This window comes from Phaenicophaeus curvirostris, chromosome 9, assembly GCF_032191515.1.
Source record: "Phaenicophaeus curvirostris isolate KB17595 chromosome 9, BPBGC_Pcur_1.0, whole genome shotgun sequence".
NCBI classification, from domain to species: Eukaryota; Metazoa; Chordata; class Aves; order Cuculiformes; family Cuculidae; genus Phaenicophaeus; species Phaenicophaeus curvirostris.
Window position 1 is genome coordinate 32,719,475 of NC_091400.1, and position 140,368 is coordinate 32,859,842.

At 47.8% G+C, this 140,368-nt stretch overlaps 4 protein-coding genes and 1 long non-coding RNA gene across 7 annotated transcripts; 4 read left to right on the forward strand and 1 right to left on the reverse strand.

Annotated features, from left to right (window-relative positions):
• Window positions 1-18,582: 18,582 nt before the first annotated feature.
• Window positions 18,583-57,223, forward strand: HK1 (hexokinase 1). The gene is made up of 18 exons (XM_069863320.1): window positions 18,583-18,730; window positions 25,651-25,813; window positions 30,444-30,592; window positions 35,788-35,907; window positions 38,514-38,609; window positions 39,865-39,964; window positions 40,056-40,239; window positions 40,458-40,613; window positions 42,579-42,812; window positions 44,380-44,684; window positions 45,224-45,372; window positions 45,472-45,591; window positions 46,523-46,618; window positions 47,583-47,682; window positions 50,060-50,243; window positions 52,228-52,383; window positions 53,087-53,320; window positions 54,019-57,223. The coding sequence occupies exons 1-18, from the start codon at window positions 18,668-18,670 to the stop codon at window positions 54,161-54,163; spliced, it is 2,754 nt and encodes a 917-aa protein (XP_069719421.1). The 5' UTR covers window positions 18,583-18,667; the 3' UTR covers window positions 54,164-57,223.
• A 1,006-nt stretch (window positions 57,224-58,229) lies between these two features.
• LOC138723908 (uncharacterized) lies at window positions 58,230-75,097 on the forward strand. Of its 3 annotated transcripts, none has more exons than XR_011337942.1 (4): window positions 58,230-58,485; window positions 58,598-58,706; window positions 70,298-70,344; window positions 74,346-75,097. It is a non-coding gene; the product is annotated as an uncharacterized lncRNA (long non-coding RNA). The 3 variants fall into 3 exon arrangements; XR_011337943.1 differs by lacking the exons at window positions 70,298-70,344; window positions 74,346-75,097 and adding exons at window positions 63,907-63,992; window positions 64,140-64,196; XR_011337944.1 differs by lacking the exons at window positions 70,298-70,344; window positions 74,346-75,097 and adding an exon at window positions 59,779-59,820.
• Window positions 59,575-76,309, reverse strand: TACR2 (tachykinin receptor 2). Its single transcript, XM_069863398.1, has 5 exons — window positions 76,240-76,309; window positions 65,227-65,421; window positions 61,226-61,382; window positions 60,712-60,908; window positions 59,575-59,831 (listed from the first exon to the last, which is right to left on the reverse strand). Exons 1-5 carry the CDS (start codon window positions 76,260-76,262, stop codon window positions 59,690-59,692), a joined length of 714 nt encoding a protein of 237 aa, XP_069719499.1. The 5' UTR covers window positions 76,263-76,309; the 3' UTR covers window positions 59,575-59,689.
• Window positions 76,131-95,678, forward strand: TSPAN15 (tetraspanin 15). The gene is made up of 8 exons (XM_069863397.1): window positions 76,131-76,284; window positions 82,007-82,192; window positions 84,341-84,415; window positions 86,814-86,909; window positions 88,791-88,907; window positions 92,057-92,104; window positions 93,485-93,601; window positions 94,376-95,678. Exons 1-8 carry the CDS (start codon window positions 76,189-76,191, stop codon window positions 94,526-94,528), a joined length of 888 nt encoding a protein of 295 aa, XP_069719498.1. The 5' UTR covers window positions 76,131-76,188; the 3' UTR covers window positions 94,529-95,678.
• A 12,653-nt stretch (window positions 95,679-108,331) lies between these two features.
• Window positions 108,332-108,877, forward strand: NEUROG3 (neurogenin 3). The gene has a single exon (XM_069864387.1). It carries the CDS (start codon window positions 108,332-108,334, stop codon window positions 108,875-108,877), a length of 546 nt encoding a protein of 181 aa, XP_069720488.1.
• The last annotated feature ends 31,491 nt before the right edge of the window (window positions 108,878-140,368 follow it).

Sequence of the window (140,368 nt, forward strand, 5' to 3'; positions counted from 1 at the left end):
GTTTGTAAAAGAAGCATGTCAACAGCTCTTTTGGAGTGGCTGGATGGGTGAAAAACAGTACTTCAAAATATTTTTTACTTCTAAAGGAATTCCTCGTAGTGCTGAGCTTACTATGATGAGCAACTGGGAAGAGATAAGTTATGAACTTGTATTACATTTAATGTTTTCCTCCTTTTGTGAAGAAACTTCATATATTTGGCTTTCTCTTTATATTTCAGAATCCACAGAGCTACAGAAACCAAAGCTTGTTATGTAGTGGGGGCAGAGTTATTTGGAATGGATGTTTTCACTGAGCGGTGAACAGGCTAAATTTGGAGGGGCTGGGTATAGAAGGAAAAAACCACCAGGTCCTGGGGCTGTGTGGGGCCTAGAAATAGCCTAAAATAGCTCTTCTACTTTGGATGTTTCTCCCCTCAGCACTCTGAGATCTATCGGTGTAGTTTGGGGTCCTTTTTAGGGAATGGGTTGTGCTAATCTGCAAAAGTGTATCCGTGGATGAGAAGAATCATAGGAAGGGGAACTGCATGATCTTTAAGGTCCCTTCCAACCCAAACTATTCTATGTTTCTATGAAGTATTTCCCTGGAATGAGGAGACGTGGACTTGCCCCGGGATGGCCACGTGAGTATGGTGCAGAGTATCTTTTGCACTTTCATTCTACAGTCTGTTCTGCAGCACTGGAAAGCCAATCAGTAACAAAACAAGGTAAACCCCTTGCACGGATCCTTGCTTTACATTTAGAAAGATATCCTGTATTGCTTTTTTTTTTTTTTCAGTCTTTTTGGGAAACTAAATATTCACACAGGGTCAGTTTACACCTCGGCTGCAGTTTCTGCAGTAGATTAGACCCACACAATGATATTTTTTTGCATCTGCGTTTTTTTCAACAGTGAGTCTGTGGGTGTTGTGGAATCCGATCACATGAACCTGAGGCTGCTCGCAAAGTGCTTGTCGACCTACAGCTCTTGTTGAGGTCCTTATGGCCCAGGACACGCGTGGTCTTGTCTTTTCCGCGGGCTGCTGGCTTGCTCTGAAGCCAGGCAGCTCCCACACCACTCATCAGGCAGGGAGGTGGCATCCAGGCTGGGAAGGCTGCTGCTTTCTGAAAGGGAATGAGCAAAGATTCTCTGGGCAGCCCTGGAGAAGGGAAGGATTGGCCGTTGGGGGATTTTACTGGGGGTACAAAATTCACTTGCAGTTTCCCAAGGGTCCCGTAAACACACAGATGCTTTTGGCTGACTCTAAACAAGAACATTGATAGGAATGGTTGGACTCGATGATCCGGTGGGTCTCCTCCAACCTGGTTATTCTATAATTCTATGATTCTATGATTCTCCATCTGGGTAACGATACAGCATCGTGTTCCTGATTATGGTCACGTGTTGCAACCCAAGGACTGTTGCAAACTTGCCGTCTCCCTTTTACAAATTTAATTCGCTGAACCAAACGCCTTCTCTGCACATTATATGTGGTGATTGGAGTTTAAAGCCCTGGCTTAAAATAATAGTAGAGGCCTTCCATTAAACGTAACACAACATAGGATATGCTGAAAAATATGTAGTACAATTGATCGCAGGAAGTTTTTAGTCAATGTAAAATAAAATTATATTCTTTCAGTTTCACATCTTAGATGTGCTTTTCTACTGCTTTTTGGATAGCTTTGCAATGCTGCATTTCTGTGGGTCTTACTTCCAGTTAATATGTTTAGTACTTCCTGAATTTACCAATTTTGATGCTTCTTGAAGACACAAAAAGCCTTTTATTTAGATCTAGGTTATCAATTTGATAAGGAAAGTAGAAAGATCTTTAAATCCCAAGTGTGATAGAAGTATTACCGGGTGGAGGTACTGAAGTTTGTGCTTTCCAGAGACACCCAGTAGATGGTTGCAGGGAAAAGATGATCCTAAATATTTTGTTTTGCCTGCTAGAGAGACATTTTGGTGGCTGTAGGTTTGGACAGTGCTGGTGCTTGTCCAGATGAAATGCGGTAGCAGCTCAGTGGTGACATATTCCCTTTGTCACTCTGACAAAGTTCAAAAGTAAATATAGGATCATGTGTAAATCCTTCAGAAATCCTGATTAGCATAATCACACCTCTTGGGAAGTCATTGTTATATAGGATTAGCAGATTAGTGGAAAGGAGTTTGAGGCCTGAAATGTAGGTAATACCAAAATGACAGTGTTGTTATTTGTTTCTTTATCTTTGGGGAAACGAGCTGGCTTCTGTTTGGGGCTCTTGGGTACAATCTCACCAAAGCAGTAGCTGGAGAGGGAGGGAGGGAGGGAGAGAAGGAGAGTAGAAGACTCAGTGAATGGTAGGTAAGTGTAGGTAAATCTATAGTTTCTTTAGAAAGTATATATGCTGCCTGGGACTGTTGTTAAGAGCTTATCCAGAGCATTTCTCAGACTTCTTAAGTGATGCATATTCACATATATATCTAATATATTTAAAAAATATATATATATAATATATGTGATATATATTATTATATATATAATATGTGTTATTAAAAAGCATATTTTCAATAATAATAAAAAAGCCCTATTCCTGTGCATGAGCATGGATGGCCTCTTGGAGTGAGAGTGGGAAGAGAAATTAGATGTCTGCTTTGTGCCAGGACTCCATCCGCTCTGTAAAGGCGATGTAAAGCAAGATAAAATACCACCAAAAGTTTAATTAATGTTTTCCACACACTCCCTGATCCTATCCCATTGCAGGTGTTGTAAACATGTTAGCTCTTGTCTATCTGAGAGTCTGGAAAACCAAAGCAATTTTGATGTTCTTGCATGCTTTTTAATATCCTCTGGACGCCAGCCCCTTCCCTACTCAGCTTTTCCCTCTGTCTGCGCTCTGTGTCCGAGGGCCTCGTGCAGCCCAGGCACCTCTGGAGACAATAAAATCTGCGTGCTGTGAAGACAGAAGAACAGATTTGGTAAGAAACCTGGTAAGCATGGATTCCTCTGAAAACCCTTGCCCCTGGCACAAGGAATTGACTGCAGGAAAACACCTAAAGGGCTCCAGGATGGAGGTCTCTTGTGCAGGAGTTGAAGACCCAAATGCTGGGGAGAGTTAGCAAGCAGCGGCTGCTGGAGGGAGAGAAAGAAGGTCTTTTTACCCTTAATCTTTCCTGACTGGTTGTTAAAAAAAAAAAACCACAAAACACAACCCCACGCAGCCCCAACCCCTCAATTCTTACTTTTTACTAGAAAAGCCTAAGTTAAAACCAAACAAAAAGCAAACTAATGCTATATTAAAAAAAAAATAAGAAGAGAGATGGAAGGAGACTGAGACTGTTTCACGGCCGCTATATAGTCTTCTTCATTTTCTTGTGAACGATAAAGGCTGTTTGGAGAATCATAGAATCATAGAATCACCAGGTTGGAAGAGACCCACTGGATCATCGAGTCCAACCATTCCCACCAATCTCTAAACCATGGCCCTCAGCACCTCATCCACCCGCACCTTAAACACCTCCTGGGAAGGCGAGTCAACCACCTCCCTGGGCAGACCGTTCCATTGCCTAATGACCCTTTCAGTGAAGAATTTTTTCCTTATGTTGAGCCTGAACCTTCCCTGGTGGAGGGGGAGAGAAGTGTAAGTAGTCAACAGCCAAAGCTTCCCCATAAATTTTAAAATAAGTCATAATAGCGGGGAAGAGGGCTGACAGCAATGTAAGGTGTGATATATTAGAAGCAGTGAATTACAAGGACTATTCAGGGCTGTAACAGGTAACTGTTTTATTGTTCTGGACATTAGGAAAAAATTCTTCACAGAAAGGGTCATTGGGCACTGGAACAGGCTGCCCAGGGAGGTGGTTGAGTCCCCTTCCCTGGAGGTGTTTAAGGGACGGGTGGACGAGGTGCTGAGAGGCATGGTTTAGTGTTTGATAGGAATAGTTGGACTTGAAGATCCGGTGGGTCTCTTCCAACCTGGTGATTCTATGATTCTATGATTCTTTGGGCAGAATAAAAGAGGAGGGAGGCAATGAGGTTACTGCCTTACTGGCATCCATTTTCTTTGGACTCGGAGGTGGGATGTAGCTCCCAGCCTTGGGCATTTCAGAAATACCAGGGTTTGGGTCTCAAAACCGCCAGTGCTATTGATTCAATCTACATTTCTGGAGGGCTCTTTTTGTTGTTCTTATTATTTGCTGCTTCCTGTTTGGATGTTCAGTTTGCCAAAGCTCTGTGCACTTGGGAAGCCCTCTTTCCGATAGGGCTGGCTTGACCAGCACCAAACCACGCAGTGATGCTGGTCCATATGTTTAGCTGTGGGACTGGGACCGCTGCCTTTGAGGCCATTGTAGAGGACTCTGCTCCTCGTTGCTGGTTGCATCCCATCCTGGGGGCAAAAAAAGGCTGTCCTCTGCTGCCACGGAGAGTTGGTGAGCAGGGAGATGTGGAAGGGATGAGATCCTCCACATAAGGCACCTTGTGGGGTGAGCTGGGATCCTGAGGCAGCAGCCGTCTCTGGAAGCTTGCAGAACACACAGTTTGGATGCTGAGAGCGGTTGTTGGAATGTAAGCAGTTAATGGAGCAGATTAGCTGGTGATGGACAACTTCTTGGTGGAGGGGAGCTCTCTGCGGGAGGAGAAAATGGATGATGGAAGAGCATGGAGGGAAAGTCTGTGGGGGTCTGAGCAGGTAAACAAGGAAGATGCTTTCCCAGCAGGCATGTCCTGAATACTTCAAAGCGGAAAGTTACGGACGCTGATTTGGGAGCTGCAGCTGATTCTGGAAACAAATGGGATAAATACTGGCATGAGAGAAAAAAAAAAAAAAAAAAAAGTTGAAATGCCTGAAGGGAACATCTGCTGTGGCCAGCGATTCTGCAGGAAATGCACTGAAGCCGGAGAGGGAGGAGGAAACTGGACATAAACACAGATCCCAGTGAAGCCAAATGAAAGCCACAGGCCTGGGAAACACCTGCGAGAGCGCACCAAGAATTTGGCTTTCTTTCCTTGGCTCTCCAGTAAAGTACCCGTGTGTAATGTGGGTCCGAGTCCTCTGCGCTCAATGAATTATGAAGGTGTTTTGCATTCTGAACACGTAAATTCTGCTCCAGAGACTTTTCTGTTGGTTTCAAGTGTGTGTTTTCAGAGCAATGGAGCAGCGCTGCAGGTCTAAAGCCCAGTCTGTTAGTCTGAAATCTGAATAATTGCATGGTCATTAAATTTTGCACAAAAAGGAATTGACTCTAAAAGCAGCTGATATGTTATCACGATTAGAGCAATAGCAATGACTTCTTTCATCACAATGAAGTTACATTGTTAGAGAGCATAATTGACATTTTTTATTGAAAGATTAAGAAGAATTTGTTTACGGCTTGCAAACAAAGAGGTTTTAATTCAACAAGCTGCAGCAGGAATAAGCAGCAAGTGGCATTTTCATCTGCTGGCCGGCTAGAGCTTTAGCTGCAGAATGCTGTGGATAGAGAAGTATGAAGGAATTTGCAGCTCAATATCTGCCCAATAAAGCGTGCACCACGCTGGCAAATGCCAGAAAGCTGACGGGGAGAAACCTTGAGTGCAAAGAAACAAAGGGCTATAGTTAATATTAGCACCTTTTAGGAAGACACTATGGTTTTTGGAAATCGGCTTCATGATGCCTGTTGTGCAAAGGTCAAGGTATGGCATTTCTGAGGATGCTTTTGCCACGGAGCCCTCGCGATAACACCTGTCAACTCAACTGGGTGCTAAAGTAGGTATCTGGGTTATTTTTGTTTCTCTGGATTTATTGCTTCATGGTCTAATAGACTCAGGAGCTAAGTGGTACTGGCATTTCAAAGTGGCATGTTGTGATTGGAAGGGGGTGCTGTGTAAGTGTTTGGAAAGCAGATCCAAATGAAGCACCATCGTCATCTGACTGCAGAGAGGCTCTTTTGCTCTTTAAATGTATTTGGGATCCTGTTTGTGCTCGTGGTTGTGTCTTACTGTCCAGACCGCTCTTCAGATAAAGCCAAGGGTATGTGAAACATTCAGTTTTATTTTTAAGCAAATTCCTCTTTTGTATTTGAAAATCGTTTGGATTTGTTGACCCAGCTTGGGTCAAAGTTTAAGGAGTCCAAATCAAAGCCTGTTGTTCTGAATGTGCAGTACTGCAGAGAGAAACAAAAGTAGTTCGACTTTGGGTACTTGGGGTGCTGACAAAGCTCTGCAAGGAGGGCGCTCATCCCACCACCCAGGACAGCATCGGTTAAACCACGTGCAATCACGCTGCTGTGCAGGGGAAAGGAAGGGATTGACCAGGCTGATACTGAAAAAGCATGCGACCTCTTCTCCTGCACCTCACCACCATCCCTGCAGCTCTGTGCTGGTGGCCTGAGTTCGTAGCATCCGGTATTAAGGGCGGGTGATAAAAAAGCTGAGGGTATTTCTGGAATGTTGGCTGATAGCCCCAGACTGTTGTTACCGTTATCTGTCCAAAACCTGGTTATGGATAAAAGTCATGATTAAAACATTTATTTGTATCGATGTCAAATGTCAAAGCAGAAATACCTGCTTTCTCTATCTCCTGCAGGGAAGCCTTCAGTGGGACCATGGGTCTGTTGATAGTGGGTCGGATCCCAGATGGGACTGATGAACTCACAGCAGCTGTCAAAGCAGCTAGCAGGGGACGAGTTGTAGTGGCCTAGGACATCAGAGGTTTGGTGAGGGTATTTTTGCTTTGCCAAAAGTTATATCTTCCTCAGGGAAGGACGGGTGAGGTGAGCAGGATGGGGTTATGCGTTGCTGCAGTGAGTACTGGGGATTTTGACAGGAATGGTTGGACTCGATGATCCAGTGGGTCTCTTCCAACCTGGTTATTCTATGATTCTATGATTGCTGCTGAAATCTGGTGACAGAGCTGTCGGCGAGGAGGCCCGTAAAGCCGGGTCACCCATTTAAAGCACTCAGATGACAGGAAGAACCTATTGCTTTAGATTTTTAAAAAAGTGATTTCCCATCACCCATCTCTTGTACTTACACTGTGAACACAGAATTTTGGGTTTACTGCCAGAAAAGGGTCAGAGGGATGGGGAAACCTATTTAATTAAGATAAGAATTTTCTTTCTGACACGTATGTGAATTTTTGAAAATTGTTTATTCCTCCTCTACTTTTTTTTTTGGGTGCAATAATCTGAAAATGAAAATAGGAGTCCAGAATCTCTTCCAGGTTTGACCTGGTGTGATGGGTTTCCTGATGCCAACCCAACCACTCTCACTTCCCATCCTCAGCAAGATGGGATTGTCAGGCATTGGAACAGGCTGCCCAGGAAACTGGTGGTGTCACCAGCCTGGAGGTATTTAAAAGAAGTGCAGATGTGGTGCTTAGGGACATGATTTAGTGGCGGAGGTGGCAGTGTTAAGTTTACTGTTGGACTTCATGATCTTAAGGATCTTTTCCAACCTAAATGATTTTGCTGTGCTGTGAAAACAGGAGGAAGAAGCTGCTTGGTGAAGACAAGGATGGGAGATCATTCACTGATCACCATCACAGGCAAAACAGGCTCTGTTTAGGGAAAAAAAATAGGTACGGATTATGAGAAACCAGACCAAAATTAAAACAACACCTTCCATGGTGTGCAGGAGGAGGCAAGCACTGTGTGCTCTTGTATCTACCAATACGGATATCTGCCTCACCACAGGTTCTCCATGGGCTCCAGTCCAGGGCAGCCCGAGCCCCTCTTTGCAGAAACCCCTTAGCCCGGCTGCCACGGCTGGGTGCAGGCATTCCATACACCTGGAAAAGACCCAAGAGAGCAGAGCAGCTTGAAGGTAGAAATGTTAGGGTGGGGAGAGAAGAAGGCCCTGCAGAGACCACATGGATGCCCCCGGACCTTGTCTTGTTGGGTTTTTGACTCTACTCTAAAATGTTCCGTGCCTCTAATATTGCAGAAGCCAAAGTTTTCTATGGAGTTGCCACTGTATCCACCTCCAGTCTCTGGTGAGACAGATCTGGACTTTGGCCAAAAAATAAGGTACCACCAAATTATCGCAGAGCTGCTCAAAATCTCATGGATGCTGCTCAGCTGCAAGGCAGGCATCTGTGACTATTTCCTTATTTTTAGCATGCATATTTTGTATTTTCAAGGCCTAATGGGCTCTTCTAATTAGGATAACAAGTGTTTAACAGATTTCAGGTGTTTTATTGCAGAACGTTTACATGATAAACCCTCTTTCCTTGTGCATGGCAGGAATCCGAGGTCACCCCTGTAGCTTGGAGCCATGCAAGGGCCAACACGTTCCCCCTTCCCACCATTATCCTAGGTCACACTTGTGATCCATAGCCAACATGTGCCTCATTTCCTCTCCTTCCTGGGGTGATGCTAACCACGGGTCTGTACCTGCTCTATCCCATCTGCTGGGTGGGTTTTAACAGAGCACCTGTCCACGGGGCATGTGGTTTTCATAGGCATCCTGAAACTGGGGGAAAGTTGTGGAAACCCACAATTCTGTCTTCTTTCTTGTTGACAGCCCCCTGTGATGACAATGTGACATGGCAAGAGGTGCTCCTGCTATGGCCACATGGAAGGAGCCGAACACTCTGGATGTGCCTGGCTATTGCTGCTCCGTGTTATGCAAAGTAAGTACCTGTTTCAATCCCTTCTGGGCTAAAGAGTGGGGATCGTTAACTTTGTACTAGGGAGACATTGTGAGGATGTTAAAGTGGCCTGGGAGGTGAGTTTCTTATGCTGGATCTTGCTGGAAAAGGAGCATGAACCTAAAGCCTCTGCAGCTGATGCCTGTGCTACTGTGGGTTTGCGACTCGCGATGCAGACTGATTTTTGCTAGCATCAAATGCTGGAGCAAGGAGAAATGTGTAGAGATAGTGGAATCTGGCCTCCTAGCCAGGGTTGTTGCTGCTCTTTGAACTGATTATTAGCAAATAGCAAAAAAAGAGGGGCAAGTTCTGTTCTCTGTGCTGGAAAGTATTTTCATTACAGTTTTACTGCTTACATGCAGTACGCTTAAAAGGCACCAATCTGGACTGTGCCATTCACACTGTCTTGGGACGGTCCACACCAGTGTGCAGAAATGAGCTGTTTGCTGCAGGTTAACTGCTTTTTGCCAGGATGGAAGGATTTGCTCTGATTTTCCCATGCAGTGGTGTGTTGATGGTAAAGCTGTGATGAGCAAACCCTGTGATCTGCGAGGAGCTGAGAGCAGATTTAGGCAAGCTGTTTATACATAGTACAATAAATTAGGTTATATTTTACTTCTTTAAAGTAATTATAACTGCCTTATTACTTAAGCGAAATGCTGGGTTTTGCAGACATGTTTTTGTTGGTATTGAACTGCCTTTTCTCAAGATAAGATACTTAAATCGAACAACTGCAGATACTTTACACTTATCCCTCAACTTCTGAAATTTTAAAGCAATTTGTTCTATATTTTACCCATTTTTCAGTGTGTTTTCTTTTAGCATATTTTGTTAGCATTTGAAATTTTAGTAGATTATCAGAACTCTGCATTTGCCTTCGTTTCATTTTGCTAGAGTCAAGAACTTTTTTATTAAATGAAACAAATGCTTCACCTCCTGGTTAGGAAAGGCAGCTCATTGACTTTATGTTCATCACCATAACACCACCACCTTTCTATTGCTTTATAAACTGACTTTGCAGATATCCTTCTGTGTGCATATGTATGTGTGTGTGTGTTTGTGGTCTGCTTTATACATATATGATCTGCAATAATGACTTGCTACAAATGCACTAGAAGAAGGTGTTGCTTGATGCAGCAATTATTATGGCAACGGAAAAAATGTTAAACAAATGCAGGGCCCCAAGTCGAGTCAGAAAACTGGGATGGTTATTGCTTTCCTTTGCAGTGATGTAAAATGAGTTGTAATCCTGGCATTGAGGAGAGAAAAGTTGTGGTGATAAATACCCAGGACAGAAGGAGAAAGAAGAAAGAGACAAGTTTGGATGGATTACACTTGTACTTAATTTTTAGTGTGTAAGGGGAAGTGCAAAGTGAATGAACTTTCATGCAAAGTGAATGAACTTGCAAAGTGCCCAGGGATGTGAGCAGGCTGGATCTATTTTGGACAACCACAGCGGGTCAGAAATTGTCTTGACTTAATTGGTTGTAACTTGCATTAATACACAACCCAGCATCTTGCGTGGACAGGAATGCATTGTATTCCGTGTTGGCTGCTTGCTGTTACCTTGAAGTTGCTTTAACCACACTCTTCCTTGGCTGGGATTGATGAGGACTCTTGTCTGGACACAGGGAGATGACTGTAATCATCCACAATGCATTTTAGCACAACAGTGAGTTGGCTTTCACTTTTGGGGAATGAAAGCTTTTAGAGAAACACTTCCCTGGTTTATCCATCAGCTCCACAGCAAAAGGGGCTGTCCTCCAGTTAGTCCCCATGCTGCTTTCAGGGGTGCCTGTGGCACAAGGGGTATGATGCTGGGAGAAAGGTGACTGTTTGCTATAGTGGCTGCACATTGGAGCTGTTTGGTACACTGCTGTGGGGAAGGAATCCGGCATGGCACAGTATTTGGGGTTTCCAGTTGCTTTTAAGCATTACAAGCCATTATAAAAGATATGAGAACAGGTTCCTCTCAGTGCAGCAGGGAGACACCTCTCCTTGTCCCACTTCACTTGCAGCCAGCAGGGGAGGCTTGGAGGCAAACAGTGCTGCTCATCCTCCCTGCAAGTCCTGACACTTCAGTGCCACTGCTTTTAGTGCCCTCTCATGTGCAGTGTTATTCTTCTCTCTCGAAACACAAGAAACCACCAAAGAACTTAGGATTTTTAGCAGCTTCCTCAGCCGCACAGAGTATCTCTGTCACGCAGTGCAGGAGCTCAAGTTAAGTTTTGTGGCAGTGCGACTCCTGGGAGTTCTTTCCTCTTTTCCTCATGTATGGGAGGCATTGGGTAAGAAGTCCTTTTCAGTGTAGCCTGTGTGGCCCGTAGATTTTGATAAAGATGGAGTGATTGATTTTGTGCCCAATTTAATGAAGCTTGCCATCAGTAAGACATCTAAAAAAATGTCATCAGCCAGGCTTCCCTCATAAGCTGTGGGTTGGGGGCTTGTGCTTATCTGCTTTCTGGTTTTATGGGGGTCATGTTCTCTGCATCCCTCTGCTGAAAAGCAGCAACTACTTTAAAGAAATACAAGTGAATACAGCTGACTAGTGCCCAGAGGTAGGGGAGCTGAGACAAGCAGAATCTCATCTGCCCCAGGAATCTCCGCTCCCATGCGAACCAGTGGACAATGCTCCTTCTTTGCTGGATTTGCTTCATTCTCCACTCTTCTCTCATCATGGACACAGTGTTTTTGTGTAGTATACAGCTTACAGAAATACTGCCTTGCCTTTGGATGTCACTGGGATTTAAGTCTTAAAAGCCACAGCCCTGCATAGTGTAATTTGGCTGTCAAATGCTCTGCTCAGGGAATGGTACTAAACTTCCTTCCAAAGGGATTTTATTAAAAGGTAGTTTGCCCTCTCCCTGGAGCAACTCCAATGAAATGGGGCAGAATCTCTAGTTAGCCTTTGTGCCTAAAATATGGCTGGGTATTGCAGCAACCCTCTTGAGAGGCAGTGGACGAAGTATGTGGGATGATTTCATAGAATCGCAGAATCATTTAGGTTGGAAAAGACCTTTTTAAGATCATTAAGTTATTTGGATTTAATTATAAATTATAATTTTGGTAATATATAAAATGCATTTATTTGTATATCATATATGATATAAATACAGAATCATAGAATAGTTTAGGTTAGAAGGGATTTTAAAGATCATCTCGTTCCACCCCCCTGCCATGGGCAGCGACATCTCCCACTAGACCCGGCCGCCCGAGGCCCATCCAACCTGGTCCTGAACACCTCCAGGGATGGGGCAACCACAGCTTCCCTGGGCAACCTGGGCCAGTGCCTCCCCACCCTCAGTGTGAAGAAATTCTTCCTTATGTCTAGTCTAAATCTGCCCCTCTCCAGTTTATACCCATTGCCCCTCGTCCTATCACCACAAGCCTTTGTAAACAGTCCCTCTCCAGCTTTCTTGTAGCCCCTTCAGGAACTGGAAGGTTGCTATAAGGTTTCCTTGGAGCCTTTTCTTCTCCAGGCTGAACAATCCCAACTCTTTCAGCCTGTCCTTTATGCAAGATGCTCCAGCCCTCGGATCATCTTTTTAGGCTCCTCTGGACCCATTCCAACAGCTCCACATCCTTCTGATGTTGAGGATTCCAGAACTGGACACAATACTCCAGGTGAGGTTTCACAAGAGAGGAACAGAGGAGCAGAATCCTCTCCCTCACCCTGCTGGCCACGCTGCTTTTGATGCAGCCCAGGACACAGTTGGCCTTCTTCGCACATTGCCGGCTCATGTCACACTTCTCATCAACCAGCACCCCCAATCCTTCTCTGCAGGATCACTGTCAATCACATCATCCCCCGTTGTGTATTGAAACCAGGGATTGTCCTGACCCAGGTGCGGGACCTTGCACTTGGCCTTTTTGAACCTCATGAAATTTGCACAGCCCCATTTCTCCAGCCTTTCAAAGTCCTGCTGAATGATGTCCCATCTGTCTGGTGTGCCTAAAACTAAGTTAGAATGTAAAAAGTAAAAACAATCGTTTGTTGGTAATTAGCACTGGCAGTCCTTGACCTTTGTTGCCAGGGGGCTGGAGAAGGAGGTCCTGCTCTCCTGGGGCCACAGGTGGGCATCCTTCTCTGCCCACTCTTGCTGGAGTAGGGCCTGGCAGTCCCAAGCAGACCCTGGCTTCAAGCCCTGACAGTGTTTGGGTGCAGGCAAAACCTGTGGCGCTTTCTTGGCTGGGGTGATTAGCTCAGTGGGACACACACAGCCTGTCCTGGCTCTTTGTTATCCAGTGCCCGGCTCCATGTTTCCCAGGGGAAGCACTGGACAGGGGAAGCAGCTGGACCGCTGGGCTGAGACCAATGGGATGAGGTTTAACAAGGCCAAATGCCGGGTCCTGCACTTGGGGCACAACAACCCTGAGCAGCTACAGACTAGGAGAAGTCTGGCTGGAGAGCTGCCTGGAGGAGAGGGACCTGGGGGTGTTGGTTGATAGCGACTGAACAGGAGCCAGCAGTGGCCCAGGTGGCCAAGAAGGCCAATGGCATCTTGGCTTGTATCAGAAACGGCGTGACCAGCAGGTCCAGGGAGGTTATTCTCCCTCTGTACTCGGCACTGGTGAGACCGCACCTGGAATCGTGTGTTCAGTTCTGGGCCCCTCGCCACAAGAAGGATGTTGAGGCTCTGGAGCGAGTCCAGAGAAGAGCAACGAAGCTGGTGAGGGGGCTGGAGAGCAGGTCTTATGAGGAGCAGCTGAGAGAGCTGGGGGTGTTTAGCCTGGAGAAGAGGAGGCTGAGGGGAGACCTCATTGCTCTCTACAACTACCTGAAAGGAGGTTGTGGAGAGGAGGGTGATGGTCTCTTCTCCCAAGTGACAGGGGACAGGATGAGAGGGATTGGCCTCAAGCTCCACCAGGGGAGGTTCAGGCTGGACATTAGGAAAAAATATTTAATGGAAAGGGTCATTGGGCACTGGCAGAGGCTGCCCAGGGAGGTGGTTGATTCACCTTCCCTGGAGGTGTTTAAGGGACGGGTGGATGAGGTGCTGGGGGACATGCTTTAATGTTTGATAGGAATGGTTGGACTCGATGATCCGGTGGGTCCTTTCCAACCTTGTGATTCTATGATTCTGTGATTCTATGATATTTTGGAAACAGTCCTCATGTGCTGTACCGGGTGCATAAAACCCACTTCATCAGTTCAAGCTCCTCTGTCTGCATGTGGTGTGGTGTGGCCTGTCCCGAGCGTGGAACAAGCTCCCTTCTACACATTCATAGCTAATCCCGTTTCTTAACATGAGAAACAAAGCGTGGTGGCTGTCTGTGTGGTAGTGCCTGCTAGCTGTGCCTCCTGGCAAGGTGACATTGCGTAATGCATTTAACATCGTTTGGCTGAATGGCTTATCAAATCGATATCTCTGCTGCTTTTAGATTTTCTTAGTAGGTTCTCCACTAAGTTCAGCACAAATGCACAGTGATTCATTTGTACCCTAGAACCAGAGCTTCAAAGGCTACTTAAAAATTCTCTTGTTAGTCAGATGGTGCTTTCTGTCACTTTACTTTAAGTATTGTGGAAAGAAATGCAGTGTGGATAGAAGTGGATTGATCTTTTTTCAGACACTTAGAACAACAAACACAACTAAAACTTCATTGTTTCCTTGCAAAAGTAGAAAACATCAGCAACTGAATACATCAAAACTATGTGATGGACACAACTGAAAACAAAGCCCCCCCCCAGGAGCAAATCTGAACACAGACTTGCATAAAGTGGTAAACATTTAATTAAGAAACCTTTAATTAAGAAATAGGGAAAACAGGAAAACAACTATCAGGACTGATACACTGGGTTACTTCAGTCAGTTGAAACACTTCAGTACAGTTAAACCTGGACAATAAGATTAGAGCACAATCAAAATAGCTGCAAGTCATCAGGTGTCATGTTCAGCCTCCAGTAATTTGTCTTAAAGGACAGTGGTTTCAAAATAGCGTGCTGGATGCCTGGCAGGGTACATTAGGTGCTGGTAATTAATTGGCTGCTGAATTGATCTCTTCCAGTAAAGCAGAAGGAAAAACTCAAGGCTAGATGATACGGAGATACGAGAGACTCTCACAGGCAGCTTTCTCCTTCTGTGGAATCACAGAATCGCTTGGTTGGAAAAGACCTTTGAGATCATCAGATCCAACCATACCTGTCCACGACTAAACCACATTCCTGAGCACTTCATCTCCCTCTCTTTTTACTACTTCCAGGGGTGGTGACTCAGCCACCTCCCTGGGCAGCCTGTTTCAGTGCCTGAGAACCCTTTCGGTGAAGAATTCTTTCCTGATGTCTGATCTGAACCTCTCCTGGGCCAACCTGAGGCCATTTCCTCTCATCCTCTCACCTGGGAGAAGAGAGCAACACCCACCTAGCTACAACCTCCTTTCAGGTAGTTGCAGATAGGGTCTCCCCTCAGCTTCTTTTTGTCTAGGCTAAACAGCCTCAGTTCCCTCAGCTGCTCCTCACAGGATTTGTTCTTCAGCCTCTTCACCAGCTTTGTTGCCCTTCTCTGGATGTGTTCCAGTCTCTCAACATCTTTCTTGGGGCCCCAAACTGAACACAGTATTCAAGGTGTGGCCTCAGCAATGCTGAGCACAGGGGCAAAGATGCAGAGCTGGTTGTGCTGGGCAGCCTGTGCACAGCTTTCCCGAGCCTCCAAAAATAGCAGCTGTGTGCCTGCTGCTGGCCTGGCAATGCGAAGAGGGATTGCATGCGGTTTGGGTGCCCGTGGGGATATTTAGCTGCCCTTCAGTGCTCTGGCAAAAGGAAAGCTCATCCATCCCAGCACTGGTTACAGCATCGAAGCTGGCCATGTGTTCTTACATATCCTTGCAAGGAGCAGTTTTGAGATACTAAATGTTTAAACGCGACAGCTGTTTTGCCTTGGATGGACTGTTCCTTTTTCTCTAATAGCTTTTAGGGCATAGAGTTCATTTTTTCCTGAATGCTGTGCTCAGCAACTGAAGACAAATTGAATTATTTGTAATACTTGTTTAACCATCTCTGAACTGCTTTTGTCTTTGTCATGTGAATCACCTCCTGCTTAAGCAGATACTTTATCCTTTGATTTATTTTGGGGTTTGTAATGTGTGTGAGGTTTATTTTCATAGAATCATAAAATCACAGAATAACCAGGTTGGAAGAGACCCACCGTATCATCGAGTCCAACCATTCCATAGAACTGAGAGAGCTTCAGTCTGAACTTATTTATTGCTTTTGGTAGCTTAAAGGAAACTCAAGGTAGTTGTTCCTGGCCAGTTTTGAAATATGCTGTAAAACAAATGGTCAGTGGAGGCAAAAATCACCTTAACATTTTCTATTCACTTTTAAACCACAGTTTCCATACATGCTTAAGGTAGCATCATGGGGGGTGGGGTGGGGGTGGGGGTGTTAAAGATAAGACCATTCTTATTCACAACCACTTTGAATATTTTGGGCTTCCCAGTGTCTTAGCTGGCTGATTCAAATTCCTTGAGAGCTGCAGGGGCTGGCTTGAATTACTTTCATTAGGTTAAAAATTAGCTGAAAACAACCTGAGCTTGTGTCCAAGTGTTTTAACTGAGTGAGTAAGTATTCCTGCAGCAAGTTAACTGCAATGTCATGTAGTTAGGTGGTGTTTAGGTGTCTGACCTGTAGGGAATAGAGAGTAAACCTTGTGTAGAGGCAGCTTGGCTAATATAGAGCTGTGGGAACAGAGCAGCGCTGTGTTCATACAGCAACAAAAGGCAAATATTAATTTGGACACATGCAAGAAAGCAACTTTTTGCTTCTAAATTTTGATCTGGGCTGCTGCAGCGCAGCTTTTTGGTGAGGTCTCTAGCAGCCAGTACTCCATGTGCCATATCGGAGAAGGAGGAACAGGGATATTTTTGGTGTGGGGTCTGCTGACCCTGGAAGCAGTGGTGGATGGCATTTGGGGATCCTGGTGTCCCAGTTAAACTCAGGACAGCTTTATGCTAGTTAATAGGAAGGGGTTTGGTGGTGTATTTCCAGTAGGAGAACTGTGTACATCAGCACAGAGGTTTTGGCCGTCTCTGGAATAATTTATCTACCTTTATCTGCTGTGTTCGATAGAGACAAATTGAGGCTGGAACGAGTTTGGAAAGGAGCTGCTAATCCAGCCTGGGCTTTTCAGGAAAAGGAGACCAAAAGAGAGCTAGTTCTGTCTGACCTAGTGAAACAAAAGCTGAGAATACAGATACAGAGAGTGAGAGAATTTCAGTTTAGCAGCTGACAGATGGATGGAAAACAGGAGCAAGCCTGGGCCGGGAAGTAAAGACAATTTCTGACTGGCAGAAAAAGAGGAGCCTGGGAGAACAGTGAATTACATCTGAATGAAGTCTTGGTCAGGCTGTGTGTGGTGGGTGATAGATGCTGCCAGGCTGATGCCACTCAGCCCCATGTTTCTGTGCCACCCGCAAGCTTCGACTGCGCTTGGTCGCAGGGTGATGCTGCTGCAGCAGGGGCCGCCCGCCTGGGCTGGGAAGTTCATTCATTAGCTTGCCAAGCAAACGAGCAAGAATAACATATGCAGATTGGTGAAATGTTTGATGAAAATCGCCATGAGACTGAGCTTAGAGCTAACGTGCTGAGGTGGAGAAGGAAATCCTGCCCACCCCGCCTGCAGCGACCAGGGCAGCCTAAAGGATGATTTGTCTGCCAAAGCAGCTCTTGGTTTTGGCCAGTGCAACCATTTAATTAAAGTAGAGCTGAAAAGGAAGCCGGAAACTCAAGAAACAGGTTTTTAATCACTTGGACTTTGGTAGACAATCTTTATGCAAATCACGACTCCAGCATCACCCCTGTTTGCATGGGTGTGTGTCCCTGTCCCCAGGAACGGACAAGGCGCAGGCAAAAAACCATGAGGGCTGCTGACATGTGTCACCTTGGCATCTGCCTTTGGACTTTGGCTTCCAGAAGGGCATCGTGTTGCTTCGCTCATGTGGATATGGGGCCCTCAGAGGATTCACAGTGATGGGTGCTTCCTTGGGGTGCTGGGGGATGCACCCCAACATGGTGAAAATGTGGGTAGAACACTGGGAGGAGAGGTCCTGCCCATCAGCGTCTTTGATGAGGGGATTTTACCGATAGAATAGGAATGTGGGATCCCCAAAGGTACAGCTGTCAAAGCGATTATCTGCTTTTTGGGGGACTGCCTGCAAGCCTCTCAGCAACTCAGCCGAAAGGGTTCTGGCTGGGTCCTGGCAAGGGATTCTTGGTTTTTGTGGAATTCCCACAGCTTTGCTGTTTTGTCAAACATAGAATCATAGAATACTTTGGGTTGGAAGGAACCTTAAAGATCACCTAATTCCCAACCCCCCTGCCACGGGCAGGGACACCTCCCACCAGCCCAGGCTGCCCAAGGATCATCGAACCTGGTCTTGAACACCTCCAGGGATGGGGCAGCCACAGCTTCCCTGGGCAACCTGTCCTAGTGCCTCACCACTCTCATGGTGAAGAAATTCCTCCTTATGTCTAGTCTAAATCTGCCCCTCTCCAGTTTATCCCCATTGGCCCTAGTCCTAGCAGTACAAGACTTTGTAAACAGTCCCTCCCCAGCTTTCTTGTAGCCCTTTCAGGTACTGGGAGGTCACTCTAAGGTCTCTTTGGAGCCTTCTTTTCTCCAGGCTGAACAACCCCAACTCTCTCAGCCTGTATGGGAGATGCTCCAGCCCTTGGATCATCTTTGAGGCTCCTCTGGACCCATTCCAACAGCTCCACATCCTTCTTATGTTGGGGATTCCAGGACTGGACACAACACCTACATTTCTAAGTGAAGAAAACACCTTTAGTCTAGGATTTTTTTGCTTATTATTATTTTTTTTCCCAGTTTGCTCTCCCTGCACCAGAGCGGCGAGAAGCTTTAACAGAGCTCTTAGGCTCCGGGAGCGAGTTCTCCTCCTCCTCGCCTTAATTAACCACCGCGGGGGGGGTCGGTGGCGGCTGCGGGCGGGGCTGCTGCCGTCCCAGAGGAGGAGGAGGAGGAGGAGGAGGAGGCGGCGGGGGGGGGGGGGGGAGGAAGGGGAGGTGCCGGGCGCGGCCATCGCCGGGCGCCGCATCGCTGCGTGCGCCGAGCCCCGCACCGCCGGCAGGATGATCGCCGCGCAGCTCCTGGCCTACTACTTCACGGAGCTGAAGGAGGATCAGGTCAAAAAGGTACATTGGGATCCCCCCAACTCGTGCAGGGTTATCGTCGCTTTATTTTAAATATATATATATATTTTTTTAATTTTTTCTTTCCTCCCTCCCCGCTGGTTGGCTTGCTTTGTCCCCCGCGGCTGGTGGGGAGGGGAAAAAGGGGATATAAAGGCGTTTTTAAAGCCAGCCGAACGCTCTCCCCACCGAAGCATCCCTGCGTGCTCGGTGTGGAGCTGTAGGGATGCCCAACCCGGCCGGCCAGCCGCCCAGGAGCTGGGGCTTTGGCCGGTGTGAGGATGATGGGGATGAGGATGAGGATGGTTCTTCTTTCACCCCTCTCCAGGGTACCAGCATCCCGGGAGAGGGGACCTCCCCGTCTCCCCAGGGTGCCCGTGGGCATCTGCCCCTCCAGCAGCGGGTGACGGAGGCGAAGGGCGTGTAGTTTTTGAATTATGTGTCTCTGCAGGTCCTGAATTTTCAGGAAGTGGTTTTCAGTTGTGCTTAAAAAAAAAAAAAAAAAAACCAACAAAAAACCAGTAGTGTATCCCATGGGCTGCTTTTCGTTTAGTGTGAGGTTGCTGCTTATGGTTGGACTCGATGATCCAGGGTCCTTTCCAACCTAGTGATTCTCTGGGATGTAGCATATAGGATAAATTAAAACATGGCAGTTTGGACGTGGCTGAGCATATTGCAGAGCTGTAGGGAGCGGAGGGCCCGGGGGAAGGGATGTGGGGACTCAAATTAGGAAAATAATTGCCAATCCCATGGAGCCGGGCTGACGTCAGGCAGCAGAGGCTTCCCCCCTGCCTCCTGTGACCCACCTGGGCTGCTGGCCGAGCGCCTGCTGAAGGCATCCCTAAAAGATTTAGGGGGAAGCCTTGGCCACAGCATTAGCAGGACCGATTTTGGCTTTTTGGGCTTGGCCCGGTGGTAGGAGAGCATCTTCTCCCTTCGGGGTCCCTCAAGAGAAGACGGAGCTCTGCTCCTGCATGGGGGTGATGCATCCTGCCCTTATCAAGATGTTCTCACCCGTGCCTGCTCCTCTCAGATAAAACCGGTGACAGAACCCCATATTTTCCACATCTCCTGTGGTTTAGGTCTTTTGCTTTTCCACCCAGCACTTCTCGCGAGGAGCCTGCAGCTCTCAGCATCTTCCTCCCCCGCGTACACGGTTCTTCCTTTTCCTCAGGCCCTTTAATTTTCCTTTTCCTGAGAGATTTCCAAGGGCTGCTGCTGGCACCAGGAGTGCATGCCTGAGTGAGGCCTTCGCCGCCTTGCCTGTTATATTTAGAAACCTCAGATAAGCAGAAGGGAGCGCGCTGCCGAGGAGAAGCTATGTGGGGAAGGCTATGGGGGAAACTGTGGTGTTCCCAGGGCTTATTTATTACAGGAACCATGAGGCTGCTGTTGTCTGATGCCAGGAAATCATTTGGCCAGGGAGCTGTAAAGCATTCTTATGGATCAGTCTGGTTTTGCCTGAAAAAGAAAATAAAAAAAATAAGATTCTATTAAAAAAATATAAAATGCTCCATCTCAGCATGCTGCTTATGGGAATACGTGCCTGCATGGCTTCATTTCAGGTCCCTCCCTCTCCTCTCTGCTTCCGGAGGAACAACATTTGCTGCTGGTACGTGCGTGCGACTGGGGGCAGCTGGTCGAAGCTGGGGGCTGCTGGTCGAAGTGTTGCCCCCACTCGCTCCTGGCCACGGTGGCTGCTCCTCTGCCTCACTGGTCCATGGTTTGGTGGCACAGGTGGCAGGTCACCTTGAGGATGCTGCTCTAGGTCACAGGAGGGGTGCGAAAGGGTTAGAAGGTGAATTTGGGAATGGATTTCTTCCAGGGGTCTCCATTGCTCAGAGGCTGAAGGTCCTTCTTTCCTTGTGACCCGGTTTCCTCCTCTTTTGGGGTTCCCATCCCTGTGTGATGCTAATGCCTAGCGAGCGTTTCTACCATGCGATCCCTGCTGAGGGGCACTGATGGGGCTGGTGATACCCTAGGTCTAAGAACTAGTCTGTGCTGCTTCCATACTGGCTTTGCTGGATTTTAGACACTCCCTTAAGTTTCACAGTCATTTTTTTTTCCACTTTGCAGTTCCTGGAATTTTTTTCAAGATGAGTCGCGGCAGCAGGGAGGAATAGGCAGGGGGGATGTGTTGTGTCAAAGATGTGGGTGGTTCATTGTGCGCTGGCAGCCCCATCGTCCAGCAGACCCTGCAAGGGGGCATTTTGCCAAGAAACCATGTGTACACGCACTTGCACGTGACCCTGCCGTGCAGAAGCAAGATGGTAATGTCTGATGCCCTGTGCCATATGTGGTTTTACTCCAAGCAGGATAAATTATCTGGGTATTTTTGAAAACATCTGCTGCCTGAACACTGGTGATCCTCCAAGGGCAGCAGCTTGAGCTCAGCATCGTCACCGTGACAGAGGGCTTTGCACAGCCTGAACCAAGGCCTCGGTTTCTCTAAAAGGCTGACTCCCATCCTTAGGTGTGTGGGCACCGTGGAGTGTCCCTGGCATCTCTGCCAAAGGCCTGTGTGCAGGGGACCTTTTGTAAAACTGGCTTTGAGTACCTTTGTTTCAAACAGGCTTGTACCTGCGGTAGCTGATCCCAGCAAAGGGATCCTCTAGGTGATGCCTGGTTTCTGTCTGTCAGGGGAACAACACCTTTTTGTTTTATTATCTGACAAGAGCAGAATAAAATCTTGCAATCCAAGAGCTTGTCCTTTAACCTTGAAAAGAATGTCATGGAATGGAGGGTAAGTGTAGCAGCTGACATCAAAAACAGCCCTGTAGTGGTGATCTTGCAGTATAAACGCTTTTTAGGAACCAATCTGATAAATCCTAAGCATGCACAAACAGTTTCAGGATGTCTAAATGACTTGTTTTAACGTGCCTTAGCTCCTAGTGAATCCTCCTGATGCTGAAAGGAGTAGAAAAATGTTTACGTAGGGAAGGGTTTTCATGCAAAGGCTGTGCCAGTAAAATAAGTGCTAATGATTTCTGAAATTGTTGTGGGATTGCTGTCTTCTTGGATACCATTGACTGTTGTCAGTGTCCGGGAATGAGGTGTGTGTTTAAGGAATGGCTCTTAGTACTGCCTGTTTCATTGTGCACCTATAATTAATTCACAACTTCCAGTGAAGTCTGCTGCCATGGCTGGATTTTCAGAAACTTCTTTTCCCCAAGTACAAAAAGTGCCTTTGTGGCCAAGAAAAATTACATGCAGATGGTTCAGATTATGAAATCCTATTTTAAGAAAAATTGCTCACAGATTCTGTCTGACTTATTTATTTTTTTTTTTAATAAGAAAAAGGAAAGAAAAAAGTGATTGAGCTCTTGGAGGGCTCCCATAGTGGCACTCTGGAAAGATGCCCTTCCTGGGGAGGTGGCTCTGAGATGGCAGCTAAATAAAGGAGCATTTTCTGTTCTGCCTACACAACTGCTTGCCTGAAATTGCCACATCCACGAGAGCCTCGTCGGGGCTGGGTGTCCTGCCAGGTGCTGCCAGCAGCTCCTGTATCTGTCCCTGCCAGCCGTTGCTTCCCTTTGGATAAGGCTGAGATTTGTTTTCTGATCAGCTTTTATTGCAGGCAGAGCAAAGAGTTATTAAACCTCCATCCCATAATCCAACCTCCAGCTCCCCCGTCCCATAATCCAGCCTCCATGCCCCCCCCCCAGTTATTTATGGCTGTTTGCTGAGGGTTTTCCCTCAGAAGGCTGATTTTGTGGACACAGGAGCGCTTTTTCCCTGCTGCTGGAATGAGTAACCTTTTTTCCTTGCTGGGAGGAAAAAAAAAACCTGCTTAATTTTTTTTTTTTTTTTTTAGTTTTGGAAACTGTAACACACAGGAGTGATTTTGTTTCAGCCTGAGGTTTAGTTCCCATCTCCTCCCCCTTCCCTCCCTGTGAGCCTCTGTGGTGAAGATGGCCTCAAAGCAATGTGACGCAACGCAAGGCGATGCTCCCTGCACGCAAGAGGGTCCACTCCAATTTTGTAAGGGCACTGATGGTGCTTCACAGGAGGAAAAAAAGCCTTCTCTCCCGTTTTCCCTTGCTGCCAAAGCCAGCGTTGGGGCAGAGGTGGGGAAAATGGGCTTGTCTGGTCCTGACTGCGCAAACTCCAAAACCTGTGTTTGCAACTGGGCTTTTAATGGAGGGGAAATCCTTCAGCCCTTCATTTTTTGGGAGGAGGATGCAGCACTGGGGCTTTGTAGAGGGGTATTTTAATTGCACGGAGAAGTCTGACTGTGTCAATGATGTGCTAGTGTAGCTTTCACTGGGAGATTTGGGGAATCAGGCCTCTGAGCGGCAGCGTGGGCTGCTGAAAGCTCAGCCTTAATAAGAGAGGGGTTTTTTTCCGCCCTTTAAAAGGGAATAACCTCGTGCCCTGACATCATGGCTTGACACTCTCTGCTAAAAAAAAACCTATGGCAGGGTTTGCCGCAGAGGAGAGCCCTTCCTGCTCAGCCTGACCCCAGCCTCTGCGTCCATCCCCACGGCAGCTGGGGCTGCAGAGAGGGTGCACCCCATCCAGGTTTTTTTTGTTTTGGAATGAAGTGACACCCATGGCTGGCTGCGCTTGTCACTGTGATGGGGCTGTCAGCCCGCTGGGGCAGCACAGGGCACAGTTGGGATTTGGGGATGCTGCCCTGGGGTCTTGCATTTGGCCTCTGTTGCAGAGAACCTGGGCTCATCTGCTCTTCTGCTGTACGCCTGCGTCGTCACTTCACCGGTTCGTGGAGCAAAGCGTGGTATCATAGAATCATAGAATAACCAGGTTGGAAGAGACCCACCGGATCATCGAGTCCAACCATTCCTATCAAACACTAAACCATGCCCCTCAGCACCTCGTCCACCCGTCCCTTAAACCCCTCCAGGGAAGGTGAATCAACCCTCTCCCTGGGCAGCCTCTGCCAGTGCCCAGTGACCCTTTCTGTGAAGAAAAGCCTAAACCTCCCCTGGCGGAGCTTGAGGCCATTCTCTCTCGTCCTGTCACTTGGGAGAAGAGGCCAGCACCCTCCTTTCTGCAACCTCCTTTCAGGTAGTTGTAGAGAGCAATGAGGTCTCCCCTCAGCTTCCTCTTCTCAAGGCTAAACAATCCCAGTTCCCCCAGTCGCTCCTCCTAAGACTTGCTCTCCAGCCCCTTCCCCAGCTTCATAGCTCTTCCCTGGACTCGCTCCAGAGCCTCAACATCCTTCTTGTGGTGAGGGGCCCAGAACTGAACACAGGATTCGAGGAGCGGTCTCACCAGTGCCGAGTACAGAGGGAGAAGAACCTCCCTGGAGCTGCTGGTCACGCCGTTTCTGATACAAGCCAAGATGCCAAGATGTATCATTTCGTATTGTTGCACTGTAGCTTCCCCTTAGCGTCTAATCAATGGCTGTTTTGCTCTTTCTCTGTTTGCTGGGGGCCCTGAGCACTTCACAGCCAGCGCAGCCTCTGGTCGCGCCCCCGTGGCTCAGGCTTGCTGGGCCCCCAGCCCTGTGGTTCAGGATCAGGCTGGGTAGCGGCACAACCCAAGCCGTCCTCCCTGGCCTGGGTAAATGCTTGGTCACGGTGGGAGGGTGTCTGTCTGGGGGAGCTACGCTCTCTGTGGTGCAGACCTTGGCTACGTGTGGCAGAAATGCTTTCTGCAGGAGCAATTAAATGGGCACTGGTTTTACGGTCACTTTAGGGTTTAATTGCATTTTGATTGTCTGCGTTTCCTCCACAAACGGCATTGTTCATCGCTTCCTGTCTCAAAGTCCCCGGCGTAGGGAGCACTTGCGTGTGTACTTTTCACATGTGATGTTTTATTGTGGCATTGATCCTGTTAGGACATAATGCCACCTGAGAGGTGAGCTGCGCTCAAGGCTTCCAGAGCAGCGAAGGAGACACAGGTGGTCTTGGCACACAGATGGCCTGGGGTTTAAGATGAGGCGGCTTTTCCAGTTTTGCTGAGGACAGAAAACATGGGCAGGGTTTTATTTTCTTGATCCTGCGAAGCTGGAAGCCAAGGTGATCCCAAAGGTGTGGCTTTGGTCTGGGCTGTTTTCAGAACCAAATTGCCAAGGCAGATAATGAAACAAGGCAAGAACAGACTGGTGGCTGAGCTAAAAAGGGTGGGACATATGTGTGTAGCAAGAACTCCCCAAGGCCAAGTTGTATTTCTGAGGCATCTCTTGCTCTTCCTCATGCTGAAGTTTGGTATAGGATTATGGAAAGCAACATAACTGGAAAACTGGAACCGCCTCCTTTTTTCCAGGGAGGGAAAGAAAGTGCCTGTCTTTGGAAGCCACAAGAGAGAAGTCAATAAATTTTAATTTGATGTTTTGTCTTGAGGAAGGCGATGCTACCTGCCCACAGCCAAGTTCTGCCTCTGCTGACCCTCTGGCTGTGATAGCTTCAGAGTGGGATAGGGACAATGATCTGCTGCACAGAAACAATTTCTCAGCCGGGGATGTAGCCCCGAAACCGCTGTGGCAAGTTTTTCTCCATGAAAGGCTTTTAATACAAGGCATCTCTGTGGTCTCCAGCGACACCCACGTCACCCCAGCTGGGAAAAGGTGCCCAAGAAGGGATTTTTAGCTGTTCAGCTCATGGGCAGTCAGGAGAGCGGAGAAGGGGGGTGAGGATTGGAGATAGTGATGTGAGGCTGAGCATGAATGATTGTGTGCTGAAAAGAGGAGGCAGGGTGATGTAGGACTGGGTCTTGTCTTGGGAAGGCAGTAGGACAGCATGGGCAGTAGCTTCTGTAAGTCCTAGCATTTGTATATGTTCCTTGATTTTGACTCAAAAGACAAGGCACAAAGCGTGTGGCTGCATTATTGGCTTGGCTAGAGCCCTGGGGCCAAGCTGGGGCTATCTGCTCTTCTTGCAATGAAAAGGAGGTATAGCCCCACTAGTGCACTTCAGGACAGTCTTTCACTCCTTGGTGGTGTTTGTCTTTTTCCCCAGATTGATAAATACCTCTACGCCATGCGGCTCTCCGATGAAACACTGATAGACATTATGGCTCGCTTCAGGAGAGAGATGAAGAACGGCCTCTCCAGGGATTTTAACCCAACGGCTACAGTGAAGATGCTTCCTACGTTTGTGAGGTCCATTCCTGATGGCTCAGGTAAGGAGTTGAGTATTTGTTTTCTGTATTAAACGTGGTGTGCTTTGTGGAAAACCTGTTCAAAATATACCAATGAAGAACAAGAGAAATTTGCTTTCTGACAAGCCCAGACAACATTTTGAAGATAGCCTCCCCTCTGTGTGCAGGTCTGTTTCCACAGATGCTGCAGGATTTTGTGATTCCTGTGTCAGACCCAATTTGATGCCCGTAGGAGAGCCCTTCCTAGCAATCTGTCCACTAACAGTCTATACACTTACGCTGCCATTTGTCTAAATAGGAAAATTTTTGATTTATGCAATTCACACTTGTGCGATCTGGAGTCTTAACAAATACAACGGCTTTTAATCTTTTGCTGTTTGACTAAACGTCCTTATATTCAGAATTTGAGTTTCCCAGCATTCATTTTGCATTTTATAGCTACCTTTTGCGGACTGTCTTGGGGCAAACTCGCACAACTCAAGAAAGCTGCAGTGTGTGGCTCCAAAGCTGCTGCTCTGCTGAGCTTTTTCTGTCCAGATGCAAGATTTGGTTTTTCCGTGCTCACTGTACTCGATACAAGTGGCAGAAGGAGCTATCAGAAACCAATAAGATGTTCTGATGGTATTTGAGACCAAGATTGCCCCTACTGCTTATTTCAGTGTTTATAAAGCAAATAACTATGTACAGAGTACATAAATATATTTGTAAACAGTATAGAATAGTGTTTATTATGTAGTGATGACACTGGATTTCCTTCTCGTATAGCATGAGTTGGGTAACTGTAGTTTGGTGCCTACCCCATATAGGTCCCTGTGTGCAGAAATCATGCAGTTGCAAGAACTGCAGAACACAGTTGCCTGTTTTGAAGCTTTTTTTGAGTTAAAACCAGTAATTGGTTGGGTGAAAGAACATGAAGCCTGGCCTGGTGCTGTCTGGCAGGTGAAAATCTTTGATGGTTCTGCTTTGCTCTTGTTTTCTACCACCTTAAGCTTTTTAGTTGAAACATGATTCTCTGTCTAAAAAAAAAATACCAAAGGGAGAACAAACTTGAATCCTGTGTTTCCCTGGCTTTAGCACTAGTGGTTGTTATGTTCAAATGTTGTGTTGAAATTCACAGCCTATTGAGAAAGCCAGAAGCTGGCACACACAGCTGGGTCATGGGCAGAGGTTGCGTTTTGCAGAGGTTCCTTGAGGGCTTGGCCTGGAATCCCAGCATTTTTACGGATTCTGAATTCCCTGTTTTTTTCCTTCGTTTGTGCTCGAGTACGGACCTGTCCCCTGTCCCCTGCACTGTCAGGCACTGCACGTTAGCAAATCTGAGTGGCTTGCAGCGAGTTAGACTCTATGATCTTTGATAGGAATGGTTGGACTCGATGATCCGGTGGGTCTCTTCCAACCTGGTTATTCTATGATTCTATGATTCTATGAGTGAAATAATCTTGCAAATTGTTCCATGGCCCAAACTGGGGAGACTTTGAGATGTGATGTGACACAGGGAAAAGAGAGCAGGAGAGGTGGGAGAGTGCTGAATGCTGCTGGGACTGAGCATGACCCAGAGCACTGGGCAGCCCTGGCCCAAGCATATGCGTGCCTGTATGTCACAGCATTAATTTCAGATTACCTATTACGCACACACTTAAAAAAGCAACCTTGAGTGTTGTGTGCGGAGCGCTCCGTTCTTGATCCTGTGCCCGTTTGGCTCCTGCCAACCTCTCTGGGACGCCCTGCCCGCAGCGTGCCTGTTGGCAGCAGGGGTTAGGGCAAGGCAGTGCTTTGCCCTGGACAGTTTTTGTGTAGCATGATAATAATCTGTATGTGCATGTTGCAAGTGTCTCCTTGGCTCACTGGTAGAAATGCAGGCAAACCCATTCCATTCTTTGCCTAGAAAAGGCACGTTCCACCCCCAGGTGTGAGCAGCGTTTGCTGTGGAGGGGTGTCAGGGCATTTCTTTCCCTGACTCACCTGCATGTGCCTGCCACGTCCAGCACAGCTGGCACGCAGCTCCATCCCAGGGAGACCCTTCCTGTGCCCTCTGAAAGGCTCTGGGGGGTCCTCGTGGATGTGGTCGCGTTGCTGTGCCCAAAGTGTGGGTTCTGCTCCCGGCCGATGGCAGTTTCTGCCTTCAGCTGTTCCTCTGTAAAGCCAGGGGCTGAAAGCCTGCCCTTTTCTCTGCCCATCTCTAATTACTGCCTTGTAAGCTCTTTCCTCTGAGTCTGATTATTATTATGAGAGCTGACTATTCAGAAAAAAACCCTGTTGTTTAGTTTCAGATCTGTGCCTGTGTGCTTTATGAACAAGGAGCTTTTGAGTAATAGTTTTGGAGGCTCTGGAGACTTTGGTGTTAGCAGGGTTTTTTGCATCATTCAGAATTGCTTAATATACAACAGCCACCAGTTTTTCTTTTTTTATACAGAACAGTATCTCAAGCTAATTCAAAACACTTTCAAAGGGTCTACCTAAATTACTTTGCACTGGGTTTGATTGCACCTTGGTGTTATGAAGCATAGATTAAATGGTGCTACTTGGGTTTAATTCCTGAAGCACGCTGAAAGAGAACTGGTACTTTGCATGCAGAAAGCTTTACCTTCTATTTTAGGGTTCTTTTTTGTCTTCTTAACTGAAAATGATAATTCTTAATAAATATTACTTTGCAATGAACTTGGTGGTGCTGGAAATCAAACACACTAATCTGTTAATTTGCTGTCAGGGAAGATGTTTCTGAAGTGCAGTATTTGTTTGAGGTGTGTACTAAAGTGTGGTTAGACTTGAAAAAAGGCCATCTGGTCTGGTGTTGATTTTTCCATTATTATTGGAGGTAATGGCTTGCATTCAACAAATGAAGCTCATATGATAGAGCTTATTCAGGTATTTGACTTAATGAGACACTTGTGGTCAATGTTTGACTTCCAATCTCATTGTGGTGAAGGGGGTTACGGGTTCCTGAATTTGTTATGCTGAACATGATGAAGGAACTGCATCTGCAGATTGGATATGTTCACGTTTTAAATGACATTTGTAGTGGAGCAAAGCATTGTTTAAAGCCACGCTGTTCAGAAATAGATAGGGAAGCGCTGTAAGATCTGTATTTCATCAAACTCTGAGTTTGCCCATGTCTTAAGCAGCGAGAAGGAAGTGTTGCATTGCAATGCAGTAAAATTAGGAGGGTTGTAAGGGTTTCTGGGCTCCAACTGTCATTTTGCTACGTGTTTCACTGTGGAGTTTATTGTCCTCTGTGGTATCGCACGTGACAGTGTTTTGTTTCTCTTATTACACTGTAACCTTGGAATACCACGAGGGCTTTTGCAGTGTCTTTGCCTCTCTTAGGCTGTTCTTGACCTGGGGAGGTCCTACCCCAAGGGATGCCCAGTCCAGCTCATCAGCTTTGAGCAACACGGGGCTCCTGGAGATGCATGGGGTGATGAGGAGAAGCACCTCACTAAGCCAGGCAGTAGGAGTTCTGAGATCAGGCAGGGTAATCTCAGAGGTCAGTCTAGGTTTGGAAATCTCAATGGCTAAATGGCACATCTGGTGGTTTGGTGATATGTGTGGGATCAGAAGGCTCTGAGAGCTGAGTTGAAGTTTGAGGCAATACATCTAAAGGTACTGGTCTAACCAACTGCTAGAAGTCTTTCCAGAATGAATTTAGGTAGAAATGAAAAACCAGTGATGTTGAGAATGGCCTTCTCTAAGTCATAGCTTAAAGTTGGAAGGTGGAATGAAAAGAGGCCAAAGAACGCTGCAGGATGGGACTGGCAATACCTACAGGACATGGGGGTGCAGCTTGTCCTGCTGTGGCCTGGGGCATTTCTGATGGCGTAGAAAAGTGCAAGTCAATGAAGAAACCAGGAAAAGTGCCGCATGACTCTGTTTCATCACCCTCCAAGCAGCGTCAGTGAGGCTGGGGATGCTGTATGCAGACACGAATGCTTGCAAAGAGCCTTGGTGATTAACTGCAGCCTAGACACGCGTTCTGTGCACTCTGCTTCCCTAAATATTATCTTTTTGCAGACCTTAACGATCGCTGTTGTTGTTTGCTCCGTCTTTGATAAGGTGAGATAGCACAAGCAGTTCAGTCAAATATATTTGCCTAGCTCTCTAGTGGGTGCTGAAAGTGTCATTCCCCAGATAGCCAGACCATGCTCTCTGTTGGCTGAATTACACCCTCAAATCTGTGGAAGTGGGTGGGTGGTGGATTTGGCTTCAGACCTTTGAAATCCAAATCCCTTTTCATCACAGGGGTAGATGGAGGTATCCTAGCTCCTTCCCTGGCTCCTGGGGAGGTTCATTGGTGCTCTGGCATCCCTTCATTTTACTGTCTCTGTTTTCAACATATTTTTGGCTTTCTCCTGAGATCTTTGCTCTGCCAGCTTCATAATGAGGTTTGGATAGAGACTGTCCACTTAGCAGTCCTTTTTTTTTGGATGTACAGGCAACTGCAATGGGCGTTTATCAATGGTGGTTGGTGTTGCCGTTGCACCAACTTCATATTAAATTGTAGGGAATCAAGGTGATGCTTCATATGGATGCCCTGCAGCTGGAACTTCCTTGCTGTGGCCACTGGGCATTGCCAATGCGTTGTACTTAAGAGCTCGATGTTTCCCAGATTTGTGTTGCGTAGTTTTTAATCACTTGTGTCTTATTTTCCACATAGAGAAAGGAGATTTCATTGCACTGGATCTTGGTGGTTCTTATTTCCGAATTCTGCGGGTGAAGGTATCACATGAAAAAAAGCAGACGGTACAAATGGAAAGCGAAATTTATAACACTCCTGAAGATATCATGCACGGCAGCGGAACACGGGTAAGCACTTCTTCCTTAGGACTCTCCAAAGATTAGCTGTTTTCATGCTGCTGTTGTAGAAAAGCATCACAGGAATGACTGTAGCACGTTTAACAGTTGCACCTACAGCATGCACAGACTTGACTGCAGCTCTTTGTTGATACAGAAAATGAATAAGCAGCAGTTAGTGTAATAGAGCGTGTACAGCTGCTGCAAATCTGCTGTCATTGTGCGGGAGATGTTTGGCTGAGTTAGGGAAAAAATGGCCTAGAAGTAAAAAAATCTGACTTTTATAGTAAAGTTACTTCCCACGGGTAGGAATCATAGAATCCCTAGGTTGGAAAAGACCTTTGTTATCATCAAGTCCAACCGTACCTGTCCACTACTAAATCCTGTCCATAAGCACCTCATCTCCCAGTCTTTTAAATACCTCCAAGGATGGTGATGCAATCACCTCTCTGGGAAGCTGTTCCAGTGCCTGATAACCCGTTCAGTGAAGAAATTTTTCCTAATGTCCAATCTGAACCTCCCCGGCACAGCTTGAGACCATTGCCTCTCGTCCTATCGCCTATGATGATATGAGTGGAGAGCAGGATAACAACTTAGGCTTTGTAGGCAACGGGCATGACCAACCCTGCAGTTGTAATGTTAGATGTGGGGTGGAAATATCCCTGACAGCCACATATCTGTCCTCGCAGTCTGAGCAAATCAGCATTCATGAAAAGTACAAATACATAAGAAAAATTGCAGGAGGCTGATAGAATGTTTTGGCACAACTTCAACTTAATTTTTGCTGAATAAGTTTGTTTGGTTTTTTTTAGTCTTCCATCTTCCCATTTACTTGGAATTCAAATTGGGTTCTTTGGAGGAGTTTATTTTCTTTTTCTGATCAGAAAGCGGATCACAATGAATATTTTACTAATAGATTTGTCTCCATGTCAGTGTAAGACAAACTAGGTAATTTTCACTGCTGGAAAAAGTAAGATTTGACACTTCTTACTCGAACACGGTGCTGTTTAGGAATATGAGACACCTGCAGGAAACTTACAGCTTGTTTCAGAAGAATAAGCAAAAGAGGAAAAAAGCAAAAAAATGTGCAAACATCATGTCTACCCTTAATATATTTTCTGTAGTCACCTTAATACCCTTAATGTATGTAACTAACAACTACTGCTGCGTTCTTGTGCCGTAGTGAGTGTAAGATGGCAATCGTGGCTTATCAGTAGCACTGATACAATAATTGCTGTGATACCTGAACCACAGCAATAAAATACCTTCTTTCTAAGACTTTTCCTAACATTATTACTTTGTTATCTGGTCAGAAGGTCACGCAGTGGCTATCCCATTGAGTGGTTTTGCATGGGAGCTGAGCTGAGCTGCCTGTTGCTACTGGAGGTGGGGAAGTTCAATGGGTTTGGAGTGCAGGTTTGCTTGTCCATGGAGGGGTGTTGGAGCTGGAGAGTTGGGGACCAATAAGCAACAGGGCTGCCCACACGCCCTGGGAGCAAGTGGCTATCCTGTGGAGGCGAGGCAGGCTGGCTTAAGGTGAGAATTGATAGACACATGGTAAGGGTGGTAAGGAGAAGCTGAGAAAGGAGGCATCAGGTCTGCATTCTTTCCGGGGCTTTGCTGTGTTGATGTTTTGATTTTTAAATATCCAAAGGCATTTTAGGTGTTGGGAACCAGCAGCTTGGAGCTCAGACTGGTACGCTTGGTCATGGCTTTTAAACTTGAGAGACAAGCAAGGCTTTTCCACTGGCTCTGGGTGGGGACAGTCACTGCCACTGTTTAAGTACTGGGAAAACTAGAACTGAAAGCCTCATCAGAATTGCATCTGGGTTCGAAGTTGTCCCATGACAATATCCAACCATGACTAAAACTCTTGTTGTGAGACTTCTCAGGGAAGCATGGCAAATGCCCAGGAGGCTCCCAGGCAGGTGCTTGTTTGATGCTTGTGACTGGCTGTATGCTTGAGGTTCTCTGAAATCTCTGAGCCAGATTAGTGGAATACTTGGACTGAACTGCCTACTCAGGGTAGGCTACTAATATGTTTTTCAGCAAGCTGTGTCATTAACTTCAACGTGTTATACTCTTAAAGCCTAATATATAATCAGCTTATTGAAGGGATTGTGATTTATGGCTTCATGCCTCACTAGCGTGCTTCGTTTTGATATTTTCTACTTCATTGCATTCAGACTTCTATTTTCGCCTATTTGTCAGGTATAGCTGACAGCTTTGCCGGGTGGATGCAACCCCCTGTCAAAGTCAAGGGCAAAACTCTCCTTGACCTCCGCAGTGTAATAGCAGGTCTAAAATTTGTAAGAAGCCTGTCTTCTGTGTTAATTTTAGTGAAGGGGAGCGTACTGGAGGTTTGATTTTGATGTTTCTTTTTGAGTTCTTCCACAATTGGAGGTAGGTTATGGATTTGTGGCTGTTCTCCCCATCTGTAGCTATGGTTTACTTGCTCCTTAAATCTTCCCCATTCGGGGATTTGAGCTCAGATCTTTAGTTGCTTGCCAAAGTTTGATGGCTGCGAGCCAAATGCATCTTTGTGGAGACTTCTTGGAGCCCAACCTGAGTAGGCAACTTTATGGCCAGAGGAAGTAAAGAAGCCTGATATCATATTGCTCAGTATCTCGCATTGCATTGCTTCAGGTCAACGAAGGTGTAAAATCTGACTGGTCCCTTCCTCTTGGCTGCGGCATTTGCTCCGTCTGTCTTTTTGACTTTGATAAAACATTTGGCTGATGCTGTTCCCTACCACACACCTGTGGGCAGATGGGAGTTAGGATTTTGCCTCGATCCGCCTGCCCTTCTTCAAGGAAATCCGCGGGAACTTTGTAATGTTGCCTTTACTATCCTATCAGAGTTCTTTGAGCTTTATAAGGTTTGGATGTTAATATGGGCGTGGGCACATACAGATGCTTCCTCTAGCCTCCTCTGGAAAAATCTTATGGATGTCCAATGGTAGCAAAATTAAGAAATGCTTCTTTTTCTTTTCTTCTTTCACACGGTGCCTTCCTCCCTGTGCTTTATTAAAACCAGTAGCCCAGCCAGACCGGGCATTACTGACCCGACACTGCTACTGTAGGGTCAGGAATGTGGCTAATCGTTAACAGCATTTGCCCACGCAGGCTGCGGCACGGGTTACGCTCGTGTGCCGCGCTGCCAGCCCGAATGACTTGAGGGCATTGCTTGCAGCAAGCGCCAGCGCGAACTCACGGAGACGAGCTTTGGCAGGTTGTGCCGGGACTGCACGGGCAAATGCCACAGGTTGCATGGACTTTCTGGAGTGCATTGGGAATGCCCAGGGTTATTTCGCAGTCGGATCTTCATAGTCAGTATTTCTGCTTCCTGCTCTCTGAGCTCTTGAGGGGTTTGAGGTTGGCCCCTGGTTATTGTTTGTAATCCTGGGAGCCACTGAAAGTTTTGTAGGGTTGAGTATTTAGTGAGATACTTTCAGATGAAAAGCATAATAAAAACGTACACTCCTGTTATTTCTTTTATTCCTCCCGGAGAAGTTGTCGTATTTTATTACTTGACTATAATTCTTTTAATAACTCGTTTTCCTCTCTCCCTTGTTTGGAGAGCTGAAAGTGGTCAGACAGAAGTGCAGCAGCGTACGCTGTTTTCCCATGCTGTTTCACAGTGTGTGCTCAGTGAAATGTCCTTGATTTGACCAGGACAATGAAGGGCAACGTCTTCCCTGGGAAACTACTGTGCTTCTGCTTAACCCAATCTGACCTCATTTTAGGAATGGGTTTAAGGCGCTCTGTTAAATTGTAACATCTCTGGAGGTGTCCAAGGCCAGGTTGGATAAGGCTTTGAGCAACCTCATCCTGTGGGAGATGTCCCTGCCCATCGCAGTAGGGTTGGAACTGGCTGATCTTTAAGGTCTCTTCCAACCCAAACCATTCTGTGATTCTATGATCCTAACATTGCACACGCTGCTTCTTGACCTGCTTGGAATGGCAGAATTCCTTTTCCAGAATTACTGCAGCCTGTCTGTAGTGCTTTCCCATCTCTCTGAGACCCTGTAAATTGTTCTTAACAAAGCTGTGCAGGCTAATTGCAACCAACAGATAGCTTTTTGTACTCCCTCCCAATTATCCAGAGTCTTCTGGGCAGTTTTCCTGGCATTGTCTCACCAATGCTGCAGATAGGGTTGAGTTTGAGTTTTGTTGAGGGAGTTAAAATGTGAAGCACTGTTACCTTCTAAGGCAGGCAGCGACTTGTTCGCAGTTGGCATCTGTTTGTTGAGTGGTTCAGTTACAGACACGTCTGGGTTTTTTTGATACTGGTAGGTACAAATGTGTATTTTTGTTGTTTAAATTGCTAGGGCTTGATTTCACCTTTGAGTGTTGGAATCTACCCAGGAGGCTTTCCAAATAGCTCAATGTGAGAGACATGGAGCCCACACACCCCGTGGCACGCCTGGCTCCTGGACCCGCTGGTGGGACAGATAGTGCTGTTGTCACATGGTGCCATCAAGGCATCTGAGTGGGAGTTGGTACCTGTGAGCCACGTGCAGGCTGCCTGCATTGTTCTAAAAAAGGCAGAAAATGTTCCCATTTTGGATTGTTTCTCAGAGCATGTAAAATATTTAGACAAATCCCCTGGGTTTCCTTTTTGTTTGCTTGTTGTGTGCTTCAGGAATAGATTTGAGAGACTATGTCCTTTTGGGTAGCTCCTGTACAGTGCCGGCTTCTCTGGTGTCAGCAGTGCTTGAGTGAAGCAGATACTATCTTCTCTGCATGACTAAAAGTGCTCGGTATCCCGTGGGACTGGATCCCAAAGGGTTTTTTGAGATGCTCCTTCCTGTTATGGAAAGGTTAAAAGATCATTTTTGTTCTCATCAGATGTTAAGAGGATGAGGAAGGGTTACAGCAGGTTTGAGAGCCACGTGCCATCTGTTTCAGGAAAAGCATTTTTGTAAGGGTGTAAAAGATGCCATGCAGAACTAAGTACATAAAAGGAAAATGTATTTCATAATTATTATAATTACTACACTGCTGGATAGTATTTGCACAGCTGTGTCATTATGTATAACTTTGAAAATTCAGAGCAGATATTTCCCCCCAGTGCAGTTTTCATATGCAGTTTGAAATATTTTGTCCCTCCAACTGTATGTCTAATCACAGAATCTCCAGGCTGGAAAAGACCCATGGGATCATCATCATAATCATGATGGTTAATACTTTTTCACTTTCTTCTAGCTTTTTGATCACGTTGCTGAATGCCTGGGAGACTTTATGGAGAAACAACAAATCAAAGACAAGAAATTACCAGTAGGGTTTACCTTCTCTTTCCCATGTCGACAGTCCAAGCTAGACGAGGTAAGACTTCATGATTTTCTTAATATGCAGAAGAGCTACTGTTATTAAAACACTGCTGTGAAAGCTGTATCCCAGGCAGGTCTCATTTTTGGGATAAATGAGTGTTATATTTCACTGTCAGACTTTGTGTTTGTGTTTATGTTTCTGTCGGAAAGAGTTGCTTAACAGATGACGAACAGGCATCTGATGTTTTGTACTGCTTCTGCATCAGCTCCTTGGTATTATGGTTTACCCTGTAAACACGGCAGCGGTTTTGCCTGCCTCCTGTGCAGACTTTTTCACCTCTCCACAGGATATGACTGGGCAGGACCCAGCCCAGCGGTGTTTGCTCGGATTTGACAGAACTTCTTGGGTGCACACGGCAATCCCGATCAGGGTCTCCCTGCTGAGCAGCAGGATGATCGGGCAGGGCACCTGGAAGCCCCGTGCTTTTAAAAAGAACGGAAAGAACCAGTGTTGTATGAAGTGACTGATGTGATTCCTCTGACAAGGATGCTATGATATTTTCCTTCTTTTGCTCGTTAAATCACAAATGACTCAGCAGCCTGCTGGTACGGCATTGCTATGGCAACAGGGTAGCAAATTAATGCAGGGAAGTTAAATCCTCACAAAATGCTAAGAGGGTGTACTGTTAAATCGCAGCCTGCTTTTCTAGCTTGCAAGTCTTTAGGTTTGCCTGGCGCAATAGCCCTCCAGGTGTTGGTGCTGTGGAGGGCCAGGTTTTTATTACATGTGATGCTGAGAGCTGAAACCAAGGGCATTTATTAACTCAGAGTCTGAATGTACAGCAGGGAGCTGCCTTTTCCTGCCTCAGTTGAGAAGAGGTGAGTTGATTTTGGTGCAACTCTGCAAGCTGGCTGTGGTGCATGGTAAGGCTCAGGTGACTGACTCCAGCAGAGTTGTGCTGGGAACAACAGTGTGAATTTGAGTTGCCCTTGTGAAAATCTGTTTGGCTACATGAAAAAGTGCTCGTTTGCAGGCTGGTTTGCTCAAGCCAGATGGGATGAAGTCGTGCTTGTGTGGGGCAGGCAGGGAATGAATGAGATGAGATGGGGACGCTTGTAGAGACTTGGAGATGAGCGGTGCCTGAGTGGATTCTCTTTCTGAGAGCTTTTGTGATGTTCTGGACATATTAAAAATATGTTTTTTCTGGATTCTGTGGGCCAGATTTGTTCCTGGATTGCTGCTTCTGCAAGGCTGTGCTTACCTGAGTTCTCGTTTCTCATGCTTGGTGAGCAGAAGGAGACAGGGTGGTTCCTGATTTCTCCTAGAGTGACAAGGTGGCACCGCATGGTTGGGTCCTGCTCGACCCTGCTTCAATCCAAGGACTTCTCCCTGCTGCTGAGGCCTTGCTGGTGAACCAAAAACTCCTTTCAGTGTAGTGGCTGCTTGCACTGAGAAGAGCTGCTCTTTACCAGTGTGATTTGACCAGTTTCCTGAATGATAAAAGTTACTTGACTAGAGGGCCTTTTTGACCATTAAAGCTGTGCCTGCAGGGTGAGCTTCACCCATAGTTTTCCTGTGCAGCAGCATGGGACTTTGCTGGGTTTCTAGATGATGCTAATGAGGATGGCACAGTGGCAAAACTTATACAAACTGAGTTTGTGCTTTAGTGGTAGAAGTGTCTCCTGGTCTGGAAAGAGCTGCCTGGGTTCCTCCATCCCCCGTGGCTTTGGGTTCAATGCTATCCCAGTTGGAAGGATGAAAGTGCACAAGAGGTGGCTGATTTTTAAGCTGAGATACGGGCAAATGTGTGCCTGGCCACTGGTGCTTCTGCTTATAGGCTTCATCTTTTCTGTTTTTTAGCTTCTTGTATTCCTGTTGTGATTGATGTGAATATTGTGATGGGTATGAAAAGCTGAGCTGATTTGAGTGGCCTTTCCTGTTGATTACTGTCAATGCTCTTTTCTTTCTTTTATTATTACTTGCCTATTTACTGGATGCTCTGAACCAGCTAGGCATTATCTAAACATAAAAACATGAGATGTAATCATTACCTGAGGGGATTCGCAGGCTCTTTATGACAGTTTGCAGATAAGGAATTAGATGCCAGGATTTCCTTTCTGATCCAGGCTGTAAGCTCGAGACACACCTTGCTGTATTTCCTGTATTTCCATTTGCCTTAACCCCTAAACACAATCTCATAGTGAAAAAAGCCTGGAGAGCTGGGTCTTCGGGCAGCAAATATGTAGCAGGCTGATCCCTGCTGCAGCTGAGTCCTGGATGTACAAACATCACCCCCCCTTCTCTTTAGTGAGTCCTGCACAGTCAGCTTTTTCTGAAAGCAGTCAATTTCCATGGCCCAAAAGGATTAAATGGTTTTCCAAGAAAAACTGTCGAGGAGTAACAGGGAGAAGAGTGAGCTGAAAATACAAAATGCAAGCAAACCATTTTCTAGCAAAGGAAGGGAAAACAATTTTCCGTCTTTTGGCTTACTGTAATGTGAATCAAAGACCACCAATTGTCACAGGTTGAGTTTTTAGGACATGGAAGAGGAGAAACCTGAAGATGCGTTTGAAGTATAAAAATCTTGGTTTTAAGGGGAAAAAGAAATAATTTTGTGTCCTGGTGACATCCTGTTGAATATTGCCTTCTTATTTTATCAGGGTATTCTGATAACCTGGACGAAGCGCTTCAAAGCAAGTGGAGTGGAGGGAGCAGATGTTGTGAGGCTGCTTAACAAGGCCATAAAGAAACGTGGGGTAAATAGTATTTAATTCTTCTTTTTAACTCTGTATCACAGCAAGCTGGTGCTGCTCTGTCAGGGACCGCATTTTGTGTGGTTTGAGTGATGGTGCAGCTTTTCTTTCTTGCATGAAGATGTGTGGTTTTGCTGTTTGCTGGGAAAACAGAGTGATGTCGGAGTTACTATGTGGACCCTGTTGATTTTCCTCATAGCGCAAAACTGGGTTACTCTGTTGTGGTTTGTCACTGGCAACCTTCAGCAGTTCTATCGCTCTCCAAAAACTGAGAAAGTGCAGTTGTCAGTGCTGCAGCTTTTCAGTGATACCAACACGTCCCATTCTTGAGAAACAGCATCTCATGGTCTGTGCTCACTTGAGTTGTGCAGCCGCCTGGCCTGGGAGCTGGAGAGGAAAAGAGAAGAAGGATTCCAAGCTCAGTGAGCTGTGTTGTTCCCTCTAGCTTCTCTCTGCTGATTTTATAGAGGGTGAAGGTGACTAGGTTGCTGACTTAAACAAATAAAAAGACAATGAGCAGGAGGTGGAACGAGTTTGGGTTTGCATAATGCTTGCAATCAGGTGACTAGATTGTCACCTGATTACCAATTACTCAGCATCCATATTCATTGGAAACTGCTTGATTTGGGCAGGTGTAGACTCTTAAGGAAACTTGAGTTTTACTGTCACTGAACAACATTACTGTAATCAATTACTGTTACCAGACTTGGTATCTGGTAAAACAACACCCTGAAGAAGCTGGGAAGGAATGAGTGCATGTTGTTTGGATAGATTTTTAAATTGCAGTATTCACTTGTTTGTATTAAAATCTTCACTTGAAATAAAACTCCCAGATGTTTTAAGTGAGTTCCGTGTGAAATACATAACTTAGGAATATTTTCTAGATTGACTCCCAGAGCAACTGCATCAAATCACTCCACGACATTTAAGTGCAGAGTTCATCCCTCCCTCTGTCTCTCAGATATAGCCCTTTCTTGCCTCAGGATGCTTACGTGGGAGCAGGTCTCTGCTGTCTAGAATTAGGCTACTGCTGTTTTATTGTTTGCGTGGTGCATTAGTCTGATCTCATTGTCTTCTTGGGATAGGGAGGTGGCAGACAGAGCAGGTGATATTTAGAAAGATGAGCTGTGGTATTCAGACAAATTATTTGTCTGCTGTTCCTTGTGAAATAAGTTGATATAAGCAAACTGGTGATAAATATAAGCAGTGTTTTCCTGAGGAGCCATATGGTCCAAGTGACTTCTTGTTCCTCCATCAGGACTACGATGCGGATATCATGGCTGTTGTGAATGACACCGTCGGAACGATGATGACCTGTGGTTTTGATGACCAGCGTTGCGAAGTTGGCTTGATCATTGGTAATTCACATTGCTGCTGCAGCATGCATGTGGTTTTTCTTCCTTTGCCTGGCCTGTTTGGTTAGAATCTTCTGAATTCTTTTCCCTAAAGGCACTGGCACCAATGCCTGTTACATGGAGGAGATGCGGCACATCGACCTGGTGGAAGGGGATGAGGGCAGGATGTGCATTAACACAGAGTGGGGGGCCTTTGGAGACGATGGTTCGCTAGAAGACATCAGAACTGAGTTTGATCGAGAGATTGACCGTGGATCCCTTAATCCTGGGAAGCAGCTGTGAGTGAGGCAGTTATTTGTGAACTTTGCTTCTTTTGTTTTCCACTTAGTGCTTCCTTTTCCACTTGTGTAATGAATTCAGCAGTTGAAGAAAGCTCATCTTTGCCAGTGGTGAGGCAAACTGTGGGCTGGACCGGATGGTACGTTGGCGCAGCTGGGCTCTGCCTCCCAGTGTTGGCCATGGACTGGTGGGTGACTGCCGCTGTCCTTGTCTGCAGGTTTGAGAAGATGGTCAGCGGGCTGTACATGGGGGAGCTGGTGAGGCTCATCCTGGTGAAGATGGCCAAGGAGGGCCTACTCTTTGAGGGGAGAATCACCCCTGAGCTTCTCACCAAAGGGAAGTTTGAGACAAAGCACGTTTCTGCCATAGAAAAGTGAGTACCTCTCCCATTTTACTCGCTGGGGTTCACAATTACTCTGAATGTCATCTTCCAACATCTCTTTGTTTTGTGGGAAGATACGTCGCACTGGGGGTGGCTGCCATCCTCCAGTGCAGAAATGGTATGTAGGGTCCCCCCGAGCCCTCCACCCTGAGATTTCTTCCTTTTTCTCTTGTGTTGGGAGGAACTGCAGAAGCCTGCCAATGTGTGCACTATGGGGTATGCACTGTGCTGCCTCTCACTCTCCTCGCAAACACTCAGAAGCTGCTACCCTGCAGCTAAACACGGCAGCGAATTGGCGTAGTGCCTTCTAGCAAATGCTTGTGTTGCTCCTTGCTGTATCCACGGGATTGCTGGGCAGAAAGAAAACAAGTGTGACAAGGCAGAGCATTCAGTCTCGTAGGCAGTGCCGGGTGCTACGTGGCGACCTCTGAGCTATGTGCCAGTTGCTTTCTTACGGTGTCATCACCCCTTTGGTCAGTACTTACTGGCTCTTCCCCCGCGTTTTTAAAATTCACATCACTGAGATAGTTTGGACTGTGGTCATTGGGCTGGCTTTTCTTTTCAAAGTGCTGCTGATCTTGGTGCATGTGTACAGAGGTACTGTCGATGCAAGTGCAAGGCCAAGGGAACAGCACTAACTTCTACAATGCCTGTTGCCTTCTGCCCTGTTTTATTTCTGTCCCTGCAGACCATCTTATCTGAGCAGCTTTCCATTAAATGTGTGTATTTGTTCATCTTAACAACAGAGGTCCACGTAAGGGACCAGCGTAATACTGAACAACAGTGAGTAAAATGCAATTATTCAGTTATTAAGAGCAAAATTTGCCCTGAAATCTCACCTTGCTCCCTGAAGAGCTCTGTGGTTGTAAGCAGGGAGCACATGCCTGTGCAGCTTCAGATTTCCAGCTGATGTTGCCAAGCTGCAAGTCTTTAAAAAGATGTATGGAGTGCAGTTAGTAATGACAAGATATACTCCTTGTTTTTTTGTCTGGGAAATGACCAAGCTGGATGTGTTTAAGTTTTGCCAGAAACTTTGCTCTCGGGCTTGGTGCTGATGTGGGAAAACACAGTGCAAGAGACAGAAGTTCAGTGAGGCTGTAGGAATCTGAAAAGAGACGTGTTAGGATGAAATCACTTAAGCAACCTCTGCTCAGGGTTTTGTTTTGCACACTGGGCTTAATTTATTGAGATACCTGAGCAAGCGAGCATGGGATTAGGTGTATGCTCAGGCCTATGCTGAATTGTGGGGCTGATGCTTCTGTTCTGCTCCAGAGAGAAGCTGTGTGAAGGCTAAAACGTTAGTGTGATGAAAAAGCATTTAATTCCTCCAGGTCTGTAAAAGTGTGTGGAAGTTGCTAACTTGCTTGAGGGCGAAGGAGCCGTTGTGGTGTTGCTGCTTTGCTTTGAGTCTGGTGCTGTGGGACCACCTGCAGCCTGAGCTACGTGCTGTGCTCCTGAGGGATGCCTCAGCTCTGTAGGATGGGGGCCAATCTCTGTCCCTTCATGCTTTTGCTTTCAAAGTACTGGAAGCTTGCTCAGTAGAAGAGTTGTTCTGACCATTTGGCACATCAAAAAAGTGGTCTGTGTTGGAGAGATTATTGCTTGACAGGTTTCCAGTGACGTGATGTACCTGTTCCCATGTGGGAAATCAACCTGAAGGAGGGCGGGTTCTTGAGTACTTGTGGGAGTAATCCTGCTGCTACAGTACCTGGAATTGCATGGTTTGTGGGTGGAATGTTTGCACCTGCGTTTAGTGGAAAGCTGTTCTGTCAGTGAATGCATCCTTGGAGTATTTCAGTTCAAGCCTCATGGAGCTTCCTAGTCCAGATCCCTAAGAAATTTTCTTTCTAACCCCTTTCTCAAATTCCAGGCAGGGACACCTGTGTTAGGATTCACCTTAGTCCTGTATTTCATAGCTCTCCCACTAAGACCCCCTTTACTGCACTCTCTTTATAGGAGCAAAGAAGGTTTGAACAAAGCCAAAGAAATTCTAACCCGCCTGGGGGTGGAGCCATCCCATGAGGACTGCATCGCCGTCCAGCACGTCTGCACCATCGTGTCCTTCCGTTCAGCCAACCTGGTAGCCGCCACACTGGGTGCCATCCTCAACCAGCTGCGGGATAACAAAGGGGTCGGCCGCCTCCGGACCACCGTGGGGGTGGATGGCTCCCTCTACAAGATGCATCCACAGTGAGTCCCTCCGCTCCTGCCGTTAGCGCTCGTCACCTGCCATGGCCTCTGCTTTGCAAAGCGTCGAGCCATGTAGCCCCCGAGATGTCACCAGGCATGCGGTTTGAGTGCAAGACGAGGCACCTGAAGTGTGGGCGTGGGGTTTTGGTCTGAGATAGGGAGCTCAGTGGAAAGGAGAGAGGTCTTTGACTGAAGAAGTAGGGTGAGATTGTTGCAAAAATAACAAAACCACAAAGAAAAGAATCAAAATGTTGAGTAACTGGATACTGCAATGTCAGTGAAAACTTCGGTGGTTTGAGTGCATACCTTAGGGGATCTCAGCAGAGCAATTGGAAGAAAAGTTTCTTTGTACAAAATATTACTTTGTTCCCATGGGCTGGGCTTTGGGGAGACCTGCATTAATGCACCCTGGTGTCCATTTTCAGTTTAAACTCAGTTGTTTTGAAAATTGCTATGCTGAACCCCATTTGTTCAATCTTTCCTGAAGGTATACTTGCAAGCCAGGGGGAAAAACGGATGCTTAAATTTCTGTGGCCTTTTAAAAAATGACTTTGTCCTGGTTTTCCCCATCGTGAAAGTTACATTTTTAATCAAACAGCTGTTCAGATTTGTATAGAAATTGGAGAGGATGTTGAGCTCTTCTGATGTGGAGGTAACTGGTCCTGGTAACATGGTTTGGTGTGAGTTTAAGTGTCAAAAATGACCCTAGTGCCCAAGCCTTAGCGCTGCAAGGGCTTGGGAGCGGCTGCTGGCCTGCGTGTGCGGGAAAAGCAGCACCTGCATAAGGGTTTCCAGGCTTGGAATAAAGAAATAGAGGAAATATGCAGTGTGCAGGTGTGGTTTATGAACACCTGCTAAAAGGCTTTTATTTAGTAAATAATCACTGATGAAAACAAGTCAGTATCCAGTCTCAGCCGTAGGATTTAGCTGTGAGTACCAAAGGGGAGCAGAAGCACAGTGTACAGGACATGCCTTGGCAATGGAGCCAGCTAAGAGTGCTGAGTGTCATTTATGAGGAAGCTTTTGAAAGGAGAAATGCGTTTGATGTTTGTTTTTCATTTTCTTATTATTTTGTTTAAAAAAGAAAAAAGGTTTCCCTTAGTTAAAGCATTCCAAGAATGCTAATTTGACTGTTTTTTTCCAGATGGGCAGCTGTAGGGTGTACTAAGATAACATACGTGGGCAAATTTTGTTTCTTAACTGTTTTGTATCCTCGCACCATCTAAATTAGTGAGTTCAGGACAGCTGATGATGACCATAGGCGGGGAATATTGGAGCAGCTTTGGAGCCCGGAGCTTTCTCCCATCTAGTGTTGGGTTCAGGGGATGAGACTCTGATGTTACATCCTGCTTTTTGCTGGCTTTTTGTAGGAATTCAGGAGAAAAGAGGCTGTAGGGAAGAACTACATTTCCCCTGGAAGCTTTCCTATGCTTGGGAGGCTGTGGCTAGCTTGGGCACGGTGGGGTTTCTTGGTCCCCTCATGGTCAGTCTATGTTGGCAGCATAAATTTTGAGGGCCGTGAGGGAGGCAGCGCAGACAGCGGAGTTGCAGCCTCCCCTTCCCACAGGTACGCTCGGCGCTTGCACAAAACCACCCGCCGCTTGGTGCCTGACTCGGAAGTGCGGTTCCTGCTGTCGGAGAGCGGCAGTGGGAAGGGAGCGGCGATGGTGACAGCGGTGGCGTATCGGCTGTCGGAGCAGCACCGGCTCATTGATGAGACGCTGGCAGAGTTCAAGCTCACCCATGAGCAGCTGCTGCAGGTGAAGAAGAGGATGAGGGCGGAGATGGAAGCGGGTCTGAAGAAGAAGACTCACGAGACTGCCAAAGTGAAAATGCTGCCCACGTTTGTCCGCAGCACGCCAGATGGGACAGGTAGAGTCATGATCTCGCTGGACTGAGGGCACTGGCTTGGCTCTGGGGTGTCGAAAGTGGGCTCACAGCGATGGGGTTTGGTGGAGGATGAGCAGATCTGGTGCAAAGAAAGGGGAGCCTCCTGAGCTATGCGAAGAAGGAAAACCTAGTCCCAGGCAGGGCAGCCTGTGCTGCCCTTGTGCAGGTTGCTGGCAGCCTGGCCACATGTCCTTTCCCCAGAGTCTAAGCAAGCCAGGTCCTGGAGCTGGGGAGAAAACCCCAGCTGAACTCTGTCTGCAGAGCCTGTGCAGTTCTTTGCGTTTCAGTGTGGCTGGCCAAATTTCTACTTTCTCTCGGGGAAAAGTTGTGTGGGTCCTCCTTCCCTTGTTGCTTTAAAATAAACAAAACCAAAAACCACAAAAAAAAGGGCTGGAATAATCAGAGCACCATCTAAAATATTCCTTTCGTGAAGGTGTTTTCATCTTTTTAAAAGATTTTATACCTAAGTTTTTAAGATTTTGCTTATGGTTCTTTAAATACGCACACATATTCTTTTACAGAGAATGGAGATTTTCTGGCACTTGACCTTGGAGGGACAAACTTTAGAGTTTTGCTAGTGAAAATCCGCAGCGGTAAAAGGAGAACAGTTGAGATGCACAACAAGATCTATGCCATTCCTATAGAGGTGATGCAGGGAACAGGAGAAGAGGTGAATTGTCTTTCTCTTTTGCAGCACTGCTACTTCTTAAATACCTTCCTAGAGTGTGTAACAAGTATAACTTACAACACATGCCTTTTCTCTTTAAAGCTGTTTGATCACATCGTTACCTGCATTTCTGACTTCCTGGATTATATGGGGATAAAAGGTGCACGTCTTCCTCTTGGCTTCACATTTTCCTTCCCTTGCAAGCAGACCAGTCTGGATGCTGTAAGTTCCTTTGTATTTTTTGAACCTGCTTTTGTGCTTATACCAGGACTGATTTCTCTGCCTTATCATCTACATGACACTGACGTTGTACAAGGGGATGGCTCATGCTCTGACCCTGTACAGCTACTCATGTAAATAGTTCTTTCAAGGTAATAATGCAAAAGCTGCTCAGCCCATGGCTGTGACAAGTAAGAACATTTAAATTTTCCATGGTGGCAATAATCCTTTTTTAAGGTGCTTTTTTTGTCTGACCATATAAACCTGCTGAACTGTGTACTTCCAAGGTTTGTTTTGTTGCGTTGCTCTGGAAATTTGGAGACCCCGCATGATTAGTAGCTTTAGATGCAGATTCCATACATATAAAGAGATATTCATTTTCATAGAGAGAGTCTGCTGTATAGCTTCACATTAAGGAATTTGACATATCAAGTCTACCTAATAACATTTAAGTCTAAGTGAAAATAAGATGAATATTCATATATAAGGAAGGAGGAAATAGACAGTGATGTTAGCAGCAGCATTTGAATGCCTTGCTACTCTCTTGCTGATGATAGGAGGCTTGGTCAAGCCAGGGAAACTTTGGAGTGGGACTGAGAGAGATGGGTTGCTCAGGAAAATTTAGCACCTGTGTTAGTGAATATCAAAGAACCTTCTCCTTGAGCTGAGGGCTTCCATGAGCCTGTGTATGAACAGGCTGTAAATATTCATAGCCGTTTGCTGGGACTGTGAGGTTGGAGCTGTGTTGTGTGATAACCTGTGATCACCTGCGTGAAGTGTTGAAATTTCCTGCTTTTACAGACTGGGGAGGGGAGCAGATGCAAGGAAGGTATCAGACAGAAATTCTCAGTGATGGTCCCTTAGAGGATTGTAGGATTTTTGGGGCAATCTGCATGCACACGGGAACTTGATTACCTGTTTTCTTTCCTTTTAGGGTATCCTTCTCAATTGGACAAAAGGGTTCAAAGCTACAGACTGCGAGGGAGAAGATGTGGTATACTTGCTCAGAGAAGGAATTAAAAGAAGAGAGGTGATTTTAATTTGGGTTTTTCTTTCTTTTTCTCATCCTACTTCTCCCTCCCCTCCAGACTTGGCCTCATGGGCTTCCCTCTTGCAGGGTTTGTGTGCCTTGAGGAAACGGGCTGTGCCTCCTGTCCTGTGCGGAAGGTGTTTGCCTCGCAGCAGGTCCAGATACAGCAGCCCTCAATGCCCTGTGGCTCTGATGCTGGCATGTATGTTGACCACAACGTAGGATAGTCTAGAGGGTGTGCGGTAGAAATGTGAGAGTTCAGCCACCACGCTGAAATTGCTACTCAAAATAAATCACGCTGGGGATTTTGTTTCGCTGCTTGTTCCACCCACCCCTGCCCCAAGACTTCTAATTGCTAAACTTGGCAGAACCTCCAAGGCTTCTTTCAAAGGCTGTGGCAATTTTCACTGCATCAGAGCATGGAGAAGGCAGGAGTTGTCAATATAGTGATTGCAGGAATCCACCTCAATGCACCCTAAATGGCAGTTCCATCCCTTGTTCTTGAAAAAGCCTCAAGCAGCTTAGATGAATCTCTCTAAGGAGGGAAGAAAAATAGTCTGAAGACAGCATTAATTTTTGCTGAGTTCAATCAACAAGTGAAAATGTCTTAAAATCCTTTACTACTGCATTTGCTACCTCACTGCTGTAATATAGAATGGCAATAGCTCTCTACCATGTGCCTATATACAAGATCTCTACTTAAATATATGATTCTAATCCAAAGGGAACAGCTTTCTTCTGAAGACACAGTCTATTGCAGGTAGAGCACACAAGGAGCCTTAGCTATGCGCTAGTAGTTTAAGTTCCTATTTTTGCATGTGTAAAACCAGGTTGGTTCTTTCAGCGGTTTGTTTCCAGTGTGCTTTGACAAAGTTCCCAATGGTATATTCCTATCGTATCTCCTTTGGTGTGAAAGGTTGCCCCAACTCCAGAGTTCTCACTGCTTTATTTCTCTCTTCCAAAGGAGTTTGACCTGGATGTGGTGGCCGTGGTGAATGATACAGTGGGCACAATGATGACTTGTGCTTATGAAGACCCGAACTGTGAAATCGGACTCATTGTAGGTACGTGCTAGAGCCGCTCTTTAGTTGGCGCGTTTTGATTAGACAGCACATTGACACATCTGTCTGTATTCTGGTGTAGATATCTCTGTGGTTAACTGAAGATATAGCCAGGGTGTGCAGGTTTGAAAGATTTTGAGATTAACAGCTGTCCCTTCATAAGCAAGGTGCATGAAAGACTTAAGAGCAAAATTCAACAGCCAACTCAGTTCTGTGCACCATCAGTTAAGATAATTACAGGTTGTAATGGTGAACAAATCCTGCCTGTTGTAACTGGGAAGGTGCTATGCTGCCTGGGAAGCAAGCAAACAAGGTCTCAGGTGGCCTCAACAGCTCCTGGATTGTCTGTTAGTTTAGCTCAGAAGAGTTTCCCTGCCAGGGCGTTCAGGTAGCACACAGCTTCCCTCAAGCATGTGGTCTCTCAGAATAAACTTGCAAAGCACAACCACAATTCCCGGATGGCATGTGATGGAAAGCTCTGATAGACGAAGTGCAGTGTCTGACAGCTCCCTTCCCAGCAGTGAGACAGCTGAATTAATTCCACAGGCGACTGTTGATACCTTTGCAAATGCCACGCTCGGGGTGTCTGTGACACAAGGTGGTGTGGATTCCCAAAGCTCTCCAGAGAAAGGAGTTTTCAGTGTGAGAGAAGGGGACAAGGTACCTGCAAGTTTTAAGAATGTTCATTTGCAGGGTGGCTTGTAGGAAAATGAGCCACCACCGAATGCTCCTCCAGACAGCTGGAAAACATCCAGGATGAGTCAGCACAGCGCAGTGTGGGTGGGAAGCTGTCTGCGCAGCTCTGGTGATGGTGTGTTTTCAGGGACAGAGTTCCCTGCAGGAAGGACAGTGTGTCCTTGGGGTGCTGAGAGCATCCTCTGAGGACTGTCTGCCACAGCCCTGCCAGATATGCTGTCCAGCCAGCGTATTTCTATGCAGAGCAGGGGGCTGGAGGTGGCCTGGGTACATCTGGGATAATGAGTGAAAGCCCTGGGGCTCTGACCGCTCCCCCTGTCCTGCCTGAACTGCCTTGGCCAGACTGATAGCACCTGCTGAGCAGCCTGCATGAGCTGGCAGCCTCGCTACTCTCCCCAGTGCAGGAGGTGGGTGAACTTCCCTGCTGTTGCTTGGCAGGGAAAAATATTCTTGCCAAGAGCATGTCGTGCTGGTGCCTTGTCTCTACCCTGTACCACCTCTCCTGCCCAGGAGAGCTGATGCTTTGAGTCTCCACTGCTGAATACTTTGAAAACTGCTACTGATGAGACCAAGTCTCTTCTTTTCATCTGCTGTCAACAGGAGGTCATCCAAGACCCTGTCAGTCTAACAACCTGTGTTTAATAAGTATCCACATATTCAGGCAGACTTTACTTAGCTGGTTTTGGATGATGAGACCTGACAGTAGGAGGTTGGCCATTGCTGGTGGCCTGCAACTGGGTTTGGTCTGCTTTGGTCCTGCAATCCTGGCTCTCTGCAAACTCAGAGTTCCCTCCGAAATCCTTCGCTGGGGCTCAGTTCTTCTCATCAGGGGAGAACTGTGGGAGGTTCTGTCTTTGCTCAGTTGTTATTAATGTAAAAAAAATCTCAAAGGAAAACAGACTCGCTAATATAATTGATGCAGAATCTGTGATGCAGGGTTAAACGAGAATTTGGTAGGCAACTTCAAGAAAACTTCTGCCCCAGGTAATAGCAAAAGCTGCCTCTCTTTGCTACTAATGCTTTACTCCCTAGGGCCTCTGTGTATGTGAAGCCCTTGTAATTGCCACACTTGTTGGGATCCCCTTAAAGCAGGATCACGTATGGCATTGTTTCAACGTGGAAGTAACCTTCCTGCCAGAGAAGTTATTTAAGCAATTTCATTCAGAAAAAAAACCCAGCCAAGAACTAAAAAATACCCTGCAATTAGCTGGTAACCCCCCTGGGGTTTTCTTTGCCTGATGCCTCAGAACTTGCTGAACTTTCACTTCCTCAGATTTTCCCCTGAACTTTGTGAGTCCATGGGTTTTGTGGAAGGTGGTTCCTTACTTCAAAATCCAACTGGTTGCACGCTGTGGTTTGAGGTTCAGAAGCACATGGGAGTTTGTGTGCCAAAAGTGCTGCACTGCTGCTCCTCCCTGGAGCAGGGGACCCTCAGCCCAGCAGGCCTGGGTGAGCCCTCTCTTCTCTGAGCCACCCAGAGTGATGTGCCACAGTGGTAATATTCTCCCTCAATTCAGGATTATTGAGGAGCAGGGCTATTTTGTTGTGACGTTTCAGATGATGATTGAGTTCATCATTCAGAAAAGGCACGTTCAACCCAGAAGGTTTTGCAAGGGCTGTCGTGCTTGTTCAAATGTTGTTTCATTCCAAACAAAAGACTAATATCAACGTTTTCTTCTTTCAGGAACTGGCAGCAACGCCTGTTACATGGAAGAGATGAGAAACATAGAGATGGTGGATGGTGAGCAGGGACGGATGTGCGTGAACACGGAGTGGGGAGCGTTCGGGGATAATGGATGCCTGGACGATATCAGGACAATATATGACAAAGCAGTTGATGACTATTCACTAAATGCTGGAAAGCAAAGGTACTGTAGGGTAAATGGTGTGCTAAGTATAAGCCAGGCTGCCCTAAATGCCTTTAAGAGAGAATTGCATTACTCCCAGTCAGAGAAGGGAGTTGAAAATGAATGCAGCCTTGCTAACCTGTGGGATCTCACTCTTCTGTGCTTTTCCTGGTTGCTGCTTTGTTGCAGTTTATTGGCTGCCATGGAGTGCAGCAGGGTTTTTGGCAAGAATGTCAAGAGCCTTAAAATTACTAAGGGACAATGTTACTCATCCTGTGTTGTACTGAGGGGGTTAGGATGGCTTGTCATTGTTTTGTTCTTGGTGTCGATTCAATCTCTTTTAGCTGAACTCTCTTTGTAGAAGGCTCTGCCTCTAGAAATTCTCAGCCTTCACTTGGAGCTTGGGGCTTCTCACTATAAAGCAGTCAGGAGCTTTCTAGCAGTTGCAGCTAGCTCTTATTTCTGGCAATTTGCTGGATGAAATATGTTGTTAGAGGATCTGCCTTTCTTGGCCCTGGTAGCTGGTCCCCTTTTGGGAGTCCAGCTCTTGCTTGGGCAAGTGCTTTCCTCTCCTCTTCAAGAAAGCGATGACAAGAAGGTGCACCCAGCACTGATAAAACTGGGCTGAGACTGATGTGTGCCCAGGCTACATTTTTTTAGAACTTCTCTGCAGCAAATGCTTTGATGCCAGGAGCTTTTAAAAACATTTTGTGACTAGAGTAAATCTGCCTGAAAACCTGGGGGATGCAGACAAGTTGGCAGGTTCCTTGGGAAGCTCTTTAGAAGCCGAGGCTCAAACAGATGCTGAGCGAGGCTGATGCAGTGGCAGAGTTGGCATGGAGTAAGCAGCCAAAGGCAACAGCGGAGATTGCCAGGAGGAATAATTTATTCCAGAGAGAGTTAGGCACTCAAGAGGGAGGACGCTTGCTGGGTATGAGCTTGAGAGAACTCATAGCATTAAATGGACTGCATGGCCTGTTTCCAGCAGCGCGGCGTGCTGGGCTGTGCTCAATCCAGGGCAGAAACCCTTCTTTACAGCTCAGACGGGTGAAATAAAGGATACATCACTGAATGCCCTTTTCCAGAAATGGAAAAGTGTTCAGCTCACAAACCCTAAAATGCTTAATTCAAACCAGAATGATACTGGAGGGGGAAAAGTGCAAAGCAGACTGCTGCCCTTCTTAGTTCAGAGCATCACTTGTGGAGAGCTCCTTGTTGTGCTCTGGGAAGAGGTCTGCAGGTGGAAGATATTCCCTCTTTCTAGCCCTGAGGGCAGGCCTGCAAATGAGAAACTTGGTGCCTGTGTGCAAAGTGCGGGGCAAGAGGGGTTCGAGGCAGCTTGGTTCCTCACTTGAGTTTTCAGGCTACTGGTTCCCTAGTGGAAACCAGGTGCTGGAATTAACTGTAAAGCATAAACCAACCCTGGAGTCCCAGCTTGCTAGTTGACAGGTCAGTGATCCTGCGAACATGCCAAACACATCTTTTCACATCTTTTGTCTTTCCTAGGGTGTTGTGCAGCACAGGATTCCCTTAAAAACACTACACTCACAGTGAATGCCTTGTGGTTTCCCTGTAATAGTGCTGCATGGGAATCACTGAGCTTTTTCTGTTGAAGAGCTCTGTGGAACTTCAAGAGGGCTCCCAAATGTTGTGCAGCGGAGACAAGTTTTCCTTGTGGTCCCCTAAGGGCTGTCACTAAGGGATGCACAGCAGAATTGTCTTTCATTTGGGCTTCCTGCTGACAGGTTTTCATTTTTTTCATCTGGGAGAAATACTAGTCATCATTAACACCCTGGCTAGTGGTGAGGAACAGAGGAAGTGTTCGTAGATGAGCTCACAAGGCTTCCCACTGAGTCTTCTTGCTTTTTCTTGCCCAGTTTTTGTTGTGTGTAAATCGGGTTGCGTATTTCATTTCCCCCCAATGTGTGTGGGCAGGGCACCTGGCTGCTGCCTTTGCAAATGTGAGCGGCGTCCCTCTGAGCTGTGCTGCTGTCTGTCTGTGCAGGTACGAGAAAATGATCAGTGGGATGTACCTGGGGGAAATAGTCCGCAATATTTTGATCGACTTCACCAAACGAGGGTTCCTGTTCAGAGGCCAGATTTCAGAGACACTGAAGACCAGGCATATCTTTGAAACCAAGTTCCTTTCTCAGATTGAGAGGTAAGAGCACTGCGCAGGAGGTTGCTTAGGGTGAAATAGCATGGTAATGCTCATCTGGTGGCACTGCTGGAAGGGAGGGGAAGCTGGAGAGCATTGCTTGGTTCACCAGAGACAATTTGGTTTTCAGTAACAACTTGTGCATGTGCAGAAGAATTCTTTACAATATCATCTGAATTTCTAGTAACGCTCACTGCTAAATGATGGGAACAGCTGTCAAGGATTTCCTTACTGTATTTGATTTGCTTACTTGGAAATCAAAGTATTTTCCTGTGTATCTAGCTATAATTGTTGAACTGAGTGAACACCAGATGAACGAACACTTCTCTACTGGATATTTTTGTGTCTTTATTTTTTGGACTCTGGATTTTAAAGTAATCTGAAAGCCTTTTGAGTCTTCATGGGGGGAAGAAACCCAAGGTGTTAATTAAAAATATTTTCCTGAAATGCCCATTGGTAAGAAAAGAGCAGGGGAGAGGCAATGCTGAGGTGGGCTTGGAATCTCCTTTGCTGCCTGTGCCCCTCCTGCAGGGCAGCATGGTGCTGGGGTGAATGAATTTGCGTTCTCTGAGGTCTCTTGCTCTGGCAGGAAAGTGTGCTGCCTGATGTGGGTGCGTAGATGTAGCCGTTAGTGCCGTGGGGGTTGTGGCAGTGGCTTTACTGAGGGAAACCTTTAATTTAACACTGTGCTCTTCTGCTTCTGCAGTGACAGGTTAGCCTTGCTGCAGGTGCGAGCCATCCTTCAGCAGCTGGGGCTCAACAGCACCTGTGATGACAGTATCATTGTCAAGACCGTGTGCGGAGCAGTGTCGAGGCGAGCAGCTCAGTTGTGCGGCGCTGGAATGGCTGCAATTGTAGATAAAATTAGGGAGAACAGAGGATTAGAGCACCTAGAGATAACGGTTGGTGTGGATGGGACTCTGTACAAACTACATCCACAGTGAGTATTCACCTTCTCAGCGTTTGTTTCCCTGTGATCTGTAGCTCGTTGCTTGCGTGTCCTTTCTTTTAATGCACCAAACCAGTCTCTTACTTGCTAGTATAAGAGCCAGGGAAAAGAAGACTTAATCAGGGGTGGTCAGGTCTTTTTAAAGGGCAGTGAGGGGTTGAAGAAGGACTTGTGAAGGATTCTTGGGGCGGTGACAAACTGAAGGCGATGCAGCTCGCTGACAAGTTGGAAGCCACACAGCAAGGGAAGGATCTCTTGGCCATGCAAAGGCAATGACAGAGCAGTGCTGAAGTGCCTGGTGCCTCTTTGGAGGATGTTTCTGGTTGGTGTGCAAAGGAGATGGGCTGCTGCAAAGCAATGACAGGGGAGGGCAGGAGCCTAAAAGAGCTGGAGGCAAGAGGAGGAGAGGTCTAGTTCCCGTCTCTGCTGTGCATGAGGGAGGCAGGTGGGAAGGAGACGACTGTATGTGCTCCCTTCTCTCCCCTTTGCTATGGTACTAGCAATCCACTTAACCACACGCAGATGGAGGGGCAGGAGTGAGATGCAAGAATTTTTTTCCTTTAACTCGTGCTGCTCCCAGTCTTCCAAATCCACCCTCATTTCCATTTGCATTTTAGTTTTCCCCTCAGTGAAAGGGGGAGCGCTACGAAGGGACCTCCCTCACCCACTGCTATTGTTTCCTTTCACAGCTTTTCGAGGATCATGCACCAAACAGTCAAAGACCTGGCACCCAACTGCGACGTGACCTTCCTGCTGTCAGAGGATGGCAGCGGGAAAGGGGCAGCACTCATCACAGCGGTGGGATGCAGGCTTCGCGATGCCGAGCAGAACTGAACTCCACAATCCCAGCCCCGATTCTGTCTTGTGAGCACTTTCTCATAAAGCAGCGGCTGCATAGTCAGAACTGGTAAAAACCCAGAACTCACTGCTTTATCGGGGAAAAAAAAGTACAACTAATGACATAAACAATAGAATACAAGATAGAATGTGTGCTGTTAATAATATTTCCTGTTTCTGGACCCCAATCTGCATGTTTCTTATTCACCTTGTTGGTACCTTCCCCATCTGTAGATCATGGAAAAATCAGTCTATAATTTCTGCATCTGTCAAAAATCGATTGTTGTCTGAGACGAAATTGCCCTCAAGTGATGTGCGTTGAGAGCTACCGTTGCATCGTACCAAATGTGTTCTTTGCAGCATCCCTGTTAAGCGCACCACCAGCACACTGACCACCAGACCTGGGTGTTGATGCTTTTAGTGAAGGGGAAGCAAGAGTTCCCTCCTACATATCTACCTGCTGTTGTTTCGTATAAAGCGATTGTGAAAACATTATGGTGTGTCAGCACTGTGCACGCACGTAACTCTATAGTGGGACTTGGCAATGCGACTTACTTGCTTCCTTCATGCCTGTTTTGTCACGGTAAAAGTAAACGCCCTTGTCCCACAAATCTGGTTCCACTGGTATTTATTTCCCATTGCTTCTGTGAATAGTGTTGTGTTACTGGGCGAAATCTGTCATGTTTCAGAAAGAAATCCCTGAAGAGTAAAATGAAGTGGTTGGTGATTGGGGTAATCCAAATCTCCAGACCCTGGAAATCAGTAGATTTACGATCCCTAGGTGGGCTGTGATGTATCCTTCTGTTTAAGGGTTCTTATTAAAAATGTTTTCTATCTTTTCTTGTTAGCCCAGATCAGGGCACAGCAGCTGCTCTTCTACTGAACCTGCAGCTAGACAGCGTCACTCGGATGTGTATACTTCCGTCTCTCGCCTTAAATGGGTATTGGCTTCCACACAAAGCTTTAATCCTTAATATTGTTAAGCAGCCACTCAAAACACAAGCACTGAGCTAGAGTTATTGATCAGAAGGGAACAGAGGGTTTGATTTTGATCTTGCCTTTGAGGACTTGGGTGCATAAACAAGCCACAAAGCCAAAATTGGACCCAGCTTATTCCAAGGACTAAAGCAACAACAAAATCGTATACACTTGGTGTATCCTGTCCTCTGTGGAGTCAATGCCATTACTATATTTGCATACCAGTTGCATTACTTAAATTGACAAGCAGTTAGGAAGGCAAACGGTGAATAATGTTTGCAAGTTGCACCACTTTCTGCAAAGAGGGGAGACCACACAGTAATCCTTAATTCCTGCTCTTCTACCAAAAATGAATTTGAGATGTCTGCATGGTTTTCCCTGCTGCCTTTTCCCGCAGAAAGTAGATGGAAAATTGCAGGCTACTCTTCCTTGTCCTCATTCCGCTCCCCTAAGATTTGGATTGCCCTACCTATCGATTACATTTCAATATGCATTATGGTGCACTGTGAGTGAATGTTGTAAAGTAACATGTGAGTCACAAACAGTCATTGCAGCTTTAAGTGTGTGTCTACCTGAAAAATTGCATGCCTAACTGGTTTTGCAAAGGTAGAGAGTCTTTTTACTTTGCACACTAGTAGCTCCGATACTAGTGTTACGTGATACTTGTGAAAATATTAAACTTTTTTGATGTGCGTTAACTGGTGTTTAGTGGTTCTTTCTGGAAGAGGTGCTGTTGGCTGGTGGCTTAGTGCTTTGGGAAGAGCTATTGTGTAGGGAGAGCTGCAACCTAATCCCAGTGGTGCCTGCGTTTTGTGTGTGTGTTTTTATTCCCGGGCATTCAGGGTCAGATTCAAACGGGGTGGATTTCACCCAGGTCCCCATGCCTCGTGTTTCCTAACTCATGTAGTTCAGCAGGGGCACAGAGCTGACAACACTCAAACCTTAGGGCCCATGTATTATAGATTGTCCGGGTGCATCTCGTGCCCTGTCTCATGCAGGGGGGCATCTGCAGTGCAGGAAAACCTCAGCCAAAGCGAATGGGATGGTACTAGGCTTTGCCAGATACACAGTGATGGATACGTTACAGTTGTCTGATGCGTGTCAGAGTCTGTAAGCTCCCTGCGTGCATAGGGATAACGTTTGCAGAATCACAGTGTCAAGTGCTCGTACGCTGCTACGTTGCACGTCCTGTGTTGGAGTTGTGTGTGAAAGCCCCTTTTGCATACACTGAAGTTGTGCTTCTCCAATAATCCACCTTACGTTACAGCTTTTTAATAGTCTCTGACACCCTTCATGTGCAGCTATGACCCCAAACAGGAGACAGAAGAAGGTGAGAGCGTTTTTGGGCACAGGGGACACGTTGCATTTTAATTGCTTGAAGATTTGTAAATCTAACGCCTGCTGTGGGCAGTGCTGTAGGGGTGGTGTGAGCCGTGCCTGGGGACCTGGGTTTGGAGCTCTTTGGCATCTGAGGGTGAGGCTCAGTGCAGGGTAGAGGATGAATGAGAAGTGGAAATTAAACTTGGTCTCAGGGTGACTGTGAATTTTGGAGATGCTGGCATAGGTTGTTTTGTTTGTTGGATCCAGCTCATAACAAATAGTGAGTTTGTGTTTCTAACAATGCAGCTTTTCCTACTGTGGACCATAGGTGATGTACTCTATAAGACACAGCAGTTCTTTTCCAAAGGGAAACCTGGTGGGATTTCCATTTCCAGACTACTTCTTAGCCCTAGGAAACTGTTCCAAGTGGATCACAAGCTATAACTGTCTGAAGAAATGTCTGCAGTGTTATCCAAGCAATGACTGAGATGTCTTACTTAAAGCTTCTAGGCTTGGTGAATAAAATCATAGTCCTCTTATTTGTTAAGCTGTAATTACTGCAATATGAACACAAAACTCTTATATTTCCTGGGGAAAAGACCATTTGCATACCACTGTTGTAATGTCATCTGCTCCTTACTCCTCTGGGGGTTCTCTCAGAAGCCTTTTGAATGGGTTTTAAAACAAGCAGACTTTGTTTTGTTTTGTTTTCTTAAGAAAATAGCAGAAGGCAAAATAAAGTGTTTCTGAACTTCTGAACCCCGTTCTGTGCTTTTTTATTTTCCCGTTCCTTTGCCATAAAAATGAGATGCTTCAAATATTTTTCTTTACTGACTGCAGGGACTCCATCGCTGCTTAAATCACGAGTAACTGCAGAGGAGGGATTTATTGCTGACCTGGAGGTGTTTTACTGCTTCATGGTATTCAGTCATGTCTATATTTACATGAAGAATTGTGTGTATTTGCTGTGGAGCATGGTGTTCCTGTTACCTCATCTATCACAGGAGATAACGTAGTCTGCCTTGGCATGCCTTCCCCTATCTAATGAGGGCTCAGAGTGTCTGTTAATAAACTGCTCCTGTTTCTAGCAGAGAAACTTCTCAGGATCTGCAATGTGAGTCCTTCAGGGTATGGGGAGTTTTGCTTGCAACCTGAAGAAATCATTCTTTGTTTTCTGCACCCCATCAAGAGAGAGAGATGCCCTGAACTGTCAGAAAATGTTGGTGCCAAGGGGAGAGATTGCCAGCACGTGTGTGACACTTGGGCATCTGGAGTAGGCTCTGTCTGGCTGTGAATGTGTGATGGAAGGTGAAGGGAGAGATGGGTTGCTCTGGATGGGTATGTTTGGTCTGAAAAGTTCCTCGCTAGAAAGCTGCAGGATTTAAAGCCCTTACAATCGCATGGGCAAGGAATAGGAGAGATGCAGCTTCTGCACGTGAGATACCGAACTTGGTGTGTAGGTGTTCTTGGAGCAAGAGTCTTTGCAATCTCTAATCTGATCCCAGAGATGTGTGCCTTGAGGAGCATCGCTCCTAAATTGTTTTGAAACCCTTCAGAAGAAAATTTGGTGGTGGCTGTTTATAAATGCCTCTTAATGCTCTCCTCCTGCCCTGTCTGTGCAGATCTCGGGAAGAACAGGCTGGCCAGTTAAGGAGATGACATCAGTGCTAGAAACAGCCTGCTGGGATGTTTTAAGGGCACACAGCCCTATGCTCCGTTGTCCCATTAGTGAAACAAGTTTGTTGTGCCTTTTGTGTAATGCAGTTGTTCCTCACAACAGCCAGGGAGGTAAAGAATATTGAGTGGAGAAGGAAGATGTATCTGCTGATTTATGTATTAATACAGACCTGGGGAAGTCATGTCCCTGAATGCTCTTTCCGTTGAAGCCGTGAATCTTTTTTTCTGAATTTACTGCAGAATTTAAGCCTGACAACACTTTGTAGTTTTGCTTTCGCAGAGCAAAGGGGAATACTTCAAATAACTGGATCTTAGCAAATTGTAGGAGCTTTTTGTATGCTAAGGTATGGCTCTGTGATATATGCAAGCCTGTCATGAAAGGTGAGGGTAATCGTGAGATGCTCCTTATACCAGTATCAAATGCTGCATTACTTTTATGTAACATTTATATTTCAGCTTCTCCTGTTTTCTATGCCTGCACATAATGCCTCAGGCTTTGAAGATGACATATTTCAGCCTTTATTTTCATATCTAAGAAGAGAAGAACAGTGATGGTAAATATGGGGTAAGTCTGGAAAGGGAAGAGGGAGGGACTATCTGGGTAAAGGCAGTGATGAGTCAGACTGTGTTTAGGACCAAGGGGAGGGAAGGGAGATGGATTCAGATTGGATTCATGAGCCCTGACCGAGCCAGTGAGTGTCCCACACTTGGCTGCTAACTCACTCTTCAGAGAGTCTGAATTAGACACCACCATTAACTATGTGATCAGACACGACCATTAACTGTGAAGTTGAAGGAATCACTTGGGTAAAGCTTAACGGGAAAATGACATCGTATTTTGGTACAAGGTTATAGAAATCCATGCAATGATGATGTCTTTAAGAACTGTTTCTTGCTTTTAACTGATGAGAGATGGTGCTGGTGAAATTGTAGGCAAGAAAATCCCAGAATTCGGAAAATGCTCAGGGCAGGCTTTTCAGTCTGGATATTTTAGTATTTGTTTTTGTTGTAAACAGGCTTTGCTTCACAGTCTTGTCTGCCTTGAGGCTGCTGAGCCACGGGGCTTGGGTGCACACACAGTCCTCAGGGTCCATCCAGACTAGGCCAGATGTGCTCCAGCCTTTTTGCTCAATCACCTCCTTTCCACAGAAAGCAGGAGATCACTGTCTGGAAGGCATTAATTGATATTTTACTGATCGGCACTGCCTCAGATCTGCTTTGTTGCTTTTTTTTTTGACCTCATGGGCAAAATTTCTCTGTTCTGTATTGCACTTGTTGGTGTAAGGGAGGGATGAACTAGCCTCCATAGCTGGGTGATACTTGGACCTACGTGGATAGAAGTATTATGAGCGGGGACTGTTTTTCAATGCTGATGGCATCTGAAAAAAGTCCCGTAGAAAATAGTTGCTCCAGAAAAAAAAGACCTACCTCAGGCTTCTACTGATCTATTGCCTTGAAAAGACGTATTGGGATAGAGCCAGAACCGTGAGGAGAAAATCAAAGTGTTAGCTGAGTGGGGGTAAATGATGTCTTCTCTTTCTCATTCAATTAAGTTTCTGTATTGAAACTTGATCTTGACTTTCTGTGTGTTGACTGGTAAAGAGACGGGGATGTAAGTTTGAGTTTATCTTTCTCAGTTGCTTTTATGCACGGACACCACCGGAAGGCTAATCTGAAGCCAGAACGGAACCTGTAAATGTAAGAAAAGTAATTAAATGGTGAAATCACCTTTTTAGTTGCACAGTGAAAGAACAAATGTATGACTTGGTTCTACCTCTGAGTGACCATGGAAATAAAAACTTCTCTGGGAATCAAATCTGTGAGGTGAAGAGCTAAATGTATAAAAAAACATGGAAGAAAGAGCGACGGGAGTTTATGATCAGATTTCCTTATCTTCTAAGTAAATTTGGAAGATTAGGGGAAGTTGTGGATTAGGGGGAGTTCTGGCAGTGGGATGTACAGGCAGGATTTGGCATGGAGATCCGCAGAGCAGCCAATGCAGCTCCCAGTGCTCAGCATCCTGCACACCAGCGTCCCGAGCTGCCTGTTCTCAGCACAGAGCAAGAGAGACATCTCTTGGCACGATGAGGTTGTGCTCTCCCAGCTGCTCGCTCGTGGCGATGTGCCCAGACCGTAGCCTCAGCAGGTCACCCGTGGGCTGCTCCTCCTGCATGAGGGGCTCAGGGCTCTGCTGGGGGGGTTTGAACAGGAGGAATGGGTGGTTGAGCTAGCCCAGCATTAGGTCAGCGGATGCGTTTCGGGGATTACAGATTTCTCCCTCCTTCCTTGGTAATAAGGTAATCTGAGTGTGAAAACTGGTGTAGATGTGGCTGTGCTGATCATATCCTTGCTTGCGCGCGTTTTATTCAGTGGCAGGAAATCTTAAGCCTTGAGTTAAAAGCTCACTTGCAGAGTGTGCCTAATCTCAAGCTATTAGCAGAGTATAAATTAACTTCTCTACCCAGCCTGTTGAACGCAGTTGAAAAATCGCAGTTGTTCTCACACTGGAGATTTATGCTTTTTAAGACTGAGATTTTTGTTTTCTCTGCACACACATGCACGTTACTCACCTCTGGTTAAGACAGCAGTATATGATGGGGTTGTACATCGTCGAACTCATGGCAAGCAGAAAGATTGCGAGATAAACCTGCTGAATATACTTCTGCCGGTAGATGTCTTTCTTGAAGCTCCCCAGGATGAAGTATATGTGATAGGGCAGCCAGCAGACAGCAAAAATGATCACAACTACCACCATGGTCTTCACGAACTAGAAAAACAAAACCAATGTGTTCTTTCTGGGCCACTGGGTGACTGTCTGAACTTGCTTTACTCTCGAAGCACTGCTGGGATCTGGTGCACTGCCCACCGTCGTCAACCTTTTTTCCTTGAAGGCTGGTTGGTGCATTTAGATCACCGTTTTTCCATACGTGCTGGGTGATGCACTTTAACCCCCACCCAAAATACTTTGTCAACCTTTCGTGCCCAATCCAATGAGATTTTGTATTGCACATAAGCTCTGTTTTGGAGTTGGAGCCAGCAGTGTTAGTATGCTGAGGGTAATTATTTTAAAGTTTCACTTATTACCTTTTTTTTGGCATTAACTTGGTGTTCATAGCAGACTCTGTTAAGGTGGTTGCCTGGAACCGCACTGCTCCACAGAGTAATTCCTATAATGCTGTATGCAACAAACATCACCATTAAAGGCAGCACATAAATCAACACGATCACTGCAATGTGATACCTGAAAAAGAAGCAGAAGCACGTTTTCATAGTTAGTATGTCTCTTGAAGGGCTCTTCCAGAAACTGTCTTTTGGACACATATGTCTCGCTCCCTTTAACTTCAACTAGAAAGCATAAAGAAGCAGAAATTTTGCCTGCAAACATCCTTACAGGGACTTCTGTGAACAGCAAAAGCTTGTCTCTTGTGTCGATCAGCTCTTGGACTGGATTCACTGCTGTTTCAAGACAGAGTAATACATTTTACCTTTTATCAGACGGTTACAGTCCCTGGCCACCTGCCCTGAACTTTGCTGTCCTACTCCAGTCAGGAGAGACCTCCAAGACTTGCAGCTGTAAATATATAACCCTTTAAATGGGATATGGAAAAGGAAAGTTCAGAGAACTACAGAAGAACTTGATGAATGCAATAGCGCCAAGAACTTCAACTCAGCAACAGTGAAAAAAAAGTAAACTATAGCATGTAGCTGGCTGCTAACAGGATGCACAAACTCAGTAGAGAAGAATCCACAGGTAGCGAGGAAAGAATAGTGCCTGCTTATAGCACACAGAAAGTGAGTGGCAGTTGTTGCTGTGTTTGTGTTGCTGGCTGGTTTCATTTGTGTGCGCGCAGACAATTATTTGTCACCAACAAGCTGTTACTGCTGTAGCCAAAAGCGCTGGCATCTCCTCCAGCTGTATTTTAGCTCAGCTCTTAGCCTTCCTGCAAACTTCTGCTGGTTCCTTCATGCTGGAGTTTGATTATTTTAAGCAACCACCATCTATGGGGAGGGAACAACCCGCTCACTCAGTTACAGCAGCTGTCAAATTAACCTAAACAGTGAGAAAACTAGGATTAGGCAGGAGAGTTCTGGCACACGTTGCTGGCACTGACCACGAAAGGCTGGGTGCAAATGGTCCTTCTCAGTATGACAACGCCCTGGAGTTACTCGGCACATTAGAGACTGGGGCCAACTGCTTTGCAGAGAGCTATCGAAATGGATGTCAGGGTGCTTGCTGGTGTTCCCTCTTGCTTGGTGGTTCCAATTTATCAGAGTAGGGGCTGCATGTAGAAAAATACTGTGTTTGTGATACGTGGCACATATGTCGTTGCCTGTTTTCCACTTTTCCTACTTGTCCTCAGAGCGATACCTCTTTTGAAGGCGTAGAAAGCAGCAGAAATGCAAAGCCCTTTCAGAGTTCCCATCCTGGGAGGAGGAGGAGAGGGAGCCTAACCTTCAGCAGTGGCAAGAGGAAACTTTTAATCTTGTAGTTTGCTACTTTGCTGCAAAGTTCATCTGTCACTAGAAAAAAGTCCTCTGTAGTTAAGGTTCTTTTCTTGGTTAAACTTCTACAAATTTAGACCCTTCATATCCAGGATTTCTCAGGCACTGACAGTCATAGAAGTACATGGTTTAGAGTGTTTTAGAATCGTTTCTATCATAATTATATTAAAAAAAATCCCACAAAAAGCACTTTCCTTTGTTCTGAAGTCTAGAAATCTCGAAAGCTGTTTTAATTGACAGAGAGAGATTTGGAAGACCCACAGTTAACAAAGGCACTTGGTTCTCCTTCTTTCTCTGGGCTTCTTAGTGTTTCTTTTTCTCAGTAAGTGGACTAGCACACGATGTGATTGAGAGCAGCCCTACGGAGAAGGACTTGGGGGTGCTGGTTGATGAGAAGCTCGACATGAGCCGGCAACGTGCACTCACAGCCCAGGAGGCCAACGGTGTCCTGGGCTGCATCAAAAGCAGCGTGGCCAGCAGGGTGAGGGAGGGGATTCTGCCCCTCTGTTCCTCTCTTGTGAGACCCCACCTGGAGAATTGTGTCCAGTTCTGGAATCCCCAACATGAGAAGGAGATGGAGCTGTTGGAACAGGTCTAGAGGAGGCTACAAGGATGATCTGAGGGCTGGAGCACCTCCCATAGGAGGACAGGCTGAAAGAGTTGGGGTTGTTCAGCCTGGGGAAGAGAAGGCTCCAAGGAGACCTTATAGTGATCTTCCAGTACCTGAAGGGACTACAAGAAAGCTGGAGAGGGACTGTTCACAAAGGCTTGTGGTGATAGGATGATGGGGAATGGCTATAAATGGGAGAGGGGCAGGTTTAGAGGGGAAGATTTAGACTAGACGTGAGAAGGAATTTCTTCACCATGAGAGCAGTGAGGTGCTGGCACAGGTTGCCCAGGGAAGCTGTGGCTGCCCCATCCCTGGAGGTGTTGAAGGCCAGGTTGGATGGGGCTTGGGCAGCCTGGTCTGGTGGGAGGTGTCCCTGCCCATGGCAGGGGGGTTGGAACTAGATGATCTTTGAAGTCCCTTCCAACCCAAAGTATTCTATGATTTTATGAATGGCTGGATATGGCTTTTTCTTCCTGATCCGGACTGCAGGCATTGGTCTCAATGGACCCATCGCTCAAGGTGATTTCTGGGGAGTGCTGCTTCCAACTTCCTTTCTAGGAAAGCTACAGAAACCTGTAAATCTGAGGCTCTTGAGGGAGAGCGAATTGCTGAAAGCAGTGATTTAACATGTTTGGGATCTGCTGTTCCTCAGCTGGGAATCCCAGAAAGAAGCTGCCCTGTTACTTGCCGTGTTCAGGACAAACATTTCCAGCCTGCAGAGATTTCATCGACATGCCGGTAAACTGTTGTTTCAGTCCTTCCCAAACAGTGGATGTGGGAGAAGTAAACGTAAGATAATACATCTGAATTAAATAGTATTAAATAATATTAAATAGTCACCAGTGACTAATATACAAGTGATTATCCACTATCCCCCCTTCTCAGTCTATAGGAGCCTGGCATATTGTGTTCTCCAGCATGTGCCATGGGGTACCAACCAAGGAGCTCTGGGAGGAACATCACCCCATATGGTGTGAGCCTGATTTTACCCCTCGTTCTTCTGTGATTCCGGATAACTTTCTGCCAGTGGCTGAACACGCTGTATCTCAGCCAAACTTACACAAGGCTACTGGAACTTGGCACATATTAGTGGGAACCCCAGCTAGTCTGGTAATAACTAATCGCAGGAGGCATCCCACTGTCTGCCAGAGATGAAGAAGAGAGAAGGGAAAGATGTCCCTGTGCAAAAGGGTTCACTATAAAGAATGTTGAGGGGACTTTAGCACTTGGTTTTGGTTTGAACAATTGTTTCCATTGTGCTAATCAATTTTCTGCAGTCCTTCTTTGTATAAATATGTTTTGCTTGGTACATTTCTCCAACTGCTCTGTGTATCATGTGCTTTGAATAATGATTAATCACAGCAGATCCCCTAAATGATGGCTATGATTTGTTTCACCTGTCTGGACAAGCTTGCTTTAAAGCAGGAGGAAATTGCTGTGAGGGTTAGGAGCTTTTGGGAGGGTTGATGTGTGCCCAGATAAGTCAGTCTATAAAACCTCAGGATGTTTGATACCTGCTCCACTTCACCCCCACAGTTCCTCAACACGCAGTGTAATTTTTAGCTAATTATGTGGCTTCTCAGCATTAAAGATACATGGTTTCTTCCTGCTTGACAAAGGATGAAAATCCAAAATCTTTGTAACCAGGATTTATTGCTTGCTTAGAGACATTTTGCGCTGGTTTCTCTTAAATCCACTGTCCCCCGGATCTAGAGTTTCTAGATTTCATAACCAGTTTTCAAAGCAGAAGAGGGTGGTGCATCACCCTTCTTCACCCTCAGCATGATCATCTAGCAGTTTTTCCCACAACTGGCTTAAAGTGAGCTTAGATGAGCTGCCCCAGAGATGTATCCCCCTACTGTGTGGTTCCCCCTGTCCTCTCCCCCCGTACTACCTGTAGCCAATGGTCTGGAGATGAAATTAATTTCTTAATTAACTTTTGCATGAATGAAGAGGTTTTCGCTTCTCTTACATGAGCTGGTGCTTGGATCCAACATCATCTGGCCAGAGGACGACGCATTTTGTTGTTCCGTTGTCCATCATGATCTTGGCGTAGAAGCACTGGGGGAAGGCAAGTCCAAACGCCACCAGCCAGATTATCCCTATGATGACTCTGGTGCTTCCAGCAGAAAGCCTGGGCTTGAAGGGATGAATTATCGCCACGTACCTGCAAGAAAATAGGTAATGCTTTTACAGCTGTGCAAGTAAACTACACAACAAATATAATGAGTGTAAAAACTCACCAGACAGTGTGGTGGGCTTTCTTTATAGAGGCATTTTCATAGGTTCCAGGCTATAAATAATTGGAAGGAGCTAAATCCTTTCTGAAGAGGATGATTGCATGACTGAGGATGATAAATACTTAAGGCAGTATTTATCCATGTGGATGGATGCTTCTGATGTGAGGAGGAAGCAGTCATCTATGTCTTCTGCATGTGGTCCTTTGCAAGTATTTCCCTTATTTTGAATGTTATGTTTTTAAAAAAAATCATTATTCAAATGCTTTGTGTGTTTGAATCATAGAATCATAGAATCACCAGGTTGGAAGAGACCCACTGGATCATCGAGTCCAACCAATCCTATCAAACACTAAACCATGTCCCTCAGCACCTCAAATTCTCAAAATTTGGTCTCAAATTCTGTGCTGTGAACCATCCGCATCAGTTTGGGCTTATGAGCTGTTTAATACCATGCCCTTTTCTGCTTCCTTTGCTATAAAACAAAAAGCCCTAACACCCTCTTCCCCCTAATTATATCAGTCTCCTCTGACACCCTGTATTACCACAAGAGCAGATTGAGGTCTTGAGTGTCTTTTACCCTGGATTTTTTTTCCCCTGTTTTTTAGCTGTGGAAAAGTTTTGCGCCATCTGCCTCTAAGCCCTCGTGCCTGCAGTGGAAGGGAAAAGCTGACCCTTTCGCTCCACACCTGCTCGGAGCCCTCATGCCACATCTGACTATTGGATTACATGCAAGCCCAGGCGCTTGCTGGTTTTAAGTTCCCTGTGTAGAAATGCATGATATCGTAATGAGTACATAATCAATTATGCATTTCTCGTCATGCTCCCCATACTCTTTGTCATGCTTGCTGCAAAAGCAAAATAGAGTGGAAAATGTCAATCGCCTCCTGGTTTTCATAGTGAAAAATCTGACAATCTCTGTGCTGTCTCGTGACCAGGCTGCTGGGACGGAGCTCTGACTGGCTGCTGCAGGACAGGGTGGCTGCACAGACAGACAGACAGACAGACAGTGCTGTAAGCAAGACAGAGCTGCACAGTGGCAGAGCCTTATTTAGCTATAAAATTTTCATGTCACTTTGCTTTTCTTTAGCTTGTTGTAGGCAGCATTATACGGTGCTCGAATCCCAAGAGGGAGAAACCAAGGGACAAATATTTTCCAGGATATTGGTGAACAGCAGGTCCTGGGTATAAATGATGCCACCCGCTGTGCTGCCGCAGCAGCCTGTGTTGCAGAAGGTAACTCTGAAGGTATTACAGGGCTGCTGGGTGGAGGCTTTCCCCGTCAGCCAGCGGTGCACCCTGAAGTGAGCTGCGCTTTTAGGCGAGCTCCTGCAAGTTGGGAGCTTTGGGGAATCTGCTGAGATCTCCTGTCTGCTCTCACTGTGTGGCAGAGCTGCCTTTGCCCACCCTGTTCCTGCTCCCCGTGCCCTCTCTCTGTGCCCCACGCCCTGTGATGTCTCAGGATGCTGAGAGTATGCTCCCGGCACACTTCCTCCGGTCGTTGTCTCGTGCAGATGAAACAAGCTGAATTTCAGACGCTCTTGCACACTTTCCAAAGTGAGCCTAGGAGACTTTGCTAATCAGGGTGTGAAACTTGAGCTGATATACTACGTATCTGCCTGGAGCACCGTGGAAAGCGGGCAGTGGGAAGAGCTGCTCTGGTACGCAGAACAGCCTGAAAAGGGGAAAGAGAATGGTCCTAAACCTAACAACGGGCAATATTGCCAGGGCTTTTCCATGATTTATACAACTGTTGCTTCTTAGCCTCCTTCCTTACAATAAACCACTTCAGAAGACATTGTTTTATCGAAGTTAAACAACGGAGCCCAAGTCGAAGCAAATTCTCATAACAATAAATGGAAGCCACAAGTTTCCAGGAGACGGTGTCAGGATCTATTTTAAGGTTAAGCAGAGAATAGCTAAATATGGTTTGCAGGGAGATGCCAAGTTTTCTTTCTGATCTGTGTCATGTGACGTAAGGGATTTTGGCTGTATAGGTGCTTTCACCAAAGGTCTCCAAGGAACAAGAGTAGGGAGACATGAGAGCAGGCTGAAGTGGATTTATTTAAAAAAGAAGCATTCTTTGGCAGATCACATGTATAAAACAGTTTGTTACTAACAACCCTTGATTTAAAGCCAAGAACAGCACAAAAGAGTATTTGACTCTAAAACTGAGCTACTGTTGCTTTTAAATAGGAATTTACTTTCATCTGGACAACTGCAGGCTGAGAAACACATTGCTCATCTCCGAGCTTATTAGGAATCCTTCCAGTGATCTCAGGGGCCACTGTTCTGCACTGTGCCGTGTTCCCAGCTACGCATGCATTACATACACATGGAGCAAAGCCTTATTTCTCCTGCTGCTTTGTTTACCCGATATGATTTGTCTATCGCTTTCGTCCCTGGGTGTGCCGGGGTGAATGGAGCTGCGAGCAGAGGTGGGAGTTACGAAAGCCACCCTGCTGACTCACAGAGCAACACTTTTCAGGTGGCTCCAAAGGGACGCTGGCTCTGCTCCCAAGGTGGCTGGAAGGGCCCTTCAGGGATACATGCGCTCGATAAGGAAACCTGAAGGGAACTGCAATGTCGATGGGAGGGCTTGATAAAGAGCTGCCAGGCATTTCAGCATGCAAGGTCCTACTGCCCAGGGGAAGGACGTTGGGTTTGTGGCAGGGGCATCGTATGATGGAGAAGACACACATGTTCCCAGCACCAGGCAGAGAGTGGAAGAAATGGGGAAGGCAGGAAGGTGATAGGAAGAGGGCAGAGAGCCTAGAAGGGAGTTTAGGCTCCTCTGCCTTTTTCACATGCCATTGCCTTGAAGAGAGGATATTCCCGCGGACTTTTGGCTGCTTCCAGTAAAAAGAGAAACAGCATCGCTGTACTTAAGAATGAGCTCCGCGTTTGACTCCACAAATTTAAGCTCAAGTAAAAGAGACTTGGCAGACGTAAGAGACTGTTCTGAAAATACCAAATTATCTCAGAAGTCAAACAAAATCACTGTAATTACTTTCCTCCCCCTTGAATAAGTCATTCTTGGGAACTATTGGAGCACACTGACATTTCTGGTCTGCTTCCCACTATTTCTGGTGGTTAGCTGGGCTCACAAGTGGGATTGTGAATGCTGATACGTTCAGCATCCCACAGCATATTCGTATCTTTCCAGCTCTTTCCAAATGATGGGTCCTTCTCATGGTTTTTTAAAAACTGAGTTTGCAGGATGACTGGGAAACAATTTATGATCAATAATGTGGGAACAATAAAAAATATCAGCCACTTCCTCTTGTTACAGACCCGGGTGTGATTCAGGCCAGGGATAATCACAGAATCATAGAATCACCAGGTTGGAAGAGACCCATCGGATCATGGAGTCCAACCATTCCTATCAAAGATAAGAAAAAAGAGTCTTCCTTTCATGCCACAACTAGCACCTAACCCATAATTTCTTCGTCTGGCACTCCTCCCACTTTGCCGATAAGGCACCTTATCAGCTACCTCACAGTAGGTGAGGGCCAATCGCACAGAGTATTGCAATAATTTTTTATAACTTACAGTGGGTTTCTCAGACCTCGTCTTCTCCCTTCGCCCCTTACCTCTCTGCAGCCACAGCTGTCATGGAGTAAATGCTCACAAACATTGCGGTGATCGGGAACCAGTTCTGAAACCTGCAGAATTCCTTGCCAAAATACCAGACGTTGTGGCTGGCATAGATAAAATTGAAGATGGTATTGAAAGCGGACATCAGCAAATCCGAAAGAGCCAAATTAACGATAAAATAATTGGTAGCAGTCCTCATTCTCCTGTGCGCAAGAATAATCCAGATAATGGTGACGTTGCCAACGATGGATGCGATAACGATGAAGGAATAGGTGATAGCCCACAAAGCAATCTGCCACCCCGGCTGGGTAAACTGGGTTACTGCTGTCCAATTGTCGCTCTCCTCAAGGGAGTCAGCCTGTGAAATATTGCTAGCATTTAAAATGGAAAATGTGCTCATGGTTTTTTCTTTGGCTAAGCATAAAATAAAATCATCTGGCATCTGCTCATTTTCTTACAGTAGATGTGGGTGCTATGAATCCCCATGCATACGACTAAATGCTGTTATAAAGACATCGGGATAAGATGTCTCATGTCCTCTCGTCCTGTTTTCCAAGTGACGCAATGCAGTTCCAGGAGGAGATGAGTGATACCGAGGGCCTCCTCCTTGCCAGGCATTTTAACCTATGCTTGAAGAGCAAAAACCTAAAGGACAACTCACCCTCTTGAGTTTATTTTTCCTTAAAAAAATGAAAGAAAAAAAAGGAAGAAAAAAAAGGATAGAGGAGCAAGGTGTTTTCCAGGTCAGTGATAGGCGATGTCTTCTTTCAGATTATTTTTAAGGCCAAGAAAATAGAAATGGAAGTATCAAGCTAGAAAACACCGCAGTCCAAGTGGAAATCCTTTTTTTGGGGCAGCAGTTTTCCAAGGCACCAGGTATCTGAATTCTCGGCAGTGAGACTGAAGATCTTTGGTTTTCTTTGCCTGTGTAAGTGTTCAGCGCGAGGCAGGAGCTGTACTGGGATAAATTCTCTACGGGGTTTAAGGGGACTTCAAAAGGAGGTGGAGTCTCATGCAGGCAAAAACTAAACAACCAATTTGACACCAAATGAAACACAGCAAAATGGCACTTGAAACTTCCCCCGCTGCCCCCCATTTCTTTCGAAATAATTTCTGAAATGGACATGCTGCGTATCGGGATTTACAGGCTGAAATGCAAGGCTAACTACTTTGCTGTCTTTACCAATCCTGCAACCCTTGCGTTTCCAGGACTCTCCCTGGCTTCACACAAGCTCTTACAGCAAGAAAGGAGAAAGGTAAGAAGTATATTCTATATAATTTTAGCAAGGTGGTCTTGCCCTCTGCAACTATTTGAAGGCTTATCTGCATTTTTAATACATTGCACGTAATGGCAACAGCCCTATAGAATATGACTTGACCAGTGATATTTAGTAGATTTGGTATGAATTAATTTACTGAAATTACAGCAATGCATCCTGTTAGTGCTTGCAGGGTCGCGGTTGAATAATGCAAAGAGAGAGGTGTTTGTGAAAGCCAGACCTGAGCTGGGACGTTTTAATAAGGCTTCAGTGGGAAGCTGGCACCCAGACTCTCATCCAGAGCTCCAGAAACCCTTAATGGCTATAAATTGAAGAGGGGAAGATTTAGACTAGACATGAGGAGGAATTTCTTCACCATGAGACCAGTGAAGCCCTGGCCCAGGTTGCCCAGGGAAGCTGTGGCTGCCACATCCCTGGAGGTGTTGAAGGCCAGGTTGGATGGGGCTTTGAGCAGCCTGGTCTGGTGGGAGGTGTCCCTGCCCATGGCAGGGGGTTTGGAACCAGATGATCTTTGAATCATCTAGTCCCTTCCAACCCAAACTATTCTATGATTCTCTGTCTGCTCTCTAGCACGGCAGCTTCCAGAGCAGCCTCACATCTCAGCCTCCACTCCCTGTGATGCTGAGGGGCTGAATGACCGATGTTTCTCTGGAGAGCTGCATCCCCTTTCCCAGTGTGCATTGCAGAAAATTATTGGCCTCACGTATGCAAGGAGCAGTATCTAGTCCTTGTAGGAAAGGGAAATCCCTGACTCCCACCTCTGCCCTGCATATATCACTCTTGCTTGTGCTCAGCTTTGCAGTGAATGATTTAAACATAAGCAACATGTCAGGGCTGAGTTTTCAAAGAGTATTTGTCACTGGCTCATGCCTGCTCTGCTGGAAGGTATATGTTTTTCAGGTATTACAACCTATTTTCAGGATTCAGAAAGCTCCTGGAGAGTAAAATCAAAGAAAAATCTCCCCTGTGCACGTGGCACTGGGATAGCAGTGGTTTTCCAGCTCCTTTGGTTCCTGGAGCTGCAGCTGTGCCAGGCTCCCCTGAAACAGGGCAGTATTTATCGGTTCAGGATCCTTCCCACCAGCTCAATCTGGACTCCTTCCTTGCTTCATTGATTTCTGGAGGCAGCTTTCAGTTAACCCATCACCTTACACTTGCAAGTGTTAAAAGCAGGTCTTCTGTGATGCGGTAGTACCCAGGTGTTGATTTTTTAGAAATTAATACTTGTAATACAATAAGTAGTATTTCCTTCTCCCCATGATGGGCTTTCCTGCAGGTAATCCCTCTCGCTGCCTTACCTAGAAACTGCAAAAAATACACCGTGTGTGTCTCCTCATATGTATTGCAAATCTGTTTCAGGCTCTTGAAAGTCTTCCGCTGACGCCTCATTTAAGCAGCTTATGAACCTTACACTTTCAGTATGTCGCCCAGGAGGACTTTTTGTGTTTTGCAACACAAATTCAACAGCTAACAGTGTTCTTCAGATTATTTTTTTCCTTTGGCTTGCTCAAATCTCTTCAAATTCCAAGGACAATATGAGCAAAACCTTCTGTATGTTCAGCTGAGAGCACAGCTAAAGTTCTTTATTGGTCTTTGTTATGGAAAGCAGAATGTAAGCAAGCACTTAGAAAAACATCTGTAGTTTTTGATGTTTCAGTGGTGAATCCAAAACTTCTCTCCACTGACTTTGAATTTGAAGACAGCCAAGGTGCCCACATTTTCTGGGAACCTTCTTCTGAACTGTCTGCCCTGGTTCCTGACCTATTACTTGGGTGGTAATCAGAGATCAGCCACCCTTTGGTCCACATTTAATCATACAAATCAGCAGGGACTTACTTTCATTTTTGCACACCCACACCTTTTATTCATTTGCTTATTGTGCCTTGACAAGATTATCATCCTGGAGCCCAGCCAGCGATGTAATATGTGCTATTGGCCTTTTGACTTGCAAACTGGAATGATTTTTTCCAAAGGAAGGCTCCAAATTCCTCGCAGAAGTCACAGTTACCTGGAACTATGGGCAAAAATTGCTTGCCTATCCAATGATTCCGGAATTAAACCAGGGAAAGGGACTACCGGAGAGCAGGGGTTTGGGTCTGGCTGGTTTCACTGTTGTTTTTATTATGGGCAGGATTGTTTGAGGCCAAACATTGTCATACTGAGTCACCGATCCCGGGCCTGAGCAAAGGGTAAGAGATGCAAACAAAAGATGCAGGTCTGGAAGGGTGAATAAGGTGCATTTTGTCTTTTGGAAAAATAATACAAGGCAATATAGGCAGTAGGGGCTTTAATCATATAGCATGTTGGACTCAGCTCTGCGAGGAAGGACCTTTGTCCAGGGAACAGCTCTCAGAGCAGCATGTGAGGGCCTTGAGCATCCACCTAGAGTGGGGAAATGTGCCATTAGCCTCCAGCTTTATCATCCACGCTTGGGCTTGAAGTAAGCAGCAAAAATGCTCCTGACAGCTCTGAAAAGCTTAGGGTCTTTCTGACACTCCCTAGCGCAGGGCTACCTGCGAGTTCACTTCCCTTGTCTGTGGATCTCCTAAAGGCCTGGGCCAAACGCTCTGCAGACCACAGCTTTTGAAGATGATCTGTGGGCCCCTCACCACAAGAAGGATGTTGAGGCTCTGGAGCGAGTCCAGAGAAGAGCAACAAAGCTGATGAGGGGGCTGGAGAGCAGGTCTTACGAGGAGCAGCTGAGAGAGCTGGGGGTGTTTAGCCTGGAGAAGAGGAGGCTGAGGGGAGACCTCATTGCTCTCTACAACTCCCTGAAAGGAGGTTGTGGAGAGGAGGGAGCTGGCCTCTTCTCCCAAGTGACAGGGGACAGGACAAGAGGGAATGGCCTCAAGCTCCACCAGGGGAGATTTAGGCTGGACATTAGGAAAAAATTCTTCCCAGAAAGGGTCATTGGGCACTGGCAGAGGCTGCCCAGGGAGGGGGTTGAGTCACCTTCCCTGGAGGTGTTTAAGGGACGGGTGGATGAGGTGCTGAGGGACATGGTTTAGTGTTTGATAGGAATGGTTGGACTTGATGATCCAGTGGGTCTCTTCCAACCTGGTTATTCTATGATTCTATGATTGGGCTGAGGCAGAGAGAGTGTAACCGAGAAGGACCCTCAGCACTGCAGGCAATCCATAAGGCTTTACTTTAAACCACCATTTGCTGCTAAACTATATTAATTTGGTCCAGAAATCATCCCATTTCATTGTCCAGACAAAGCAAAGCACTATTCAATTATTTTTGTATGGTTTTGTAACAGAAACCTGTTTTGACGTATTGGCTCAGTTACAGGAAAGTGGACCCTTCCATTAATCAGCTTCTCCATCCAGCCAGTCGTGCCCTGAAATTTTTTTTTTGTAGAAATCACAGCACAAATGACAAGGTAAGGCATTAGCAAAACCAAACAAAACCTATAAATTGAGTTAAATACACAAACAAGAAAAACGTGTAAGTCACAGGAACGCATTTGGGTGTGAATGACACCCACGAGACATGAAGATCGTGTGGTAGTCTCTAATTCCCAGCCCTTACACGATATGCAATGCAATTTCCAGCCTGCTCGCCACTGGGGTGTGCCAGGGATATTTGCACATTTGTCTGAACATTGAGTTGTTGATATTTTAGAAGATGAATGCTCTAGGACGTTGTATTATGTATCACTGTCAGAAACCTGAGCGGCGATGAGCTGTTCTGTCACTAGCAGGAACCTCATCTGGATTATTTGTTTCCTAGAAGCAGAGTTTATCACTGTGTGGAAAAGCAATGGCACTTTTTATAATAGAATTGTGCAGGAATATTTTCTAGGCTTTATAAAAGAGGGTTTGGCAGCAACTACTGGTATATTGTACATACCAAATAATATGATGTGCAACTGCCTGCTTATAATGTTTACATGCATAGCTCGGAGGTTTTCTGTGGTCTCTTTGCTAGATAATTTAAGAATTAATGTTGTTGTACTTCATCTTCTCTGATAGCAGATGCTGACTTTCAATGCTGTCTGCCTCTGCTCTGGGCCAGGATGCAACAACCGACTCTGTGACAGTTGTCTGCCCCTCTGAATGAGACTTTCTTTTTTTTCCCTGAGGAAAATAGCCCTTTGTGGGACACAAGTGCAGCACTGTGAGTTTGAAAGGGCTTATTTCATCTCGTAGGCACGAATGGCGTTCGCAGTCCATGAGCGCTGTGTGAGACCTACTGTCGTGGCAGTGGGACGGGGATAAATGCCCGCGTAGGCAGAAAACACAGCCAGGGCAACCAGCCCGTTCACTGTCGCGCTTGCTTGGTGCTGCGTGCAGGGTGTCTTTGCATGTTCCTGGGTCTTATAACAAAAGCCAAATGCTCTGGTATTGCTTAATTACGCTGCTGTAAAGCTTAGGGATTCTGCTTTGTGATGTTTAGGTACGCTCGACCAAAAATAAACCCCATCACCAAGCAGCAGCGCTGCATTTATGTGTTTTCATCCACGCTGTCTTAAATGGCAATTGCTGAGCTTTGTGGATGTCCGCGTCGCTCTGGGCTCCACCAGCAGTGGTGGAGGACTGGCTGAGAAGTGATAGAGGTTTTTTTTTTCTGAAGTTTCCAGCTGTGGGGTCAGTCCTCAAGGAGCAGCCCCTAGGCAGCAAAGGAAATGGTGCAAGAAAAAGCAGAGAATAAAAAGGGTGGGAGAAGGGGGAAGGAAGAGAAGAAAAAAGAGGGGTAAAAAAAGAAAAAGAGAGGAAAAAAATTAATAAAGGGGGAAAATGAAAAAGTGGGGGGGAGAGAAAAAGGAGGAAGAAGGGAAAAGGGGGAAGAAGGGAAAAGGGGGAAGAAGGGAAAAGGGGGAAGAAGGAAAAAGCATAAAGGAGGGGAAAGGGAAAGAAAAACAGGAAAAAAGGGAAAAGAAAAGGGGAAAAGGGGAAAAGGGGAGAAGGGGAAAAGGGGGGGAAGGGGAAAAGGGGGGAAGGGAAAAAGGGGGGAAGGGAAAAAGGGGGGAAGGGAAAAAGGGGGGAAGGGAAAAAGGGGGGAAGGGAAAAAGGGGGGAAGGGAAAAGGGGGAAAGGGAAAAGGGGGAAGGGAAAAGGGGAAAGGGAAAAAGGGGGGAAGAAAAAAGGGGGGAAGGGAAAATGGGGGAAAGGAAAAAGGGGGGAAGGGGAATAGAGGAGAAGGGGAAAAGAGGAGAAGGGGAAAAGGGGGGGAAGGGAAAAAGGGGGGAAGGGGGAAGGGGGGAAGGGGAAAAAAACAAAGAAAGGGGGAAAGGAAAAGAAAAAGAGGAGAAAGGGAAAAGAAAAGGGGGAAAAGCAAAAAAAAGGAGGAAAGGAAAGAAGCAAAAAGAACGAGAATAAAAGGCAGAAGGGGGAAAGGAAAAAGCAAAAAAAAAGGGGGTGAAGGGAAAGAAGAAGGGAAAAGGGGGAAAAGCAAAAAAAAAGGTGGGGGAGGGAAGGGGAAAGGGAAAGAAAAATGGAAAAGGGGGAAAGGAAAGGGGAAAGAAATGGAGGAAAATTGGGGAAAAGAAAAAGGAAAATGGGGGAAAGGAATGGGGAAAGAAAAGACGAAAATGGGGGAACGGAACAGGGAAAGAAAAAGAGGAAAATGGGGGGAAGAAAAAGAGGAAAAGGGGGGAAGAAACAGAGGAAAAGGGGGGAAGAAATAGAGGAAAAGGGGGGAAAGAAATAGAGGAAAGGGGGGGAAAAGAAAGGTGACAGAAAGGGAAACGCAAGAAAGGCGAGGGGCCAGCAGCAGAGGCCGGCGGGCCGGGTCGGTGGGGGGGGCAGAGTCCGCCCCGCCCCGGGGCCGCTCCCGCTGCCGCTGCCGGTGGCGGCAGGTGCCGGGGGGGCGGAGGATGGCGCCGGGGGACGCGGAGCGGGTGCGGTACTGCGGGCGGCTGTCCTACCTGTGCCTGAAGCTCACCCTCATCGTCTATTCCACCACGTTCTGGGTGAGGGGCGGCGCGGGGGTCGAGGGGGGGGGGGTCGGTCCCCGCCGGGAGCCCCGGGGCTTGCGAGGAGCCGCGTTGCGGGGCTGAGGCGGCGCTGGCGCTCGGGTGGCGGTGGGTGTAGCTCCCCGGCCTTCCCCGGCGACTGACAAACCGGTTTCGGCGAACCGGGGACCTGTGGGAGTCGAAAGTTTGGCAGGCGCGACCCGGCGATGCGCGTTCTTCCAGCGCTGCCTTCGCCACAGGGAAGCTGGGAGCGTAAAAGCCTTCAGCCGTCAGGGCTTCCTTCCCCGAGCCTGGGCTGGGGGCTGCGACAAAGCTTCGAGACGGAAAGTTTCCGTTTTGTATAATTTCGTTGTTTTGTGAGGGGGCTGGAGAGCAAGTCTGACGAGGAGCGGCTGAGGGAGCTGGGGGTGTTTAGCCTGGAGAAGAGGAGGCTGAGGGGAGACCTCATTGCTCTCTACAACTACCTGAAAGGAAGGAGTGGAGAGGAGGGAGCTGGGCTCTTCTCCCAAGTGACAGGGGACAGGACAAGAGGGAATGGCCTCAAGCTCCGCCAGGGGAGGTTTAGGCTGAAAATTAGGAAAAAAATCTTCACAGAAAGGGTCATTGGTCCCTGGCAGAGGCTGCCCAGGGAGGGGGTTGATTCACCTTCCCTGGAGGGGTTTAAGGCACGGGTGGATGAGGCGCTGAGGGACATGATTTAGTGTTTGATGGGAATGGTTGGACTCGATGATCCAGTGGGTCTCTTCCAACCTGGTTATTCTATGATTTTATCGTAGAATAGCTTGGGTTGGAAGGGACCTTAGAGATCATCCAGTTCCAACCCCCCTGCAATAGGCAGGGACACCTCCCACCACACCAGGCTGCCCAAAACCCCATCCAACCTTTATCTCGCCTTTTTATTGCCATTGTTTCATTAAAGCTGTTATAGTGTTTTTTTTTCCCCAGCCCCTGAGTCCCCTCTTCCTTCCCCTGGGTGGGGAGGAGTGGGGCTGCCCTGCCCTGAGCTCAGCTGCTGGGACACCCGCTTATTGTCCCCAAAAGAACCCACCTGCTGTCTCCTAAAAGTGATAAAGTCCCAGCCTTTGGGTCCAGGTTGTTGCCACCGACTTCTCAAACGTGGCAAACTTCACCCCGACCCCCACTCCCCAGGCTGGAAGGGGCTGTCGGGGTTCATTGCAAGCCCATGTAAAATCACGGGGCTCTGTGATTTTAAAAGGCGCTTTTCCAGGCTCTGGGATACTGGAGTGATGCTGCCTGGCTGTACCGGTGTATGAGATGCTTAGACAGTGTTTCTTTATAGCTCTTCCAGTTTAAACACTGCTTAAGCTCTTGTTTTGCTTGTCAGTGTTTCTGTCGTAATAGACACGTTATTTACAAAGAGGGAGCTTAAAGCTTGAGGCGTGTTGCGTGGGAGAAGAGGTTTAAAGCCACCAAGTCTGATATTAGGTGCCCGATTAAAGCTGTGATTTAAGGATGAACAAGGTGTAATTAAGACTTTTAAGGATCTTTGAATATCCTTTATCCTGAAGTTTCCTGTGTGACTCCGCAGCTATTATTCCCCAGGTGTGATTTTTGAAAAAGGGAGATGTGCTGTCTACTCCTTGTTTTCCTTTGGCATCAAAGGCCCTTGCTGGTGTGAAGCAAAAATTAATGTGGTAGCAGAAAAAGGGCCCTTCTGAAATGTTTCTCTGAGTGTCCCTGGAGGACAAAGCCTCTTTCAAGCAGCCAGAGGATTTTATTTACTCTTTGCAGTCGCTTGCTCTGGATTTTCAATGCTCTACCCTTGTTTATAACCAAGAGCTCCCATTTGTCAGCCTTGCACGAGAGATGGTTTGCTCAGGGAAGAGGAAGGATGGGAGCTAACAGCGTTTGGTCCTGGGGCGGCTGGTGCTGGGCAGCGTCTTCTTCGAACACACTCCACGTGGTGTGAGTTACGGCATGTGGGTTTCCCTCTTGAAATTTTCTATTGTTGCAGCTTAGTGAAGCAGAGTTCATTAGCTGTAAATATCAGCGGTCTGGTTCTTTTTCTTCAGCTGTGTTAGTCTTCCTGACTGGTTTTTTGTTTTGTTTTGTTTTTTTTTTTAACTGGTGTAAATGGGAGTAAAGCTTGGCTTTCTTAAATTTTGGGTAATTTACGTTCTTTTATGGCTTTTAGAGGTTTTGACGTTTGGGATGCTGAGGGCATTCGGTTTCCTCCCCTCCCTGCTGTTGCTGTTGCTCTGGTAATTTTGTGAATGATGAACACCTGGATTTGAGTCCCTTGGATTGCTTAAAATCCCCAGGAACTAAGTATCAGCCTGTCCAAAAGCTGAAAGGAAATGAAAGCAGCGCTGGGAGTGCTGGAGGGGGCGTTTGCTACAGGCCCTGTCCCTGCTGTGTCTTTCCATGCCAGCTGGGTTTTTTTTGAAAAATTCTGGCACTGTAACTTTTCCAGGGAACTTTTGCGCTGGTGAACGAGACCGGAATGTAATTTTTCTCCTCTGGCTGAAACAACATTCAGCAGCTTAAACAGAAGATGCTGTTGTTGAATGGGCGCTGTAAGAACAAATATTGCAAGTACAGGGTTAAAAACACTGCTCTGGATTTTCCTTTCTCTGGGGAAAGCAACTTCTGTGCGTGCAAAAGCCTCAGAGAAAGTCCCTGATATTTGCTGGTGGATGCTCCTTTAATGTGAGTCAAAGCCAGTTAATTTTTCCAGCAGACACCGGGTGAATTTCCAAACCAGGAGCTGTTGTGAAGGATGCAGGATGTGAACAGTACATATATTTGTGGGCTTCCTACATAAGAGTGGTGTTTCCCTCCCCGGTCACAGGAAGGGAGAAGAGACACAGGTGGGGTGGTTGCTGAGTAGACACATCTCCTTGGCATAAAAAAATTGCTGCTGTTGGTTTGACCATATGAAAGGCTTAAAAGAGCTGTATGAAATGCTTTAAAAAATAGAAGATAATAAAAACATAAATCCTGCTTGCAAAGAATGAGGATTTTAATTGTGTGCTTTGGTGTTTCCTTCCCCTTTGTAACAGTTTTTTACACTTCAAGGTCTGTATACATCTTGGAATGCCTGTGTGTGCCTGCTATATGGTAGGTTGGTCCAAGTTCTTTATTAGCTGGTGCTTTTCCCCTGGCCTAGCAGCGATGCTGAGTGCAGGGCAAAGCCTTCCTGCCTCCCTGTGGCACCTGCTGGGTTTGTGGAACTGTTAATTTCAGATTGCTTGGGGGAGTTTTACAGGGATATTTTGTGGTCCTCTTCTTGGGAAGTGACTTCATTTTAGTGTCCGGTATCTCGGAGCCTTCCCAGAGCAAGGTGCTCGTTGTGCTTCTGGAAGAGAGCAGAGGAGTGGAGAGAAGCACCCTGTTCAGCCCCCATGGGTCGTGAGACGGCTTCAATTCTTCATTCATCTGCTGTGTAGTATTGGCCACCCTGGCCCTTGGGGCAATAAAAGTTGTAACATGGGGGAATTTGAGGATTTATTTTTTTTTCTGGGCCAAACTGGTTTCAGAAAACAAAGGCAGGACTCTAGTGGGATGTGCCCCTGCCCATGGCAGGGGGGTTGGAGCTGGATGATGTCTAAGGTTCCTTCTAACCCAAATTGTTCTATGATTCCATGACTGGAGTTTCTTGTAGACTTCAAATGCTGGAAGTGGGCTTGGAGGGTGTGCAACCAAAAGCACAAATGGCAGAGAGTGAATATGCTTATGTATGTAAAGATCGCTATGTGTGACTATCCTAAGCTCTTAAAGTGGAAATGCTCCTTGTATTTCTACTCACAGGCACTTTTGAATCTTTAAACCAAACCAGAAATCTTAAATTTAATGTTTTGATGAGAGAAAGACAGCTAAGAAAGACTTTTCAATACATATTCTAGTCTTGAAACAATGCACTTCTGAAATTCAGATAATCCCCGTTGAGTTTCAACATTTGTGTTTTATGTTCAAAGTTGTTTTTTTGGTTTTCTAAACAAGGCATCTACTAGGGAAGCATTAAGTTTGTTAATGATGATTTAGCGTTCGCGAGAGAGCCTGTCTTTAGGTTGTGTTATCTGCTGCTCTCCAAGCATGGTAAATACGGTCTGGGCACAGAAGTTTCAGGTTTTTAGGCTTTGAGATTTTATTTTTTTTTTAAATCATCATCATCATAATAGGACTCCTGAACCACGTGAATACGTGCAGTCGCCACTTTTATAATCTGTAGTTGTTTCTTATGGTTCTGGGACTCTTTCCTTGATTGTTATAGCTGTATTTTAAAATTTCAAACCTGTTAGTTCACGGTGTCTTCTGCTTGCAAAGAAATTTAGATTTTTTTACTAAAACAATTGACTTTTTAAAAAATACTAAGGCTAGCACTACACATGGATCATTTAGTAATAAAAAAACTAATTACAGTTTTACAGTACAAACATGTAAGTAGGAAATTTGGATCCCTGTTATTTGTCCACTGTGTTTTTCCTTCTGCCTTCCATAATCAGTACAACGATTTCTGAATTTGTCAGAAGGGGGATTACTTTGAATTTGTCATGTAAAATTTAAATAGCTTCAGTATATTTTTGTTTATGGGTGAAGTTTTCTGAGATTTTTCTCTTTCAAATGGCAGCTTGGTGGCATTCTTGACATAACATCCTTTGGGGTTTATATTCTTACTTGTAGAAAATAAAGATTTTCCAGTAAGTTGATTTTTATTTTAAGATATCCCATAATTAAAAAAAAGAAAATCCAACTGTTGGGCTCCCAGTCTTGCAGCTAAATATGTTGTGTGTCTGTGTAGACCTTTGTCTGCAATATACCCTGTGAGATCAAAAAGCTTCGTTGCCGTTGGTGTGCTGGGAGCAGAGTTTGGGGTTCCTGCGGAAATGTCAGGTCAGGAAAGGGGAATGCTGTTTATCAGATTGCCAAAATGATTTAGTTGAATCTGAGCTCTTCCCTGAGGATGTGCTTGCCTGCTGGAGTCGGCAGTAAAGTTTTTCCACTGCTGTTTTCGAATTCAGCATAATTCAAAGCGACTTGCAGCACAGCGTAGGTTTAATACCCAGTGATTTTGACTTAGCTGTAATTGTTTTGATTGAGATATCCTTACATTGTTAAATGTACTGCATTACTTCTTGCTCCACTTGAGCACTGCCAGGTAAAGCTGACGAGAAAGTGACATAATTTTAAACTTGCAGGTTTTGAGGTGGTTTGTTTTTTTTTTTTTAATGTGGCACATTTCCCCTGGTGGCAGGAGGAGTGAAGGTGTGGGGTATTTGATCATGTGTGCTGAGCCTAAATACAACAGGAGCTGATAGAAAGGGACATAAACTGTTGATTGCAGACTGGTTTAGAAATAATGTTGTATTAGAGACATATATACACACACAGAGGGAAGGACAGACAGAGGTATATTAATGCCATGGCATTTGCCAGTGTGTGTAATGTATGTGATCTCAGATGAGTAATTACATTTCAACCAGTGCTGCATGTTTTAATTAATTTAGCTTCCAGAATGTTAATACATTATTAAATATATTTTTGAAATTAACAAATCTCAGGTTTTTTTCCTAATTAATCTTTTTTTCTGCTTTAGTCTTTGTGGCATATTTTTAAATTCATCCTTCTGTTTTGAGTGTTTAATTGCTTATAATTAATTCTGAAGCGAGTAGTCACAGGCTCATATATACTCAAAAAATGTCATCTCTGCATTTACTGGGAGAAAGATTAACATCTGTATTCTTTTTTTCTCTCTCAGGTGATCGGAGCCCTTGTCCTCGCTGTTGGGATTTATGCAGAAGTTGAAAGACAAAAGTACAAAACTCTAGAAAGTGCCTTTCTAGCCCCAGCAATTATTTTGATACTTTTGGGCATTATAATGTTCCTGGTATCTTTTGTGGGTGTACTGGCTTCTTTAAGAGACAATTTATGCCTTCTTCAAGCAGTAAGTGTTGGGGGGTTTTATTCTTAATTTTTAAGGCTCATTGCATTTGCTTTTCAGTGCGACCCGAATACAAACTCATGTCTGCTTTGACAACTATTTTAATAAAGCTGCTTTTTTGATTTTAAACCTGAAACTATTTTACAGCAGTACTCTGTGGATGTCCCACCATCGGGGAGGAGCTCTATTTCGTTTTACTGGCGACAGGATAGGCAATGGTCAGAGAAATCCAGCTTTCCCATAGTTAAGGGCTTTATGGAAAACAACCAGGAGTGTGAATTACTATCAGCTGGAGTGGATCTTGTGCAAACCCAGGTGTTGACGTAGCAGTTGGTGCTAGCCTGGCACCACAGTGCCTGCTCTTTCTCTGGTCTGAGATGCTGTAGGCACACGCCCTGCGCAGGGGAGCTGTGCTGGAGAAGGGGAAATAGTGCAGCGCTTCACCCAAAGGTGGAGGCCAAAGCAGTATTGGGGGGGGGGTGTTTCCTAAAGCTGAGAACTTGCTGATGGGACTTAAAGCACAGAGATGAATTGTGGTCTGTGATGGTTCTCCAAATGGTTTTCATTTCAAGCTGGAGGAAGCTACTAGAGCAAGGAACTCCAGCTCAGGATGATGTCTGTCAGGCTGGGGGTGGCTGGGGTCTGTCTGTCTTCATCTGGGAAGTGGAATAGAGGGGGAATATGGAGAAATGTGCGTTACCGTGACAGCTGTGTAGCACCACAGGGCTTTGAGAGAAGGGCCCTAAGGGAGAAAGGAAAGGGACAAAGTTCTCTCCAGTGCCTTTGAAAGGGTAAATTTTAGGGAAATTCCTGTATAATGCTGTGGTTGCAGATGGAAATTGTGCTTATGACTAATTAAAAATAAAGCACGAAAACATAATTTTTGCCCTCCTGTCAGTTCAGTCTAAAGAAATGCTGAATACATGGTATGTAGGACAAAACCAGAAGGAACTGGGGATTTTGGAGTTATGTTGGAATCTTACTGAGAGCCAGTCCTTAGGTAGTGGTGGTTTCTTTCACTCTGAGTGCTGGTGTGCCCTCTTCTGATGCCAAGGACGTTTTCTGTTCCCCTTGTGGTAGCAAACCTGTATTTAAACCAAGAAAGTCCCTGATGTCTGGTTCTCAGGCTGATACCATATTTAGCAGGAGAAAGGATATCTGTCTGGTGAATTCATGACACTGATACTGGGAACTGAGTGCACAGAAATGAAACCACTTTTCAGGGTGGAGCATTAGCGTTAGAGATTATTTTCAGATGAAAGATTGTAAAATCTCTCATGTTGAAGTTCTGCTGTTAAGAAGCAGACCTAAATTGATGTAACGGCTGTCTTTTGTGCCTAAGCAATGCTTTGGGTTAAAATAACATTTCAAGTGCTGGCACATCGCAGTTATCTCGTGATGTTGCTATGGATTTCTTCATATTATTCATATTTTCCATGCACTTTGATAAGTAGTCACAGATGCATATGTTGTGGTCATCTATGGGTGCATTTATGAGCATAATACACAACACGAATAAATAAATAGCTAGCAGATGTAATTTTTCCTAGCATAAAAGGTCCTGTTAGTGCCCATAATAGAGCTTCTGCGCTCAGCTGCCTTGATGGTGCAGTATGGCTCAGTTCCCTCTTCTGAAGCAGCACACTGAAAGGTATCAAGCCAGAAATTTGCTTTGATTTAACACTAGCAATTTAGTAGAAAAAGGTTTGGATTATCTTCAAGCACTGCTTTACCCAAGAAGTGAAAGCTAACAGGTAAGTACTGTTCTTGTAGGAAGCATAAAAACATAATGTTCGGTGAGGTTTGTAGCAGTCATTAATGTGCTTCTCTGGGATGCTGTTATGGAGAGAGATATCTTGGCATGGTAATTGCATCTATCAATTCTGAGTGCATTCAAAGCAGAAAAATGAGTGTTTTCTCTTTGGGCAAGACCCAAAATGACTCAAGTGAGGGAAAAAAATGGATTTCTTATGACATGAGCATTCTTATGAGAACAAACCCATGATTTTATATGTTTTTTTTTTTAAAAAAAAAAAGACATTGAAAGACAAGTGTGTTGGCAATTGAGTGTTACAGACTGAAGGACATTAATTGAAAGAATAATTGGGGTTTGTTCTGTTTGAGGACTCACTTACAATTGTTTTCCTGCAGTTCATGTACATTCTTGGGATCTGCTTGCTGATTGAGCTGACTGGTGGAGTGGTGGCTCTGATCTTCAGAAACCAGGTGAGCCGATTGCGTTTAGGTTTTGATCACCATGAACGTTACTTACAGTCCGTGATGTCACAGCTATGCTACTGACCAAACAAAAGGTGCTTAAATTGTTACCTGAACGTTAATTGATGGAAGCCTGAAGACAACTCTAGACCTTTCAGGACTTCATCAGGTTTTTGGGATGAGTGGGGTTGGCCACCCATCTGGAGATGAGTTCCAGATTAAAATAATTTGGAGAAAGTCTGGTAACTAGGAATGTGCAATACAGGCAAAATGAGTTTCCAGCCCTTACTGTATTACAAAGTGCTTTCTTCTCATTTGCCATCTGTGTCTCAGACTGCTGGTTTGAGAAGTTCCCAGCTGGATTTGGTGACTTTGTGATTTTTTAGCGCCCAGAATGTTTTACCTTGCCTTCCCTGCCCACATCCATAAGCAACGTAATTGATTTCTGTAGGAGACTCCATAATTTACAAGCATTCTAGAACTATGTAAAAACCTTATTTTTTCTAAGCAGAAAGCAGCAGACTATTTTTTTCTTACAGAATTGTTTTAAAACATAAATGTGTTCATTGTGGCAAGTACTAGGTTTCTGTGCTTTGATTTTTTTCTCATCTGGCAAAATAGGAGCGTTCAAAGGGGATGCTGAATAATAAGACCTCTTCCTTTCCCCACCCAAATGCTACCAATCAAATTTCCACAAGAAGCAGTCGTACACACCATGTTACATATGTTATTAAAACAAAAAAAGAGTTTAAAAAGCTGTGTTTTTTTTTTTTTAAAAAGGGAACTCGTTATTTTGAAGCAATATTATGTTCTCCTAGCTGGTGTTTTCTTACTCCATGCTGCACTGGAGTTGTGAACTTGATTTGTGAGACCAGAGGATGAGTTATCTTCGTTTCTAAGAGCTGTTGTTAGCCATTGCCATAGGTGTCACCTTGGCCTCATGCAAGGATTTATGCTGAATTGTGGTGGGAGCACCGGGCTCGTTTGAAGGGAGCAGATCAGCCTGCCTGCTAGAGGAGTGTGGGCATCACGGGATGCAGAGAATTTGGTTGGGAGCAAATTAAATAAATGCCACGGATGGTATTTGCTGAGAGGGCGAGGAAGAATTGCTGTTGACTTTTGGACAATGAAAATTAATTGTGGGGTTTTGTACACTAAGTGTTTTCATGACATTAGTTGGCTGTCTGAGCAGGGCAGCTATGCTCAGGGACCAGTTGGTTTGTTTGTTTTGTGAGGTTAATGGAGAAGTTAAGGTTAGTATGGGGAGGAGAAGGAAGTATTTAAAAAAGGCCTAGGGTTACAGCCTCCGCTTAAATGCTGTCTGGTTTGCATGTCTCCTTGGTTTTTTTCCATTTCTTTCTATGCTTCCTTCTTGACTCTGTTGAGAGCAACTGAGGTGATACAAGCGGTGCAAGAAGTGTCAGTATTTGCTGTTGTTTGTTCTTGGCCAGTTAGGATAATCCTGAAAAATCCTTTCTTATTTCTAATCACTGATGTGATAATAATTGTATTCTGTTTTGGTTTTAAGTGTTGCAGCTTGTAATACTAAGAAAATGAGTAGGTGTAGGTTTCTATCTGACCTGTAAAGATTTCGCTTTGATCCGTTTAGCAACTAGATTGAAAGGAAAGTTGTTACATTCTGGTTATGATTAGTCCCAGTGTTTGCTATGCTGAGATTATGCTGGGTGTTGAAAATGAAATACTCTTATTATTTATCATCTTCTGAACTTTAAAAATGTTTGGTTGATTTGATTTCTAATACACCGAGCTGAGGAGATACCGTTTGATATCTGCCACCACTCCACTGCCATTTTTCTCAAAGCAGCCACTGTAGAACATATACAAATATGCCCTTTTTTTCAGCTTAAGGTGGAATAAAACTCTGTGTCTGGAAATTATGGGCTCTCTGGAGAATAAAATGAAAGAAAATGAAATTCATGGATGATGGTGAGCGGGGAGACAGTCTGCTCTTGTCGCCCCTGGACTAGCCCAGGTCGTGGTGCAGCCCCCAGCACCAAGACCACCATCCAAACGTGCTATTCTGTCTCCGAAAAGATGCCAAGGATCCCCAGAGCCCAGTGGGAGGGCTCCTGTGTGGGGATAATTGGACCATCTCTGGGAGGTGCTTGGAGAGTCTCAGAGAAGTAGTGCCTTACTGGAGAGGTGCCACATTGTTAGCACTTCTCAGCACAAAAAAAGGTAGTGAGGCTGCTTCCTTAAAGCAGAACAAATGCTCAGTCATTGCAAGACTGTGTTGTGATTTATTTTTAACTGGTATTTGGTTTTTATTTTAGAAAATAAAGCCTTTCCTTTTGTGCTCATCAATTACACTTGCCACTTTAACCTGCTCTTTTATTTTGTTTAAGCACATGTAACCTGTGAATCCTGTTTTACTTTTGCCTTCTAGACAATCAACTTCTTGAATGATAACATTAGAAGAGGAATTGAGAATTACTATGATGATTTAGACTTCAAGAACATTATGGATTCTGTTCAAAAGCGGGTTTGTTGTTTTTTGGTTTTTTTTTCTGGGAGTAATTCACTGCTGAGATGCGGAGGGTCCTTGGCGACAGCTTTGAGTTTTTCCAGTGATGTGATAATTGAATTCTTATTGATGAAGGGGATGAGATCTCATGCGTCATCTCTTCCGGCACGGCTGTGGGCAGGGCTCCTCCAGCATCCCAGCTGGCATTTGAAGCCTTCTAATTCACTGCAAAAAGGGGAGACAAAATGCAGCTTTTGCCTTGGTGGGTGTGAGCCGGATGCTCAAGGCTAGATCCTGCCGATATTTAGGCTTATATATGAGCCCCATGGCTGCATTCAGACAAATTCAGCCTGGAGAAGAGAAGGCTCTGAGGAGACCTTATAGCGACCTTCCAGTACCTGAAACGGGCTACAAGAAAGCTGGGACTTTACAGAGGCTTGTAGTGATAGGACGAGGGGCAATGGGTATAAACTGGAGAGGGGCAGATTTAGACTAGACATAAGGAGGAATTTCTTCCCAGGGAAGCTGTGGCTGCTCCATCCCTGGAGGTGTTCAAGGCCAGGTTGGATGGGCCTTGGGCAGCCTGATCCAGCGGGACGTGTCCCTGCCTATGGCAATGGAGTTGGAACGAGATGATCTTTAAGGTCCCTTCCAACTCAAGCTATTCTGTGAGTCTATGAAGTTCATCCTAAATTCCACCCATTCTTATGCTTAGCATTTCTGCTGGCTGGTCCAAGACATTCAAAAGCATCTCCATTAACAGAAGGTACCGTTTAAAGAGTAATTAGGTGGCAATTATAAACCGTTTGAACCTGGGCTGTTGTATTTTCACTTGAGGGCATGTAGCAAGCTATTTAACAAGGTGGTTATTCAAAGGAAGTGCCTGCAGAAGCCTGTATACCTGTCATTAAAATTCAGAAATGATGTTGAGCCCAGCTGAGCATTACTTAGTGATATGAGTAGTTGACTCACAACTATATTTTTAAAGACTGATGTGTTGAAATGTTTATTGGATTATTGAAGAGTTCTGCCATGGATCTTGGAGACTATAGAAGAAGCAGAAAATGTTAAAAAATGTGGTGTCAGGGCCCATGTGATGTCAGTGACCATGCCAAATAACGATTAAAAAAAAAAAAAAGTTAACTTAGGAAGTGATATGTGTGTTTTCTGACATCGTTATGGAGATGGCAGCCTGCTTTGAAAAACAAAGTTAGCATGGAAAGTCTGTCAAAAGCAAACCATCCTGAGGAAATTTTGTCATTAGACTTCATAATGCTTGAAAGTTTCCATGCACTGCCCCACATTAGGTATGTGTATAGTGAATATAAATTCTAGTGATTAAATAAACTGCTCCTTTTCCCTTAGTTTAAAATATAAAGTGAATATTTGTATTGAGACAGTGCAAATTTACAGTATTTGTTTGCCAGATTTCAGTTCTATGAAATTACACCCAAAATGTTTTAGCATGATTGTTTTTATGCCTTATAGCAACACTTTTGTCTTTTAGCCTCATTTAGAAATGTAAGTACAATCCTTAAAAAGAAAATTGAAGAAGTGTATTACAGCTTGAGATGGAGTGGATGTAAAACCACTTCTTAACGATGTCCAGACCTGAAAAGATAATTTTTCAACTTGGAAGACATGGGAGGTGGAATTCAGCACGAAGTACTTTGCTCTGGTAGTAGCTCAGTGAGTGATGGAGGAATGCTACCTACATCTTTAATTGTTTTCAGTTGTGTCTATCGCATTCACATGTGCCTTGCTGGTGCAATGACAGAATTGCTGGGCAGCTCAGTGCTCTTGAAATTGCTTTATTCTTACTTCGTTTTCTAGTCATTAGAAGAGATTCTTTTAAGATGGGAATTTTTTTTCCTTTACCTTTTGTTTTGTTTTTTCCAGTTTAAGTGCTGTGGTGGGGAAGATTACAAAGACTGGTCAAAAAACGTGTACCACAACTGTGCGGCACCGGGACCGCTGGCCTGCGGGGTGCCCTACACTTGCTGCGTCACAAATAAGGTAAAACCCAGCATCTTGGTATTGCTGCTCTCTGCCTGGTTGCTGGTGTGCACTTCAAAAGGTACCTTACTTCACAAACTCTGGGTGAAGAAGTGAGGGGATATGGATCCCTCCTGAAAATGGGATCCATGAGTCTTGACAGCTTGAAAGGGAGAAAATAAAGAATTAGATGTGTTGGCTCTGGTCCTTGTTACTGTCCTGCTATGCAGTCCTAGAAACACAGAGGAATCTCGGGAGCTTTTCTAACCTCATGGTTTGCCTGGGCCAGGACTGCTTAGAATTAAGTTTTGGTGGTGTTTTCCCCAGCGTTTGCTGCTCCAGCTTTGCCAGGACACCTGAGCTGCAATTTCTTCCATGGGTAGGGGCTGGAGTGATGTGCACTGGCTACTGTGTGAATTGAACACCCAACAGAACAATCCCATCCTCCAGTAAAATCCAGAAATGTGGGCAGATGCAGGGTCACTGAGTCCTCATGGTTGCAGGTCTAGATTGGAGCTGCTGCTCTGCCCTAACCCATCCTTGAAAGCTGCCTGCCTTGCTGGAGTCTGGACTTGTTCCTTGGTCTACGATAAACTGGTAGCAACTGGTGCTGACAGCACTAGGAGCAGGCATTATGTTCCATGTAAATGCACTTTATATGAATTTTAGCAGTTTTAATTCATCGCTCTTCATTGAAGGACAGATCTAATGCTGAATTTGATAAAGAACTCTTCCTCAACTTAAAACCAGTATGGGGAATCCCTGCCTTCCTGGGTTTTGGTCTTTGGTCTGAACGTGAGACTGAGAAATTTAGTATGTGTAAGAGCAGACGCAGCAGGGCTTGTGATGAATATAGCCTACTGGTGCCTGGCATGTGCTGCCCTTTCAATGGCTGTCACGAGCGTGGCTGTTTAATTAAAGAAGGGAAAATAAATGCAATAATTGTGTCAATATTCCTGCTCAGTGTTGCTGAGAAATGTGTAAAATATGAAGGTGGTTATTACGTATGCTTACACATTTTTTGTGTATGAGACAGAGTCTGTTTAAATCTGTGCTGAACTCGGATTTGTTCTCAGGAACCAAAGCTAAACAGTTATGCTTTAAGTCTTAGGTGTTTGGGAATAAGAAAGTCGTGTATATGAAAATAATACCTGCTGATCCCCAGCTGCACAGAGCAGAAAAGCTCAGGATTTCACCCTCAGTTGGTGGCAAAGGAAGATAGAGCTGGCTAATAAAGAGCAATCTGGCTTTTTTTTTTTGTTTGTTTCATTCAAAATACCACTTGTTTTTCTGTAGCTCTCATTTCTTTATTGAAGTCTTATTTTAAAAGGTTTGTTGATGTGTGTGGAAATACAGCAAGTCCTGCAGGCGAAGCACTGCAATAATCAGTGACTGATAATGCCAAGTGCCTTTTCAGCCATGGCACAAATAGTCAGACATATGGGTTTCAAATGCAACTGGTTATATTCTCTGCATGCTACACTGGCCACTGGGGAGGTGGAGATGAGACTATCTGCCCAGGGAGGTGGTTGACTCGCCTTCCCTGGAAGTGTTTAAGGTGTAGGTGGATGAGGTACTGAGGGGCATGGTTTAGAGATTGGTGAGAATGGTTGGACTCGATGATCCGGTGGGTCTCTTCCAACCTGGTGATTCTATGATTTGTAGCCTAAAAGTAGCCTGCAAAGCGTTAAGTTCAGGGAAGTTCATCGAAAAGTGGGGAGAAGGCCCGAGATAACAGGCAAACTTCTTATTTAAGAGTCGGGAGGGCTTCAGGAAGATGCTGCAGTATGTTAGTGCTTGTGGCTTTGCTGCAGAGGGATGTGCCATTGCTGTGCCTTCTCGGCAGGATGACACTAACACTGTGGCTGTGTGGTCAGCTGCCTCGAGGGGGGAAAAAAAAAAAGCCAACCAGAAGATGCATAAATCTTGTATGTTTGACAAATGCTTCCAAATACAGGCTGGTTTCTGTCCTGGAAAACTGCAGATCTGGTTTGTGATTACTCATTCACTTTGTAGTCATGGAAAACTCTCGCTGGTGTCAGAGTTCGGTTTCTGATCCTCTGAAAAAGCCTTGTGCAAAGATGATCCAGGCTTATGTTGGGAGGGCTCTGAAGAGACTGTTTTCAAGTCAAAGTATTTATTGAAGACTTACACTAGTGTAACAGATAAAAATTAGTCCCTAAATGCCTATAAACCTCTGTTTCTAATGTGTTTATATCTCTGTTACGTGCATTTCCTTGTGCCGCAATGTCCTGTTAGCAAATGCTGTATTTAAAATTAAATGATGTGACTGCTCGTTGCTGGCAAATATTTCACCAGTGGGCCTGCACTTGTCTGTTAGGGTCAAGCATTTTGCAAATGAGAAACCTCTCACAGGAGAAGCTTCAACACACGGATGCCTGGTATTCTAAAGTTTGAATTCCAAGAGCATTTATGACCTGCAGTTGACAGATGGATGCTCATTGCTTCATTTGATGCTGGTGGGCTTTGCACTGGCCGATTTGCAAGCAGATATTTTCTTGCCAGCTTTGCCAGGTCAGGTAGAGCCTCAGGACTCAAGCAAGATATTAAATGGCTACAGAAAATGCATTGGTAATCTGTGATGAACGCAAACACTCATTCTTTTTTAAGATATATTAATTTTATATTCATATGTGTAATGACATAAAATAGATTATAATAAATCTAGCCTTGTAAAACGTTCGTGTAAGCATTCATAGTACTGGACGTTACTTGGGTGTTAGATATTTCTGAGCTTGAATGTGTCATCATGATGGTATGATGGCTGTGTTAATCCCTGGTTCTCTTAATAAGATGTGTTCGGTTATTAAGGCCTGAAAATTAAACCCAGCTGTTCATTCTGCAGAAACAGCTGTGGCTCTCAGCTCTGTTCTAGCTAGCTTTGGTTTCTGACACTATGTGGGTTTTTCTGGATAGTTACGATTCAAAAATGTCTTGTGTTGTGACACACTGGCAATACTGATTTCTCTAAAATCATGTAGAGCTGTATCTAAATCTGACCCTAAGGCTGCTGGGAAGAAATGGGTATTGGACCGAGGAGTGACCCATGTTGTTGATTTTATATGAGCTGAGTTAACACAAGAAAAAAATATTTTATTTTGTGAATTTTTTTTCCCTGCTATAGTTTACATTGATTGTTTTCTTTCCAGACAGGCATTGTCAACACCATGTGTGGATACAAAACCATTGACAAAGAGGTAACATAACCAGTGGCCACCCTGTTGGGGCAAAGGGTGGTTGTTCTCTGCGTTTTTTGGTCAGTTATAAAGTGTCTTCAGCATACTTAAATCTAATAGGTAGCTAAATCAACCACTAAATTAATTTTATCTGGAATAACTTTCATATGTACTGAGAAAAACACAACTTGTTTGATTATGGTATCTTCCCTTCCTTGTATCTTCCACAATTCCTTGTTTGACTTGCATGAAGCACATCTTCCCAAAGCTCATCCCCCTTACGCTAACTGCACAATTAATACAAAGATAGATGCTCCAGTACTTTCAAGTAGTGACTTGAGTTGGGGAAAGCTTTTAATACATAAGTTTCTCGCTGTCTAAAACTGGTTTTGATAAAGCCAACTTAGCTCTTTCTAAGTATTTTTTATCTCAGTAATGGATATTCTATTTTTTAAGCCTGTGACAGTTATTCCTGGAAGAGGAATGGGACTTCCTAGCTTGTGTTGGCAGCCCTCTTCTCCCTCCCAGAGCAGGATGGAGCTGCATTCTCCTCTTTTTTTCTCTCTTGGGAATAGCCCTGGTGACTCCAGAGTACGGATTGCTGTCTCAAATCATTAATTGTGGAGTGATTAAGAAAGGAAACCAGTAATTGAATCTGCTGTAAGTTCTCCGCTCCTAGCTTTGGAGTGCTGATGTGGGGAGTTCGTCTAGAAAAGCCCCTCACCCCAGCTTGTTTGAGGCACTTGGTGCACAATGTCAGCTTCAATTGTTAGTTTTTGGGATGACCGGTTATCTTTACGTATGACCTGCCTTCATTTAGATTCATTGATTTATGGCTTAATCACCCAAAAGCTCCAGACGGTCTCTAAAAGCCCAAAGCACTTAAGCATATGCTTAACGTTACCCCATTCATTTCCTTAGGACTCTCTGCAGCTTCAAGTGCTTTCTGTATTGTGGCTTGGGGTCATGGTGCAGCGCAGCTTGCAGAACTGAATCTGAAATCCTCTTGGTCTGCCATTTCTAGAATCTGTTGCAAGGCACTTGGACTGCAATTTATATTTTTCCACTGCTGAACTTTCAACTTGGAAGCAGAAATAAAGCTAAAGAGAGACTTTTTCACTTTCCAGGTGGTCTAAAATGACAGTTGGGTGCATTCCTTTTAGCAAAGTAGTTGCAAGAAAAAAAAAGAAAAAAGGCTTAAAAAATAAAATAACTTGTTCAGGTATGGAACAACTTAAAAACAGATGGAAGAATTAGTGATGAGGTCTGCGTCAAATGTGAGGGGTTTAGAGACATGGGAAGGAGGGCCAAATTTGCCTCCCAGAAGTTCAGTTATTCTGTGTTACTGTATCATATGCCAGTGTAACTTCCTATTTGAACATCTGCTCTGTTATTTTGCAGCGCTTGAGTCTTCAGCACGTTATATACGTCCGCGGATGCACAAATGCAGTGCTTATTTGGTTTTTGGACAACTACAGCATCATGGCTGGTGTGCTGCTTGGCATATTGCTACCCCAGGTAAGAAGGGATCAATGCATTATCCATTAAAAGGAATATCTGATTTCTTGTTATGGTGTGCGATATCCCATTTGACTATATTTAATTATAATTTTTTACTTAAATTTAACCTAACTGGTAGGCTGAGGTGGCATTCCAGTAATTTAGTGGCATTACTGTGGTATACTGGAGGATTTGGTGGGTTGATTCGGTTTGGCTTGGGTTTTTTGAGTCCTATCTTTCTGATACCTCTATCCAGGAGACCTTCTAATGATTCAAGGCACAGGGGTGGTAATTCCACTGTATTAGCTCTTCACAAAAGTGGCCCATGTATGCCCCTATATGCAAAAAAGCGTGACAGCGTGAGTTTCTGTCTGTATATATAGATTCATAGAATGGTTTGGGTTGGAAGGGACCTTAAAGATCATCCGGTTCCAACCCCCTGCCATGGGCAGGGACACCTCCTACCAGACCAGGCTGCTCAAGACTCCATCCAACCTGGCCTTGAACACCTCCAGGGATGGGGCAGCCACAGCTTCCCTGGGCAACCTGTGCCGGGGCCTCACCACCCTCATAGTGAAGAATTTCCTCCTTATGTCTAGTCTAAATCTTCCCCTCTCCAATTTATAATCATTCCTCCTAGTCCTTTCATTCCATGCCTTTGTAACATATATATATATATTTGTATATACCGCATACCTGCCCATGTATGCATAAACTGTAAAAGCTGTGCTGCGGGAAGTGTTAGATAAGCAGTATTTGATCTCTGACTAGAGATGCCCCTTCCTTTCACAGTTCCTGGGAGTGTTGTTATCCTTCCTTTACATAACTCGAGTGGAAGATATCATCACTGAGCACAAGCTGAGCGAAAGACTGTTTGACGAAGCGCAGCAGACATCTGCCCCTGAGTTTGCTGGAGCCGGCTGCTGCATGTGTTACCCAGGGTGACTTTGGAAACCTCAAATATGGTTAAAAAAAAGGCAAATCCACCTGTTCTGGTTTGTACTGACTGTTACAGACTGTGGGTGTAGTGAATCAGCCAGCAGACCGGCGGTGCTATCAGCGTGCTGATACCTCTGTAGCCTTGTTGCTCTTGGTGTGTCTACAGTCAAAGACACGGCAGAAGGGCTCTGCGCTGCCGACGATGCTGCTGCACTGTCACGACACTGCTGGAAGGTGGGCTTGTGGATCATTAAATCTCTTTTTGAATGATTGCTGTGTGGTACGCAGCCAGGAAAACTGTTCTGGGAAGATCTGAAAGTAGATTTCTAGGGAGAGTCTTTGTGTCTTGGATGTCCTATTTAAATATTTGTCCTTTCCAAGTTTATTTTCTTAATCCTTCCAAAAAAGATTTCTTACAGATCTATATGGTGAATATTAAACATGTGTTTAATAATTTTTTTATGCTAATCTTGGTGAATTTACTGACAATAATGGATGTGATACTGAACACTTTCATTGCTCAATCTTTTGTGCCTTGGGGCAAATGCCAGTGTTGAATCAAGCATTACCTGACTGATATATTTTTTAATGCAATTTATTACTGTCTGGCTTTTGTATAAACTTATGGGATGTTTGAGTCTGGTGTGTACTGTATTTTTCCCCTCTAGTGATTTAACTAAGTGATTTATGATATTTTTTTTGAGTTCTGTATGTTGAGATGTTTCTAAATTTTTTTCTTCTCATAAAAAGAAAAACAATGTGTCGGGTTTTTTTTTAAAAAAACCACAAAGGTCTTGCTTAAAATGTTTCCCATTTTCTTATCCAAGTTAAGCCTGTCTCCCAAACACTGAACCAAGAGGTAGAAATACCTTGAGCTGTGATTCTTGCTTGGGTGCTGACTTGCCAGGTGTTTTGGACAGTCGCTGAAGGTCTGTGCCTTGCTTGCTTCTCTTTGTGAGAATATGTAAGTATTGTGAGACAATACTTGGGAAGTCGCCAAGAGCTCTGGGGGTTTTACTGTTAGTGCTTTGTCTTGAGCATTTATCTGCAGGCTTTCCAGCCTTAGCCAGGCTTGCAGGCAGAATGCAAAACCCTAATTATCATGAGTCTTCAAATAAACAAATTCTGGATGACAATAAAGCAGGTTTGATTCATATCTCGTCTCTGTGAATGTCTTCTTTTCTGATACTGTGCTAAGCCACACAGAGCAATATTGGATAGTATTCCCTCCTTGCTGCTTTTCATCTACCTTTTATTATTTATTTATTTTATATATTTCCTTGTCCTGGATGTGTTTTCTCCTTTCTTCAAAACCCAGTGTTTGCTGCTTAGCTCTCTGCCTTCACCAGGGATTTCTGAGGAAGCTTTGGGTGTTCCCAGGAGCCAAAAAATGACTCATCCAGTTCTTCAGTATTTCTGACAGTGTCTAGAGAGAGAGAGAGATATCCCACAGTGTTATCAAACCCATCATCTGTGGCGTGAGGTTTATTTCCTACACAGCACACTCTAGCGTCAGGTCCCACACATGGTTACATATTTAATTGCTCTATATCGTTGTCACTTTCGTTTTCCTAGTCTGTGTCCTGAATAATACATTTTGGTAAGTTAAGAAGAAAAATGTGTTTTAAAGGTGGATTTGCATACAAAGAGAGGAAGGGGAAAAGGAGGGAGTTGCTTTGGAGGACTGAACTGACTGCTGGAGAAAGATAGGAAGGTTGAAGCCAGAATTGGTTTACTGTGGAAAGTGGGCTGGGAAGGTGGAAGCTGAAAGGAGGTGAGGTATCATCAGAGGCAGAGCTGTGCTCTAGCCTTTAGGAGGAGGGAATGAATGCTTGGATTTGAGATGGCAGGAAAGCTGTAATGTATTGTGAAGGAGGGAGTGGTGAGGGTAATTTTTCTTTCTTTACTAATAGTGTCTTGTAAATGTTGTGATGGCTTGAAGAACAAAATATCTGGGGAAGCAGGAGATGATGGAAGCGTGGTTAAAATTTGGGTGGTTTCAATGGAACAGGGAGAGTATTTGGGGGGGAACCAGGGAACAATTCTCCTTTAGCAAGGAATTTTGTGGGCTGTACTGAATTTTCAGCTGTCTTCAGTGCTCTGTTGTATGCAGTGGTTTGTGGTGGTGTTACCTAACAATTGTGACTTTGTTTAATAAATGATAGGTTCAAATGTTGTTGACCCTTCCTATTCCCCCAGATCTGAGGAAATTAACTCTTGGCTTCACAGGCCCACAGTGACTGGAGGGAAGGATGATGATGCTGATCAAGAGGTGGCTGGAGGAAAGGGATGCAGAAAGTCTCTGCTCAGCTGCCTCCAGGTGCCCGAGCTGTGGGATGTGATGGCAAGACTGTGGAGAGGGGCTGAATATATTCTTAAGCATGAGGTGTGGCTTTTCTCAGTGTGCTGTGCTCCTGTCCTGTTAGTGGATTGATTTCTGAATAGGTTTGCAGTACGCACAAGGTGTTTTGTGTGCTTATGAGTAGCTGTTTCTATCCTCACCGATGACCCTGCAGGGTGTGCTCCATCCTGCCTGGTTCATACGCATGAGTAAGGTCTGGAGGGGATGTGATGTGGTGCTAGTGAACCTGTGGCTCATCTCCAGCTAATGCTCTACACACATCACTGGCCCAAATGCCAGCATTTCCTTTTTCAATAGGCACGTCCCCATGTGTACAAACAAATCGACTGGAAGCATGCAAAGGACTACACTCCGCATGTTGTCCCGATCTGATTTTTGCATCTGGCTGTAATTGGAAACCACTGCAGTCACGCTAGCAAAGGTCACCTGGCCTTTTCCAGACAGCTGATGTGAAAGTTAATTTTAAAATGGGTGAAGATCTAATCCAGTCCTTCCTGGCAGGAGCAGCCACAGCTGGACCACTCCTTGCAGATGCATCCTTAAGCCTGCTCTTAAAAACACTCCTCGCCCTCTGTTTAAATGATTGAGGCAACTCTGCAAAATTCCAGTACTGTAATGTTTTGGGGTTTTGTGTGTGTGTGTAATTTTAAAGTGCTCCAACAACTGAGTTTCCCATGGTTCAGCCTCAGTGTGCTCCTGCTTTTCCTGCATGTCCAAATGCCTTGCCCTCTATGGATGTTGGGCAGCTTTTTGTGCTCCCTCATTACCTGCAAAAATCACCCTCGCTGGTCCTTGCTGTCTGATACCTGCGTTACCTCTCTCCTCCTTGCATCTTGGACCTTCCCCGCGCTGCTTCAGCGACACGGAGGGGTTATGCACTGCGAAATATGCAACCATTCAGCTAGAGATGGAGATTGACCTTTATATTTCAAATAATGATGGGCCATCCAGGCCCACAGTTGGGTGATGCAGCTGGTGAGCTGGGAGCCTGGCTGGAGCATCGTACACCTTCTGTGCTGGATGATGATGTTACCCGATGAAAATCTGTGATCAGCATAGTCAGGGAGGAGAAATGCTGAGGAGCTCTCCCTCTGGTGGTGTGAGCATGACATATCACAAGGCACTAATTAAATCTCAGCTGACCCTGAATTAAATCTCAGTGTGTCCATACAGCACTGGGGTTTCTCTGTCCCCTGCCCTCCTCCAAGAAGCCGCTTCATGTGGGCACAGCTTCACCCCCTGAGAGGTGAATATCTCTCTGCAGCAATTAGTATCTCTTCGTGAGGCAGAGAGAGGCACTTGGAATACATCTGCTCCTTACCATCTGACCTGGAAAACCAACCTTGGAGGAGGGATGAGCTAATTTCCTCCTGATGGGAAAAAAAAATCAGCATATAAGATCTAAAAAGCATTTAGCTAAAAGTTGTTTTGCAGATTTGTTTTCCTAAGGCCCTTTTCTTCACTAGGACTTCCCGGGGCTCATGACTTTTCTGTGCATGCTGATTATTAAAAGGTGTGTGTAAGTTCAGGAATTACATTTTGGTAAGAAATAATCTGGTGGGTGTTCAGCTGCAGGGTTCCTGCTCCCCAAGGATCTCTGGGCTCCACTGGCCCAGGGAGATCAGCTCAACCCAGAGCGTATCACTGGCGTGTGAAGTTGCTTTGGATTTGCATCCTTGTTTGATGTCTGTGCCTTTCTGGAGAGGGTGGGGAGAGGGCGGCATCTTCTGCTGTGCTGGTGAGAGCGACACTGCTGTTTGACTTGCCAGAATTATGTTCAGTCCATCACGCTGCTTAAAACTGACTCGGACTCGGTGTGTTTTTATACTCCAAAGGGGAGTGCTGCTTTTGTTGGGATTCAGCTCCTGGCCTGAATGTCTCTGCAGCTGTAAGGGCTAAAATTTTGCCTCGCAGCAGCAATAAGACTTTGAGGCAGCTGTGAAATCCCCTCAGTAAAGTGGGTGTCCTGCCCATTTTGTTGAAAAAGGTTCTTTTTCTTCCATGTAAAGTTCTTTCCATGGTGAAGAGGTAAATGTAGGTGAAAGATGCCGTCCTTGGAAAGGAGAGCAGAAGAGCCAGTCTGTCTGGAACAAGTGCAACAGTGGAAAACTGCCTCGTGCTTCTGGGCACTGAGTGTTGGTTTGCGCATCACAACCTATCACGCTACTCAGCCCTCGCTGGAGCTTTCTTGTGGTTAGTGCCACGTGTGGGGATGTTACTGCCTGCAGCAGGTTTTGGGAATGTAGAGGTTTTGCCTGGGGAAGTGCAAGGAGCTGCCAACACTGGCTGATCGTTCCTTGCTGCCGTGCTCTCAGGATGCTCAGTGACCCTGTAGTAGGAACTGTGTGGGGCTGACCCCTTGGCTGAAGCAGCGCAGAGCAGCATCTTCTTCTCCCGCTTGAGGCTACAGCTTGCTGGGTTAAAATACATGCAATAAAACCCTGGGGGTGTTGGAGAGTGCTGGGACAAACCTTCTGGCTTGAAGGGCAAAAGCCAGCAAGGAATGGGCTCAGGTGTGAGGCTGGCAGGCACCTGACCAAAGAAGGAGCTCTCTGAGAGCCATGTGTAAGCACTGGCAAAGCCTTTGAGCTGCTAGAGAAGTTTGTGTGCGAGGCTTCAAAGTTTCTGGGTTTTGTTTTTCCAAATGTAACTGGGTTTTGCTGACAGAGGCAGCTGCCCTCTTCTCATCTTTCCCAGTGGGGATGTTGAGTGCTCTCCGGTTCCGTGCAGCACGCTCCTTCGGTGAGATGGATAAGTGCGAATTCAAAGGGCTTCACGCCGGTGCTGGGAAAGGTGTCTGTGCTGGAGGAGCTGTGGGAACAGTGCCTGAAGCTCAGCTGCAGGCTGCAGTGAGTCAGGGAGCACAGTCTTTGAGGGGAATGGCCAAGTCCTTGGTGCAAGGTAAGAAGATGCAGGTAAGGAACAGAAGCCTGAGCTCCAAAAGCCTTGACCTTTTCAATCCCAAGAGTAGGGAGCCTGTGATGAGGTGTCCCTCAACCCAAGACCTTTTCTTGTTGGTGCCCCCAGTGAGTATGGCAGCTGTCACACTGGAATTGGGTGCGTGTAATGCTACTGTTGGAACATGCCTTGGCCTGGTTTGTGTCTTCTTGCTCTTCTCTCCATGGTGAGGGGCTGTACACCTGCAAGCCCTCCTGGCCCTTCTAAGGGCATCTGAGGTGATGATGACTGTTTTCAGTGCCTGGCTTGCCACGGCACCAGACATATCCCAGGCTAGATGTAGCTTTTCTGGCTCGCTTACCTTGTAAAATGGTATCAGTTAACGTGGCCCTGAACAGAACCACTGCTGCTTATGGTGCTCACAGCCCTCCTGGGTTCCCTCTCCCTGCACATGGGGCTGGGAGATGCACAGGCACAGCTCTGGGAAGGTTCCTGTCCCAGCACAAGGGCTGGGACCCATCCAGATGCTGGTGCTGTGCCCATGCTCACCTCAGCTGAAACTGGGGCTCAGGTAAAGTGATCCATGCCCTGATGGACCCCAGCTTCCCTGCACTGGAGAGCAAGTCTCATGAGGAGCGACTGAGGGAGCTGGGGTTGTTTGGCCTTGAGAAGAGGAGGCTGAGGGGAGGCCTTATTTCTCTCTACAACTACCTGAAAAGAGGTTGTAGAGAAGAGGGACCTGGGCTCTTCTCCCAAGTGACAGGAGACAGGACAAGGGGAACAGCCTGAAGCTGTGCCTGAGGAGGTTCAGACTGGATATCAGGAAAAAAAATTTCACAGAAATGGTCATCGGGCGCTGGCAGAGGCTGCCCAGGGAGGTGGTGGAGTCACCTTCCCTGGAGGTGTTTAAAAGATGGATAGACAAGGTGCTCAGGGACATGGTTTAGTGGCAGATAGGAATGGTTGGACTCAATGATCCAAGAGGTCTTTTTCAACCTGGTGATTCTGATTCTGTGATTCTAGTCTATGATTTGGTGTTTCCTAAACATCCTCCAGGAAAGGAAGGTGAAATATCCAAGGCCCCCAAAACGATTTCATCTCTGAGATTAGTTCAGATCCCAGCCAGCCATTAGCTTACTTCTGCATAAAATGTATTTGTGCCACTGAAAGCACCTGCTTCACCTGAGGAAAGAGCCTTTGTCAGGAATACTCTCCATCTCAGTGGGATGTGTGTGTGTCAGGGGGTCATCCCACAGCCCCTGTCCCAGGAGCGGGGACAAAGAGACCGGGACAAATGGGATACACCTTTTGAGCATTCCCTGGCAAGCAGCTCTATTGCTCAGCAGTAGAAGAAGAGGCTGTTGGTGTCCGTAGGGTTGCCGGAGCACCCTTGCTGTGCCTTGCCCTGCCTTCCCAACCCAGGTGTCCTGGGAACCGGGCAGGATGCAGCCTTGCTGCCCCCAGCCCAGTGGCAGCAGCAGACCAGCCCCCTGCCCAGATTATTGTTGGATGTGGAAAAAGACATTGAAAAGCAAGGAGGAGAGCTGTGAAGAGGGTCACTTTAGTGGCTCTTTCTCTCCTCTTTTTTTCTTTTTTCTCCCCTGAGAAGGAAGTTAGAAAAGCAGAGCCCTCAAAGCCGCATTGAAAGGGTGACAGAGACGGGATAATGTGTAAGACCAAGGGAAGGAATCTCAGAGCACTTGCCACGGTGTTTTAATGATCTGTTAACAATTACCCCTTTCAGGGGAGAACATATGGTAGATGGTTTGCTTTAAAAAAAAAAAAAAGGACAAAAAAGAAAAAAGAAATTACTTCTGAAACTTAAATGATGGTGGAAAATGGGGGGGATTGGTCAAGAGCTGGGGGGGTGGGGGTGGGAGGGAGGTGTAGTCCCCAGGATGAGAGGATATCAGACAAGGAGGGGATGTGGGATGATGTCCCTGAGCGTGAGTTCTTTGCTGGAGCCAGAGATGCCCCCTGAAAGGTGCTGGTACCCGGGAGCTGCTAGGGGTGGCTGGGGCAGGGTGTCCGAGGGAGCTGCAGTAGGTTTGAAGAAATAGAGTAATAAAGGAATCTGATAATGGTGTTGATAAAACGCAGGAAGCTGCTGGGATCCCTGGACATGTGTGTTCATGTGGGGGATGACATTCCTGTGCCCGCTACGTCTTCAGTGCCAGCACTGTGCCGCAGACCTGCAGTAGGTTTGGATCCAGCTCAGACTGGCGCGTGGCTTCAAAGGATTTGGCCATGCTTCATGGGGTGGCTGAGGATGGTCTCCATCCCCGAGGGATTTTACGGGTGAAAGCCCCATCCCTGCAGCCTTGGTCACAAGCCCAGCTGTGTGGGCATGGCTGGCAATGCTCCCCTCTCTGCAGCTGAGGACTGGCATAGCCACAGGTTCTCTGAAATGCTCCGGATGGACCCAAGTGGATGCACATTCTGAGGTTTCCCTGCTATTACCTGCCATGAGATCACTGCATTTCTCCCACTGTTAGAACCTGTTGGCATAAGGTTTGGTCGTGGCTCACCAAAATCACATTGGCAAGAACAGATACAGCTTGGCTGCAACTTGTCTGGGCTCCAGTTAAAATGATGTGTTACTATTGTGCAACCTTTTGTGTGAAAATATCCAGAGGATTTGTTTGTTTGTGTGTTTTCCTTTTTTTTTGTTGCAAATGCATCATTTCTCATTGAGATATAGAAGTCAAGCTGGCTGCCCACGTTTCCAGAGGTCCTGGCATGGGCTGACAGGAGGGGCTGTTGACTTGCGTGCTCCCCAGGTTCATTACAAACTTTGATTCAAGGAAGAAAATGACCCCTTCTGGACATAAACTTCTGTTCTCCTCAGCATTGTGGTAGTGCAGGGCAGGAGAAGGCTCTGATTCAAAAGTTAGGGACTCAGTAGATGGACACCAGTGCTGGGTGAAGGGTTGGAAGAGGGGTACAACACAGGGAGCTGGGGTGGAGTGTGTGTAGATGGCCAGGGATATCAGGGAGAAGGTGGGATAGCAGGGAGAAGGTGGGATGAGGTGCCGAGGCTGCAAGGCGTGCCAGCAGAGGGATGCGAAGATATGCGGATGGGAGCGAGAGTATGGCAAGCCCAAGACTGAGGGAAGTAAGTCTCTTCCTGAGACTGGAAAAAGAGAGGAATTGGGAAAACAAGGCCGGTTCAGGGATGGTTGGGGAGGGGATGGGGTTTTGTGTTGAGGGTGCATGCAGGTGAGCTAAGGCAGCAGGCGTTGCTTGGGTTTTTGCTTGGGCTGCAAACTGAATTCACCCCCCGGCACTGTCAGTACTAGAACTGCTGTTAGAGCACTGCAGGCTGCCAGATGTGTACAGCACATCTGGGAATGGTGGTGGGAGGAATGTGATCTGTCCTGCGTGGGTCGCAAGGCCAGTGGGCAAAACATCCACACGGCACCTTTATGCTGTCTCCCCAGCCAGCAGCAGGTTGAGCAGGGATACCAGCCACTGGCAGCAACATCAGTTTGTGAAGCAAGAGTCAAAGCCCTCACATCTCACTCTGTCTTGTCTTGTGGGATTTGATGAAGATCTGGGGAGAGATGGTGGTGCGTGAGTCCCTTGGGACACGTCTGCCCTTGTTTCTTGGCCAGGTGGGGAATTTCCTCCCAGACTCTCGGCTTTCAGCAACGTTTTTACTTCTCAAGAGCCAGCTCTGGTGCCTTCTGGTACGTTCAGCATTTGACCGACGGGATTTCTAAATCAAAGAGGAAATCATACCTCTGACTGTTTTCAGAGGCCAGGAAGCACCGTTTGTCTGCTCGGTGGGCAGCTGAGGGTGAGGAGTTTCAGAGCAACCCAACATGGCCAGTCTGCACTGTTTATAACCTCACCGTGCGTCAAAACGCTAGAAGTTTGAGTTTTGGCCTTAAAGGAGAGAAGCAGCAGTCAGGAAGCTGGCAGTCTGAGATCAGCATTTCCACGGTCCATGACCACTTCTTGACGGCCCAAGGAAGGTTGGTGCAAATGAATACGGGAGCCTCAAGCCTGTGTTGTCCAACTGGTAGCTGAAGCCAACCACTGCCAGCTGGTGAAGTCCAAGTGCAGGAGACACCATGCCATGAAGGCTTCCTCCTGTTGAACTGTGGCTGTTGAGACAGTAAAATCCTAATTACAGTTATTCTTTCAGACTGCTGTGCTGGCAGATACACAAGTGTGGGCTTACTCTGGGCCATTGGGGCTGTTGATGAGTTAAGGGTGGACACCTGTTAAGCCCCCGTTGAGTTTCACTCAACCATCAGAGGAATGCGGTGGTGCTAGTGGCTTCTGCAAAATCTCACCAGAAACCTTTTTACAAGTGGAGAAGGGAGCAAACCTGGCAGAACTGGGGATGGTGGGAGGTGACCAACTCCCAGAGAGGTGAGGACTGGCTATGCTTACCTGGGCCGATGTTCGGATAGTTGGGTAAGTACTTTCAAATTACAGGTTTCACTGCACCCACCTGTAGGCATCAGCCCATTATCCAACTGACTCTTTTGTTCATGTTATTTGTTCCCTGACTTTCTTTTCCATGATATTTCTTTTCCTTTCCCCTCTCCTATCCAGAGATAATCCAGGTTTTTGCTATGCTCGAGATTGTTGCATTCTGATCCTGAATATGTTTCAGTGTCAGAACAGCTGTCTGCTCTTGCAGCCTTATGAAGCCTCTCGGGCTGCTTTAAGGGCACACAAGTACAGAGAAGAGTGAGATTACACCCTAGAAACTCTTGAGCTTCCTTTCCCTGTGCACTATCAGGGCTTCTCCCCTTCCTGCCCCCCAGTAGCATCAGCCCCCCAGTTCTCCTAAATTGGATCACATGAGGTGCAGAGTCCAGCTGTAGGAAAACCCATCAGCCCTGGCATGGATCAGGCTATTGAGGCAGATTTCTGCAGCGCAGAGAGGACAAGGGTTGCTAGATCATTACAGAGGGAACTGGTATTTGCAGCTGGTGGGATTTGTGGCCACACTGTCCATGGCAGGAAGGGGCTCTGACCTTGGTGAGAGGTCACTCCTTGTGCAGCTCTTTCGGGCTTCAGCAGAGCTCACTTTGTCTCCATGGGGAGGGTCACCCAAGGGGTGGGCGTCCTTTCCAGTAGTCCTGGTCCACGCTGGGGAGAGCTCTTGCTAGCCAAGACCTCAGTGCTCTTACTGGTTGCTCTGGACTCATTCTCTCGTGCCAGACACTGGCCACAGAAGGTGGGAAGATTTACAGTGGTGAGATGGGCTTTGCCATCTTTCTCAAGCAGCCTTTGCCACCCTGCCCATTCCCAGCTGTGCACTCGCTAGATGATTTCCGGAGGAGGCTCCTCGGCTGGCATCCCCGGCCCCTGCCCGGCAGCTTCTCCGGGTCCACGGCGGGATGTCCCCATGGCTCTGAGCAGTCCCTGGCCGGGACCAGCTCCCTCTCCATCCCCTGGACCACGGTGGGATGTCCCCATGGCTCTGAGCAGTCCCTGGCAGGGACCAGCTCCCTCTCCATCCCCTGGACCACGGTGGGATGTCCCCATGGCTCTGAGCAGTCCCTGGCCGGGACCTGCTCCTTCTCCATCCCCAGGACCGCGAAGAGATGTCCCATAGCTCTGCGCCCCCCCTGCCCGGGACCGGCTCCCTCTCCATCCCCGGGGCTGTGGGGGATGTCCCCGCGGCTCTGCGCTCTCCCGCGGCGGCTCCCTCTCTCCATCCCCGGGACCGCGGTGGGATGTCCCCATGGCTCTACGCTTCCACCTGCCCGGGCCCGGCTCCCTCTGCCTTCCCAGGACCGCGGTGGCGTGTCCCCACGGCTCTGCGCTCTCCCTGCCCGGGGCTGGCTCTGGCTCCCTCCCCGTGGCCGCAGCGCTGCGCCTGGCCGTGCGCCCCGTCGGGTGCGCTCCCGGCGCTGCTTTCTTCTCTTATTTTTTTTTTTCCTTTATATATATATATTTATTAGTGTGGGGGGTTTTTTTGCGGCCGTTCTCCTCTCCCTCTTGTCGGAAGCGGAGGGAGGCGGGGGGAGGAGGAAGGGAGAAATATTGTTTGAATTCACAAAGCGGGGCATCTGGTGCACCTTGCGCCTGGCATCTGTGCTCCTTGTGTCCCGAGCAGCGCGCTCGCACCGGGACGAGGGGCAAGGAGGGGCAGGCGTGCATCTGTTGGGCGCCACAATAAAGTCACAAAACAGAGGCAGCGCGCTGCCCTCTCAAAGCGGGGGACGCGGGGCTGCGGCTCCCAGGTATTATGCGCTGGGTAAGGTAGGGCTGGGGCAGCAGCTGCTCCCTCTCTGAAGGGCTGCGCTCCTCCGAGCCGCTCGACATATGGCACGGCAAATCACGGTACCCCCTGAGCATCCCCGCCCGGGGGGGAACGGGGGAAGGGAAGAGCCCCCGCCGCCCGGCCCGCCCCGCCGCCCCGGGGCTGCCCCCCGGCCTGGGGCGGGGACGAGGGGTCGGGAGCGGGTCCAGCCTTCTCCTCCCTCCCCTCTCCCGAGCAAACGGCCCCCGGTGAGCGGCAGCGCTGCGGCCGAGCCCCGGCTCGCAAAACACCGTCCCCGACGCCTGGCAGGCGAGAGATGCGCCCGGGCCGGGCTGGTTACCATATGTTTTCAATAAAATAAGACAAATAGGGCCGGGAGATAGGGATTGCAGTAAACCTGTTATAAAGCAGCGTGAACTAGGCCAATGTAAACGGCAGAAGGGCCCCTCCTGGAAGGGCCGTTGGGTGCCAGCTCCGCAGCGGGGCCGCCCGGCCAGGTGTGAGCGGGAGCCCGCAGCGGTGCCCCCGCGGATTTTTATCACATTTGTGGTAATATGGTGCTTGTTATGCTAACTATGAGTAAACATACCCGGCCGGGCTTTGTGGCGACAGGAGGGAGTTATCGGAAAGTGGCAGTGGGAAGGTGATTTAACAATAAAGTTGTCTTGTTTGCCAGCAGGTGATGTCTGCCCCCAGCCCCATGATTAATGCTTCCCAAAGCACTCCACTTTACAATCTCTTGTAATTATTTATTAAACGAAATCTATTTATTATTATTATAGCAAACAGCGGTACCAGGTGGGGCTTTCTTTTCCTCTTCAGCTTTTGTTTGAAGGACGTTTGAAGTGGGCAGTCTGAGGCTTGGAAACCCGCTCGCCAGATTTTTTTTGTCATCCAATTGCACAGACGCAAGAAGAAGAAAAAAAAAACACAAAACCCAACAAACCACGCCGGGCCCTTCCTATTCATCGTCCCCTGCCCTCCGAGCCGCCCCTCGAGAAGGGGCTGCCGAGCCGCCGGGCCCCCTCGGCCCCGCTCCCCCGCCCTCCGAGCTCCGCCGCCGCCGGGCAGCGGGACCCGCCGCGCCGCGCTCCTGGAGAGGCAGCGCGCACGGCCCCGCACCGCCCCGCACGGCCCCGCACCGCCCCGTCCCGCGGGGCTGGGGACCCGCACGGCCCGGGGCAGACGCTCCCGCACCGCTGCGGGGCAGGGCGAGCCGCTCCGGCCGCTCCCGGCGCCGGGATCCCCGACCGGGCTCCGCCGCGCCGGCTTTGGGGAAGGAGCGGGGGGCTCTCGCCCCGCCGGGGCTGCGCCCTCCCGGCGGCCCTGCCCGAGCCTCCGGGGGCCACGAGACGTGCGGGAGGGGCCCTGCCCCGCCGCTCCCAGCCTCCCGTCCTCCGCCGGGTAGCGGAGCCCCGGGCCCGGGCCGGTCCCCGCCGCCCGCCGCTGCCCGTGCGCAAAGGTCCCCGGCACGTTTTGCGCACCGAGCCCCCGCGGCGGAGCGGGTCTCCCCGAGCCCAGCGCCGGGCTGGCGGGCCACGGGGCGGCCGAGGGTCGAGAGGGGGCTGTCCCCCGCGGGACTCAGCCCCAGTTCTCCTGGAGATAGTAAAGACAAGGCGCGGGGGAGCAGGAGAACGGCGGGTCCCCCCCCTCCATCCACCCGCGCCGGCTCCCGGCGCCCGCAGGAGCTGCGGCCGTGGCGCGGGGGGCTCGGGGCCGTCCCCCGCGCTGCGAGGGCGAGGAGAGGGGTCGCGGGGGGCGGCAGGGTCCCCTCGGCAGCGGAGGGGGGTCCTGGTAGCGCCCCGCGGCGCCGGGACGGTGGGAGGATGAAGGCGGGTGCGTCTCCGCCAAGGGGAGCGGAGCCGGAGCGGCGCTGGGAGACCCCGCGGGGCGCACCGGGGGGGACCCCGCCCGGCCCGGCAGAGCCTCCTCGAGCTCCCCCGGGGCGCGGGGTCTCCGGGAGCCTCCCCGCAAGCCGGGTCCCCGCGGGGGTCCCGTCCCGGGGAGAGGGCGGGGTGGGGGGCCGGGGGGGGAGGGGGGAGGGACGCGCTGGGGTCTCGCGTGGCGAGGCCGGGGCCGCGGGCGGTGCCGAGCCCGGCACGCTCCCGCCGGGCCGATAAGATAAAAGCGTGCCAAGGGGTGGGTGCGGGCGGGGGAATCCCCATTGTCCGCCGCCCTATATATATAGGGGCTTAACGGCGGTCGTGTGCCGGCCGCGCAGCCTTCCCTGCCCTGCGCCTCGAGGGGGAGAGCGCAGCGGGAACGCGGAGCCGGAGCTTCTCTCCTGCCCCGCAGCCTCCCGCGGGCTCGGCTCGGTAGGATGGCCCCGCAGAGCGACCGCTCGCCGGGAGAGGGGCAGTCCTACTTCGGAGACGCCGAGGGCAGCCCCTCCGCGGCCGGCGGCGGCGGCGGCTCCGCGGGCGGCCGGGGCCCCTCGCCGTCCCGCTCCGGGCTGGCCCCGCGGAGGAAGGGCAAGGGGCGGCGGGGCCGCGGCAAGGCGCGGGGCGAGGGGCCGCTGGGCAAGCAGAAGAGGAGCCGCCGGATGAAGGCGAACGACCGCGAGAGGAACCGCATGCACCACCTCAACTCCGCCCTGGACGCGCTCCGCAGCGTCCTGCCCACTTTCCCCGACGACGCCAAGCTCACCAAGATCGAGACGCTCCGCTTCGCCCACAACTACATCTGGGCGCTCACCCAGAGCCTCCGGCTGGCCGAGCAGAGCCTGCCCGAGCCCCCCTCGCCGCCGCCTCCCCCCCCCGCAACCCCGGCCGCCGCCTCCCCCGCGCCCTGGGACTCGCCCTGCCCCGCCGCATCGCCGCCCGCCGCCCCGCGCCGCGGCCCCGCCGCCTTCCCCGCCTTCCTCTGACCCACCGGCGGCTGCTGCCCCCCCGCTTCGGGCCCTCGGGGGGCCGCCGGGGCCGAGGGGGGGTCCCCCCGCCGCCCCCCGCCCCGTCCCGCACGGCCGAAGCGCCGCGGGAGCAGGCGGACGCGCGCAAATCACGGTTTTGTACTCGGAAACGGTAAATTATATTAATTCGTCGCTATCGGTATTTATTGATTATATTTCGTAACAAATATATATTTTGTATATAAGAGTATTTTGGCAGCCGCGGTCCAGCTGTTTGTACCGGGAAGGCGAGCCGCGGCTGTATTTTGCTTTTCTTGAAGAAGAAGAGGAGAATAAACTGTGCTGAGGTCGGATCTGTGCGACGCCGTGGTTGTGTGGGGTTTTTTTTTGGTTTTTTTTTTGTTTGTTTGTTTGTTTTCCCCAGCGAGGGGATTTAAAAATCGCGCGCAGCCTGCGCCGGCGAGGGCAGCGCCAGCCCTCATGTGCGGGGACAGCATCCTCGGTGCAAGATGCGCTCCCCTGCGTGGGGAGGAGCAGCTCCGGAGAGCGCAGAGCGGCGCGGTCCTGCGCTTGTGCGCGCCTGCCTGGACCCACGCGCGAATTTTAACCCGGTCTCTCTTTGCAGGCTCCCCTTTTCCCGCAGGGTTAGGGAGGGACCGTGGGATGCCCCGTCCCGGCGAGGTGCGCCCGGCTCCTTCGCGCAGGTGGATTTTTAGCGAGCCTGGAGGTGTTTTTGGTGGTGTCAGAGAGCAGAAAACTCCGGCTCCCGGGGCGCTGCGGGTCCCCGGGCGGCGCTGCCCGAGCCCGACCCCAGCCGAGGAGGGAGGGAGGGAGGTCAGGCTTGTTAGAAACGCGAGGGCTGGGAAAAGCGACCCCTCTCAACGCCAGGGCAAGAAGAGAAGCCTCGTGAATCCCTCGAGCCTTTCCCGGCCCTCTCCTCCCAGGGTCTCAATTTGTAGCTGGGAGATTTACGGCCGGGTCACCTCCCCTCTCCGCGCTGCCCCAGCGGGGAGGCGCTCGCTAGACAAAGCGGCCCGCGAGGCCAAAAGCTCATTGTGATGCTAATTGTTCTCAGCCGAGCCCGCGGTAAAGAGACGCTATTGAGGCAATTTGTAGAACAAAAGAAATTTGGGTACTGGAAACAAAGGCGCGCGCACAAACACCCCCTCCCCTCCCCGCACCGCGACGAAAGAGGCGAGAGGGAAGCCCGAGCGGGTACGGGATCCCCGGGGGAGGAGGGGGGGGCAGCCCTCTCCATCCCCCCCAGTCCCCGCTCTGCTCCCGGGGCGGGATGCGGGGCGGGGGGCGCGGTGCGGGGCGGCCCCGGAGCCCCCGTCCCGCAGCGGCGCCGCGGGCTCTGGCCATGGTGCTGAACGCGAGGCCGGCGGCGCGGGGCTCGCCCCGCTCAGCCTCGAGCCGGGCACGGGGCGGTGGGGAACCGCTTCCCAGAGCTGACCCCTTCCCAGAGCTGACCCCTTCCCAGTGGGAACCCTTCCCAGTGCTGACTCCTTCCCAGTGCTGACTCCTTCCCAGTGCTGACCCCTTCCCAGTATGGATATCTTCCCAATGGAGACCCTTTCCCAATGCAGATCTCTTCCCAGCGTGGAATCCTTCCCACTGCAGACCCCTTCCCAATGTGGATCCCATCCCAGTGTGGATCGCCTTCCCAGTGTGGATCCCTTCCCAATGCAGATCTCTTCCCAGTGCAGAACCCTTCCCACAGCAGACTCCTTCCCAGTGTGGATCCCTTCCCAGTGCTGACCCCTATCCAATGCTGACCCCTTCCCAGTATGGATATCTTCCCAATGCAGACCCTTTCCCAATGCAGGTCTCTTCCCAGCGTGGAACCCTTCCCACTGCAGACCCTTTCCCAATGTGGATCCCATCCCAGTGCGGACCCCTTCCCAGTGCAGATCCCTTCCCAATGCAGATCTCTTCCCAGTGCAGATCCCCTCCTAGTGTGGTTCCTTTCCCAGTGCAGACTCCTTCCCAGTGGGAACCCTTCCCAATGCTGATACCTTCCCAGTGTTGACTCCTTCCCAGTGTGGATCCCTTCACAGTGCAGACCCCTTCCCAATGCAGATCTCTTCCCAGTGCAGAACCCTTCCCACTGCAGACCCCTTCCCAGTGCAGATCCCCTCCCAGTGTGGATCTCTTCCCACTGCAGACCCCTTCCCAGTGCAGATCCCCTCCCAGTGTGGATCCCTTCCCAGTACAGATCCCTTCCCAGTGTGGATCCCTTCCCAGTGCGTCTCTTCATGGATTTGTTAGACTTGGGCCAGGCTAGCATGTGCTGCATGTTCAGATGGGCTGTGGACAACGTCACCCAGTCCTGCAGTGAAGGGAGAGGCCAGCTTGGCCCCGGTGTTAAACACACACTTTGCAGCTTAGAAAATACATGGGGCTTGGTGGAGACTGGAGAACCGATGATGTCTTCCTGTGCACCTGATCCAGCTTTGGTCAACAAACTGTCCAACAGAAAGGAGCTGCAGGTGCCCCTGGCACCTGAGAAAAGGGAGCAAGGGCACCATGGTGCCAGTGCTGGCAAGCAAGGTGAGCTGGTCTCACTTTCTACTTGAGTGTTTTTGGAGATCTACTCTTTCTGCTGCCTCCTGGGACTCATTCATCCACGCAGAGCCCCACTACTTTGCCTGTTCATTGCTTTGAGAAGCAATATTCACATTGCTGGCCATGGGGTTAAGGCTGAGGACTAGGAAAAGGCAGTGTGTGCCTATCTCTGTGTGTACTGTTATAGTCCTGAACGTGATCTATCTGTGTCGTAGATCAGATAGGCAGAATGAAAGACCTAATAGTATTCCTCCCCCTTCCCCCCCTTTTCTGGCTGAATCGTGTATTGTTTTCATACTCTAACAGTCTGCAAAGTGCTCCAAGGCCTCTGTGTGTGGTCACAGGCAAAACACCATGATTATTTGGGTGATAAAATCATTTAATGTTTTCCCTGCTAGTTCAGCTATACTCTGATATCTCCCTATGGGAGGTAACACCTTGCCCTAGCTATCTGTGAGTGCCACAAGACTGAGGAGGATAACAACACACTCACTGAGTCTGCAAAAGTAGCATTTTTGCAAAAAATTGCCAAAGCAGCTTGAAGTCTATATGGCCAAGAAAAGGGGCAAGAAGAGCCTGAAAGCCCCGTGAAGAGCAGTTATTACAAAAGTCCCAAGAGATGTCTATTCAGCTGCAGTTTTGGAAAGTGGTCACTTTACCGGGGTTTACTGCATTTCAGATTCTTTTCTCTGAAGGCGTAGGATGCTTCTGGTCCTCCAGCCATGGGGCTATATGTTTGGGTGGGGGGGGGAGGGCGAAGCGGATTTACTACCTCTGGAGAACTAGTGACTTCTTTAGGGGCTTGAATGCATTTTTTTTTTCTTTGCCTCCACATTATTAGGTTAATCATTGCTTGAACTGGTTGCTATGGTTTTGGCAAACCCATGGAAACTTGATAATGAAGACTGAAAGACTCCTTTTCCATTTATCTTTTCTCTATGTTTAGTGCATGATGGTCTCATTTCTCTTGACGGGGCTGTCCCAGCGCCAGTGTTCAGCCTTTATAACCGCGGCTGCTGTAATGGCCTCCGGACTTTTTGATGTGGAAGAAACAGGTGGCCGCTGGGACCACGACCGTTCCAGAGATGCAGACTTGTGCCCTCGCGTACTTATAGGCAATGGGCTGCAAACAAGCTTAGGCTAGGCACTGCCAGGTTTGGTTTCTCAAATCCCACACAAAGGAGACTCAAGTTATTTTTGCAGCCAGGGGAGACCCCCTTGCTACAAGCTGATGTTTTAATGCCCTCAGCACTCAGCTTTATGTCTCTTCCTCTTTAGACAAGAAGATTTTTGAATATGTGATATCACAGAATCACAAGGTTGGAAAAGACCCACTAGATCATTGAGTCCAACCATTCCTATCAATCACTAAAACATGCCCCTCAGCACCTCATCCATCCACCCATCCCTTAAACCCCTCCAGGGATGGTGACTCAACCACCTTGTTCTCTATTATAGAAATAAGGAGGCTTTAAACCTATCTCCTCCTGAACCTTCCCTCTCCTCCATAGCTGCATTTTAGTGCTGAACTCTGGCTGTAGGGATATTTAGTAAACTCCAAATGTGCCTCCAATGCAGAATCTCCTGCAACTGCTCCACCAATGGTCTGTTCTGCTTAAGGTTAAAATGGAGAAATGAGGATAGAAAACAGTTGAAAACAGGTGAAAATTATTTGCATGGCTTAGAAAGGCCAGGCTCATTGCCAGGGCCACAGAAGGGAAAACACCAGGGTTCCTTCCTTAACCACAGACTCATCCCCCTCCTCCTTGCTCCTGGCAGGCTCCCTCGTGTCTGAAGGCTGGTGAGCAAATGAAGGTGATTCCCATAATCCCAGGGCAATTCCTTTGACCTCAGGCCTCCACTCTGCGCTCTAAATACGGCTTTAAGTGAGTTGCCTCCTGCCCTCTCACATTGTCTGACATTGCAGTCAGGTTTCCTGGAAGAGGAGGCAGCAGCTGGGGCTGCAGACCACTGCCTGTCCCCTCAGTGCCACCGGGAACCAGCGGGGCTTCTGCAAGTGCAGCAGACCCTCTTGCCCCTTGCGATGTGCATGGGGATGCCCTGGTGGCCCCCAGAGCTGCCTTTGTGCCAGGCTGTGGCAGGATGCTCGGCTGCACACCCGTCCTCCCGCACTGCCGCGCGTTTCGGTGAAGCCACGCTTGCTGGCAGAGAAAAGGCGAAGAATCGGGATTCTTTCACATGGTCAGCCCTCAAAAGTCTGCCTTTCCCCCCCTCCTCCCAGCTATAATGACAATCCAAAGAGTTCCTGATAGGGTTTTAAAAGATGCTTATTCATTCACCGTCCACCAAGCATGAAAATCCAGCTCATTTGTTCATTTGTTGCCATTCTTTGCCCAAACGACCCCACAGGGGCTGAAGCCTATTGCCGAAAACTTGTCACTCACACTCTTAACTTCTTTTTGTTGTACTTCTCTTTATTTCATTCTTCTGGGTCCCTACCTCCGCCACCACTCCACCCTCTCCTCCGGTCACAAAGGCAAGTCTGGGAAGCTCTTTAAAGCCGCAGTGCCCCCTTTTAAAAATCAATACAAAAAAAAAAAAAAAAAGCAATAGCTGAAAGGATATCCCAAGTTTGTGTAAGGAAGGGGGAAACTCCATCCTGTCTGCACAGCCCAGATGGGGAGGGCAGGAGGGGGCACAGTGCCGGGTTCCTGTGCCCCAAAGACACTTTTGAGCTCTGCCTGTGGTTCATGTGGTGCCTTTGCCAAAAGAGTTGGATTTTCATGTGTCAAAGGAAATGTAACCTGAGGGCTTAATCGGCTTTTAAGAAGAGGGCAAAAGCACCAACCAAACAGTGGCTGCTCTCCCCAGTGTCCTCTCCTCCACCCAGAGGCTTTGCAGCACATGACCAATGCAGAAGCCCTGCTTTCTAATGAGACCCACTGGGCGCACATCATTGCTTTGGTGTTCCATAGCGAGAAGACAAGGATAAATCAACGTGCACTTGTATTTGGAACCGGGCTAGACCATGCTAAGTAACCTCCAAGAAGGTTCAATGCTTGTGAATCCAAATCCCTGGCTGAAAAGTCAGACCCTTCCCTGCTTAGACTCTTTAGTGATGCTCTCTCTCCATGGAGAAGGAGGAACTTGATTAATACCCATGGCATCTTTTTTATTCCTGGACGCATGGTGTCCTTGAGTGGGTTTTGTGGCAAAAGCTTGGTGTTGGCTTTTCTCAGGTCATCCTGCCTCTCCAGCTTTTTTTCTGGCCAAGGATGGCCCTGGAAGCCCAGGCCAGGGTGAGAAGGAGACATGAGTTTTTCCGACGAGCCGTTGCTGGTCCCCCCATGGGTGGGTGAGAGCAGGGTGGTGGGGATGAGGCACCTCAATCACTCCCTGCTCCATTATCAACTGCAACTCCTGCCCAAGTCAAAGCATGGATCTTCCCTCCCTAAGGGACACACACAGGTTTTGTGTTTAATAGTCCCTGTGGACAATTCTGGCTGCATTGTCTGGCAGCCTGTTGTGCAGTTCATAGAATCATAGAATCATAGAATAACCAGGTTGGAAGAGACCCACCGGATCATCGAGTCCAACCATTCCTATCAAACACTAAATCATGCCCCTTAGCACCTCATCCACCTGTGCCTTAAACACCTCCAGGGAAGGTTGCAGCTGTGAAAAAAACACTGCCTTTTGCTTTCATTTCAGCTGGAGCTGTGAGATTTTACCTTCTTCTCCCGGGGCCCCAGGTGTGATTTTTTTGCCTATACTTGGTGCGGCAGCAGTGGATCCCTCTTCCTCTTCACCCTGAAGGATGTGGGTGAAGCATGGGCTCCTTGCTCAGGCTAAGCTCCTGATTTAAGATAACAATTGTAGGGATATCATCACCCCCTCCCTTCCCATCCTGTGTACGCAAGTGGATCTCATTTCCTCTCTTCATCAGGGCACCACATCCCCAAATTTCTGTGGAAAGTGCTGACATCAATATGCCCAGGTATAAAGGCACCTGCCTGCCCACGCTCCATTTTTCCCTTTAGATCCTGCCATTGCCCCTGCCCTGGCTCTCCAGGGCAGGGGCAATGGCAGGATCTAAAGGGAAAAATAAAACCTGTCCCCAGCCACTTCCCAGCTACGAATCCGTCACTCCCAGAACCCCAGCACCAGTGGCCTGAGCCATCCCGCTCCCTCCCAAGGCAGGTTGTTTCAGCCACCGAGATGTCGTGCCTGTGGGACAGGGGGAAGATTAATGGGGCAGGTGCTGGTGCCTGGATCTGGCCCTTGCCCTGATAAGGTGGGAGTTGAGATAGCGCTGGGTCAATACTCACTGGTGGCCACCTGGAGCTGCGGCTGGAGCCACCTGAGGGGCTCCAGGGAGGAGAGGACACAGGGGAGGCTTTCCCCAACGTGGTCCAGCTGTGTTCCAGGGGAGATGTAGCCACCGTACCCTGCCACAGCCTCCTGTGCTGTGCCAGTGGGGACCCCCTACTCCCAACTGGACCCCTTCCTCCCCTGGCCATCTGCTGCCCCTGCCCACTCCCGCCCATTGGTTTTCACTGCACAGCCTGGCTCCCGGGGCAAAGCCAAGGTTTCAGCCTCCCCCGGTGTTAATAATTCCTGAGGGAGTGCAGTGTTCACATTTATCACCCTTCCTTTAAAACCCAGCTGTTATTTATGAGCGTGCCCCCCCTCACCTTTCCCACTGTGCTGCTATGCCCTCGCAGCATCCCGTGATGTCCTAGCATTTGGGCAGGAGGGGGTTTTCTTTGCGCGGGGTCCCATCATCAATCACCCCTCGCTTTAGGCACCAGAACTTGGAGATAAAAGGTACCACTGGCTGCCCTCATTAAAGCTGTGAAAGGGCACCTGTTGCTGGAAAAAACGCAACCCAGGGTTAGCCAAAAGCTTTTGTGGTTTAAAAAAGCTCCTCTAGGAATAAAGTCTGAGGTGGCTCATCCTCACCTGCTCCTGGAACTGGGTTTTGTTGAATACTTGGTGGCAGGTGAATGCTCTAGAAGGAGTCAGACAAATTTTATTAGCATTTTCCTTCAGAAGCAGCATGCTCCTGCCTGCAGGTTATTTACCCACACTGCCCTCAGACTCCAAATCTGGGAGGTGCCCCTGCCCTGCCTGGCTCACTTTGGGCCACTTGAACTTTATCTCAGTGACTTGGGAGACTTGGTGATGGGACACCGGTGGTGTAAATATCAACTGTCTTTGTAACTGGTTTTCTTGAGTGCGTGTCAGCAGCTTTGCCATCCTGCGGTTTGGCCTTCGTGATGTCACAAGAGGATTTATTTGGAGGGTTTTCTTGCTTTCCCAGGGTCTTGTCCCTGCTCTCCCGTGGGATGCCGCGCCATCCTGGCTGCCCCGCGCCGGGCTGCACGGCCGATTAGGGTCCCCCTTTGTCACCTAATTGGATTTTTCTCCCCTTGTTAGCCTGCAATGAAAATGTCATGGGCAGCAGGGAGGTGCCCATTCATCTCAAATTAAATTCGGTCGCCTCTCGGGCGAGTTGCGCCGCTATTCACCCCGTTAGCAGGCAGCTGCTGCTCGCTGGGGGATGCAACTGGGGGTCCTGCGCCTGCAGCCATCTCAGGGCTGGCTGTGATGCCGGGAAAGGGGAAAATATCCAAGCTTGGATAGACACGAGAAAGGCTGGGGTCTGCACAGCCCCAGGGTTCTCTCTCTGGGTGGTCCCCATGGCTTGCTGGGGGATTGCTGGCCGCAGCGGGTGTGCGGGCAGTGCACAGCGATGGATTGCCAGGAGGTGGTGCTGGGACCCCGTGCCCTTGGCCTTGGCCGGACATGGGCCAGGATGCCGGGCTTTGGGCACGCAGTGTTTGCCATCAGTCCTAGGGGGATGTGAGGAAAGGCAATGCTGGGTCATGCCTGGCCTCTGAAAGATCCCGATGGGAAACCGTGGATCAGGCTGGGAAGGACCCTTCACCGGGAAATCGCAGAGAAGGACAAACCACAACTTATGCCTCAAAAGCACTATTTTGAGGAGGTATTCGATCTCTTGCTACTCTGACATTGACATCCTCCCTGTGAGCCCCCAGTCCCACCGAGGTGTCAGGGGAACGCCTGGGCAAGCCCTGCTGCCGCCAGCACAGGTTAGAGAGGGTACCTAGCTGAGATTTTACACTTTGAGTGGTGGCAGGGTGTTTCATAACCAGCAATTAGAGAGCTGTCAGCCTCATAAATGCAGCCACAGAGGGGCAGCTCAGCTGTAAAAGCAGGGCTCAGGTCAGGTCTTCTTGACCGCAAGGTGCTGGGAGAGAGAAAGCAATGTAAAGGTGATGGGCTCTACCACGGGGTGGGATCAAACTGAGCCCTCGGGGCTGCCCAGGGGTGAACCCAGCTACATAGACGCTCGTACCTGCCTGTATGTGATGTTAAATAAGAAAGGACAGTTTTATTTTCTTTGTTTTTTTTTTTTAATGCATCATATGATGAGAGAAGATGAAATTACTCGCAGCAAACAATGGCGTTGATAACTTTTTCCGTTCTTCGCTTTCCTGCAAGTAAACATCTATTCATCTCACTTTTATAAACGTATTCAACATGGGACTGTGAAGCAGCCAGGATTGTTTCTGTCCTGACTGGATGCCTCCCAGCCGGGGAAAGAGCTTTCCTGTTGCCTGCTGAAATTCCTCCTCAGTCATCTGCTAAAGCCCAGTGTGTCTTAGCCTTTCCCTGACCGCACTTGCACCCAAAAGCCTTCCTAAATTAAACTTAGTGAAAAGCAGATGAAAGAGCTTTGGGGCTCCCCAGAGAGAATTAATGATGTGCAAACAGACAGATACGCACAAAACGTTTTTTTCTTGCTCTCCTCCCCTCACTGCTGCTGACATATATATAATTGGAGAGATGCTTGGAAAAATGCTGCCCTGGGCATAGGATACCCAGGGGAGCTTTTGGAGTCTGCAGGGGAACGCCACTGCCACAAACAGGCGATGGGCAGCGAGGAGGAGGAGAAAGGGGTCCATGGGATCATCTGGAGGAGAATGCTGTTAATTTGCATACTCCAACACCTTCTGCTACTGCTTCCAGAGAGCTAGGGTCCCCCAAAACTACCCCACAGGAAAACAAAGCCAGGCAATGCAGGTGAGCTCTCCACTGCCTTGGCCAACAACCTGATTGCGTCAGTGGATGAGCCGTGAAGCCAGGTACGGTTCCAAGATATTTTTACTGCCTGGGAACCAGTCTGAGGAAAGGTATGGCCTGGTCTTTTTTTCTCTCCTCCCCAACCCCTGTTTTATTTGGCTGAATCCAGGAAAACGCAGGGGATGGCTTACATTTTGGAGCAGCACGGTGGTCTCTGCTCTGCAGACAGCTCCACGCAGTTCACAGGGCCACAGAGACACTGCTCATCATTCTCTTTCCCCTAGATCGTTATTTTTCTCACCCCTGATGGCGTTAAAAAATAATGCATCTGGTTCCCCAGAAGGTGGGGGAACCCTGGAGAGCCCTGGGGCGGCTACACTTCCCTCCTCCCCGCAGGAAGGAGCTGCTGCCGGCAGCCTAAAAACAGGCTGGTGCGTCATGGTCAGCAGCTTCTTGGCACTCTTTGGGAAACCCCGAATAGGCTACAGGACAATACATCAAGAGGGTGAAGGAAAACAATAATATCTCAGGAAGCAGCCTGGGTTACTGCAGGGGAGAAACTCGATTTAGACTGTTTCCTGATCTGAAGGTCCATGCCATGTGCTTGTCCTGGCTGTACCTGTCACTGGAGGGGCCGAGTGAGATCGCTTACAGCTCCCTGCGTGCTTCTTAAGCTACTTATTCACCAGTTATTTATTATTTGGACAAGTTGCTTGGGTGTTTTTTCTTTTTCTTTGCATTTGCACTATTCCCAAGCAGGTGGCCCACGCAGAAACGAGCTCTGCTGCTGGAGAGGGGGGGAAAACCTGGAGGAGGTGCCTGGGGGAGTGGAAATTATGCATTACATATAGCACCAGTGAAATTCATCTTTTGTGGCTGCTCACCTGAGCTTGCTCCCTGATGGTGCTGTCACTTATCTGTCCATCCTGCTTTGCTTTGCTCTGGAGGCTCCTGTGGGAAGGCAGCATCTGGCCCACGTCTGTTCTTTTCCTCAGAGAGAAAACTGGGAGAAGATGACTTTATGGGCAGCGTTTTTCCAACTCCCTTTTGCATTTGCCTGCAAATGGCACGGGAACAAGCAGCAGCAGGGCTGCAGCGGTCCAAACCCCTCCTTGTCTCCCCACACCTACCACGGCGCATCTCTGCTGCCAAATCTCATCTTCCATTCTCATCTCCCCTTATCACACCCAATCCACTCCCCTCAGTAAGGCTGGGATGATGATGCGGTTTTGCTGCAGAAGCAGGAATTTGCAGAAAGCAAATTAAGAAGACAAGCAGGTGGGAGGAGAGGGGGCTGCACCGCCTGCCCTGCTGCTCCCCCTGTACTTTTCACCCCAACAAGGTCACCCCTATAAAACGCAGACCAGGGATCCCCCGTGGCTTCTTGATTACTGTTGGTGTAACCCCTAGCAGGAAAATCTCACCGATGGAAACAGGGATTGGCAAGGCCTGAAGAGGGCTCAAGGAGCAACCTCTATAATTTTTTTTGCTATAGGCTAGTTTGGTGTAAAGCACCTTTCCTATCCTTGGTCCCCTGCGATACCCCAGCACATCAACGCTCTGTAGGACTCCTTGGAGGGTCACTGCTCAGGCAGGGGCTGGCCCAGCATTTTCATATTTCCAGAAGGCAGATTGCTTTCCCAAATCTTTTTATATATAAACAAATTTTAAAAAATTAGATATAAAAAAAAAAAAACTTGTCCGCGGGGCCCAGCTCTCTGAGGCCAAACAGTGTGACCTCCACCAGAGCAACGTGGGATGGGCTCCCACCATGGCAGAGCTCCACGGGCCAGCCCACTGAGCAGGGTTTTAAAACCTTCATGGCTTGGAAAGAAGAGATTAGTAAGGGTGTACTTCAGCCAATAACGCACAGCAACAAATATTTGAACTAGTATTTGTACTAAAATCGAAGTTAGAGTCCTATCTCAACTCTTATTACTCTTTGGATGACTTTCTTGAGTTTATTAACTCCAGTCAGCATTCCTAAGTAGATTTTTTTTTCTTTTCAACACAAAAATGTTTTTTTCACCTGGACTAAATGGCTCTGCTCCTGCTCTATGGGAGTTTAGGGGCTTGTAAAGGCTCTGACAAGCTGATGAGCTGGGGTTTGGGGCTGAGCAGCCAGCAGCAGGCTGCATCAAGCCTCTGCCAAGGACTCCCCATGGCACTTCTGCCTTGAGTCCCTGTGGAGAGGCTTTAACGTGTCCCCGAAAGCCTGAGAAATGCCTATTGGCCAGCCAGAGACTTTTTCTGGCTGCCTGAGATGGGATGGAAACTCCTTTCCTTCACAGGGGATGCTCCCAGAGAGGTCCTGTGCATTCCAGTAATTCTCCCTAATTACTTCTATTTCCTTCCCCACCGTTTTTCTGTAACTCTACTGTGCTCTTTGCAATGAAGAAAGGTATTTTAGTTCCCAAAGAAAAAAAACCAGACTCTAGAAGTCAAAGTCTCTTTTTAGAGCTTCTCGGAATCAGAGAAGCCAGGGGCTAATAAAATCCCAAGTTACAAAGTGCTGCAGAGGCTGAAACCCCCCAGCTCATCCCATGACAAGGACGAAACAGGGATCCATTCATCGTGAGGCCATCTCCTACAAAAAAGCCAAGATGGGAGCCCAGTGATATACGTGGCGCTGGTGGAAAAGTGAAGAACAGCGTGGGCTTTGTCGAAGGTTCTGCAGCCTGGGCTTGGCAGAGAGGTGGCTTTGGTTATGTTGGATCTGGCTGGGATCAGGCTTAAAATCCACAGCCGAGGGAAGAGCTGCTGGCCCCACAGTGGTGCCGGGGCTTCCTGCAGCAGGAAGCATGCCCAGAGAACTTTCCCTGTGTGTCAGGACTCAGTTCGTACCCGAGCTGAGCCTTACTTGCCTGGCTGAGCGAAATAAAGGTGCTTTTCACCCTGAATCCCTGCCCTACGGTTACTGCAACAGGCTCAGTCTGCTGGTGAATGCTCTGCAGTGCAAAGATGAGTTTCGGTCTATGCTTTGGCAACAGGCAAATTAAAACCGTAGCCTAATAACTAATCTTGCACTGGATTTAACTGCCCAGCAGGGCTGGGTGCAGTAGTGACCAGGGCACAGTGAAATACAGTGCAACAGGTATGCGCAACACAGAAGCAGACAGTCCTGGGAGCCCCCTACCCCGAGGATAAGCTACAGCAGGGGCAGGATCCCTGGAGTAGGTTGCATTTGCTTCTCTCTGTGTCGGGGGCACTAATTGGCCTTAATTGGGGCATCACAACACCTGTGGCTGGCTCTATTTAAGCCCAGCCCGGGGGTGGTCCCTCTTTCTTGTCTCCAGCCTGGTGTTGGGAGAGCACAAGATTGGGGGTAGAGCATAGCAGTCCCTTGCTCCAGCTTCGTTGAGGTGGGTGCTGAAGGGCTGTTCCAGGAGGTCCCTCTGCTTCTTACGCCCTGGCTGGTTTGAAGGTTAAAGCTCCTTCCTGGATCCTTGGCAGCCACCTGATGGAGGAGCAGCTTCTCAGTAGGAAGAGCCTGGGTGGGGAAAAGCCTCTGGGGTTGGGGAGGAGAGGGTTTAGTCCAGCCAATGTGGTTTTGGGAATTATAGAATCATAGAATAGTTTAGGTTGGAAGGGATCTTGAAGATCATCTAGTTCCCCTGCCATGGACAGGGACACATCCTACTGGATCAGGCTGCCCAAGGACCATCCAACCTGGCCTTGAACATCTTCGGGGATGGGGCAGCCGCAGCTTCCCTGGGCAACCTGTGCAAGTGCCTCACCACCTTTATTGTGAAGAAATCCCTCCTTAAGTCTAGACTGAGTCTGCCCCTCTCCAGTTTATACCCAATGCCCCAAGTCCCGTCACTCCAAGCCTTTGTAAAAAGTCCCTCCCCAGGTTTCTTGTAGCCCCTTCAATTACTGGAAGGTCACTATAAGGTCTCCTTGGAGCTTTCTCTTCTCGAATGAATGTCAAGCTGTGTCTGATGTGAGGTCACAGGTGCTAGGGAGAGGGCAGGTGGGACCTTCTGTCTGGATCTTCTGCTGTGGTGGCAAACCTCTGGGGTGAGCCTGTGAGGTCCAAGCTTGAAGCAGGATGGCTTTGCCTTTGCTGGCCCTGCTTGGTGAGGATGTGTGTGTAATGACTTTTCTTTTCCATTCCATTTCTGACCACAGTTTGAGGTCCTCACCTGTAGTAAAAAGCCTGCCCTTTGCACACAGAACAACACGTGTAGGTTGTGTGTGAGTGTGGCTGCGGTGGCTTGCAGAATCCAGTGGACAAAGGTCCCTGTGGGATGAAGACCTGGTGGCCAGGCTGGGCAGCCCTTCTCCAACCTGATCTGCTGGGCTCCTGCATTTTCACCATGGTCAGTGGAAATGGGAAAGTTCTCTTGGACAGTGGGTAAGGAACATGTGTGTTCCCCTGAGAAGGAGCATTGCCAAGGCACTGCCTGGTCAGTGACCTCCAGATTTCCGTTGGTTTCCTACCATCTACGTGAATAGCCAGGAGAGTTTCCCAGCAGCTCATCCCTCCATTCCCAGTGAGCTCCCATGGGAGGCAGGATGTAGAGGTAAACTAGGGTAACATCGTATCAGTTGGGTGGACATGATGAATTGCTAAATTACTGTGGGCTGTGATATCCCACTTAATGCAGGAGATTTACAGTGTGCCTGTTTGTATAACCGCCTTTCCAGAGCCTTCCCCATCCAACCCTCATCAGAGCCAGGCAGTGCGTATATGGAAATGGACTTGCTTGGGAAAAATGTTTTGTTCTATTGAGAATCCCAAGGGCTATTTTATTTATTTTTTTTTTATTTTAGGACATGATATTTTTCTAAATTCTGTTTTTAGGGTTTTGGAAATTTGGCAGTGGCCAAGGAACATCTTCTGGCTGTGATTTGCAAGGCTGAGTGTGCCTTTCCTGGCCCAGGACTGCTTTCTATGGTGTGGATGATGCTGGACAAATCTGTCAAGCAGAAGGTACCGGAGGAGGAATTAACCTTTAAAACACATGCGACATGCACACAAAATAATGCAGCGCTTGGGATCTGGGTAAATGATGATAGCAGAGCAGCGGGGCTGTGTGGGATGTGCGGCTGGCCCAGCCTGCCTGTAGCAGTGGTCCAGCCAACACAGGCAGGGAGAGAGAGATGCTGGCAGCCACCGAGGGAATGCTGAGAGTTTTTAAAAATCGTTATATTGGTCAATGTGTCTCTGGTTCCCCAATGGTTCTCTCTGCCTGGGTACCCTGGATCTGATGTGTTCCCCTGTGACTGAGCTGAATGCAGAGATTTCATGAGCAAAAAGTTGGATTTGTGGATTTCCACTCCCTCACCCCCCGCTCCTTATTGCATTTAAAAGTAAATTTGTGGCAGCAAGCGGGGAACCTGCCTGGCTGCGCAGAGCTTGCTCTACCGCGTGCCCACCATGCACGTTGTGCAGAGGGGGTTGAAGAAAAACCAAACAGTTTAAACACACGCACACAACCCCACCTGGTATGTGGGCTCAGCCCCTGCCAGACAGGCAGTGCCCATCGGGAAATACAGCTCAAGCGGCATTTGGGTCTGGTGACAAGGACAGGGAGCTGGGAGCTGCTCTCACGAGGGGCTGCAGAGCAGGTGCAGAGGAGAAGCGCCATATGTTAAACAGCCCTGAGGAAGCTTTCAAGCCTCTGTTGTAAAAATCCCCCTGTCTTTCTCCCAGTATTTAATGCATCTTTGTATGGACACTAATTCCTCAAGTATCCACGCCAGGGTTGACTTTTAGTATGTTTGTCCAGGCAGGCTGCCAGCGAGCGGTTCCTACAAGGCTCCCAAGCTCCAACATTTGTTAACGCTGCAGTAAATCACAGCGGCTCTTTGGGCAAGGTTTTTCTTGACAAAACGGCAGAGGCGAGAAAGAGAGAAGACACCAAAACAAAATGTAAAGGGCTTATTTAAGCTGGAGAAGAAGCTGGCCTGAATGAAGCAGATGGGGGACAACGAGGGAAATATTGGTGGGCAATGACTGAAAGGAGAAAAAGCCTGAGGTTGGTACTTTTGGCTGAGGAAGGTGATGAGGGAAGCCCAGACACCCAGCTTAGTCCTGGAGAAACCTGCTGGGATAAAGGTCTTGCGGGTGGGATGGGGAAGTGTCAGACTGAGCTGGAGCCTTGGTGACAGTGAGCTTATAACCCTACGATCCCCTGTACTAAGTCCCTTCAGTTACTCTTGACCCTCCAATGTGTTTTGGGAGAGGGTGTGTGTCATATCCCCTTCAGCAGTCAACCGTGGGTTTGTGTGGTGGTTTTTAACACTGCTCACTCAGTGTTATTGAATGTGGAGGCCCCAAAGAAGCTGCCTCTGTGGCAGCATCTCCACTACAATGTGGGCTGCATCCTGCTCTGGTGCTGCAATCCCTCTCCCGTTGCCTTTCCTAGCCCCGCTACGGTGGGAGTATTTATTCACCCCTGCCAGCTTTCTGCCTCCCCTCGTTTCCCCAGCTTATTTATGGCTATTGCCTTTCAGCTCCTGGCCACCGCAGCCTGAACTTGGCCATTATGTGTGGCTCATTGTGGAGGCCATCAATCTGCGGAGCCAGCGTGCAACCTGATGGACTTCCCTCATCATCATCAATTTTCCCTGCCATGTCGGTGCATCCCTTTGGAGCTGGGGCAGCTGCACTTGTGCTGCTGGTGGCCTCTGCGCTCCCATCCTGGACAACTACCTCATCCTCACAGAAGCCTTTTGTCCTGGGATGCTTACAGGCATCAGGTGGGTCTGCTTGGTCCAGATGACCAAGCAGGGCATTGACTGGCTTCAAATCAGAATGCAGAACACAGAAAAAAGTTATGTTATTTCACTCTAAGCACCGTGCAGTCCTGCTTAGCGAGCCTGACATTTAAGAAAACTGTCTCTATAAATCTGGCAGGGAAATTGCTCTATATCTCGGATGAAGGCAGAGGTAGGCTTTTCTACCTTTGCAGACCTATGCTTACTAACAAAAGGGCTGCAGAGCTGAAGCTGCTGCATTTCTTGCCCTCAGAAGGATTCCTAGGGTGTTTTGCACATAGCACCATGTGTGGGTGCTGTTGATGCACAGCACTGGGCAAAGCACACGGGGCTGGAGTGGGAGGTGGCAGCTTTTTAACAGCAGACAACAAAACTCCCCCCTGGTCTGAGTGATATCGGGGAGGATTGGCTACGTATCACCAGCTGCAGGGACGTGTTTTGAAGGGGAGGTGAGAGACACTGCCGAGCCCTTCCTGCCCAGTGCCAGCAATATGATAGCGCAAGGACCGTGCCAGTTTTTGGGAAGTGCAAATCCCCCAGAGGAATGGCTCGGGCTGCAGGGAGATGACACCCAGCTCAGCCCTCCCATGTGTCCTCCAGCACCATGAGGCACTGGGGTGTCTCATGCCTCCCTGAACTGTTCCAGCCCCTGACTCCTGCTTGTTAGAGGCAGAAAAGCAGCTGGAAACTTGAAATTAATTCTCAAGAGCTGGATGTTTCTATCCTGATTTACCTGTAAGTCAGACACTATTCAATCAAGGAAAATCAGAAGAGCTGCTCTGGCCAGGCTGTGGTTTGTGAGGTGCACTTGTTGGATGCTGAAGGATGCTTTTTGTGGCTGGGCATTGATAGGAATGGTTGGACTCGATGATCCGGTGGGTCTCTTCCAACCTGGTTATTCTATGATTCTATGATAAGCTGGCATGGGCCCACTGGCAGCTTTGCTCTGCGTGGGAGCGGTGGAGAGTACTGCTGTCTCATTTCTTTGCTGGGGAGCAGAGGCTGCAGGTTTCAGGGGAGCCAGCAAGGTGCTCGGAGTCATTTGCCAGAGATCAAAGTTGCTCAGACTAAAGCAAAGAGGTGGCTGATCAGACTGAAACACCACAGGAGCTTGATTTCATTAGGAGCACTGGTCCAAGCCCCTGCCTCCCTGTGACTGCAGAAAGCAGCTCCTGGGATGTGGACCCCTGCCCACAGCCAGCTGGAGTGTGTTATCGTGGCTCTGCTGCTGCCTTGTGGCGGGTAACACAGGGCTGTCACTCTCCAGCCTGTGTGGGGAGGTTTGAAAGCCCAGGCTGGGTCTTGCTCAGCTGCTTCAAGTTGCTGCCTCATTCAAAAATAACTGGGTGGCTGTGGTGGGGGGTGAGCGGCTGGTGTCAGGCATCTCCTTCCCTCTGGTATTTTTAGGGGTGGCATTTAGACCTGGCGCAGGTACAAGCAGCTGGAAAATGTGTGGCATTTCCTCTTCCTGACAGGTGATACGGGAGGCTGGATGATGTCTGTGTTCCTGCTGTGCTGACTGCCTGCAGGTGACTGGTATGAAAAGCAGGGGCACTGAAATAATGTCACCCCCCGGCACTGCTGCCCGGAGAGGCACTGAGGTTTGGTGAGGTTGTTGCTTGTGGATCTGGCCAAAACAGGGTGGAAGGGTGTTGCACACTACTTGTTATGCTCCTTCCCCTTAAAATGCTCCATATTCCTGGTATGGACTATTGAATCAAATCTTGAAATTATTGCTGGTTTGCCCAAGGAGCTTTTCCAGGGGCAAGTCTGCTAAGGGGAATGGTTTAGTGTTTGATAGGAATGGTTGGACTCGATGATCCGCTGGGTCTCTTCCAACCTGGTGATTCTATGATTCTAAGTCTAACTGTTGGCTGTTACGAGAGGGATTTTTGCTGTTGGTCTGGTGTGAGCCGGGAACTCGGAGCTTGTGCTGGCTTCATGTTTGAGCCTGACATCATCTGATGCTGTTGCAGCTTGAGCAGGAGTAGCAGCTTGGCCACCTGCCGGTCCCTCTGCCCAATGCATTTGTTGTGAGCAGAAAAATGTGACCTGCAGTCTTGCCCTTACCCATCTCCCCTTCTCTCTTGCCCTCTTCTCTCTCCCTTCACCTGGAAAAAAAATCCAGTGTTGGAGACCCATCTGGAGAAGTCTTTTAGGAGGGGAAGCCCATAAATTTCCCTATGGCTCCCCGACCTTTGGTTTCCCCGGAGGGGCGTGTGGAGGGAGAGGAAGTGTTTTCCCCGTGGCAGCGACACGGAGGACGGGGGTCCTCTGAGCCAGATGTTTTATAGATCTGCAGACCTGGGCTGTTGGTGGGGAAAGGTGCCTGGAGCTTTGCTTTTATGTCGAGGCAAAGGATGGTGGCAAGCCGACAGTAAAATCTTTGCTCTGTCTTGCTGGGGGTGGGACTGGGGGAAACAAACCCTCCTAGCTTTGCCCAGCAACACTTACCCCCAGCACATGTGCAGGAGGAGTGATGGAGGCGAACCTGATCTCAGTGTTTCTATTTCGTACATTATAAAGTACATCGTTATTCTTCGAAGCGACGTAAAAATCGGAAGAACTATTCTCTAGAGTTTGGTGGGGAGGAAATCTGAGGTCTTTTATCAGCCTGGGCTGTCCTGGCTGCCGCAGCAGCATACACGCTTGAGTTTCAGTGGCAGTGCTTCCCGGGGCGTACCTGAGTCTGAGGCTGAACAATACCTGCTTTCTTCCCCAGGAGCAGAGCAGGGCTGCCCTGCCTCTCCAAAGGGAGATTTATGAGGTGCTCAGCTGCAGGAGACACTGACAGCGATTGCCTCTGCTCCTTCCCTGCTTAGGAAGAAAGGGAAGGAAAAGGGTTCACTTTCAGTAAAGGCTGAATACCAGTTGTCACTGCAGCACCTGGCTTTATCCCCGTCTAGGGTAATACAGTATGGTGCAGCACTGGGTAATGCCTCTGTTCATGAAAGATGGATTTCAAAGCTAAAACCAGCTTTATTTCTAGTAACAAAGTGCTAATGCTGGGTTAATTAACCCAAGTCTCCCTGTCTCCTTCACATGAAAACCAGGCACACCCAAAGGCAAGCTGCATCCATGAGTTTTGCCTGAATCCGCTCAGCTTGCTGCTGCCCCAGGCCAGGTGTTATTTTGCTGATCCTAGTATTGCCCTCTACCTGTTTTAAGGAAAAGTGAGAGGTGGCTAGAAAGCTGTGAATCTGGAGACATTGCATAGTGGCCCCCCCATGTTATGTGGCTGGACAGGGCTGTGAGGTGCCCCAAAACACAGATGGAGTAGTGGCACCTCTGACCTGGTTGGTGAGGACCCTTCACTCACTCCAGCTGACCTGAAGCTGTAGAGCTACTGATGTCTTCCTGCTGTCCCTTGATTTTGTCTTGGCAAAGGCTGGGCCAGGGTCATCTCTGGTTAGGCAGAGATACCCTGCCTGGGGGGAGGACACTAAACCACCCGCCCCAGGCTATGCTTCTCTTTCAGTTTGCTCGAGGGTGCTGCAACTCTGCTCCAGGGTGAAAAAGAAGATCTCTTTGGGGATCCTCCCAGAAAGATGCCAACCAACCTACTACTAAAGAAGAAAACAAGGAGTTTTCAGAGGATACCACGTAGGCAGAACCTGGTCTGTATTCAAGAAAGCTGCTTTTCTCTGAAGGAAGCAAACTCACCTTGCTATGGAGAACCACAGATGCACCCCAGCCAATCCTCCTGTGACTGCAGGCTGAGAAACAAAGAGGCACAATCCAAGCCCAACATACACCACAAATGGCCTTTCTTCAACCCTACAGCTGTGTATCCCGCTCCAGGCACCTTTAGGAGAACAGCTCCCTCTAAGACTGCGCTTCCAAGGTGGCAGCTGAAGGTTAGTGGTGATTTATTTGCTCAACTAGCCCGAAAGACTCCCTGGAGAACCACAGGAGTGTTCCCCACCTGGCTGCACCCTCTCTGAATAGGTGTGCACGCTGAAGCGGGGCGTCGTTAGAGGCACTGCCTGGGAGGGTTTAATCTACCCACCAGGTCTGTGCTGTGACTCTTGTGCCCTGGTGTACATTCTCTTCCAGGACAGATTTTACCCATGGCTTTGGCACTCGGTGGGAATTCAAAAGGTCTGTGTGTGTGTCCGTGCTGGTGTGCGCAGCGACTCGGCTCGGGGAGACGTTGCTGGCCACTGCTTTGCAGGCAGCTCTGCACCTGTTTCTCCTCAGTGGTTTAAAGCATAATAAAAGGATATAAATACCACGGTGATGCTCACGCAGGCCAGCTCACAGGTCGCAGGCGGCGTGCAGACTGCTGTGGGGCTTTCAGCTGTGTCTCGGCAGGCGCCGCTCTTTGGGGATGGTAATTTGAACCCCTTGGTCTTGTGGCATCAGGGAGAGATGACTAAGATTTTAATTTTCAGGGGAAAAAAGAATCCACCTTGTTAGGTGTGTTTATGGAGATGTGTATTGGTGGCTGAGAGAGGCTCGTAGGACTGCAAGTCATCTCTGTGTGAACCTATGGAAGCGGCAGGTTGTCTTTTGGGCAGCTGGGCAGGAGCTGCCAATGAATGGAGACCTAGGGAATTGCAATGATTTCCCTCTCAGTATCCTGACAGTGAAGGGGTCTTGGTGCCTGGTTTTGGGAATTCATTCTACACCGTCTCCTTCCATCAAAGACTCTGATTTTGCAGCTGGGAGGGGGACAAAGCAGCCCCCCTGGTGCCCAAGTGTTGCCTGTGCTGGTTAGAAGTCATCAGGGAGGAGTGTGCTCTTGTCTGAGCTGAAATCAAGGGTTGCCCCAGCCATCAGCCTCAAGGACCAGATTTCTTTGGAGCACGAGCCTGTAATCCTGTTTTCTGACATCACCCTCAGTCATCAGAGTGACAGATAAGATATCACGAGGGGCAAGGTTAGGCTGTCCCCAGAGCAGCAGGTGCTGGTGGCCACAGGTCCCCTCTGGCACGCATCCTGGTGGCCCCTGCACGCTCTTGCCTCTCTCTAGGGAAGAAGCCTTTTTCCAGGAGATGGCAGCAGCTTTTCGGAGCTGGGGATGTGTTTCCAACCTGTTTGAGGACTGGCAGCCGGGATGCAGGAGGAATAACGGGGATAGAAGACCCGGCTGGGTGAAACGGAGAGAACGCTTGGGGAGCTGCCACCGTGAAAGTGGGCGCGTGGGCTCCTGGTGAGCCTGTCCCCAGCGATGCTTCTGGGTGTGTAACATGCCCTTCAAAGGATTCCCTGTCCCACAGGAGACATGACTAAAGCTTGTGGTTATTCTTTGCAGCCTGAGGTGCTTTCTGCCTGAGCTGACCCTTCTTATCAGACTTTGCTTCTGTGTTTCTGTGTGCATAAAGTATTTGGAAACTTTGCAGGGCAGCAACTTTTTATGCAATGGAAAGCGTTGCCCGAGACCTCCTTACGGGTTCCCAAGGCATATAAGCACCTTCCTAAATGTGTGTGCAGGAGTGGAGAGACGAATGCGCTGATCTTCTTACCAAGCAGTAGTGTGGCTGTTAGGGGAGGAGGACAGTTAGAACTCCTCTTCTAGCTGGGGAAAAAAGCATGATGGCAGGTGAATTGAGGTGCTAAGGGGAATGGTTTGAGGTGCTAAGGGGAATGGTTTAGTGTTTGATAGGAATGGTTGGACTCGATGATCCGCTGGGTCTCTTCCAACCTGGTGATTCTATGAATGGTCAGACCCTAGGCTTGCTAGCAGGATGGTACTTAAGCTTTGCTGAAAACCTAGCCTAAACATGGGAGAGAGATCCTAGCTATGGGACATCTTCCTTCAGAGAGCTCAGCAAACTCAGGATTTGGGGCAAACTGGGCTGATACTAGCCAAAATGTAAAGCTTCTGCACAAACCAGCTTCCCTCAAATTCCAAGGGAAATACACCATTCTCTTTTTAACAAATAGAACAAGGATTGCATTTTAAGGTGATTTCTTTTTCACTCCTAGTGCTGCCCAGCAATCTGTTTGCTGCAAGCAGAAGGTAATGCTTGCATCCTTCATCCCCATGGGCGCTTCTAGGCTAGAAGAGCAATGTTTTAGGAAGCAACATGGCACTCAAAGCTTCGCCAATGCTTTGAATTAATTTGAAGTCGAGAGAACACCCCATCCAGTCTCCAGGCACGCAGAAAACCTGAGGCCAACTCAGAGCTTTCCAGCACAAGGCAAATGGATGTTAGGAAAGCAAATGGGAAACGCTTTGAACGTTGGTCACGGTGGTTGGTGTTTGCTGTCAATGGGCTCCCCCTGGGAAGGGCAGTTTGCTCATTCCTGGGACAGATGTGGTCTTGGCTAAATAAGGAGCTCTTGAACATGGCCAACAACTCAGATGGGTTTTAGGGTTGAGGGTGGTCTGAGATGGCTTATAACAGCACTGTAGTCTTCTCAGGCTGTTGCAGAGGTGACATTTGCTCTTCTTTGAGCTTACACAGACTGATTTCAGGGTCATTTGTCCTGTGTGTCATCCAGGCCCCCAAACCTGCAGCCTGACTCAGACACAGAAGTACCCCTTCTGCAAAAAGACCAGTCCCCACAAGCTGTTGCTGGGACATGATCTACAAAACCCCCATTTTAGGGACTTTCCTTTGAATGCTATGATGTTCACAGGCTCTTGCTCTCCCCAAACCTCCCCTCTTCCTGCACCCAACCTTGCCACTGTGGCGAGGTTGTGCATCTCTGGCACTCCGTTGTCTTCCTTTCAACCGGGCTGGAGAGCCCAGCTTTGCTCTGCTCCTGCCTGCTCCCTGCTTTGCTTTTTTGCTTTTGCTTCTCGGTGACAACAGCCCTGTCACTTCCAATGCCTGCCATCCTTTTTCTCCTCTTGCCACCAGTTGACTGTGCAACAGGACCCGGCGAGGGAGAGCTGCCCCAGCTGACACCTTCTGGTCTGATGGCTTTATGTCTCCAGAGACAGCTGGAGGCTCCCTGAGCTCCAGAGACATGCACTGCTCCTAAATAAACCCTGTCCATCAGTCCCACTGCCTGAGCGTCTGCCTGCCACCCCATCCCCTAGGATGGGGAAAAATGGGGATTAACAAAAGATTGCTTCCCAACTGGCTGCCCAAACCATTCCTGCCTGGGGGCAACCTGGGACAATTCTCCATGTGGGCCTCCTGAGTGGGGAGATGGTGTCACTAGCCACTGGTCAGAGACTAGGATTCTCTTACAGCTGCTGGATCACTCTTTCTGGCCGTGGTTCGCAGCTTTTGTCACACTCCAGAGGTGATCCAGGAGGAGGTGTGGCCCTGAACCCTCCCACCCTTCAACATGGGCTCAGGTGGAGGGTCAAGAACTCCTTTGATTCAATTTGCACCAGAGGAAGGAGGGCTTGCTGTGCTACCCATGGTTGCTTTTGGGAAGATCTGGAGGAGAAAAGTTTTTCCATTCTCTCAGCTCTACCTCTGTGGGGGAGAAGGCCTCATGAGGAAGTCGTTTAATGGGAAATTTTCTCTGGACTGATCCAAATACTGATCTCATGGTTGATGAATAAGATTTGAATGTGTTTTTTCCCCTGCAGATATGCGCAGAATCATAGAATGGTTTGGGTCAGAAGGGACCTTAAAGCCCATCCAGTTCCAACCCAGCACCCAGAGGTGCTCCAGCTCTCTGACCATCTTCGTAGCCTCCTCTCGAATAAGCCTCAAACACTGACTGAGAGGGACATGAAGTGAGGTAGGTGCTACTTGCATCCATGGATGAGTCTCTGCTGTCCTGATGCTCTTGATGTCTTAGAAGCTCTAAGGCTCTGGGACCATGGCTTTTGGGTGTACGTGTGCAGTGATTTCCCTATGCCTCTGCTTTCCCTTTTGTAAAATGAGGATGATGATGTGGAAATCCTTCTAAAGGGCTTTGAGACCTAAAGCTGCAGAGGCAGGGACTGCTGTAGTTCATTGTGATCAATTTTATTTGGCAACCTGCCTTACACACCCACTTGTATAGCAGGAGGCATCAACTTCTGTGTGCCAGGAACAAAATGAAGGTAAGGGTTTGGATCTTGGGATCATCAGCAAATTCTGATGCTTTTGATAAGATGAGTGATACTTTGCTTTTCTAAGCAAATAGGGCAATATAGGTGCCTTAAAAAAAAAAATGGTGAGAGGGAAGGGAGCAGCCTCCCAGGCGGCGGCAGGGGTGCAGTGGGGCTGCCAGGAGACAGTCTGCAAAGCGAGGGGAGATAAGATGCCAAGTGACAGCCGCTAGTGAGCAGCTTCCAGAGGGCAGGGTATAAATAGACAACAAAGAGATTTGGTGTCAGAGCAGTGCTTGCACCTTCCTGCTGCCCAGCCTGGTGGGTGTGAGCAGGAAAACGCAGCTGGGGAGCAGCCCTGAGCCAGTGAAATCTGCTCCACGATTTAAGCGTGTATGGATGACGTAATGACAAGATAAGGCATTTATCAGCCTGTTATGGACTCCTGTCCATCTGCAGTGGCTTGCTCTGTGGTGCTGACTGGCCATAGCAGGTGGCACTTGGATGGACCTTATATCTGCTAACCCCCCAGCCAGAGCCTGGAGCCTCTGGCTCCTGCCCTGGCTGCCCAGACTTCTACACAAGGCTGTTGCTGTCCTAAAAAGGTGCTCCTCCTGTCCCGGCTCTATCTCTGGTAATTTATGGTGCTGCCTGCCATGTGCTGCCCTGGGTCCAGGCTTATCCAGCCCAAGCCACTTCTCCTGCGGGATGCCTGGACTCTGCGTGGCGGGGCCGGCGTGTCCTCCTGCCCACTGCTTGTGTTGGGCAGCATCGCCTGGAGTTTTCCTGCCCTGTGTCCCTGCCCTGACTGGCCTGTACTTCCTCCTAAGGCGCCGTTGCCCCAGATGCTCCATTTCTACCCCATTTCCCACCTTCTCTCAGAGTGGCAAGGAAAACACCAGCCTAAAGGTGGGACAGGCTGGACCGCTGGGCTGGGACCAGTGGGATGAGGTTTAACGAGGCCAAATGCCGGGTCCTGCACTTGGGGCACAACAACCCTGTGCAGCTACAGACTAGGAGAAGTCTGGCTGGAAAGCTGCCCGGAGGGGAAGGACCTGGGGGTGTTGGTTGACAGCGACTGAACATGAGCCAGCAGTGGCCCAGGTGGCCAAGAAGGCCAATGGCATCTTGGCTTGGATCAGAAACGGCATGGCCAGCAGGTCCAGGGAGGTTATTCTCCCCCTGTACTCGGCACTGGTGAGACCGCAGCTGGAATCCTGTGTTCAGTTCTGGGCCCCTCGCCACAAGAAGGATGTTGAGGCTCTGGAGCGAGTCCAGAGAAGAGCGATGAAGCTGGTGAAGGGGCTGGAGAACAAGTCTTAGGAGGAGCGACTGGGGGAACTGGGGTTGTTTAGCCTGGAGAAGAGGAGGCTGAGGGGAGACCTCATTGCTCTCTGCAACTACCTGAGAGGAGGTTGTAGAGAGGAGGGTGCTGGCCTCTTCTCCCAAGTGACAGGGGACAGGACAAGAGGGAATGGCCTCAAGCTCTGCCTGGGGAGGTTCAGGCTGGACATTAGGAAAAAATTCTTCCCAGAAAGGGTCATTGGGCACTGGCAGAGGCTGCCCAGGGAGGTGGTTGAGTCACCTTCCCTGGAGGTGTTTAAGGGATGGGTGGATGAGGTGCTAAGGGGCATGGTTTAGTGTTTGATAGGAATGGTTGGACTCGATGATCCAGTGGGTCTCTTCCAACCTGGTGATTCTATGATTCTATGACACTATGGATGTGATGGGTCGTTGCAATAATGTTGTTTTGCAATAGCAGCCCCAAGGGTAAAAGGGGTACCCTTTCTTCAAATATTAAGGGTGGTGCATCAGCAGGCACTAGGTCCTCACCAAGCTTGCTGGCTGTTTTCAAAACCTCTGTATTTTTCATAGCATCATTACATGTGGCAGCGCTTTGCTGATGCCTTTCAAGCAGCTTTGTGCCTTTTGGAGTATGGGTTTGCTTTATAGTTTGTTGCTGGGGTTGGCAGGTTTTGACTCCCGAGGTGTGCGCGTGCTCTCCTGAATGACTTGTACAGGTGCTGACATGAAGACTAGAAGGACTTGGCAAAAATAGGGTGAAAATAACAGATTTAGGCCAAGGAAGGAAAATGGATGGGAAGACCCATCACAAAATATCATGAAAAAATCATCCCAGTCTGCGAGAATAAGCAAATCTCTGGTTTGTATATGCTGGTGTAAATCCACACCAGCTTGCTCTGTGTCAGGGTATGGGGAGACGTATTGTGGAGGCATGTGTGGGGCTGCTGGGGCTTGCAGCGAGCTCAGCTGTGAGGATGCTGCAGGCTGTGGCACTGGGGATGGACAGAGGGGCTGACGGCAATATTTGGGGCTGGGAGCACAAAGCCTGGCTGCTCCCCTGTCTGTCACCCATGTGAAATTCCTGGGATATGAAGGGTCTTTTGTGTGGGGATCAGCTGTCGGCTGACTGCCTATTTTTAGCGTAGCAGATCCTGTGCTATGTGAGGGGAAGGCTGATGGTGTGAGAGGTGTGAGAGGGACATTTGTGTGTCCCTCTGCACAGACCTCACCTGTGCTGCAGGTAACATTTTCTACCGTAACTGATAGTGCTCTGTGCCTGATTGTAGGGATGTGACTGAGCAGGGACTCAGCGTTCATGCACAGCTCTATCTGCTGATGGGTTTGGCCACTTCTTACAGAAATGAAGTGAGGCAAGACAGTAAGACTTCTGTGCACGGGCCCCTGGTATGTCCTCCCTGCTGGCCAGCTTCATCCTCACCTAAGGGCAGGGAGGAATAAATCCTCCAGGGTTTTACAGTTTCTCAGGGTTTGGAAAAACAGGTGACCTTGCAAAATGTTTTATTTTTCTTAAAAAAAAAAAAAAGTAGAGATCTTTTCATGTTCTGCTTAAGGAGAAGGCTGTGCGTGAGCACAGCTTGTATCAGACACCAGAGAGTCCGAGCCAGGTGTCTGAGGATGTAGTAAATAGGGTTTCATAAACTCCACTGCTTCACAGCTGTGAATGACACTCATCTGCCTGTGCCAGTGGCTCTGTTTTACGTAGATGGACTTGTTCTTTTATGGCCAGGTGTATGGAAGTACATCCATGTGTACAAATACAGCTTTTCGGGGTTTGTTCGCTTGTGTCCAAGCATGACCTGAAAGCTTTGTTTAAATGTAGCTGAAGACAAGTAATTCATTGAGCAAAACTGGTGTTTGCATAATATTTTTTTAAGCTGACATATAATGATGTTTTTTCCACTAACCTGGCTCATTGATTCATCATCCACACTAGTGATGCTTAGGGAGAGGAAAAGAGCCCTTAGCAGCTCTGTTTAATAAGAAAGCCCTGTGAACACTCTGATGGAGAAATGACTCTGCCAGCAGCATGTATTCTTTCTTTACATGTGTTAAACTGATCGAGATGCAGCTGAATTTCTTTAAACAAAAGGTATTTGTTTAAAAACATTTTGAAGAAAGTGTTGCGAATACAATTTTTTTTTTCCGTAGGAAAGGAACACTTATTGGAAGCGTCTTTACCTGAAGTGGGGGTTTCTGTTACATGGAATTTAAATGTATGAGTTCTTTTTTCTGTAAGAAAAATGGAATAGAAGTTTGGTTTTGTTTTGCCATTTAAAGAAAAAAATCCATCTTTCATTGTTTTGTCTTCTTTCCAGTTGATAAAAAGAGAAAAATCATAAAAAGGAAATAATTGCAACAATTCACCTGTCTCCCAAACTCACTGCCAAACATTTTGAAAGTATTTTCTTGTGGCAGGATGCTTCCTTCTGCTCCCAGCCCCGATTAGAAATCAGTATTCTTGGAAAGGATTTCCTAAAAAGGAAGACAATTGCTATGTCTCCTAATGATTCTCTAAAAATACACAATCAGAGGTCCAGGCTGATCAGAGCATAAATGCACAGCAGCATGTTATTGCGCTGCAGCTTGGAGAGCTGCTTGGTGCAACTCAGAGCAAAGGCAAAGACGACTGTAATTGCTTTCATTTGTTAATTACACCTCTTGCCTACGAAGGCTGGAAAAATAAGAAATTAAGAAATCCTTTGCTCTCAGGTTGCAGTAATTGCTGCAGCAAGTGATCCCTTGATTTCACCTGGCATAAAAGGCTGTTGATGAAAGGAATGAGAAGGTCCCTCATGCTGGGGTGCCTGGGTGTTATCTTGGTTGCCAAATCTGCCCACTGCTCTGGGTGGCAACGCTTGCTGTCTGTGCTCTGTGGTGTTATGGCTTTTCATGGAAATCCTCTGGATTTGAGGAATGATGGAGGGGGTGTGCTCTCTGAAAGCTCTGCTGTGAGGTTGTGTGCCCCAACATGTACCTGCTCCTGGCTGGGGCAAGAGCATCATCACTCGTACAGTGTCCCAGAGGCTCCTGGGCACCAGTGGGGCCTCAACCTCCTGTTGGTTTTATTTTCTTGCTGGCTTCCACCCCTATCCTGGTTATTCCAGCTTGCACGTGTACAAGCCCAGAAAGAAAAAAGCAGAGCCTGCACCTAAAACTCCTCCAGCAGTGAGCCAGAAGCTCCTGGCACACATTTTCAGGGCAACTTCTGCAAGAAACAGGACTGCCTGGGCACCTCTTCTAAGCACACACAGGTTAGGAGTGAAACGTATTGCACTCGGCAGCCTGCCCCTGAAGTCCTGACCTATGGGGGTGTAATGGCCCTGTGCCTCAGACCCCTCTGAACAACAACAGGGAAAAATGAGATCTTCAGGACAGCAGCCACTCCTCTGAAAAAAAAAATAAAATAAGGCAACACATCCCAACCTTCGTCTGGGCAAAGAAACAGCGAAGGCTTGCCAGCACTAGTGGCTTGCAGCAAAGTCTCGGGGTTTGTAGAGTGGTGGCCAGGGTGTTGTGTTTTTTACTCTAAATGGGGTTAATGGAAGTTACATGTACTCAAATCCCTCTGCACTACTTTGAAAATGCAGGAGCTAACAGTGGTTATTTATTGATTTCATTTTGTCCCTCTGGCTTGTGTGGGAGGTTGAAAGTAAGAGAGCAGCCGCCTGCGTGCGTATGTGTATGGGAGGGAGGGGGAGAAAGCTTGTGTGTGGATACAGAGAACGCTGGGCTGGCGCTTTAGGAAGCTTGCAGTCCCAAAGTTTGGTATTTTTCCAGGCATCAGTTCAGAGGGTCCACAGGGGGTCCTGCCTCTACGTGCCCATCCATCCTCAACCACGCGGCTATCCCAGGCAGCTCGTTCCACTTCATCCACAAGCTTCCCAGGCTTGCAAAAACTGGCAGGGCAAGGAGAGCAGAGAGCCAGTAGGCATCATTCACTTCACAGGGACAGTGGGTCAAAAACCCAGAGAAAGAGTAAACTTGAATCAACTTGAACGCAGATTTTTTTTTTTTCCTCCCTTTTACCTCTGCTTTTTAGTTTTTCATAATCTCAGCCCATGAAACTTGGTGGTTCCTCAGGATGGAGGAGGGTGGCTTCTGGTTTACATGCAGCAGTCAGTACCCAAGCATGACTGAAACATCTGTCATCAGTGGAAATGAGCATGAGCATCGTTCTGGCAAGGCTGCTCTTTCTTTGCAGTAAAGAACAAGCAAATTTGCTTATTTGTGGTTAATGCTTGTTCCAGATGGCCAGAAATAATACATGACACACAGCCACACCATTGCCCAAGCTATTGAAGTGCTGTGAAACATGTTTGCAGCACAAAGACAAGCTGGGGAGATTGTTTAACTTACTGGTCTCCAGTTTGGAACAATTCCTTCAGCCACAACATAAATGCAGCCTCCCAGCAAGATTAAATTTTCTCAGAGAGCAGAGCAAAATTTGTGGAGAAGAGCTGTGCTCCTCTGTCGTCCTCCCCTGAGATGATGTCCTCCACGCCATCATCTTGTTGGCTGTTTTGAGGTTTTGCCATTGAAGCAGATACAGACCCTCAGCTCGCCACCACAGACCATGGTTTGCCTCTTGTGTTAATGCTGTGAAGAGGTGGCTTGTGTGCAATCTTAAATGCCACACGTATATGGGAATTCTGGCGCAGGGTAGATGCTCCTGGTGAAGCTCGGCCAGCTTTTCCACCTGTGCTGCTGCTAAAACTCCTGGGAATGGGGGCAGACTTCCCCTCTCAGTGCCCCAATATTGGTTTGATTTACTGCTCCCCTTGCTAATTCAAGGTGATTGTGTTTTGGTTTGGTTTTTTTTCAGAGTAGACAAAGCCCTAACCTCTGAATTTTATAGGACTTCAGTAAAAGTCTCCAGGGAGAAAGTCTGTCTTCCTGCTCTTCAGTTTGCTTGGCAGATCTGTTACAAGGTGAGAGACCTATTGCTGTGTTGTGAACCGCCTTTCCAGCAGTGGTGATGTGGTGGAGTAGTTTCAGCCAGCATGTGCACCCCTGGCCTGTCTCTGATGCCTGTCTTGCTAAGGAAATGGGTCAGTGTTTTTTCTGGCCCTCATTCCCATGTAAGTCTTCTCCCTCCTGCCCTGGAAAATGTCACGCAGGGAGATGTGATGTTTCAAAAGGGGCTGGGCAGCTTACAGAAAACTATTTCCCATGCCACCTCACTTGCAGCCCCCTTGCAGGCATAGGGTTACTTGCTAATCACAGAATCACTAGGTTGGAAAAGACCCACAGGATCATTGAGTCCAACCATTCCTATCAATCACTAAACCATGCTCCTCAGCACCTCATCCACCCATCTTTTAAACATCTCCAGGGATGGGGACTCAACCACCTCCCTGGGCAGCCTGTTCTGCCTTAATGAAGAGTAGCAGCATCTTCTTTGGTTTTTGAGAATTTATCACTTGAGAGCATGACCCCAAAATAGCTGCCTGGACTAGATCTGTGTGTTAACCCCTTTCTCCAGCCTGGACTCTGAGATCTGTCTCCTTCAGCTCCCAGCTGAGTCCTGTGCTGAGCTGGGATCCAGGCAACTGCTGGCAGTAAGACGCAGCCAGGATGTCTCAAATGTGCTTTCAGGTTAGAGCAAAAATGAGATGAAGCCTCCATGTGTCTTATGGTTTTGACCCCAAACAATACACTGACAGCATAAATTAGGACTTGGCTCAGGTTGACTTGAAGCTCAGCCCAGATTTGCTTGAAACTCAGCCTAATTTCTCCTGAAAGCAAAGCTGAGAGGGAGAGAAGTGCTGGGTCAGGGAAAGGATGCTCATTAGGGCGCAGCAGCCTGAAGAGCTACAGGTTATGGGCACACAGCAATAATCAGCCCTAAAAAAATGCCTACATGTGGTTCC

Bases quoted from the DNA above. Each gene is read 5' to 3' on its own strand.
- TACR2 (XM_069863398.1), bottom strand. From the start codon at position 76,262: ATGAGGGTGAGCTTCAGGCACAG. The intron at 61,383-65,226 runs GTAAGAGAAGCG...CTTCTTTTTCAG, and splicing joins GGATCCAAGCACCAGCTCAT to GTATCACATTGCAGTGATCG. The intron at 59,832-60,711 runs GTGAGTAACGTG...TTACATTTACAG, and splicing joins TACTGCTGTCTTAACCAGAG to GTTCCGTTCTGGCTTCAGAT.
- TSPAN15 (XM_069863397.1), top strand. From the start codon at position 76,189: ATGGCGCCGGGGGACGCGGAGCGGGTGCGGTACTGCGGGCGGCTGTCC. The intron at 82,193-84,340 runs GTAAGTGTTGGG...GTTTTCCTGCAG, and splicing joins ATTTATGCCTTCTTCAAGCA to TTCATGTACATTCTTGGGAT. The intron at 92,105-93,484 runs GTAACATAACCA...GTTATTTTGCAG, and splicing joins ACAAAACCATTGACAAAGAG to CGCTTGAGTCTTCAGCACGT.
- HK1 (XM_069863320.1), top strand. From the start codon at position 18,668: ATGATCGCCGCGCAGCTCCTGGCCTACTACTTCACGGAGCTGAAGGAG. The intron at 40,614-42,578 runs GTGAGTACCTCT...CTCTCTTTATAG, and splicing joins CACGTTTCTGCCATAGAAAA to GAGCAAAGAAGGTTTGAACA. The intron at 50,244-52,227 runs GTACTGTAGGGT...CTGTCTGTGCAG, and splicing joins CTAAATGCTGGAAAGCAAAG to GTACGAGAAAATGATCAGTG.
- NEUROG3 (XM_069864387.1), top strand. From the start codon at position 108,332: ATGGCCCCGCAGAGCGACCGCTCGCCGGGAGAGGGGCAGTCCTACTTC.